The sequence below is a fragment of the Coffea arabica genome, chromosome 7e, assembly GCF_036785885.1.
Source record: "Coffea arabica cultivar ET-39 chromosome 7e, Coffea Arabica ET-39 HiFi, whole genome shotgun sequence".
Taxonomy (NCBI): domain Eukaryota; kingdom Viridiplantae; phylum Streptophyta; class Magnoliopsida; order Gentianales; family Rubiaceae; genus Coffea; species Coffea arabica.
This window is the reverse complement of record NC_092323.1, coordinates 14,285,790-14,427,563: the sequence shown is the minus strand read 5'-3', so window position 1 is coordinate 14,427,563 and position 141,774 is coordinate 14,285,790. Positions and strand designations below refer to the sequence as shown.

At 35.6% G+C, this 141,774-nt stretch overlaps 14 protein-coding genes and 2 long non-coding RNA genes across 25 annotated transcripts; 3 read left to right on the top strand and 13 right to left on the bottom strand.

Moving 5' to 3' along the window:
- Positions 1–6,048: 6,048 nt before the first annotated feature.
- LOC113701620 (cytochrome P450 81Q32-like) lies at positions 6,049–9,884 on the bottom strand. Its single transcript, XM_027222368.2, has 2 exons — positions 8,997–9,884; positions 6,049–6,773 (listed from the first exon to the last, which is right to left on the bottom strand). Exons 1-2 carry the CDS (start codon positions 9,882–9,884, stop codon positions 6,153–6,155), a joined length of 1,509 nt encoding a protein of 502 aa, XP_027078169.2. The 3' UTR covers positions 6,049–6,152.
- A 3,500-nt stretch (positions 9,885–13,384) lies between these two features.
- LOC140011107 (4-alpha-glucanotransferase, chloroplastic/amyloplastic-like) lies at positions 13,385–24,671 on the bottom strand. Its single transcript, XM_072059307.1, has 16 exons — positions 24,058–24,671; positions 23,207–23,269; positions 21,331–21,419; positions 21,185–21,245; positions 19,598–19,676; positions 18,797–18,933; positions 18,529–18,687; positions 18,351–18,427; positions 17,067–17,206; positions 16,948–16,979; positions 16,787–16,861; positions 16,207–16,279; positions 16,031–16,119; positions 15,534–15,578; positions 15,151–15,303; positions 13,385–13,956 (listed from the first exon to the last, which is right to left on the bottom strand). Exons 1-16 carry the CDS (start codon positions 24,436–24,438, stop codon positions 13,852–13,854), a joined length of 1,758 nt encoding a protein of 585 aa, XP_071915408.1. The 5' UTR covers positions 24,439–24,671; the 3' UTR covers positions 13,385–13,851.
- A 4,323-nt stretch (positions 24,672–28,994) lies between these two features.
- LOC113701370 (stress enhanced protein 2, chloroplastic) lies at positions 28,995–31,166 on the bottom strand. Its single transcript, XM_027221987.2, has 2 exons — positions 30,716–31,166; positions 28,995–29,901 (listed from the first exon to the last, which is right to left on the bottom strand). The coding sequence occupies exons 1-2, from the start codon at positions 31,070–31,072 to the stop codon at positions 29,629–29,631; spliced, it is 630 nt and encodes a 209-aa protein (XP_027077788.1). The 5' UTR covers positions 31,073–31,166; the 3' UTR covers positions 28,995–29,628.
- Positions 31,167–33,786: 2,620 nt separating this feature from the next.
- On the bottom strand, positions 33,787–34,503 carry LOC113701646 (protein MIZU-KUSSEI 1-like). The gene has a single exon (XM_027222399.1). It carries the CDS (start codon positions 34,501–34,503, stop codon positions 33,787–33,789), a length of 717 nt encoding a protein of 238 aa, XP_027078200.1.
- An 8,072-nt stretch (positions 34,504–42,575) lies between these two features.
- LOC113702237 (strigolactones hydrolase CXE15-like) lies at positions 42,576–43,973 on the bottom strand. Its single transcript, XM_027223344.2, has one exon. The coding sequence runs from the start codon at positions 43,876–43,878 to the stop codon at positions 42,853–42,855; it is 1,026 nt and encodes a 341-aa protein (XP_027079145.1). The 5' UTR covers positions 43,879–43,973; the 3' UTR covers positions 42,576–42,852.
- Positions 43,974–55,688: 11,715 nt separating this feature from the next.
- On the bottom strand, positions 55,689–56,683 carry LOC140011471 (uncharacterized). Its single transcript, XR_011818647.1, has 2 exons — positions 56,486–56,683; positions 55,689–55,945 (listed from the first exon to the last, which is right to left on the bottom strand). It is a non-coding gene; the product is annotated as an uncharacterized lncRNA (long non-coding RNA).
- Positions 56,684–62,665: 5,982 nt separating this feature from the next.
- On the bottom strand, positions 62,666–65,458 carry LOC113701070 (uncharacterized). 4 transcript variants are annotated; one of them, XM_027221549.2, is made up of 6 exons: positions 65,010–65,448; positions 64,382–64,432; positions 63,795–63,928; positions 63,611–63,702; positions 63,305–63,521; positions 62,666–63,094 (listed from the first exon to the last, which is right to left on the bottom strand). In XM_027221549.2, the coding sequence occupies exons 1-5, from the start codon at positions 65,274–65,276 to the stop codon at positions 63,343–63,345; spliced, it is 723 nt and encodes a 240-aa protein (XP_027077350.1). In that variant the 5' UTR covers positions 65,277–65,448; the 3' UTR covers positions 62,666–63,094; positions 63,305–63,342. The 4 variants fall into 4 exon arrangements, with proteins under 4 accessions (XP_027077350.1, XP_027077351.1, XP_027077349.1 ...); XM_027221550.2 differs by having other exon boundaries at positions 62,731–63,118; positions 63,305–63,510; positions 65,010–65,458; XM_027221548.2 differs by having other exon boundaries at positions 62,731–63,118; positions 65,010–65,446.
- A 1,176-nt stretch (positions 65,459–66,634) lies between these two features.
- On the bottom strand, positions 66,635–79,133 carry LOC113702046 (E3 ubiquitin-protein ligase RKP-like). 3 transcript variants are annotated; one of them, XM_027222994.2, is made up of 11 exons: positions 78,838–79,133; positions 76,893–78,525; positions 74,636–75,469; positions 73,873–74,033; positions 71,549–71,687; positions 70,242–70,325; positions 69,427–69,705; positions 69,189–69,320; positions 68,678–68,877; positions 67,633–67,834; positions 66,635–67,303 (listed from the first exon to the last, which is right to left on the bottom strand). In XM_027222994.2, the coding sequence occupies exons 2-11, from the start codon at positions 78,393–78,395 to the stop codon at positions 66,992–66,994; spliced, it is 3,846 nt and encodes a 1,281-aa protein (XP_027078795.1). In that variant the 5' UTR covers positions 78,396–78,525; positions 78,838–79,133; the 3' UTR covers positions 66,635–66,991. The 3 variants fall into 3 exon arrangements, 2 of the variants coding, with proteins under 2 accessions (XP_027078795.1, XP_071914815.1); XM_072058714.1 differs by lacking the exon at positions 78,838–79,133 and having other exon boundaries at positions 76,893–78,545; XR_011818181.1 differs by lacking the exon at positions 78,838–79,133 and having other exon boundaries at positions 66,868–67,303; positions 67,401–67,834; positions 76,893–78,736.
- Positions 79,134–84,342: 5,209 nt separating this feature from the next.
- Positions 84,343–85,324, bottom strand: LOC113700396 (nuclear transcription factor Y subunit B-3-like). The gene has a single exon (XM_027220833.2). The coding sequence runs from the start codon at positions 85,252–85,254 to the stop codon at positions 84,589–84,591; it is 666 nt and encodes a 221-aa protein (XP_027076634.1). The 5' UTR covers positions 85,255–85,324; the 3' UTR covers positions 84,343–84,588.
- Positions 85,325–91,749: 6,425 nt separating this feature from the next.
- Positions 91,750–96,625, bottom strand: LOC140011023 (uncharacterized). The gene is made up of 6 exons (XR_011818251.1): positions 96,200–96,625; positions 95,733–95,839; positions 95,087–95,150; positions 93,834–94,334; positions 92,928–93,030; positions 91,750–92,099 (listed from the first exon to the last, which is right to left on the bottom strand). It is a non-coding gene; the product is annotated as an uncharacterized lncRNA (long non-coding RNA).
- Positions 96,626–98,237: 1,612 nt separating this feature from the next.
- Positions 98,238–109,357, bottom strand: LOC113702211 (uncharacterized). Of its 4 annotated transcripts, none has more exons than XR_011818429.1 (6): positions 108,958–109,357; positions 106,679–106,713; positions 100,807–106,595; positions 100,044–100,707; positions 99,179–99,719; positions 98,238–99,107 (listed from the first exon to the last, which is right to left on the bottom strand). XR_011818429.1 is itself a non-coding variant. In XM_027223283.2 (3 exons), exons 2-3 carry the CDS (start codon positions 101,029–101,031, stop codon positions 100,048–100,050), a joined length of 885 nt encoding a protein of 294 aa, XP_027079084.2. In that variant the 5' UTR covers positions 101,032–106,595; positions 108,958–109,355; the 3' UTR covers positions 99,875–100,047. The 4 variants fall into 4 exon arrangements, 1 of the variants encoding a protein (XP_027079084.2); XR_011818430.1 differs by lacking the exon at positions 106,679–106,713 and having other exon boundaries at positions 100,807–106,268; positions 106,504–106,595; XR_011818428.1 differs by lacking the exon at positions 106,679–106,713 and having other exon boundaries at positions 99,179–99,725.
- Positions 98,454–99,065, bottom strand: LOC140011241 (uncharacterized). Its single transcript, XM_072060006.1, has one exon. The coding sequence runs from the start codon at positions 99,063–99,065 to the stop codon at positions 98,454–98,456; it is 612 nt and encodes a 203-aa protein (XP_071916107.1).
- LOC140011240 (uncharacterized) lies at positions 103,170–104,431 on the top strand. Its single transcript, XM_072060005.1, has 2 exons — positions 103,170–104,368; positions 104,413–104,431. The coding sequence occupies exons 1-2, from the start codon at positions 103,170–103,172 to the stop codon at positions 104,429–104,431; spliced, it is 1,218 nt and encodes a 405-aa protein (XP_071916106.1).
- A 5-nt stretch (positions 109,358–109,362) lies between the features above and the next one.
- On the top strand, positions 109,363–116,568 carry LOC140011162 (protein CPR-5-like). Its single transcript, XM_072059666.1, has 5 exons — positions 109,363–109,901; positions 112,800–112,856; positions 113,198–113,233; positions 113,368–114,111; positions 115,806–116,568. The coding sequence occupies exons 1-5, from the start codon at positions 109,503–109,505 to the stop codon at positions 116,325–116,327; spliced, it is 1,758 nt and encodes a 585-aa protein (XP_071915767.1). The 5' UTR covers positions 109,363–109,502; the 3' UTR covers positions 116,328–116,568.
- A 732-nt stretch (positions 116,569–117,300) lies between these two features.
- On the bottom strand, positions 117,301–124,596 carry LOC113702151 (protein HEAT INTOLERANT 4). Its single transcript, XM_027223180.2, has 14 exons — positions 124,057–124,596; positions 123,305–123,343; positions 123,148–123,201; positions 122,930–122,993; positions 122,420–122,478; positions 121,787–121,911; positions 121,628–121,687; positions 121,189–121,247; positions 119,644–119,723; positions 119,385–119,423; positions 118,732–118,794; positions 118,601–118,648; positions 118,386–118,514; positions 117,301–117,704 (listed from the first exon to the last, which is right to left on the bottom strand). Exons 1-14 carry the CDS (start codon positions 124,456–124,458, stop codon positions 117,657–117,659), a joined length of 1,269 nt encoding a protein of 422 aa, XP_027078981.1. The 5' UTR covers positions 124,459–124,596; the 3' UTR covers positions 117,301–117,656.
- A 3,675-nt stretch (positions 124,597–128,271) lies between these two features.
- Positions 128,272–140,522, top strand: LOC113700485 (protein ACTIVITY OF BC1 COMPLEX KINASE 8, chloroplastic). 2 transcript variants are annotated; one of them, XM_027220961.2, is made up of 21 exons: positions 128,272–128,910; positions 130,128–130,263; positions 130,880–131,046; positions 132,262–132,382; positions 132,518–132,618; positions 132,955–133,053; positions 134,086–134,196; positions 134,284–134,363; positions 134,463–134,532; positions 134,823–134,896; positions 135,004–135,073; positions 135,197–135,285; positions 136,025–136,149; positions 136,749–136,829; positions 136,909–136,969; positions 137,070–137,124; positions 137,208–137,306; positions 137,405–137,494; positions 138,719–138,778; positions 138,868–138,990; positions 139,899–140,522. In XM_027220961.2, exons 1-20 carry the CDS (start codon positions 128,416–128,418, stop codon positions 138,982–138,984), a joined length of 2,301 nt encoding a protein of 766 aa, XP_027076762.1. In that variant the 5' UTR covers positions 128,272–128,415; the 3' UTR covers positions 138,985–138,990; positions 139,899–140,522. The 2 variants fall into 2 exon arrangements, with proteins under 2 accessions (XP_027076762.1, XP_027076763.1); XM_027220962.2 differs by having other exon boundaries at positions 139,849–140,522.
- Positions 140,523–141,774: the final 1,252 nt, after the last annotated feature.

The following is a 141,774-nucleotide window of genomic DNA, read 5'->3' as shown; positions in this document are numbered from 1 at the left end:
TAACCGGGGGTTGGCATCAACAAATGTCGACATTCGCGTAAAAAGGTACTTGAATTAAGAGTATGCATAGCAACTTGAATAAGTGAAATGTTGAGTAACCGGAGATCTTCACCTAAAAGTGTCGATTTTCGCGTAAAAAGGCATTCTCACTATTTAAGTAAAATTTGTGTGAATAAATCCCTCTTAGTTATAGAATTTTGAGAAAAAGATGATTATAGGAGGAGGAAAGCTATAAATTGACTATGTGATTTGCTTATTTGTAAAATTAAGTTAGGGTAAAAGATTAAGTTTAACTTGTTGAATTTAGGGTATAATTATCTTTCCTTTACTTGATATTATAAGTATTTAGTGTAAATTGAATAATTGTATAATGATTATTTTCCAAGTCTTGAGGAATTAAATTGGACAAAGTGCATATATTGTTTCACCTCTTGAATCATTGCATTTGATTATGTGTGAATTGCTTGAGGACAAGCAATGATTTAAGTGTGGGGGAGTTTGATAAGTGACTAATTTACGTAATAATTGTATGACATTTTATATTATTTTTAGTCACTTTGGTTATATTATTGGAAGAATATGAATCATTTTGGCTATAATTGGTGAAAAATGCTTTTAAGTGATTAAATGAGGTTTTTATCACTTTTTACTTGGATTTTGTGTATTTTGACAGTTTTGACACATTTTCGTATTTCGGCTATAACTTGAGTTACAATGATCGGATTGGGATGATTCTTGAACCCATTTGAAGATAAGAGATAGATCTACAACTTTGGTGAAGACATCTAAATCCAGTTTGAAGGTTTTCCAGGTCAAAATGCCGAATTACAATAGCAAATTTCTACTGGTCGAAACTGGAACAGGGCAATGAGCAGGTAAGGGTATTTCAGTCATTTCTCAGCCTACACAGATCCAAATGAGGTGATTCTTGATGCATTGGAAAGCTAACTCAAAGGGCTACAAGTTTTATGTTTTGGTCAAGAGCTAAATCAGCTTTTATCATCAAGAAAAGATCGGTTGAAGTTGGGCCAAAAATAGAGCAAGTGATCCACACTCGGATCCACTATTCATCCGAACCCTCGGTTGTTTCTGGGTTAGTGGATCTGAGCTCGGATCCATACGGATCCGAGGTACTGTAGCAGCTCGGATCACTGGTCAGAAAAGGCTGCACTGTACGCGTAAAACTCAATTTCACCTCCACCAACTCACATTGGATGCTAGACATGTGAGAAACATTCCCAGCTGTAAAAGGGAGATGTAATCCTCATTTCTTGACCACCTTTCATCATTAAATAGCCAAATTCATTGCAAAAAAGGAGATGGGGAGTTCATAGCAGAAAAATATAGAGTGAGCTACGGGAGAAAGCTTGAAACTGCAGAAATGTAGCTCTTTCATCTCCCTAGTGTTAGTTTAGCTTAGTATAGAGTAGTGTAGCTTTTCCATTCTTGTTTATTATCTAGATTAGGATGAAGATGGAGGATGAAGAAGGCAAGGAAGAAAGCTCATGTGACGAGGGTTGTATTCCTTCCAAACTCTTTATCTTTGTATTTGATTCCAAGTTTAGTTAATATACAAGTTCTGGATTTTGTGTTTATTATGTGTTTCTAAAGTTTATACCTTGGGTTTGGTTGAACTTTCTATGATTGTTAGTGCTTATTATTTGGCTATTTGACTGCTATGATTTGAGCAAGTTATTTAGCATTTTAGCTCTTTAAATCATGATTAATCTGGTACCATTGATTGTGATGATCTAAGGTGTTGTTTCTGCAATGAAAATTGAGATTTAACACTAGTTCAAGAAGTGCTAAACATAGGGAGTACACTCACGAAAGTAGAGGTGCACTTATGTGGTTTTTAGTGATTCATTTCATGTAATTTCATTGAAGAAATGAACTTGTAGCTAATTTCATAACCATGAGAATAGGTATGGATTAGTTATAAGTATAATTGATTCACTACGAAAGTAGGATTCAAATGCATAAGGAAATTACACCATAACTAGCCTAGATGTAGTACTCAATGATCCAAATATAACACTTGCATGAGTAGTTAGGGATACCACAACCTAAGGAGCTTTCATTTGTTATTTTGTATAATTTCAGTAGGTTTAATTTGTTATAATTCATTGATAGTCTAAATAATAGAGAAGCTTTAGTAGTACCGGTAATTGCAATCTTCCTTGTGGGATCGACCCTTAATACCCTATACTCGCTCACGATTCGTATACTTGCGATAAATCGCGTGTGGGGTATTTAGGAGTTTATAAATGTAAAACTTGATTAGGATGAGCTTAATTGTATATGTATACTCCGCGCACGTCACAACTAACTTGTAATTTTCACTTGCAAGAGTAGTAAGGAATTCCAAAATCCTAAGAGCTTTTTAAAATCATTTTTGTTACTTTTATTTTATGTTTGGAGTGTAGATTTAATTTCTTATATTTGTGACAGTCTAAATAATAAAGAAATTTAAAAACTAACGGTAATTGACAATTTTCTCTGTGGGATCAATACCTAATATTCTTTACTCAATAAACAATCTATATATTTGTAGAAAACGGGGTATTTATATTTTATTAAAATTTGGTGCATGATAGAATATTTTCGAGAACCATAAAGCGTGGTAGTTATGGTGGTGTATTCATAGTTGAGGTATTTCCCGGCAAGGGAATGAGGCCTATTAGCAAAAATAATGTTGTTTTTCTTGAAGCATTCTTCGACAGTAGCCGATGAAGATATTACAACCACAAGTTGATTACCAAACCTTAGCGAAAATATTGGACCATATTTATCAGATAGGTGCTTCAGGGTTTTGTGCGGTGGTTGTTTTGCCAGATGAAGATGGCCTACTATTGGCAAGGAATGAGGACTTGGTGGCAGGGTTTTTCTCTGTCGTTGTTTGTGAAAAAGGAGGAGCGATAGGGTAAAGCTAAAGAGAAGAAAGAACAATAACGAAACGTTGCTGAAGAAATTTTGTTCCATGGCTCTCTTTTTCCTATAAGTGAAGTTTTGTGTGGGGACTATTTATATGCATTGTATAATGTCCATTTCCATCTTTTAGAGAGGTGCTGATAGGGATTGGTTTACTTTTTTTTGTCTTTTTCTTTTGTAAGTGAAGAATTTTAAATCTAGAATCTCCTACTTACATTTTCTTCCATTTTACCGTCCATCCAACCCTTTCTCAGGAATTGATATACTTGATGGCACCAATATACATGCAAATTTTATCTTTTACAACTGCACATTTCATTATTATTAATACAATCAAGAGTGGCAAGGTTTTGCAATGCTATTAAAATGCAAGGTAATCGTGTATGTGTATGTGTTTGCCTCTGTGTGTGTGTGTGTGTGTGTATTTGTAGTTTCCTATGGTGCAATCACTTGATGATTCGTGTGGAACAAGAAGCAGCCCGATAGATATAATATTTGTGATTCATAAATGATGTTTTGGAGATAAGGCAGCTTAGGATGATCTTGTTCTTCTAATAAATGGTTTTGACCAATGGTTTTATCTAGGTCGGCTCTAGCGCTTTTCAGGTCTTGAGGATGATTAAGCAGAACAGACATAGCCCACTCTACTGTGATGGCTAAAGTGTTTGATCCTGCAGTTAGTAGCAACTTAGCACATTATTGTGGAAACCATGTTAGACTGGAAGTTGAAGGGGTGTATGAAAATTGCAAGCTCAAACTTGCCCAAAAAAAAAATTTTCAAGCTCAAACTATCACCAATTTGTAGTTTGCATCTTAAAAACTTAATGTGCAACATACGTCTCTAATTTATTGATGACCAATAAAAATGTGGAAGCTATTTTTTGAATAACAAGATTTTAGCAGTCCTAAATGGATAACAATATTTTTTTTAAAAAGCCATAAATTAGGGATAGGAAAGTCTTTTCCTTAGAACATAAGATAGAGCAATTCATTAATTGTTAAAATTAATTGAACAATGCGCAATAAAGTGATAATATGAAATACTGAAGTTCTTAAGGTCCCGTTTGGATTGCATTTTCCGTCATTTTTCATGGAAAAATTACTGTAGCGATTTGATGTATGTGAGGAAAAAAGGTAATAGGGAAATGTGTTCACGGAAAATGACGAAATTTTTCTACGGAAAACAGCAATCCAAGCAAGGCCTAGTTCATGTACACAGTGCAAATCAACAATAGTTTAAGGGTGCATGTAGCAATTAATTCAAGTTGAAAAAGATTTAGTCTAGTGATAGTGGTGGCACAAGTTCTAAAATTGCACGTTAACCTATACATCACATTTAACCTTACAATTTCTAAAATTTCTATATATTTTTTATTTCTTTAAATTGTATAATTTAATTTTTTTTCTTAATCCTTCACATTTAAGAACATTGTTTTTGGACCTTTAGTGTATTCAACTAATCTCCTAATTTTGTAGATGTAATTGAATCTTGTGTAAGTAATAGGAGAGAATAGCATCTCATTAGCATCATGGACAACAACATGCTTTACATTTTACTTTGACTTGCTTCATAGTCTTACAAGATGGCCACCAGCTAACTTTAGCTAATTTCAAGCAAATATTAGTCTTCATATCAAAATCGAATAAGTCCATAGGTGTGTATAGTTATACATTGAGTAACTCAATGTAATATCCACTGGCATGAAAGAGTCAAAAAGTTTGTGAAAACAAGCTTCAAGTTGCTCTACCACTTGCATAGCTGAAATCAGGATCCATGAGGCAAGATCCGCGAGTTATGCCTCAGGTACCCAGGTCGCATATCCAGTTGATTGCAGGTTTTGCACTTTTTGACTAACCTTCGACTTTGCTCTATTTTTTAATCAACTTGGACTGCAATTTTCTTGATCATGGAAGCCAAACTAGCTCTTATACCAAGAATGAAAGTTGAAACCTTTGAGTTAACTTTTCAATGCATCAAGAATCAAGTTATTTGGAACTCTATAGACTTAGAAGCAACCAAAGTACCCCTAATGGTTAGAACCCTATTTCAAATTTTGCAGCAGAAATGTAATGCTATATTTCAACTTTTTGACCATGAAAACGCATGAATTGGATTTGGATATCTCACAAAAAATATAGGCCTACATCTTAGCTTTAAATAATTCAAGGATCATTTTAATCTAATACTTGTAGTTAAAGTTATAACTAAAATACTAGAAGGTGTCATAGTTATCAATTTTTTCTTCCTTGAACTTGATTGCATTTCATGAATATTATACACTTCATGTTCACTTGATATCACTTCAAAATCATCAAGGGCCATCCAAATATTTTGTCACTTCATTCTAATTGATGATTGAATAATTAAAACTTATAAAAACATGAAGTTTAAACCACTTAATTGCATAAAAATGTAACGTTTCTCACTTAAACCACAAATTTTCACTAGAAGCCTAATTATTTAGCTATTAAAATGAAGAAAACACACCAAAAACTAAATAGTAAAACATACTAAAATCATGCAACGTAAACAGTTATCCATTACTCAAGTGGCTGGCTTGCATTAACTCATCCTGATTGTGATAACCCTTGATAACCACAATGGAAATCCCGGTCGGGTCTATTATTCCTCGTGGTGGTTTGCTAAGTAGATTTATATTAATTGAATAATAAAAAGCTTTTAATTTTAGAAGTTTTTATTGGATTTATTCTTCTCACTTTTTAGTTATACATGCACTCGCAATTTCTATAGGATTAATTGCAATATGCACTCTTTAACTATATTCGAATCTCTATTTTGGTTTTTGAACTTTAATTTGGGATACTTTAGTCCCTGAAGTATACAACCCGTCTCACTTTAGTTCCTAAATTACGAAATTTGTCTTACTTTAGTTCTTAATTCCATCAACGATTTTAAATAAGTAGGACAAATTTTATATTTTAGGGACTATAGTGTCCCTTTTTAAAATTAAAGGACCAAAAGAAAAATGCAAGTATAATTGAAGAGTACAAAGTGGAACTAATCCATTTCCATATAACACAATCTTTTTATTTCTTTCATATTCTATATCGATCCATCTGCATTTTTTTTTAATTGGGACCAATCTTTATCCTTTGGTCATGCATTAACATACATATTATCTGCTACAACTAAAATAGTGTTACAAGTTAAAAAGTCAAAATAGACGTACGGCCACTTATTTCTATTTGAGCAAATGCCATCAAATCCCAGCAAGAAATTTGACCATGGATTCACGAGGCTTGCAAATTGCCTCCAACGGCGAGGCTTTAGACATTGTAATACCTGTACCTTCAGACAAGTCTACCAACTCATTGCTGATCCTCTCCCATTCAAAGCACTGAATTAATGATCCCAGAGTCAATCCCACCAGCCGATTGGCGAGGCCAGCGCCAGGACATTTCCTCCTACCAAGACCAAATGGTATGAACTTATGCTTGTATGCATCATTTTCCAAGCCTAAGAACCTTTCTGGCTTGAAACTCTCAGGGTCATCCCACAGCTGAGGATCCCTATGAATAGCCCAAGCATTTACAATCAATATAGTTGTAGAGGGTATGGTGTAGTTTCCAATGGTGCAATCACTTGATGATGCACGTGGAAGAAGAATCGGAGTGGCTGGAAGTAATCTTTGTGATTCATAGATGATGCTTTGGAGATAAGGCAGCTTAGGCAGATCTTCTTCTTCCACCAAACGATTTTGACCAATGTTTTTATCTAGCTCAGCTCTAGCCCTTTCCAGCTCTTTAGGATGGTTGAGCAGAAGAGACATAGTCCACTCTATTGTTGAAGATGAAGTCTCTGATCCAGCAGCCAGTAGAATCTTGGCACACCAGTATTAAAATCAAGTTAAGACTTTTGGAAAAGGAAAAAAAAATGCAATTTTACTTGTCAATATTTGGGGTCGAACTAAACTGATGCTCAATGTATCAGTGTTGCTTAATTGGTCAAGAGCTTGGACTGCATTAACTCATCCCAATTTTGGTAGCAATTAGTAGAAAGATTAGTGGCTAAATTCCACTTTGGAGCCTTACACTATGGATGCACTTCCACTTTTAGCCCTTAAATTTCATTTTTGGATAATTTACCCCATAAAATATGAAATTCATTCTACTTTAGTTCTTAAACTTCATATTTGGAAACCTTAAATCCATCTCACTTTACTCCTCAAACTTTGAGCATCACTTGCCTGCTATTCCATTAGTTTTGAAAATTTTGTTGGGTAGATCTTATACTCTAGGGGGCAAAGTATCTGAAAATGAAGCTAAAGGACTAAAGTGAATAAATTTCATATTTTAGGAAGTAAATTATTCAAAAAATGAAGTCTAAAGTTTAAACAGCATACGTCTATAATTTAAGAGTCTTAAGTAGAATTTAATCAAGAATAATTTGTTGAAGTATCCAGACTTGTAAGTTAGTTGGTAGTTTAGTTTTACATTGTCCTACAAGTAACAGCGAGAGTGTTTGAATAGCAATATTTTTTCTAAATATTATTTTACTTGTATCACAATTACAATTTCAATTAATTTTTTATTTTCTCAACAACCTTTTTATCTCACATACATCACATCATAAAAAGTATTATAATAATTATTCCAAGTCATATTTCATATAATCTCCTATCTAAATGAGGTAAAGATAGAAGGATTCAAGGCATGAGGTTGGTGACAAGTGAGACTACTCTAAGTATTGCCGTGATGAAGTGCACTAAGAAAATTGATAAATGGTAAATCATAACACCAGATTTTAATAATAGTAAGTATTTTCTCACCTTTTTTTTAAACATTTTTTTTAAAAATAGTGTTGTATTTTTGTAATATATCTATGTGTGTACATCAACAAGTATAAGATATTTATTACATTTCTTTTTTATGAAATATTTGAAGGAACACCAAAAATTTGGATATTCAAGAAAAGGTTTTGCCTACCTATGCACTATGCAGTTCATTTATAAGAGAAAATGATGTGCCACTTACATGCTTCTTTTTCACATTTTCATTTTGAGTTTATTCCACTATGCGCTTTTTAAAGTTTTGATCAATGATACGCTTAGTACATTCCAAATGGTTCTCAATTTGGCTAAATCGTTGCTGATACGAGCAAAAGCAGCAGAAATCCATGAAAGGAACCATCATGCTTCAGCTTGAAATGCAATTTCATCTTAAAACGCTAATTATAACTATTAAAATCTAAGAGATTATACAGATCAATACTCTTTAACATTAGGGATCAACATTATAAAGTCACATTAGGGATTATATAGATCAATATTCTTAAACATTAGGGATCAAAAATTTTCACAATCACATTTGTTTGATCCAAATAATAACCTATTTAATATATATAGGCCAAATATTGGGGATCATAAATATTCAAATCTAAGCGATTACATAGATCAATACTCTTAAGCATTAGGGATCAAAATTATAAACTCAAAATTTTTTACTAGCGCCTATTTGATTTTAACCGTTAACTATTGTAGTTTTCCACTAATTGTGCTAAATTCGAAGAAAATCAAAAATTTTGACAATCATATTTGTTTGACCTAAATAATAAGAACCTGTTTAACATATAGCCCAAACATTAGGGATCAAAATTATATTTCTCCCTTCTGTTAATTTATTTCATTTGATAAATATCACTATATTAGGGAAAGGATTGAGTTAGGTGATAAGGTAAGAGAAATTATAAGTAAGAGGTTCTGGGTTTAAAATCTCTCACTTATCAAAAAAATTAAAAAAGAAAAAAGGTACCACTATATCATCATCAGGGCGTATTCAAACACAAAAAATTTCAAGCAGCATATCATGCAAATTAAAACTTTAAAGTGAAAGGTGATATAAACATTGAAGAGTGCATGATAAATAAGGATAAAAGTAGTATATAGCTGCTCAAACTTAGGATTGTTGAGTGGTGGAAAGGACTGTGTCACAATCCTATGTAAATGTGATTTTTCATGATCATTTCCAAATTTGGGTTTGAATCTTTCTTTTTTAGAAAGTGCATGGAGTGACATTAAGCACTGATCTGTATTAAATCTACGTACCAGTACAAAACCTTTGATGATATCATCCGAAAAGAATTCAGGTTCCAATTCTTGCATGGACTGCAATACTTCCATAATCGTCCTCCTTCCATCCCCAGTTGGCGAAGTTCGCTGTTCGTCTAGCAGACGTTGCAAGAACTCATCAGATTTTTTCTGAAATGCAATCATTCTCTTCTCCAGATTCTGATAACCAAACCATCTCAGAATTGGAAAATAATCCACTGGACTCAAAATCGCCAGCTCAAACATTTCCCGAACAATGTCCCGAAATTGCAAAGCCTCCTTGTTGTCTTCCACTTCATATCCATAATACCGCTTTCCGGAAAACATTGTCATTATATTGTTAATGGTCATCTCCATCATCTGGGATCGTATCTCCACTCTTGCAAAATTCTGGGATGATTTTTTGTATAGATTTTTCACTAGTAACTTGGTTTCATCCTGTCGATTTGCCGAAAACATGTTAAGGCGAGTTCCTGAGAAGAGTTCCATAGTAGAGATCCTTCGAAGTCTTTTCCAGAGAGGACCATAGGGGGCAGTAGCTATAGTGGTACCGTCGTAGTTGAGGTACTTCGAACCAAGTCCAGAAGGCCTGTTCGCGAAAACAATGCCATTTTTGGTTAAGCATTCTTCGACAATAGCAGGTGAAGATGTTATAACCGCAAGTTGATTACCAAACCTTAGGGAAAATATTGGACCATATTTATCAGAAAGGTGCTTAAAGGTTTTGTGCAGTGGTGGTTTTAGCAAATGAAGATGGCCTAAGATTGGCAAGGAAGGAGGGCTTGGTGGCAGAGATTTTTTCTGCCTTTTTTTGTGTAAAAGGAGCAGTGGAAGAATTAAGGTTAAGAACAATAAGGAAATGTTGCTCAACAAATTTTGTTCCATGGCTCTCTTTTTCTTGTTAGAGGAGCTTTTCTTCGTGTAGCTAGGTTTATGTGCATTCTCTTTCACACTTTTCCATCTTATATAGAGTTGGAACACACAGGGATTTAATAGAGAGTTGATTTCAAATCAAGCTCATTTATGTTCAACTTGAGTCGAGCTGGTAAGTTAATTTACATGAGCCAAACTCGGAATTAAAGTCAAACTAATTTACCAAACTTGGACCATATTTTGTAAAATACACCTAACAAAGCAAAATATATGCTAGTCACTAGACGTCGTTTTTGTGTGCTATGGAATAGCAATGAATGAATTAAAAGCAAATTTGGTGGGACGAACGGACTCCACAAAGTTTCATAACAACTGGAGTTAACTTATTTCACCTCCTCCTGCACAATTTAATAACAAAATTAACTGATTTTGCCTCCTCTTTAACAATTTCATTACAAAACGCCTAAAAAACTCAAAAAAAATTTTAAAAATTAAACCATTAGATCAATTACTCATATCTAATAATATGTCTAGTAAAATATTAAAGTACATATACTAAAATAGTGTTGCAACTATACACTTGTTGTCCTTAAAAAGAGTGGAATAGAAATTGGCCCAGAAATTGAGTGGGTAGAGAATCCAAAGCCACAAATTATGATGCTCGTTGAAAACTCAATCTAGGCACCTTGTATTTTAGAAAATTTTTTTTATAGATAAGCTAAAAATTATTCCAAAGTAACAAAATGTAAGTTATAATCAGTACAATAAAGCTAATAGACGGGGTGGTATTAGTCAAATAAACAAAGAGACCTGCAGATTGTATTCTAGCAAATGCGATATCATATCCCAGCAAGAACTTTAATCATGGCTTGGCAAGGGCGCTGCAGATTGCCTCTGATGTAGGGCTGGGCAGCTCGGTCAAAAACTTGACTCGAACCTGGGTTGATCGAGTTCAAGTGACTCGATAAGTCGAGTTCGAGTATCCAAAAGCAATACTCGAAAGTTTGTCGAGCCTTATCGTTTTAAATTTTAATTCTTTAATATATTATTATTATAAAATTACCCTTATACCCAAAAGAATGGTTAAATTTACAAAATGTTTCAAGTCGTATAAAATTTTTTAAAGGGTAATAATATCTTTTCGTTCAAAAATTGTCAAGAAAATGAAATTTTCTAACTCGAACTCGATAAGGCTCTCAATGATCAAATCCATGTGAGTCGAGCTCGAGATCTGTAAGCAATGTATCGAAGTCGAACTTGATTTCCAATAATACTACTCGCTTGAGATCGAGCTCGAGTTCAAGTTCGAGCATCCTTTTTGCTTGTCAAGTCGAGCTCGAGTATGACGATACTCGAGTTCGATTCGATTTGATTACATCCCTACTCTAATGGTAAGACTTTAGGCACACTGAGACCTGTACCAACTATTGAGTCGTTCTCTCTGCCATAGTCGAGATCGATTCGATTTGATTACATCCCTGCTCTAATGGCAAGGCTTTAGGCATACTGAGCCCTCTACCAACTATTGAGTCGTTCTCTCCCAAATAGTTTTAGAGGGCATTTTGTAGTTTTCCAATGGTGCAATCACTTGATGATTCTCGTGGAAAGAGGAGTGGACCAGCTGGATATAATCTTTGCGATTCATAAATGATGCTTTGTAGGTAAGGCAGGTTCGGAAGATCTTGATCTTCTATTAAAAGGTTTTGACCAATGGTTTCATCTAGCTCAGCTCTAGCCTTTTGCAACTCTTGAGGGTGGTTAAGAAGAAGAGACATAGCCCACTCTATTGTCCGTGGCCGCAGCCAAGAAATTTTGAGCACAATGGCAATCAAGCAAGTTACTACCTCCGTTCTAATTATTTAGTCATATTTTAAAAATCCAATTTTTTAAAAATAGTGACTTGATTGTGATGTTTGTGTTTCTCTTTTCAATTTTATCCTCACAAATTCAAAATTTAAATTTGAATAATAACATGCATATGATTAGAAATAAGGGTTATATTAGAAAAAGATACTAAAAAGTGTTTTGACTTTTTTAACATAACAAATATTTTGAAACATCCTAAAATGGAAAGTATGACACTTTCAATGGGACGGGGGAGTAAATTTGATGAACTCAAATTGCATTTTGATTTTTTGATTTCCATAGATCATATTTTCAAGAATGAAGAATGTGTGTGTACATTTTGCTACCTTTGGAAGTAAAAAAAAAAATTAGTATATGACCTTTTGCTCATTTTGTAGCAAAATTTTTATTGCAGACCGGAACTAAACACTAAGTTGCATGCTATGAAAGTGAGTCCAACATGAATCCCACCAGTGAGGCCCGTCGTAATCTATATGAAATAATCTATTGGTCGACGACAGAATCTTTCTGAGAGTCTCCAACACCCAGCTCAACTGATAAGGGTCATGATTGGCAAACGAGAGTTTTTTTTTGTCAAGTTTTTCTCTTATAAGTTTAATTTTTTAACAACTTTACTACAGTAATCTTAAAATACTTTTCAAAATTTTTAAAATTCACGCCTTAAAATACTCATAAATACAAAAAAAAAAAAAACATCATTCTTTTTATTCTTCTTCTTCATCACCTATCTCAACCTACCATTGTGCCGCCAACTACCTTTTAGTTTCTCTCTTCCTCTCCTCTCTCTTCCTCTCCTCCTTCCTCCCTCCCTTCCCTCCTCCCCTCTCCTCTCACCCCCTCCCCACTCTCACCTCTCTCCCTCCCCTCACCACCCAAGGGGAGGGAAAAGGTGGAAGGTGAGAGTGAGGAGAGGAGCAGAGGAGAGGGGACGAGGAGAAAGAAGGAATGAAGAGGAGGAGGAGAGCCTCACAAGTTCAATTTGGTGCAATTTGAGGGTAAAATAATCATTTACATTATGATCCAAAATATTTGCCTATTTACAGTACTTACAAACCAACTGCAACTTATTTACATCTGACTTCAATTTGTTTATACCTGACTCCGATTTATCGACCGCCAACTTTTATTAATTTTTTTTCTTTCTAAACTAATTTACGCCGAACTTCAATTGATTTACAGTACTCGGGACAAACTTGTGCAGAACACAAATTGTGGGGCTCTGAATTCAGAAAATCAAGTGATTGTTACCCTGTCAGGCAGCCAATCAAGCATTACCACTCATCACGATTGGTGCAATTGTGATCGACTCTTATCCGTTCACTCATCAATTTATCGATTTACATCTGAAGGAGTTAAAAATCTTAGTTACTCTTAATTTCTCGACCCAATTACATCTCACTACAACCATAGTTTTAAACTTTCACTCAAGCTCGAATAAATAATTTACTTTCCCAATTCTTTGTCCTTTGCAAGGTCTCTTCTCTTGGGTGGCTCTAGGGAGGCACCTCATTCTAAGACGATGAACCGTATCCCTGAAACAGCTAAACCAAATAAAGTCCCAAAATCTACCACTTAATAGTTTGCAAGTTTTCCACGCAAAGGCATTCTATTAGGAAAATGAAAATGAAAGGCTGTAGACTCTCATGTGTATCAAACCATGGAATTTGATCTTTTATTCATATCTCAGTACGTTTATTATGCATCATACCACCGACAGAGCCAGTTTAAATTACAACTGTAGTAGCCTTTTGCTCGTGCTGTTCTGAAATCCATACGATGATTATAATACATTCTGAAATCCATGGAGCCTGATAGTTGATTGAGGATAAGCTATAACCACGTGTGTTACTGCTACACGTACCTATGATCTGTTTCTCCTGGTTTGCCTTTTCCTCCAGGCAAGCAAGGAGTGTGAAGTAGACGGTCTTGCACGGCAGCATGTTTTGGGCCAATTCCTCCTATTCCTAGCATCAAAGAAGTAGAGTCGTCTGGAAGAAATAGGGAGCTTTGAAGAGGGATGACTTCGCTGCACCAGCCAAATGCAAGATGGTTTCATAAAACAGATATGAACATTTGTAACGGAGAGTTGCATTGCAGATATGCAAACCAATCATCACAACCGCCCGTATGTTGCAATCATTCCTCTCAATCTCTCTGCCTCACCGTTCAACTCATCAAAACCCATCGAACTGGGTAACCTCCAACTCCAATTTCCAAACTGCAATAGGGGGAGGGACAAAGAACATTATTATTAACATAGGCCATCTTTCAAACTGAAATTATCTGGTCCTGATGCTCCAAAAACTCCATTATTTTGAACCATCTTCACACAATTATTCTCCAATTTAAAAGACAGGCAGTCTGAAGTAGTAAAATTAGGTTGAATCATGTCAATTTCATGTCATCCAATGCAAATGCTAATGAAAATGATCCACACTATGGGTCCGTTTGTTTCGGGTGAAAATGTTTTCCAGGAAAATATTTTCCTAATTTCCCGTGTTTGGTTGCACAAAAGTTACTGAAAACATTTTCCTATGTAAAATATTTTCACTCATCTTATGGAAAACAACTTCCCTTCCAAACTTACTGAAGTTGTTTTCCGAAATGCATGCATCCCGCCTGTAGTATGTTCCAAACTTACTGAAAACATCTTATAGTATGTTCTTTTTTTTTTTTAAGTGTAAACAGGAGGATTCGAACCCAAGACTTCTTCCTTACACTCCTTCCCCCGTACCACCCAACCCAACCCAACCCTCCCCCTAGTATATTCAAAATTAAAAAAAAAAACCTCATCCTATTCATCCTATGCTAGTAATTAATTATGTATAATAGGGACATTCTTTTCTAGAGAAACTTTCAGCAGTGAGAGTGCAAGATATATGTCACAATAAGCATTGCATGTGATTGATATTTGACACTAAATGGCCAGCAATTTGTTTATTGCTTAAGGAGATATTTTTTATTCATATATACATTTCTCCAAGATTTTTTAAAGTTAAACAATGAGATAAATTTTCTTATTTTGCATGGGAAGAAGTATGTAGTTATAATGTGTAGAAAGTAAAGATAGAGATAAAAGTGAAAATATTTCAAAAGTTAAACAAACACCAGAAAAATGAAGTAAGAAAATATTTTCAATAAGCTAACCAAACACCTGAAAATGATCAAAGGGAAATGATTTTCATGGAAAATTACTTCCACGGAAAATATTTTCCCAAGGAAAACATTTTACTTCCAACCAAACAGACCCTATATGACTCCAAAAATAAAGCTACTGCAGTGCAGCATATCCCGCCAAAAAGAAAACTTCAAATGGAAGATGCATAATGAGGATTTTCAGCATAATAGTTATTCCACAAGGATACAGAGCCAAATAATTATTCCATTCATCTATTTGCAGCTTAATCTTTACCTGAGTTGCCGGAATATTCATCCTAGCTGAACTTCCCAATCCAAGGATGTCCTGCATTGGTATTATTGCAGTCCGAGCGACCGAAGAAAGTGCAGCCCGGATCAGTGCCCAAGAAATTTCATTTTGGTCAATACTTCCAAGATACTTTATAACCTGTATCGGCAATTTTCCAAATATAATAACAGGAATTTTTCCAAATATAATAACAGGAATGCATGCTAGAAGGAATCATATTCTTTTCGGGAAAAAGTACCATATAATAGTTCACAAGCATCCTTTCCTCTCTCTTTTTTTTTTTCTGGGGATTGGGAATTGACAGGATACACATTGAAGTGTAGCTAAAATTTTTCAGAAATTAAACATTGTAGAAATTCTACACTCACATTGCCTCTCTCCCACTGCGGCAATACATCCCACCATCCTCGGATCTGAAACACATAATAAACTGTCAGGGGCTGCTTTTGGTCTGAACTGCTTAGCAATTATGAAAGGGCTGGTCTTGAAACTATAAACAAGTACTATACCATATAAATAAGAAAGGAAAGCATTTTGGCACATTTTCAAAACATTTTTCACACAAGAGTAGTAAACTGAAAGAAGTGAGAGGAATAAATCTTCTACTGACAGAAGACACACTATCTTGATTATTTTTCTGACTCGACAAAAGGTGGTCCAGCTTTGTACAACCATTGCATTTTACTGGCTATATTTTGGTGGCAAAATTGTGATTCGTTTTATTAATCCTGTAAAGGGTCTTTGCCTTCGATTTGAACAGCACGGCTCATATCCTCTCCTGATATGATCCTCATGAAGAAAAAATAAATTGATTTAATAAGAAAATCATTAGTTACAACTTCGTAGACAAAGATAGAGATATTACAGTGTCATTATCATGAGTTCCAGTGTACACAACTTGATTGTGCTCATGCTTGTGAGGCAGATGAGGGTTCTTTGCATCACTTCCAAACCCTACACAGGAACCAAGAGAAAATGTTTTTCAGAGCCATTGACGTTCACTATGAGTACAACAAGAGAAAGTGAAAATTGACTGAATACCAAACTGAAGCACAGCCATTCCTGGTGCATCTATTGATTTTCTTAGCTGAACCACATCATCAGTTATCACTCCCTGTCATTTTGCCTTTAAAGGGTTAGTTTTGGCAAGTATAAGCTTCAGGAAAATTATAAGTAGGATGAGGTTCATTTACAGGATTAAGAAGCAAAACATACAAGATGCAGAGAAATTAAAGCCATAGTCTTGAAACATAACTGAGAACACTCTTAGCCAAGAAATTATAAAGCAAATGAAGCAGTACAAACCAAGGACGATAGTTAGCTATAGTAACCCATTCATGTAGTCAAGGCAATAGGCACGAGTCATGTCAACTCAGATCTCCTTATAACGAAAGCATAAGACTTGAGCATTATATAGAAAACAAAAAGGCTAAAGATGAATGGTGTGCAGCATAAACTTCCATCCAGCTCTCAGATATAAATTCTCCTCACCAATGCGTGCTGATTGCATACAATGTCAATGACACCACAACCTTGTAAGTAATAATCAAAATTCTGACTACGGTTGCAGCTAAAATTGAAAGGGACGTGTCCGAGGAACCAATTTTTTTCCCATACATACCAAGTCTTCTGCTATGATATTGATCTTTCCAACAGCTCTGAATATGGCATCAAACAAAGGTTTTCCAGGTCCTACCTACCAGCAATTAAAAAACAATCACAGTGACTACTTTTAATAGTTCAGAAAATGTAAAACCAAAAATACTGATAAAAAGATCTGACCTTCCATCTTCCTACCATTGCAACTTTTGCTTCTGCATAAGTGGCATGACACAAAATATTGGTAGTTCAATAAGATATTCAGACAATCCAGAAATTCAGCAAACTGAAAATGGCCTCACCAGAAGGAACAGCCCAAAAGCCAGCAAATCCTCTAAAGTGATCAATCCGAAATTCATCAAACAGATTTTGAGCCCGTCTAATGCGGCGTATCCACCAAGAAAATCCATCCTTCTCCATGGCTTTCCAATCATATAGGGGGCTTTACAGACAGAGCTCATAGTTAATAATCAAGTCAAATATATGATCTACAAGACTAGAGATCATTGGTTTTCTCCAAATTCTATACATGCTCTCAAGCCATATTTGAATGAAAGCTACTGCCTAATGTTTATATTTTGTCAATTAAAGATAGTCCAAAATCAACAAAGAATGTCAAAGAGAGATTTAGAGTAGAACCACCACCAAAACCACTAAGAGAAGGGAACTACCTCTATTGCTTTATAACTTCAATAGGTGCAGATCTTATTGTTTCATAAGGCTAAATTCTAAAACAGGTAAACTAATTTCTCTCTCTTCGAGAACCTGCTAAAACACACTGGCTAAGCATATAAGCAGTAAAGCACTCTCTCGTCATACAACAAGGTCCCTCCATGGTATTTAAAATAGCAACGCATTTCAGATCCAAGAAAACTAAGGCATTCTAACATGTTTCTCACTGCAATCAGTGGATATATGTTTCCACATCTAAATCAAGTAAAAGGTGTATGGTAAGACTAAATTCCTTCAGCAAAAGTATCTAAATTTTACGTGCACTAATTGGTAAAGAACTTGTAAGGAAAGGCCACCAAAACCTTCTATAAGAATCATCCCCTACAGCACAGACTGCAAACAAACCATAGCTGGATACTATCATTTTTTTTAGCGGTGTCACCAAAATATTTTTCTTTGACACTTTTCATCATTATTACTTCCATCCATAGAAGAACAATAGATACTAAGGGCCTTTTTTAAAATTAACCTTACTATCAAACGGTGTAGAAGCTTTTACACGAGTCTGAAGCAAGAATCACAGATGCACTGCTAAATCTGCATGTGCATCTCTGACAAGCATTACATTCCCGACTAGCCAGCTGCAAATGCTAAATACTTATTTCTGATAAATACCAAACACTAAAGCACTTGAAAATGTTCGAGAATGATGATCACTTGACTAATGTAGGAGTAGAATAATTAAGCAAATAGTAAATGATCAATCTTAGATGAATTAGTTATTGAAAATTATTAGTAAGCATGGTCTTAGTGTTCAAATATAATGCATAATAACATTATACTCCCTGAAAAGCATTAATATGAAAGGCAGATATCTTTACATCCTTGCACACTAGTTATGGAATCAATAGTACCTCTCCCAAAGTTGACCGGTTTCACTAAAAGCATCAGGTGGAACACCACTTACTAGGACAGGAAAACCACTCCTATTCTGTCATAGCATGTATAGGAAGTTAGAGGAAGTTGAATAGCCTTTAGAACCTTGTCAAAATAATTTCGAAGATCAAAATATTTTATCAAATAATGACTAACCAGCAAAAACTGTTTCTTATTTGCCCAAACATCTGCACTATGATAACCAACATAAATTGGCATGTCTCCCATTATACTAATTCCTTTCTTGTGAGCATAATCATGAATTTTTTGCCACTGCCTCTGGAATAAAAACTGTTGAGCGACAAATATGTCAATCTGTGCAAGAAAGTGAATATTAATCGTCACAAGGTAGTTGAGAATCAAGTCTTGACAACTAAAAGAAGCATAAGGCAGGAAAGCACTGGAAAGTTAAGATGGACCATACAAAATCCTTCCTAGTTTGATAAATCTCTTCCAATGCTGCAAGATGGCGATTTTTCAGTGGTTCAGGCCAATCATACCAGCTAAAAGTATTTAAAGAATCATCAATAGCAGCAAAATATGCAGCATCTTCAAGCCAACCTGTTAAGTGAGGACCATAATTACCAAAAGCTTGCGAGTATTGCATAACTGTTTGTTAAGTGTACGGCTAATATTGGTATTTGCATGTCCAAATGGAATAAAAGGAGCGTCTCTCTCGTTGCAAAATTGTATCTCATGAATAGATAAAGTAAACTGAAGGAACATTCCAAAATGTCCTAAGGCAAAAGCAGCTAAGACCGAAAACTTACAGCATTGATTGGCTTAGATTATGCAGAATAGGAAACTCTCTGTGCTTAAGGTCAGGCAACATGTTAAAATTATGACACATTCAACCATTTTGTTTCAGTGTATAAAGCACTACTACAAAAATCAGTTCCACCAATCAACTAAATAAAACACTACACAACTGACCAAACCAAAACATACCTATGGGTTTGTCTTGTACGGGGACACAAGGAAAAGAAAAGTTATACCTCGAAGTACTTAAAATCAATGTCATCCTGACCAGAAGCCTGGCAGATGTACTGCATTAGGAAAAGGGGGAAATCATAATCCCCACTGTCTTCCATAACTCGTACTTGTCACTACCATTGCCAACAAAAGTCTAAACTAGAGTGCAAACTAGAGTAAGAGCATCAGAGATATCACAAAGTTGCTTCTCAGCTTGATACAAAAATGATTCACAAAGGGATATGCCACTTACTTGCAACATCTTGATCCTTCCGAAAACGCTCAAGCTGACTTTTGAGCTCACCACCACTCATAATAAGCCTCTTTGCAGCCTAAGTACATATGTGGAGAAAAGTCCCCATGTAAGTAAAATATAGTTCTGGTTTGCGGAATGTATAAATGATAAATAAATCCCACAGCGAAAATACACAGACACATAAGGAAAAAAATGAGTCAGTAGAAAAATATAGCACAAAAACATTTGTTGCACCTTAAAGTTGCCAATTGTTCCATGAGCCAAGGTTTAGCATAAAACAAATACAGAAAAAGTTTTACACTAAGAATCTGAAAGAACACAGAACCCAAAAACTGCTTAGCATGGTTTCTTGTGCGTCTCCTATCTGTATCCATTTTCTTTTGACTTCGTTTTCCCGTGCTTCATATAACTTTTAACCAAGTACAATTAGTTCAACATGCCAAAAAGTTAGAGAATAAAGTTGAAGCAGGTTAGCATGAGCTTCTTTTGACAGAGTGTTTCCATTCGTACAAATACACTTTATGCTATCCTATTCAAACTGAAAGTCCTTTAGTTACAGCTTTCTAGCCGCTTTGGGGAGAGGGGGGGGGGGTTTCCGAGCCTTAACTACTTAAGTACCAAAGGCTGCTTTCAACTGGTTTCATAAGGGGGCTTTTCACTACAAGCTATCAGCACTCAGCGCTGTCTTAGATTGAAGGTCAGCTTATCTTATTGCCATTCAATCTGTAAGGTGGGTTTCCGCTGAGAACGGAATAATGTTCGTGTCCAAAGGTGAACAAAGCCCTAGCCTCTAGAGTTTGCTGCTTTAGCCAGGCCAGAGGGGCATATACTGCTCGCCTAATCAGAAAGCAAGTAAAAAAAGGGTATATGAGAACAAAGACTCTGAAATTATCAGATTGGTTCGGAATTAGTATAGTACAAAGAAGAGTTAAATGCAAAATTGCACAGTGCTGGAACTGAACTTTACTTACTAATTCTGGGTTTCAATTGTGATCCATAAGCATAATTTGCATTACCAAATAGCGATTGGTTTTCATGGTCCATAAAACCTTGCTACTTGTGAATAAAAGTTTCTTGTCCTGAAGAACCATAAAAGGCAGAGCACCAGGGATAACGCCTAAATAATCTTTCAGTCTATACACAACTGCACACCACTATTTCTAGATTCAGCCTCATCTTCTGAAAGTTATTTGATGTTAAAATGGAATACAACTCACTTTAAGGGGGATACATACCATTTAGGTTTCCATTTTCTTAGTTATTTTGTTTCCTGAATACTTTTTCTGAATCAACTCTAGCTGCGAGATAGAGAAGACAAACCAAGCTCTGTAGTAATCGTTTGAGCAAGTACACAGCCGTCAAATGGCTTTACACCATATTTTGAGTAAGAAAAAGTTAGGCCCCATCAAAGTGCAAACCTGAGGCCTTCTTTGAAAAAGGAATATAAAGTAAGCCCAAACATTTCCTCCATTTTCAACAGTAATGTTCAATTTAGGTTTCATAAACATACCCTTAAAGTCACTCAAGAGCCAATAACTCATGCCAAACCATGGAATCTAGCAGAAAAGATGTGGGAACTTTTACCTTTTCTATCAATGGATCCTTTATCTTAGCAACAGTTGAGAAATTCACATGGTCTATATCTCTGCATGAACAAAGAAAAAGAGGGGAAATTCCAACCTTTGAGAAATAAATCAAGATGACCAGAACAATACTTTAAGAATCCTCACAGTGGTTTAGGAAGCTCATCCTTCGACAAAAGACCATCTTCCACAAGTTCATCAAGAGAGATTAAAAGGGTGTTGCCACAATTTGCATCCTAAAAATGATGATTAACAAGGTTACCGTCAGCACAACAAAAATAAACAGCAAATAATTAGCTTTTCCCCTCCATGCTTAAGAAAAAATTGCTACACAATAACTAACAGGGATTATCATTAGGGGTGCTACTCGCGAGTACGTCGGTACTCAGCTCAAAGAATACTTAACTCGATAAAAATTGAGCTCGAGCATGACCTCGAGTTCAAGTAGCTTGATTAAGAAATCAAGTCAAGCTCGAGCTACTAGCGAGCCTTATCAAGCTTCATACATATCAATTATATATATATATATATATATGTAAAATTATTTGTAAATCCTTCTTAAAGCTACCCCATGTATACCACATCCCACCCTTCTCTCTCACTTTGCTTTCGTTAATTTCCAGCCACCACCACCCCCAAATCCCCTCATCTCTCTTTCCCTCTGCTTACTAACTCTCTTGCCCCCGATCTCTGCATCTCGTGCTCTTAATTACCTCTTCTTCATCACTCCCTTGCCCTCATCTCTTGTCATCGTTGCTTTAGAGAGAACATAGGCAACAATGAACCTTCTTGTGCGTCTTTTGGGTTCCTATGAATCTGAATATGCAGTTGAATTTTTTAACGTTTTGGAATTTCTTAACTTTTTTTTGGCTGTGAAAACTTTTTTTTTAAGATTTAAGACATGAAATTCCTGGGTTTGTGACTTGCTCAACTTGAGCTTGAGCTCGAGCTTGAGTATGCCGCAAGTCAAGCTCAAGTTGCAAAATTTAAAACTTGACGAGCTCAAGCTCGATCATAGCTATTAGTGGTCGAGTTTGAGCTCGAGTATGGTAAAACTCGAGCTTGACTAGACTCAATTACACCACTAATTGTTGTAAGGGAGCTCAGAAAGAAAATGGACATGGAGTCATGATGTGTTTTATGATGTGAGTGTACATGATAAAACAGAAAAGCATATACAGGTACTATTAGATTTCTAATATCTGGGTGCCACAGGATTTACAGGTACTATTAGATTTCTATTATCTGTATTTTCATTTTTGAAAATTGTATGAGGACAAAATTTTGGTTTACAAAAGGTCTTTCACTCATTTCTGATGATCTGGACTCTTGAGAACATAGGCAACAATGAACCTTCTTGTGCGTCTTTTGGGTTCCTATGAATCTGAATATGCAGTTGAATTTTTTAAGGTTTTGGAATTTCTTGACGTTTTTTTTGGCTGTGAAAACTTTTTTTTAAGATTTAAGACATGAAATTCCTGGGTTTGTGACTTGCTCAACTTGAGCTTGAGCTCGAGCTTGAGTATGCCGCAAGTCAAGCTCAAGTTGCAAAATTTAAAACTTGATGAGCTCAAGCTCGATCATAGCTATTAGTGGTCGAGTTTGAGCTCGAGTATGGTAAAACTCGAGCTTGACTAGACTCAATTACACCACTAATTGTCGTAAGGGAGCTCAGAAAGAAAATGGACATGGTGTCAATGATGTGTTTTATGATGTGAGTGTACATGATAAAACAGAAAAGCATATACATGAATCCCTTAGTCCTGAACTCAAAGCAGATGAGAGATTAAGGGATGCATTCCAGAAAACAAAAGTTCTATCCTTCTCTGGAACGAATTAAATTTTATTTCACTTTCCCAGACAGGAAAAAGAAGAAAGACATCTAGAAAATCTGCCTTTTCACATTACAATTTAGAACTTTATGCTGATTAAATTTCCCAAATTAGATCTTCTCCTTATTTACTGCTCGTCCTAATATTTGCTTCTTCATAGAAATTGGGAAAAAAACTGAGATTACAATCACCTGGCCAGAATAGGGTGAGCCTTCTTCATTGGCTCTCCTTCCTGGTGGAACTAGAGGAAGAACCTGCAACCACACATGTAAGGTAACACCTCAAACCACTCATCAACTGAAGTCACAAAATTGAGTTGAGGAATCTAAAGTTATATACAAAAGAGTGTACTAAATCTTCTAGCAAACTGCTATGGCATACTCTTTCATATCGCTTTAGGTATTGGGACCGAAAAGGATGTGAACTAGAAGTAAAAAGCTTTCTAGACTATAAGCTACTAGAATGAAAATTACTAGAGATAGCACTCCAAAAACATTGCTTTCTCTGATATTTCTTAACAAATTTGTCACTTTCCTGAGTAATTGAATATATTAGTTCATTTCATACCTTAAAAAACTTAACAAAGTTTAGACATGGTCAACCTTACCTTGAAAATATATACTATATACACATGTATTGTAAAAGTCAAAACTTTATCAGCCTATTTTCATGATTGACTGCCTCCAGTTCCAACATATCTAAATTTCCGATGGAAATGCTCGAAAATGAGCGTCATGGTATGATCAAACGCTCAAACATATCTTGGAAAATTCCATACCTGCGTTTTACAACCACTACTTTTTCTTTTAATCCAAACACTCATATAACATTGATCTGAAAAAAGTGCTACAGTAAAAATAAAAATTTATTAAAAAAAAAACTACCCACAGAAACAGCAAAAGAAAAAAAAATACCCACAGAAACAGCAATCCAAACAGAGCCTCAACTTCTCCCAATTGACGACTCCCAGCACTGAATTTTTCTCAGGAAAAAGCTTCAATAACCAGTATGACTTAAAATGGTAAACTTGTAGAGAATATACCTGCCAAACGGAGCAGCCGGCAAGATGAAGCCAATCGAGGAAGCGAAAGGCCCGAGGACCAAGATCACCGATTCCATAAGGTCCAGGAAACGACGTCGGATGGAGGAGCACACCTGCTCTTCTACGGCTACTAGAATCAGAAGCCTCCTTCGGATGCCAGTCCGCGTAGTCAGGCGGCAAGTCCTCACCGACGACGACCGCACCGCCGCGGCCGTTCTGGAAATACACTGCAGTAAGACACTTTTTCCGGCTAGTCAAGTTCGGAGTCAATTTGGCGGTAAATGGAAATACGGCGACGGCGTTGGCGGTGGCCGGCGGTGAGAACTGAGGTGGAGGAAAAAGAGTCGGTATCTGTAAAAGAGAAGACATCTGAATTACCATTCCAACTCCGAAACTAGGAAAAAGCTTCCATAGGGATTCGATGTATTTAAACTTCTGAATCTTTATTTTATTTTATTTATTGAAATTATGTTTGTAGGATTTATAATTTTTTTTCCCTGAAAATTGCGTTTTTAAAATGGAAGCTCAGAGTAGAGTGGAGTGGAGTGGGAGGAGTGTTGGCAGGGAGCAGAGAACACGTTAATACACGTGGAAAATGGAAGAAAAGTTATTACTAAGGCGCCGTTTGAATTGAAGGAAGGGAAGGCAAAGCAAAGGAAAGGATATCAATGGAAAAAAAAAAAGGAAATGAGAGTAGAAGAAAGTGATTTCTGTCCATTTTGTTTGAATTATTAAGTATGCAAGGAAAAAAATACTGAATTTTTATTTGGATTGAAAAAGGAAAAGAAAGAAAAGGAAAATTGTGGCAGCCCCACCTTCCCCTAAGGCGAACCAGAGGGGTTAGCGGACTGCCTGCCCAACTCTCGCCAGGACTAACGGTGCAGTTTAGAGCGATCTATTGCGTTCCGGAACTTATAACGCGCGTAAACGAGTCAAAATGGCAAAATAACCCAAAATAAAAAAAAATGAAATCCGGAGTCGGTCATGAATAGTAACTGACCCGTCAGAATCCAACCAAATAGCAAGCAAACATTCACATCTTGAACTTGAACAATTACAATCCAAAGTGACATACAAAAGTTCTCAAAAGTTAATATATACACGGTTTGCCAACTTGAAAGTAAAAACGGCCCTAAAGATACATTTAGGGTTTCACTTCATATACAAAACAAAAGAAATATACATCTAGTTCATTCGACAACCATCTATCAAGATTCATTCCAAAAAGAGTCATATTCCTGTAAGGAAAACAAAAGGAACGGTGTGAGCTAATTGCCCAATGAGATACTATCACTTACGCACCCAAGTGCATATAAGCATCAAGCTTTCATTCAATATAGTAAAAATAAGCAAAGGCACACGTCAAATATGATGATAAAAGGATACGGATGACTCTCAAGAGCCCTTTCCTCGTTTGCATTTCTTGATCGGACGTCATTGACTCTCCGTCAATGTTCAAAAGTACCAACCGTAGACTCCACTTTACTTCCACTCCTTCCACCTAACATACCCCTACCGGGCCCGAAATCCAAACACGTGCACTTTGGTATTACTCGAGTAAACTTGAATCGAGAGTCTCTCATACTACAAGATTCCAAAACATTTCCCCAAGGCACATCAATTGGCACGACCAAGCCCTCGCCGGCTCGATTCAATCAACTACCAATGGGGTTGAGCTCATTGATAACAATTGTACTCGTTGGATACTTGTCCAAACGACACCAAGTCATGTATTTTCATTTCAAGTAACACTTCGTGTAACATTTCAATCACATGATAGCAAGGATATAAGGCACATAGTGAGAGTGATAAAGTACACTTTCACTTCAAGCAATTAACATTCAAAGCACCAAGTTCAAGTATCAAAGCCATATATTAACATACAAGTGAGTAGTACACTCACCAAGCTCGCAAATGTGGTTTCATGCACTTCCGTCAAAAGAACGTTGTGCACCACGATCACGCCCTAAAACATGCAAACAAATACAATGAGACTCGATAACGAGTCATAAACCAAGGCCAAACATGACCCAATAGGATTCCATAAGCATATACAAACATTAAAGGAAACCAAAAAATTCGGAAATGCAATTAGCTTTGGCCCTGAAAAAAAACAGTTTTTGTCTTCGTTTTGCGGTAATGGCACCAATTTCACTACGATTATCGTATGAAGGTGTAAGACCCACCGATTCGAAGCTAAAAGACAGGGCTACAACATCACAGAAGGTCACTTAACCCAGTTTTGAGTGCAAACAGGTCAAAAAGCAAGATACTACATCAAAACCGTAAAAACAGATTCCCAAAACGCATTCTAGCGGAAACATCATAATTCAGGCTCTACAAGTCCAAATCCAGAAATTCCAAAACCAACTGAAAGCTAAGAAATAGGGCTAAATTTCATCAGAAGGCCTTAACAACCAATTCGGAAGCAATTCCAGCCAAAACAACCAATTACAGGCGCAATTCTTACATTCAGGTAAAACCAGAACAGCAATAGTAATTTTGACTTTTCTCATTCTACACTACTCCGATTGACCTGAAATTTTGTAGACACCTCTAAAATGTCATTCCCTACAACTTTCATGTTTTAAACCAAGGCCAATTCGGCCTCTAACTAGGAGCTAAAAATTCGGGCAGAATGCTCCCACAAGAACCCTAATTTTCTGAAATTTCTTCCAAACTAGAAATTAGTTGCAATTAATCACTTTTTCCACCTCCTAGAGTCATTATATACCATTGCCAATCATCATAGATAGCCACACAATCATGCTTATATTAAAACAGAAAAATCCCCAAAAATAATAAAACTTCATCACTTCAACCAAAAATCAAGAAATAATCCATAAACTTGCATCCCATACTACCACTAAGCATGATTTAAGCATCAATTAAGGGAGGAGGGTGGTTCTTCACAACTCACCTTAAAAACAAGAGAGAGAGAGCAATTGGTCACCTTAACTTTCCAAATAACTTCACACAACAACTCACCAACACTTCCTTAAGTGGTTTTATGGAGCAAAATCAAGGTTGGATGGTTGGTTTTGATGATTTGGAGCAAGCTTGAAGAGTTTTCTTCCTTGTGCTTAGAGTAAGAGAGAGAGAAAGAGAGGGCCGGCCACCATGGAGGATTTTTTTGATGATTTTTGGTCATTTTTGGTTTATTTAAGTCAAATGGTAAGACCATGAATAGTGGTCTTAAGGTATGAAGCAATCACATGGTGACACTTGTCACCTTTTATTAAATACCTACCTAACTTGTCTCTCTCATATCAATCCAAATTGCAACCTCTACTTATCTCTTAACACCCGGTAAATTAATTCCAGTATCCAAAACTTAACCTAGTTGGCCGAATTTTTTCAACTTTTCGCACTAGTGGGTCCCACGTCCGGTATACGCTCTTAATTTCTCAAAACCTATTCAATACTAGAAAAAGCATCTAAAAATTATATCTGCTCCTTAAAATTATCTAGAAATTTTCCTAAGCACGAAAATGCAGAAAACAAGACATGAAAGATTCTAAAACCTAGGAAATGGAAAATTACGGGTTCTCACAAAAATATCAAGTGTTAATTATTGAAAGGAAAGGAAAAAGTGATCTTTTAAAAAAATTTTAAGTTATTTCAATTGATTTAGTTTCATTTCCCTTTCTACCTATTTTTGGATGGAAGTTATAACTCAATAAAATAACTCGACCCATTTCCTCCCTATTCTTTCCTTTCCTTTCTCAAAAAAAAATCCAAATAATAAAAACCAAATCCTTCCAATACCTCTACTTTCTTTTCCCTCCCATTCCATCAATGCAAACAGTGCCTAAAGACAAGTTGCTAAATTACCATCTAAACTTGGCCCTTCTTTAGATTAGAGTTTTTCGTAGAAAAATTTTTATATTTTTTATGAATACATTTTATAATTGTCATTTTTATCTCACGTTAATCAAATCACTATAGTACATTTTCTTACAAAAAAAAACTCACAAAAATAGCAATTCAAACGGGTTCTTGATTTTTACTAAATTCCATAATGGAAAAAATGCAAAATTTTGTTATTCAATTTTACTATATTAAATCCAATTCCAAATTTGTTTTCTACTTAATTTGAACAAAAAGCAAAGAAGAAAGTGAACTTGTTTTTCACTTGACTTGTTGTTGTGTAAAATTATAATGTTTTTGTTTTAATTGCGCGCGAGACAGTTATAATTTATATAGGCTCGCATTATTATCAAATCTCAAGTTTTATTATTGTCACCATAAATTTTACTACTAATATGATAGCAAAACTGCCATAAAACAAGTCAAATCAACTACCATCACAATTCACAAATTGACTGGAGAGAGATAATCTTGTCATTTTCTTACTATTGTATCGAAATATCAATCACAATTCACAAATTACCTATGAATTTTGTAAACGATTTTCTTTCCCCCTCAATGATTATATTTGACCTGATTGCTGATTGTTGCAGGGAAACGAACAAAAAAGGTGGAATTTTTCTTACTTCAATAATTAATATTACAGGCTTTTTGTTTGGCAACTTCTTTCTTACTTCCCCCCACGTTTTCATATTTTTCTTGAAAATGTTACACGTTTATAGTATAAATAAATCTTATATACACTGGCGGTGTATACACAATCACGGTTGGATAAACGATACACATGCAAAATTTGAGTTTTAAATTTAAATTTGAATTATGTGTCATACATTTAATAATGAAAGTATATATACTGTCAGTGTATAGAAGATTAATCCTTATAGTATATACTTTCCAAAGAAACTTGAGGATTTTTATCCAGCCAATGTTACATTTGTCAAAAAAGTCATGTTAAAGACATAATGATCTATTTTTAGCCGAAATTTTATCATGTTTTTTATGCTTCATAACCCTTTTCAATTCACTGATTTAGTCAATATATGTACCTGAAATTGATTGCATATCTATGGAAACAATAGATTTAGTAAGAATTTCATTCACATTCTCAGTGCAAAAACATCAAAACCATCTCTAGTGCAAATTACCAAGAAGTTGTATTTGCCAATCATGATTTGCCAATTAGTATAACCAAAGGTTCTATCAAGCATCTTGTTTTTCTGCATCACACATGGAAATTGACCAAATACTGTTGGAAATAGGAACCTTCAAGGCTTCAACTCCTTGAGCTCTTCAGCCAAATAAGAGATAATCAAGAAGCTCTTCAGACTGACTACAGACTTGTTGAATTCTTACAGCTTAACCTTATTAAAGTCCTGGATCCTATCAGTTAATCATAGATAATATGATTAATGAACCATGATCCCTCCGGACAAAGATGAGTTGATCACACACACACACATACATATATATACATATGTACATGTATAGATGCTTGCCTAATCCTTCTCTCTGTATTAACTATGCTTTACACAGCCATGATCACTAATTTACAATCTTCTTTGAGTATAACGAGTTGTCATTTAGACCATTTCTAATTTTCTGTAGACTGCAAAATGGAAGATTCAGACTGCAGAAACCAAAGTTGCTGCACATTGCTTCTGAGTGCTGATAGATGATGACTAAATCTTCCTGCTGTATTTCTCAGACGTCATCAGACCAATCGTCGAAATCATTATTATCATAAAACAAGCTATCGATGATTTGATCGATCAGTGATTCGATAAACGTGTTGCAACTGACTGTAAAGATTCGACCTACTCTATTGCGAGCACTGGAAAACCAGGCGAAAACTGCAGCACAAGTTACAGCTGCCACACAAAACCCTGCAGTTCCTGCAATGCCTTGTAAATCCATCTTTCTGAATATGGAATTGCCTGTCACTACCTCTGTGCCAACCGTGGCTGCAAACACAACCTGGAAGATAGAGAAGGGATGAAACTAATACTTCAGACTATGAGGAATGAATCAAGAAATTTTACAGATGATTTATGTGATAAATTTTGTGAGCGAGTTAAAAGTGATTTTAGGCCTGCTCATGCATATTCAAATAAATAACAAATGAAGAAATGATATTAGCCAGTCATGTTGCCAAGTGTATTTATAAACATAAACCATATTAGATTTGATGAACAAATGACAATCTACGTTTACTGGAGTCAAAATCCACCTTTTTCTGTTATCAAGTGATCACCTCAATCAGCATATAAAACTGCAACTCATCAATCATCACTGCAACCAAATTGCTTCCACTTACATGAAAAGTCCTCTGTTCTTTTTCATCTTTGAGTGCATTATTTTATCTTGTCTCCTCTTTCTATAAGGTAAGATCATGCCATAGAACAATTTTCGATCCGAGACATTAACAATTTTCGATACCAATAAATAGCACGAGAAAGTGTAGACACTAAAATAATAAATGACTAATATTCACTACTGTTAAACTATGGGATTTTCCACTTTCTTAAACTCTCTCCAATTCTCAATCCCCACAGCACAAAATTTAAACAGGAAGATGATCTCTCCTCCATGAATTTGATTCTACTATTGTGTGACAATTTATGAGAAACTCTTCCCCAGCCATACTAAGTGTTCGCTTGAGTCATATTTCCAAAACAAAAAATGAACAGTTTTGCACCATTTATCTATCTCAATAGCATAGACAATGAGAGAAAAAGAGACAAAGGCATTTATGATCTTAGTACCATGAAGCAGAAAAGTCGAATTTTACCATGGCAAGACGACCAGAGATGATCTCAAAGTCATGACTCTTCTTCGAGCTCTCAATATACTCAGACAAAGTAGCAAAAAACCGAGACATCTGATCATCTTCCCCATTCACACCCTTAGTTTTCATCACCCCAACACGATCAGACCCATAAGTCCTCAGAGTACAGAGTCTTGGCTGCAACACAATCTTAGCACTGCTACTACTAGTACTACTACCACCATTTTCTCCACTGGTTTGTGTAACCTCAGCAGGAACTCTAGCCTTCTGAACCTGCAAATTCAACCCCAGGTTACTACTCTTCTCCACAACCGGATTCTGGGACTTCAACTCACAAAAAACCGGCCTAGCCAAGGCCATTTTCTTGGAACAAGAAAATAGAATCTGGGTTGATTCAGAAGTGAATGTTCTCCCCCTTCTTTTTTTTCGGGTCTACAAGGAATCTCTAGCTATCCCAGGCTTGGTGGTCACTGTAGAGTCCACGTCGATGGAAAAGTTGGCGCATGGGAGGTGTGGATTTGTGATTGGTGGGGGGTCTTGCCTCTTGTTTGTTGTCTTTATGGGAGATACGTGGAAGAATAATTGGTCGTAGGAGTTGCTGTCGATGGAACTTTTGAGAAGATTGATGATCCATGTTAAACAAGTTAATAATAATAATGGTGGTTGAATTAAATCATCAGGAAAGTGATGTCCAGATAATCCCACTCACATTGGTGAAACTCTCACATGGGAAGAATTTTAACTTTTGATAATTGATTTTAGTTTTTTTTTTTAATTTTCCATCCATCTAATTTTTTAACTCTAATTGAATGGCTATTGGAGTTCTTTTAAAAAAAAAAAAAAAAAAATTTGTTGGTACATAAAATTGAACAGAAAAATGAAATGTGATTTATTCGACTTGACAGGAAGAGTTGATGCACCGAGAAGATAGAAATGATCATTCACATTTAGAAAAAGGGAAAGTGATATTTGCACTCTTAAATTAGACTCTCTAACGTTAATTTACTAAATAAAATGTCACTAAGGAGTGTCAAGGCTATTTTTATATATATATAATATAAAAAAATCCCATATCTACGGTACTATCCAAACACATTCAAAAATTGCATTTAAAAGCGGAAGATTGGTCGGTTAGCTGTTGGCCCATATGCAAAAGATGTTTCAAAAAGGGGTCCAGCCCACACCTACTGATCAAAAGTGTCTTCTTGATTTGAAAAAGAAGAGAGCTTCAGCCCCATTTTTGGCATTGCTGGATACGGTAAGCCTGCGATTGAAGACTGAAGAACTAGAGGACATCTGGTGTTGGGGTTTATGTGCTCGTAGATTAAGCAACAATGTACTTGAAGAACTGCCCCTGCTCAGAAGGCCCACAATGCAATATAGAACTAGCCACAGGTGTTGGTCCCAATCAATGCACTCGTCACCATTAGATAAGTTCTTACTCAAAAACTATTTTTTTTTTTTCGGACACGATAAATTCTATTTTATACGAATGAATCCAAAGGGATCAATGGAAAATCCGGAGAGGATTAAACCGTCACCGGATCACCTACTTATACTCTATACTAAGAGAAAAGGGTAGATCCAAGGAGGTTAATGGGAACTCGAGGGGGACTGAACCGCCACCAGATCAGACGGGTGTCTTTGCACTCGCTGGTAAATTTTTAGAAAATCCTGAACAAGAATGCAGGTCAAGGGAGTTTTAAAACTCTCCCTCGTGGCCAACTACTCTATGATTAGTTGACGACTCAAAATCTATTATACTTGAGAGAATTCGATCATACACGTTTTATGTTAGGTGCAATTGTGTACTAGCTAGTATTGTTGTACTTAGTTTGTGATTTGGTATTATACTTGCATTAAATAATTGTACAAGTGAAATTTGGTTTGTTTTTATTGGTGTAACCCATATGTTCTAAAAAGTACAACAGTTTATGTACGTGTAAATCAAACTTTTCTCTGGATGTCCATAGTTAATAGCTTCTTCATTTAGAACTTTTTAAAGGAAAAAAGAAGTGAATAAAGGCAGCTTGCTAGAGATGAACAGGACTGCAGCTGACAATCTCGAGAATCCATGCATGATCAAACTGATTACTATCTATTAAAGTTTTTTTTTTAACAAGAGAACTTATAGCGGCTATCCGAGAGTATACACTAGATAAATTTTATCTTGTGTAATAGTCCGCTAATCACACGAAAGAATAAGACGCACAAAGCTTGTACACTGCGTAAATCTTGTCCCATGTGGTAGCTCACTAACCACATGAAAGGGTAAAACGTATTAGGCAAGTCTTGTCCAATGGATGGATGTTCCAAAAGAGGTTCGAATTCGAGTTGACAAAAAAATATGACACCAACTCTATCATCTTGACTAGCTCAAGCGACACCATCTATTAAAGTTGACTCCAAATCAGAGCCTAATACAACTACATGTTTATGGTCCATTATGGCTTCATGAATCATCCCAACATCTGACAGTACGTGGAAGTAGAGTTTCTTTATTTTTTTTCTTATTCGCCACCATCATTGAAAATCTTCTAGAGTTCTGTAGACATTGAAGATTTAGAATCTTAGGGAAGCATCACATTGATCCATAATGTGCTATTATCGCCTCTCTACAGGTTCTTTTTCGCCTTAATCGTGGAATATTAGCCATTTCTGCATTCAGTGCACAAGTGCTGGAAGATATTAAATCTATTGTCAATTCCCAAATTGTGGAAGATACAATTTGAGCAATTTCATATTTTTAGAATCCAGATCACAAGATAAAGCCTAATGAAATATAGAAATCAAGGTAGCTAATTAACCACACCCTTCTCCCCCCTTCCCCCAATATATGAACAAAATGAAATGATTTGTCTATGGCCATGTGAAATCAGATGCAGAGTACATATATTCGAAAGAACGAACAGACAAATGAATTACTTTTACGGTCCCTCTCTTTGCACCTCGTTGATCATATATTGAATCTTTCCCCTACAAATAATTTTCTAGGCCTAATATATCTACAAAAAACTACTCACCTTATGAATTAGAGATGGAAAGAGACCATAACCAAGATGACCTAAAAATCATCATACCCTTACAAAGAAAATACTCAATTCAGGTCCATTGTTCCCTTCTGGGCTCAACATGTACAGTGTCTCCGAGTCCTTTGATCCAACCACACGTTCAAAATGTGCCCGAATATATGCTATTTCCCCATCTGCCCCCTCCACCTCTGATTTCCCAGGCAAGACGCCGGCGCCCATGGAAATGGCCTTGAGAACTTCCATGACGTACAAGTCTTCCTCTGAAGCCTCCCTTTTGACCCCATAACCAGCTTTCTTCCCATTACAATACATTGTCCACATGGGCTCCTCTAACACTTTTGTCTTGTCCTTTTCAGGCCTCTTTTCGCATTCTAATGCAATCCTAACCATCCCTATGCTCATTTCCCTTTGCAATACGGTGGTCTGCATGGCCAGCTCTACAACCAACGTGGGGAGAGTCCTAGGGTTTTCTTGTATGGAAAGGCTAACGCGGCCTTTCCGGTATCCGAACAACGTGCCCGTGATTCGCGAGCCGGCATTGTTCCTTCCATCCGGTATTTTGCCTCCCGGAAGAGTGGGGAACTTGCATGCAGGTGATATGATGGGAAATGATCGAAAAACAGATCGAAAAACGCGAAGAACTTTTGGCTTGTTTTTTTTCTTGGTTGATGGTTGAAGAAGGGACAATGGTGGCGCAGGTGGAGGAGGTTTTGATGAGGTTGATGATTGAGAGCTAGTGCTAACTCTTGGCTCCCCCATTACCGGTCCGTCACAACCAGCAATGGAGAAATTCCATGAAAGGGAAGAAAAAGAAAAAGAAATGGAGAGAGAGTCAGGAGGGACAGAAGATGGGGGAGAGAGACTAGGCTTGGTTGTCAAATCAAGTGGCTGATCTGAAGTTTGTGGCCAAGTCTTTGTAGAGCTGATTTTCAGGTGTTAGTACTTGGTGATATTTATTTGGATCTTTTGCTTGAATTAAGTTTGATGTCCATGGGTTTAGGAACCTGAAATATTGGAAACTAGATTACGTTATATTTGCATCTGTGTCAAGTGTTATTCTTATTGTCATTATATATTTAATTGAGAAAATACTGGTACAAGATTATGTGTTGATAGACTGATTCCTCAATTTCGATGGTGATTAGACCTATCTTATCCCCTTGGTTTTTTGGTATTTATACACTTAGGACTTGGATTTGAATTAAATATTCAAAGATTTCCACCGTAAATACCAACTGGATATTTCTAACAGGTGTTGGGGCACCAAAGATTCAAATTCATTGAATCGTTTTGCAGCCAAGATTTTTGAGGGCTAACATCAATTTTACCCAAACAAATAAAATAGTTAGAGAATCCAATTTGGTACATCACGAAATGTATAGGAGAATAAACCAATGAACCAAATACCTCAGTTTTGATTGCTGAAAATATTCATTCAATTTCTGGTTTTTAGCTTTCATATGCGATTTTTCCAAGTCAAACATCAAAAGTTCTACAACTATAGAAAAACTTACAGGCTAATTTGGAGTGGATACAGAATAACATCTCCAAAAGATAGGGGTGGATAGCTTTTGATTTTTTGACATTTTGCCACTGCTCTGACTGTTTAAGAAAGGTGCCAAATGAACAAACCAAACCTTTGAACTCAAATGTAGTTCAAACAAACGAAAAAGTTACCCTGGACACTGCTAGAGGTTAAGTGCACAATTTACTGGTTAAATTAAAGTTTGGATTGTCATTTTATTAGTCATCACAAAGATAAGGAACCGGATCCGGATTCTGATGACTGATATGTGAAATTAATTGTGGGATGCAACTGTGAATGGATGATAAAGTTTAGTATGTTTTTACACATTAGTATCTCTTATTCTCTATGTTTGCTTTTGGTGCCTACCACGATGATGTTTGGGAAGCAAAATGTTATTTCTTTTTACTCAAGTTCGAGCTTGAATTCGTCTCAAATAAAAACTCGATCTCAATCAATTGTCTGACTCTCAATGTTGAGTTTAATCTCACTCTCATAAGACGAGTTAATCTTGACTTTTGATTTTGATTCTCAATCGAGCTCATGCTTGACTTCGATCCAGCGAGCCTGGTTACGAGGAGTAGATAATGTCTGCTTCAAAACTTCTTACAAAGTAAATATTGCCTGCAGGTTACCTTATGTAAGTGAATTCTCACAAAGAATAAAAAGGGGAAAAAAAAAAAGAAAAAGAAAGCCACAGGGTGTTGTTTTTCAACCTTTTTTCCTCGAATGGTAAAAGCCGTATTCAGGCAGTTTTTGATTTGTACGTGCAAGTATTTCTTAGAAAACGCATTTACTGAGTACTTTTTTTTTACTGAGTTACTAATATTTATTCTAGTTGTTTACTTTGTTTTATACTTTTATTCTCATTTTTGCATTATGTGGTATGATAAATGGTATTCCTAGTTTTTCACAGTTCAATTTGGGATGCACTCAATCCAGGAAAGAAGTATTGCACCTTGGAATCGACAAGAAAATTTCCACAAGTATATATGTTTGATAGTTCTGACCTTCTTCTTTATAACCATATGTTAACCTTCCTTAATATTTACTGTCAGGAAAAAGTGGACGCTCTCTTTGTTACAGGAGCAAGGATTCCCAGGCTTATATATCTTGCACCTCATCGCCGCCATGAACATCTTGAAGTGGTGAAATTGATGGATTTTGCATGTTATAGGAAAGCAAGCAAGCAACATCAGGGGAACGTGCCGGTTCTAGGAGGATAGCAAGAGAATGTGCTGAGCGTCTTGAAGCAAACTTGCTGCTGGCTGCTGAACTGGGGATGTTTCATTGGCTTGTCATTGTTATCATTTTCAGTGGGGTTCATAAATTGAACTTTGACGTAGACATATCAATGAATCGGATTTTGCTAAATATTCAAAGCTATATTTATGTAATGGGTGTGGATTCAGATTTTTGACTTAAAGGCTGCCTAGATCCAAGCCCTGCAAAAAGTTATACGGGTTAGGTAAGGTCTTGGTAATGCACAGTCCAAGCTTATATGTAGATTGAAATTTAGATTTTATCCGGATCTAAAAAGGATTTTATCTAGATTGAAGCATATTATGTAAAAAAGGATTTTTTTTAACGAGGATCCGATGCAGATGCATTAACGCACCTAAATTATACCTAATTTATCATGTTAATATACGCGGCCAGGATGAAAACTAGCAATTACAGGGTCACTAGGGGTTCAAATCAAAACCAATGGCCTTTACCAAGTATTCAATTTCACCAAGAATCTGGATGGGCCTATCAGCACTAGATGGCTACGAGCTTCTGAGGCAGTGAATCTTGGAAAGGGCATTCTCCTCATGATCAAGGGTCATTCATGCGTTATCTTGTTGATTGTTTTGGTCTTCGTCTGCAACATGGTTTCATTTTCTATATTTCAGAATTTCCCATTTCAAATCCCTGAGTAAATTTATTGCACCTTTTGATGCAAAAATTATTGCATTGTCTAAACTCAGCTTCTTTATTTTTGCCAACATCTCAACTTACAACTCCTAGTCCTGCCGGTTAACCCTCATTTGCACTTCGAATTTAGAAGTTTTATATCTAAATGACTAGCCAAGCCATTCACCTATATTTAAGTTTGTTGAAGTTTTTCAGGTTCTCTGTGTTGGATCCTTAATCCAACATTGGACTTATATGTGAATAATTATGGGTTGCAAACTGTCAAATAAGATTAAGTCCAATTAAAGTGATCAAATATGATTTGAACTTAATGTATCTAATAGGATGTGGGCCTTTAATGTGTAGAAACTTAAGGGCTCCTATTTCTATGATGGGCTGAAATAGGGCTCAAAAAGGTAACAAGAATGTTACTTATAAATAGGGTTATGGTCCCCAGGTCACACGGATCTTTTGTCGTATTTTTCTAGTACCACAATATACAGTCCTTTCCTGATATCCCATTGTCATGAAAGATATCAGAGAGATACTAAAGGACTCTCTCAAGGATCGGTAAATACGTGTTGATCTGGAAGGCCACCCCAAAATTCTCTAGGGATTCAAGCACCAATTTGTCAACATGAATCAAGGTACGCTTCCGCTATTTTCCTGTTAATTAATTTCTTAATAATTGCCATATAGATTTTGGGTTTAATAGGTGATGATTTTCACCAAAGGCTAAATTTAGATAACCACCCTAACACTCTGGCCTATAACTTGTATTAGTTGGTGTACCAATTTTTAGGAGTTTTATTAGGAGTTGTTGTGCTGTACCCCATTGTGGTAAATTATTAACACAATTTTGAAAATAATGTGTATCTAAATAGAGATTAAGTACGTGATACGTGTACCTCAACCTATAGTTATCTTGTACCTGACGGTTAAAGATGAAAAATATGTGAAGAGGTGTGAGAGGATGAGAAAAAAAAATCTCAACCCATAATTGCTATTTAAAAAAAGGTGATACTAAATCCATCCCCTATAACCTACTTTGCTTCAATGTAGACACAAAACAAACTACAACTACCATAAATTTGTCCCATGTGAAGCTAATTAAGTAATTAGGAGTTAGGATTACACTTGCTATTACGATTATTATTGGTTGCTTGTGGGATTAGTTCTCTTACTTAAATCATCACGGGAAGCAGGAAATTAGATAATTTATTTTTTCCTTTTAACTTTGTACTGACCCAAAATGGAATTGCGATATACCAAGGGCTTTCTTTACATAAACTTTGATTGCTTTATAATGAATTAAGAACTTCAAAAGAAAACAATTGCGAGTACCCCAAAATTGAATAACTTCTCTTTTAATTGATGTATATCCTAACCATCGTTTAGCGGGCTGGACTAGTGAAAAAGAAATAATTTTAGATTTCTATTACCCCTGATTTAGGTACAAGGACTTCTTTGTTAATTACTTTGTCCATAGATTGCTAGCTTTTCCTCATTCCCTGCTTATTTATGCTTTGGCTATTAATAGGGATTAATCATATTTCTGATAGTATAATAATTTATTGGAATTTTCTAACGGGTGCCCATTGAACACTCATTAACGCACCTAAAATTCATCTAATCTGCCTTATATATACACATACTCCAATTATTACCCTCCTTAGTATTTATATATTTTTCCTATCCTTCCTTATATTTATTTACTTCCTAATTAATCATTTATTTTAAAAAATATTATACGTAAAATATATCTTAATGCGTACCCCGTTAAACAACCCATAATTTATTTACACTGGTGAGTTTAGTTACATACTACTTCTGAGGAATAAATTGAGATATTAATTAATATTTACATGGCATGCGTTCAAGTTTATTATTATAGCAAAAAAAAAAACAAAAAAATCTTTACCCCGCCAACATATGAATCATTAATCATATAAACAGTTCCTCCTTAGTAGGGACAAGAGAAGGAAACATTAGACCGCAACTCAAATCAAAAAGCTAGAAGACTATGTAGTTTGGCATATTCCATATGAAATCTAGGGCAAATTTCTATTAATTTGTTTGTCTGTTTGCCCCACTGCCTACTTGGTGACTGCGTGTTAGTTTTTTACATGAGTGAGCAACGCCACTAATTGAAAGCAAAATGGAGTGAATGATGATAAAAAAAATAAAAAAAGAGGGTAATATGGCCATTTCAATATTATCTTCCAAAATTAGTCAATTGTCACGCTTAGTACTTAATCGGGGTGCTGGCAAGCCAAACTACTTGCTAATAGTTTGCGAGTGACTTGGTTAAACACTCGGTTCAAACTCAGTTTCACCAAATTCAAATTTGAGCTCGAGTAACTCAATATAGGAATCAAGTTGAGTTTGAGCTTCTCTTTTGTGCTGCTCGAGTGCTTGTCCGGTGGGTTGATTAATTTTATTATTTATATAATATATTTATTTGATTATGAAATGACCAATAATGATTTATGTTTTAGATAATTTATGCAAAATTTTGTATTTTGGATTTTCAAGTACTCTAAACTTGATTAGACTTGAAAACAGTATTAAACCTTATCGAGTTGAATTCGAGTTTTAATTGTTCTTCCTCGAATTGAGTCGAGTTGTATAATTTCTACTCAGTCAAATCAAACTCGAACTCGAGTAGACTATTCGAACTTGAGCATAACACTACTTGAGTTCATCTAAACTCGTCATCACCCCCAGTACTCAATCAGTTTCCGCCAAAGATGACTAATGGCGATGACGACTCTTCTTTTACGCATTTTGCCTTGTTCTCGTAAAAACACAAGTAATCGTCCAACTGGAACGAAGTGCTGCAACTAGAATCTGAAGGGTAAAATTTTTAAATGAAGGAACTAAACCCGCAAGCAATTGGACGATATAATAGCAAAGGGAAACAAAAAACTAATAACTACTAATTATGGGTTTTACATTGCAACGGATCCTTCGTCTAATAACTACTAATTATGGGTTAAAATATAGGATTCAACTGAATAAAAACACAGGATATGACGGATTACGATAAGATATTTATAAAGAAAAAATTATAATATAATAAAAAATGGAATCGAAAGTGTGATAGAAAGTAGGGCAGAAGAATCACCACGTTTTTTCATCCTTTTACCGATACTTCAACAGATTGATATGTTTCTTTTTTTGTCAGCAATGTATAACCTACTCTATCCTAATGTAGGGGGGAGTTTAAGGAGGCTATGGTAGGGGGTTAGTGGGTATACAGACCCAATTAAATCAAAAAAATGTTATGACATAATCCTTAAATTTTTTTTGCTGCAGATGAGATTTGAATCCTCACCTACAATTCAACGAGGGACTTAAGCCACTCCCTGGTGGCCACTGAGCCATTGGCCTTGTGGTTCAACAGATTGATATGTTTCACATTTGCTTTTTCAAGAACTTTCATCAAACTTTTTATAACGTGTGGACATGGATGAACAAGAATTATTAATTGGTTTTTCCCATAATGCCAAAACAATGACGGGTGGATGAATGATTGCTATACCAAGCCACTTTGCCACAGTATATATATCCATATTAGGACATGCACATGGATGGTGTTGGAAGTTGGAACTTTACATGCCTCTATATAATGGAGTGATTATTACTTGCCAGCTTTATTTATGATCTTTTTTTGCTTGCCATTTCTGTGGGGTGATTTTCGAACTTAGGCGTAGGTACAGTGGCAGTCATTAAACACCTGAAATTACCTAGAAATCACTATATAGTCAATTTTGGGTAACACGATAGAGATTCAAGAAACAGCAAGATGTTGGAGATTAAAGAAATTAAGTAATAAATTGGATGTTCAAGGACAGATTTATTTAAAGCAAAACCAGGTAATGGTTGGACAGCCTGAGATAGGTGTAAAACCAAAACCAGGCAGTGGCTGGACAGCGAGAGATCGGTGTAAACTAAGGGTGAAATTTGTGATTATTCGTATAGATGAAAGCATATTTATTTTTTGAATAACTTTTTTATACGCTATCAATGCATAATTTTTTTTTTTTACACTAGCAGGTTTAGATCATGCCATCACATATCATGAATTTAAATTTGAAATTCAAATTATACATATGTAACATACATTCAAAGCTGAATGTAAAAAAATCACTATAATGTCAGTATATAAAAAAATTAAGCTTTATTTTTTCTGGCTAATTATGTACACACTAGTGCCCTTTTATTTTTGAAAAGTATCTAATTATGTACACACTAGCGCCCTTTTATTTTTATGTACACACTCGTTAATTATGTACACACTTGGTGTTTACACTTAAGTACACATGAATAGTTTAAGGTGCTCTCTAAATTATTTACAAGCGTACATTAGAAAAACAAGAAAATTGTTGTACATTTGGGTAGTGCTCTATCCAAACCAGATTAATTATCCCTATAGGATCCAATCCAACTATAGATTACAGGTCAATAGAAACCAAAAGGGACACGCTATTAAAAAATGTTTGTTGAAATACTTAACATTTTGTCAGTTTCATGTTGCTTGCTGTTACTAGGCCTGTCAACGGGTGGGGTTTAGACCCGGATCCGGACCGGATCCGTGAAATTATTGCGGGTATGGGTAGGGATTTAATTCCGTTTCCCGGATCCGGATCCGGATCCGTTTTGTCAAACAAAAAAACGGATCGGATACGGAATATAGTATTCCGACCCGTTTTAGACCCGGATCCGGATATAAATGAATTAATAATTTAAAAAATATATATTTATCAATATAATTTGATTAGGGTGATGTATTTTAATAAAGTTAATTTGATTTCTTTTCTTATTTGGTTTTTTCTTTGCATTAGTTAAAAATTAGTTTACAAATATATTTTTTTCTCATTTTTATTAGAAATTATAAATTTTGATAAATTTGTTCGAGTAGACCCGGATCCGGATCCGGAACATAGAATAAAAGACCCGTCGGGTAAATGGGTCGGATCCGGATCCGCATAGTAATTCGGGTCCGGGTCCGGAATAATGAATTCCGGCCCGTTGACAGCCCTGGCTGTTACTGCTAAGACCCTACAGTGATACTTCACGATTGCTTTTGGCACATAGAGTGATTGTGTATTGTAACTGTTGAGCTTGACCTGTAACCAGGCCTGAAGTACATTTTTAAATTCATATGAATTCAGCTATGATTCTATATATTTGAATTTGGTTCGTCAATTAATAAAATTAAAACTAAAAATATTTTTGGCTAGATCAGTATAAAAATTGTATTTTTCGTCATTTTTCATGAAAAAATTACTGTAGCGATTTGATGTATATGAGAAAAAAAGGTAATAAAAAAACATGATCACGAAAACGACGTAATTTTCTGACAGAAAATGGCAATCCAAACAGGGCCGCTCAGTTACAATAAAAATTCAGTTTAAACTCACACTCAATTAATAAACAAATTAAATGTAAACACAAGGTCAAAACCATCAAAATAAATAATCAAACTTAAACACTCCGGTGACTTGATCACACTTCCTTACACCCCCATTTAACATAATGGAGGTGCAATTTATGCCACCCCAAGAGCCATTTAACATAATGGTTTCTTGTCCTTTATTTTACGATTGGAATACTAATCCTTGAAAAAGTGGACCGAACAAACTAACAAAAACAGCAAGGACAAATCAAGACTATTACAAGATTCAATGCTTCTTGATGAATTCTACAATCCCTGTGAATAGCTTTTCAGTTTCCTTAGCAGTAGTTGGATCATTGTCAAAAGCAATCTTGTTCAGATAAAAGCTATGACCAACGCCAGAATTGAGGAGCAATTCCACATCTTTACCTGCCTTCTTCATGGCCTCATAGAACTCCATTTCAGTATCCTTGATGAGATCACAATCCGCCACGCAGAAGAGATAAGGAGGAAGATTCAGATTCTGAATCTTTGGCACAACACCATCCCTCATGGGACAAGTTATGGGATGATCTTTCGTGCTTCCAATTGGCAAAGCCAAGTTCAAGAACTTGTCCACCATATCCAAAGTCAAGAAAGGCGACTGTGGTTGCTCTTGTTCAGACTTGCTCCTTTCTTTCCTGACGAATCCCGGATGAATTGGGATCGCCCCGGCAACTTTTACAGGTTTCAAATCATCATTCCCAGATCGAGCAGCCACCTGGTGAACTATATTGCCCCCTGAGCTATCACCTATAAGAAACACACGGGAAAAATCAGCATTTTCCCCGAGCCAGGGCTCAGGCTCAACTTTACCTTGGGCTAAAGATCTTAGCCACAGGAGCGCTGCATATCCATCGTCACAGGGGGCAGGGAGGCGGTGCTCAGGCGCGCGCCGGAGGTAGACGGATACAACTATGGCTCCGGCAGAACGAGCCAGGCGAGTGTAAACTGTGTAGTACATGAACCAGTCAGCTTGGCTGATGCAAAATCCGCCTCCATGGAAATGAAGAATGATGGGAAGTTTATGATGATTGTTCAAGTTCTTGTCATCAGTGTTTTGAGGGAGATAGATTCGAACTTGAAGGCCTGATTCCGGGTCGATTATAACATCCTTGGTGGCGACTCCATCGATAAATTCTTCATGGGGAGGAGCAGATTCAGACATGAACTTTACCTCTCGAGGTCCAGTCCATGTTCTATCTACTGAACCATCGTCAAAGACTCTAAGCCATCCTGATACATCTTCAACAACCTTTTTCTCTTGGACCATGGTTTGATTTGGCAGTCAGGACTAAGCTCAAAATGAATATTTGATATTTCGGCCTCGGAGAGGACTAGAATGGTTTTTAGCTTTTGTGGGTAGCTATGGATAGTGGTTCCAACATGTTTGCTTGCCATTATATAGTGGGTGATGAGCGTCAGTGGGGTACATAGGGATGCGATATATTGCACAGAAGGTTCATTGGATGTTATATACTTTAATTTTGAAGAAATGATTAGGAAATTGTTGAATATCTCAAGTTATATATCTCTGCCGGGAAAATTTTTATTTATTTTTCAATGTTAGTATTCTAGTAGTATATTTTAAGATAAGCGTATTCATGACTTTCATTTTAAATTGAAAAAAAATTGATTTAAAAAACGTATTTGAAATATCTTTTTTTTTTTTTGACTGAAAAGGCGAATCAAACAAGTTATAGTTTGTAGGTTTTTCGAGAATTATTCGCACAAACATGGGATAGCTGAGAGGGTAATACGGGTTTCAGGCTTCAGGGTGTTGTGCAAATCAGAAGTTTGGTTGACTTAATTGATTAGAATTACCAGTTTCATAGTACTTTTTTAATGGGTAAAAAATTTAGAAATTTCCTACTAAAGTACTTGGTCCTTTACCTTTGGAATAGTGTGGAATTTAGTCAAGGTCTTCAAGATTTGTTGGGATAGAAGCTTCCACTTCATTACTCACTACGCTTGACATAATTTCCTTCTCTATTTAAAAGCAAATTATCCCGAAAGCCATTAAACTTTTCGAATAGTCGAATTTTGGTCATTCAACTATTAATAGTATGGTTTTACCTACTAAACTATTAAAAGTGTAAATTTTAGGTCATTCCGTCTGATTTTATCGTTGACTCTATCAGATCTAACTATTAATAATATGTCTCATAAATCGTGCAAAGATCTAATGCAATTAAAGGTGAAATTAGACGTAATGACCCAAAATTTATACTATTGATAATTTAATAGATAAAAACATACTACTAATAATTAAATGATCAAATCTTGATAATTAAAAAAATTTAGTGACTATTCAGATAATTTGATCTCCATTTAACTATCCCTTCTTTTAAGTCCAAAAGAGCACTACATGCATGTATTCAGACGTACCACGATTTCTCTGCCCCCTGGCTCATTGACCGTGTATGGTGGGATGACAGAAATTTCTTTTTAGAAAAGCACTAAAAATTCCTTAGATTCTGCAGCCCCTTTAGGACTAACAACAGTGCTTTGACTCTCCATTTTATACTCTTAATAATTAATCAAAGAGTAAATGTCCAGCGCTTCGCGCTGTAAGAACAAAGTAACTTCCGGCCTTTTTCTTGTTCCTACGTACTTTGAGCCATGAGAATAACGTTTTTGGCCTGAGTGGCATATTCAATTCCTTCACCAGACTTTTTTTTTTTTGTCTTTTAAACAAGAGAAGGGTATGATTTAAGGATCGAAGAAGCAAAAGGATAATTTAAATGTAGAATTTTTAAATTCTGAATTTTACGAGGAAGAATGAATTAGGTTGAGTGTTGATGGAAAATTTCGTATTCGAAATCTCCAACTTATAAAAAAGATTCTAGAGTTTCAATCTTAGTTATTAGACTAATCACGCTTACTACGCGTACCTTTGCGTTACCTAAAACCATTTGATCTTCAATTTTAATTGCTTCTCTCTTTCCCAACAACCCTCTATCTGTTTTTTTCCCCCTCTTGTTTGAACTCCTACGAATGATTACTTTAATTATTATTATTGATTAATATATATAACCGAATAGTTGGATGTTGCTTGTGCAGACGTACAAGACAACCAGATACAAACGCCAACGCCAAGCAGAAGATAACAACTACCTGATAGATGTAACAACCCCTTCCCCTCTTCTTCCCCAAAAATTAAAAAATAAAAAAGCTCGTTAGAGGGAAAAGAAAAATGCTATGGCCAGTTGTAAATACAGATTTGTAGGGGAAAAGTGTGAAAAACAATATTTATGTACCTAATTAGGATTTGTTCCAATATATAAAATTATTTTTTCGGATATAAGGCTTATTTGAAAATTCTCTACTCTAATTTTGTACGATAAAGGGAGTGACATCCTTTGATTCTCATTTGCTTATGTTTTTCCTAGTACCGTTTCTTCCTTTTAGCGTGAATTTTACTGCTCTATTTTTCTTATAGAAGAAAGTGCATTAGCAAGTTTTTTTTTTTGGATAAATGAAAGGTGTTAAACTCAAAACCTCCTATTTATAATCTTTTTTCCTTATCACCCAATTCAACCCTCCGTTCGTGCATTGGCAAGTCGATTTCTCGTCAGTTGTGATTTGTATCCTTTTTTCGTGGAAACGGACCGTGCGTATTTCTTTCTAACCAAATCATTAATCAAATTAAGGGAATGATAATCCTTTTTGTTGCAACGTATACATCTCACCTAATAGAGCCCATTTTGATTTGTGGTTACTAAGTTTATTGTATTAAATTGAAAATTTGACAAATTCAAGAATCCGATAAATCCATTTATTTTTTATTATAAGTGGGATTCAAGACCTCCCACTTACACTCTCTCTTCCTGTATCACCAATTTGTTTGGATAGTGTATTATTTGAAATACTATTTGGAATAATTACTGTAGCACTTTTTGTGATGTGATGTATGTGAGATAAAAAGGTGATTGGGAATATAAAAAGGTGGGTTGAAAAATGTGTCTATGATGCAAGCGAAATATTATTTGGGATAATTGGGGTATCCGAACAAATGTATTTTTTTGAGGGGATAATTAAAAATTAACCCCAACTCTATACCATGTCCATTTCTTCTCAACTACCAGGCTTTTCCTGCCTCTCTTCCTCCTCTCCCAAAATTGAAAATCTTGATTTGGGTTTATTACTTGTCATCCTATAATTGGTCGTCTTTACTTGCAATATATTATCAGTGCTACCGCATTATAGTAGTATATTTCCAAAGTCTTATATTGATTAGCTAATATTTTTTGCGTACAATTAAGTTGAAAAACTTGTTTTTTTTTTCCCTACTCTAGCTACCTCACTAATCCAAAATAATGGCTTCTTGAACTTGAATTCAACTCAGAAAGGGGATTCAAGGCTTTCTATTCCATGGCTTTGTATAAAGGGATTCAATTAAGATGCTTTCTTGAATGTACAATATACTAAGAGAGACAAATGAGCCTGCAGGCATAGTCTGGAACATTTGGATATTTGATTTTCAAATGTGTATGCTGTATAACAATGATTATTTACTATATGTGCAAGTTTAGCAATTAGTTTTGGCAAGTTCAATTTTTTCCCTCATGAGATCATTAAAATGACTTTATGATACAAAAATTTTCAATTGCACACATTTGGCCTCTAACATGTTTTTTTTTTTTTTAAATACTAATATGTATATCACAATAACTTAGTGTATTGCTCATTTGATAATCGAATTTCTGAACCTGATTTATTGCTTTTGGATTCATTTAAACAAATTTTATTAATCTAAAATAATTCAAAAAAAATTGTGTACTTAAAACATTAATATTTGAATATGCACAAGTGACTTGAGATGTTTTTTAGGTTTGGCACCATTTTATTAAAATTTATTCATTATTTATCAACTAATTACAGTAAAGTGTTGTCTTGCATGTGCTTTTGGCAATTTAGTTCAGGAATTGAAATGCTGATATGACACCAAAAAAAAAAAAATTTATCATCAGCCCAAAAAAAAAATGCTTCTGTCATCCGAATTTGAAAAATAGTTTTACCAGAAAAAAAATCATACAAGAAAAATGAATCTGCACTCCCATTTTATAGAGAGTTGACATGGTCCTTAATGGGCCTTTTCACCTCTCGCCTGGGCAGACTTTCCGTGTCAATATCTTTTTTGGGGCTAGAGCTTTTATATTCTCGTCCGGGCTTAGTAAAGACTTGTTTTGGGCTCAACAAAAACAAACTCATTCCTCGTGGATCCATTAAAATAAGCATGTCACGGATGGGTTTGGCAGGCAGGGTGAGGCTGGACAGATGCATCAATAATCACCCGCAGGAGGGTTGTTTGGTGATTGTTCCTTGCAATGTACAGAGTATTGCAGACATTGTACACACTAACAAACAGAGAAATACAAAACAATTCAGGTTGTAAATTTTGAGCAATATTTGGTCAGAATTGAGCACATGACTTTTTTTTTTTTTTTTTTACTGTTAACCTTCCAAAAAAATCACATTCTTTCTTAGCTTTTTTGCTCTGCTGATTTTTTTTTCCCTAACAGAAGTGGGGTGGAGTTTAAAAAGCGGAAAAATGGCAAGGAGATTTGAATCAGGACCTCAGGATTGAAAAAAAAGGAGAATCATTCCAGGTAAGAAAGGGGATTAGAACTTCTTTAATTCTAAAAGAATCATTCAAAAACTTGTCCTGCTGATTGGCTTGTTTTTTGCTGAAAAAAAAAAAGAAAAGAGAGAGGTACAACAAATGCTCTAGAAATCCTTTTTCAAGGTAAGAAAGGGGATTACAATTTCTTCAATTCTAAGAGAATCATTCAAAAACTTGTCTAACATAGGTTATATTAATGATTACTTAACATGTATGGTACGCAAGCAATCTAGGAGATGCATTTTCCTCAATGTTCATGTTACCAACTGGTAGATGTTTTCTCGAAAGAGATATATAAAGTCGTGGAAAATGGTTTTATTGGATGAGTGAATTAGTTGTAAAAGAAGTCGGATTATATCATCCAATCCTGTAATATGAGTTGTTGTAACGATCATTCTTGTTTGCTCCATGTAACTCGTAACTCAAAGAAATTAAATGATTTTTATGTGTGCCAAAAAATTTGTCCCTACAAGCTAAAAATATCAAATTACTGCAATAGGTGCACTAAACGATATTTCCAAAGCCAAAGAGAGAGAGCTGCTAATTTGAAATACGTTTTGGGTAATGGGTGCCTATTTAAGAGGAGTTTCAGGTGTTAAGTTTTTTTTTAAAAAAAAATACATTAATTTATAGAAGTATCTAAATACAACAGAGTGTAACGATTGTAATCGTGTGTAAGTGAGAAGCCTTGAATCAGGACCTCTCACTTACAATTCGTCTCCCCCTCCCCGTTAAATATAATTTAAATGTGCTAATGAGTGTCCTATTAGATTAATCATTTGAAATATGCGAAACGTACTTTTTTATATATACATTTTTTATAGTAAGTATCTTGAATCCAACATCTTCTACTTACGATCCTTCCTATCTTATTACCTAACCTAACCCCTCTCTCGTGCTTAAGTTACTTTCATGCTCTAATACAATATCCATCCTAACTGCAATTTACAAAAACAATAAGTAGCTATACTACTCCAACATTACAAGAACCCAAAAAAAAACAAAAAAAGAAAAACCCCATTACAACCCTGTAAACTAGAACAAAAAATATTCTTTGGTTATCCCTAGCCTACCAAAAAAAAAAAGAAAAAAGGTTACGTGCATGAGACCTAGTCTTGTGGTCATGGACCACGCCACAGTCCTGAATCCACCGTCCTTGGCACAAAGCCAAGAAAGGCCATCCAAATGAAGTCAAAACTATATGTTGGCTTGGTATTGCTGTTTATGCAATTTTTATATCTTGTGGATCAGTTCGTTTAGATTGATGATGGTATAAGATCCTCCGGATGATGAAAATGAATGCTCTTTTCTGGAGCCTAGTTAATAATAATAATATTGGACTAAATTACAAAAACAACCGCATATTGCCGGTTCCCTTGCTTAGCTGGCGGCTGCTCGGCCACGGGGCATCTACCAAACACGGCCCTCTTTTGTCCCGTCGCCCCATTAGTCAGCATCATCAATTCAAGGCCGCTCTTTACTAGTGGCATATAATGGTTTAGTTACATTTTATCCCCTACATTGTTCACTATTATCCATTTATCATCGATGAACTTTCAATTTTAGCATTGTACTACCTTAAACTTCTGATCTCTTGCAAGGTAATGCAACGAGAAAGTTGGTATTGGAATTTGGATTGCCTTCATGATTCCAATTTGTGTAAGCACTGTTGCTCTGGTGAAGTTCCTAAACTGTCATTCTTACCATGGTTGTCTACCGACCAAAAACTTGAGTAGATTCAATTTTTAAAAATTCAACGATTCAGATTGTGTTATACCATTTGATAATGGTATGGCACAATTTGGATCATTTGATCTTTAAAGATCAGATTTATTCAACTGTGAGCCGTTGCCTAATTACTTATTTTCTCTTGTGCATATAAATAGTGCTGCCTACGTTTAAAGAAATGTCAAATTTGAGAAATTAAGGTTTTTTTTAATAAATAGCAAATCTATTTTAAAAATTATAGCATACTTTTCTTTCCCTTTTTTTTTATCAGACGGCAACAGCTAGTCTAGTTTAGATCTACTCTTACTCTAGTCTACACTAAGGAGGGAGAGAGGTCTAACGAGGTCTAGAGAAATCAATGGAGACGGAACTATCATCGGATCAAATGGGTGCACTACGCACTCGTATGGATTTCGAAGAAGCCATATATAGTGATATATTAATGGGAGACAAGATTTGAACGTTTGACCTTTCACCTCACAAAGAATTCAAGTTTTGGTGGTGGCCAACAGTCCAAAGTACTGTTGGTTTATAGCATACATTTCTAGTTTATCCATGTTAGGTTGTTGCTAGAATTAAAACACTTGAGAATCATGGGTTCATGATGATTCATATTAATTAAAAGTGGTTATAACCAATGGTACATGCAACCAAGCCTTGAGGAGCTTTAGTGCAGGTGAGTGTCATTTGCCTCAAAAACTGGTTAATTTAATTTTACTTTCTAGTAATTAATAAGCATAAAAAGTACATATATTTTTTCTTCACGAGTGACTGCAAAATTCATTTGGAAATTACACAACTATTTCTTTGCCATTTCTTAAACTCATGAATGGTAAACCAAACTGAATACTTCGTTATAGTATTGCAGTTACACTACTTTGCTAAAAATTTGAGGTACTTAAATACTACAACTGACACCTTACAAACTAAAATACCAGTTTTAAAGAGTTAAGGGGAGCAAAATGCAATTAGTCCAAATAAGGCAGCATACTTCTGAACTTGTAATAATTCCAACTCCAATTCCAAGTCCACTTCCCTCGAAGAAAACCGCCGGGAGAATTACAGCACACCTTTCCAACTTCCATGTTTTAAATCTTTCTTTGTCCATCGAAGAAGTTGCTTTCACTCATCTTTTCATACTTTTTCCTCCTTAATATTGAAAACCCATCAATATTCTTTCGTCATTTTTTATGCTTGGAATTAGTAATATTTCAGCTATTTATCATCATATAGACATATATGTTCGATTTTGGTGATGAATTTGTGATTGAGAGCCAGAGTGTTCCATGGCTTATATGGGCTCAGTTACTTGTCACGATTCTTCTTGTTGTTATACTTTTTTTTGGATTCAGCATCTTTGCTTTGGATCGATTCAGCAATCCCTCCTGCAGCTCAGCATCTTCTTCCTCTCAATCCCATGGCAAAGACGCTTTGCTCAATAAATCCAGCTCTTCACATGGCTCTAAGGTTTGTTCAACTTAATCTCTTTTCTTGTCTTTACATTTCTGATGCCAAATCTATTCTTTTCAGTATTTCCTCCTCATTGAATATCCTTTTTTTTTTTATTTCTGTTTGTTTTCTTCCATTACTACTTTTGGTGTAGTTGCCAGGAGGGAATTGAGATTGAAAGATTGCTGAGTAGCAAAGTTAGGACATTTCTTGATTTAATTTGCCCCGTAGTTTTTTTTTGCAGCTAAATTTTTTTTTCGTAAAGCAACATGACATTGGAATAAATTTAGGTACTATATTTGGTTGGCGAAAGTGGTCAATTATTGTTGCTGCTTTTTTCCGTGGGCTGTGAGTAGGGATTTTGGGAAGCTTTTAGATTTTTTTTTCGAGGTGGTGGTGGTGGTTGTGTGGGGTTGGGAGTTTTAATTATTCAAAAGAAAAAGTGGTAAACGTGTTGAAGGATGGCATATGTAGTAAACATGGTGGTTTGACCAAAATTTTGTACATTATAACCTGGAATTTAATGAGGTAGCCTGGGAAGTAGAAGTTTCACAGAAGGAGCTTATGGAGTCAAGACTGAGATAATGGATTTTCAGGGGGTCAATAGTTAGAAAATTCTATCTTCAGAAAATTGCCGGTGGCTGTGTAGTTCTTATTAAAAAGTATGAGCCTTTTTGTTGGGTATCTGCAATACAAATCAAACTGCATTTAATAATTGCTAAATGAGATTTTTAGAGGTAATTTCCATTGGCAAAAGTCATAATTAGGACAAAGAAAAGGATATCTTGTCTTAGTGGAATGGAACATACTTTGAGTGTTTTTATTTGCTGGAATATGTTGAAAATAGTGATCTGCTTTCCTATGTGGTACAAGCTTGTCTATGAATCTAGCTGATCACTACTGATAAGGTATTAAACTTTTCAAGAAGTTGAAATAGCTTTTACTGTTCTGTTTGAAGTACTTCAAGATATTGCTTTATCTGATGTCTTTCCGATTTTGCCTCTGTTTTTTGTGAATTCCGAATAGAATATTTCCACTGTTTTTTGAAGTTTTGAATATTTGTGGCTAATCACGAATGGCTTAAGCAGTCCGATTCCAACTGGACAACTCTATATCGTAATAATTTCTTACTTTACAATGCCTTTAATGAAATCTACCTTTTTTTAAAAAAATAATAATTTCAAGTGTTAGTTGAACAACCGACGGTAAAGGAAAACTCAGAATTATATATAAGTTCCTTTTGTGCATGGTGTTACTAAAATGAAAACGTGTTCTAACTTTAGACATGCGGCTTCCAAAAAATTGGGAATTTTTAGGACTAACATAATGTACAACTCTAAAAGTGTAACCAGTTACAGAAAACGGCTAACATATATACAGGTTATAGAAAAGTAATCAATTTAACTTGAGCCAAAATTGGAAAAATATATTTTTATAAAAGGTGACAAAAAAAATTTTTTGGTTGTTATTGTGGTGAAATCAGGCCAATAGAAGCTGTTCTATTTGCATTCTGAGCTATTTTCTAGAAGAGAAGTTTATAGATCCTAAGCCATGTTAGATTGTAGCTTGTTTTATTCCTGTAATGTTTTCTTGAGAGGTACTAGTTGATCACTGACCCATGGTACTGTTGCCTGCTGTGGAAACCATCTTTTTAGTTGGGAGGTATTGAAGCAGAAAACTTCTTCTCAGAACATTATTGAAGAAAAGCTGAAATTGGGTTAAAAATAGTAGAAGAAACAAGCTGTAGTTTAAAATTTTCTGTCTAGTCTTGACAATCACTGATTCTACAGGTCACCTACCTTTTTTTTTCTTTGATGAAAATTGTAGTTTTCATTTTGACGGTCATTAAAGTGTACTTATTTTATATTGATTGTGATTTAATTTTCTTTTTTTTTTTCCAACAATTGGAGATGTGTGCCTGTTTTTTTCTTGAATCCCTTGTCCCAAATAGCCGAGAACTGAACAGGCATGCTTGACCTTTTAAAAAAAAAAGAAAAGAAAATCTTTCTCCTACAAGAAACAAGAAGAATAACTGCTATAGAAATTAAAATTTTTGCTACGACATGAAAAGTGCTTGAAGTTGTTGAACTAATAAGTTGACCAACTGCTGTAGTTACATGCTTGTTTCTGTTTAAATGCTTAAGAATGAAAATAGTGGATTACAGATAAAATAAAGGTGGCAGCATCTATTCTCTTTTTAATTTTCAAATTGGACAAGTAAAGAATTGTGAACATGACTTCTTACTGAGAATGTGAAATGAATAGAACCTCACAACCAAATAACCTACTAAACCAAGACATTTGTGAGTTTAATTTCTCTCATGATCTAGGACATTCCAGAACTTGTTTCATAAAATATCTCTCATATATAAACACCATCAAACACAACTCCTCATATGTTGAATGCTCAAGTATATAGGGACTTTGCAACTTAAACCAAATGCTGAAACTAAGCATAACTGAGCATCCTGAGTATTGTCATGTAGCAATTAAATCGTTTCCTATAACATATAGCACTACTATTGTTGTCATATAAGGAATTACTTGCTTAAGGCAAGGAAAGTTGATATTGCAGTCAGTGAGCAGATGCATGATTAAAATGGTTGTCTTTGATAAGAAGAGTTGTTAGCTATAATCAGCTATTTGCACTATTTCGTTCCGGACATCCTTCATGCTATTTGTATGACTAAACCTGAAGTTCCAGCTCATAATGCATGTCTATGTAGTTTTGATCCAAAGAAAGGCTTATGAACTTAGTGTTTCCTGCAGGTTGAAGAAAGTCAAAGCATTCAAAGGGAGACGGAGGCAAGTGCATATAAAGCTACCATAGGAGAAGAAATTGAAGAAAGAGATGAAGCGTCAGTAAAGGATATAGCCCTTCTGAGGCTTTTGGGACAGGGAAACCACCCCTGCCATTATATGAATCTTGCTAAACAGGCTATTCTCAAGTGTTTTGGCTTAGGTTATACCTCTGAGAGATCTCACAGTTGTAAACATCGAAAGGAAGACTAAGGTGTGCCGTGTGCGCTCTCTCTCTCTCTCATGCACGGCTCATCCACATTAATGAACCAATGGTGCTTTCCATCTACCTAATTGTCTATATCACACGGATATTCTTATGCTGGAAAAATGCACATCACCTATTGGTTTGCTTGTTCCTTGGTCCAAATGAAATTTAAGATTGAGCATTGATGTTTGGACATTTCATTCTGGACCAGGTCAATATGTCACAAAATAAGAAAAATGTCGAAGTATAAATTTAAAAATAAGATGTAGTATTTTTGAAACTTTTGAAAATTTCAACACGGGCATAAAGGTCAGCGCTGTATGCACTCTGCTTGAAGCTTTTAGCTACGAGTAGGATGGAGTTCTAGGAAAAAATGGTTAAGACTGCAGACAGCATGAGCCACTGAACACTTGGTTGAAAGAATGTTGTTCCCTATTAGTTGGTCAGATTTTATCTTGATTTAATAGATAGAAGTTCCATAGAAAGTAAAGGGATATAATGCAGAGGGGACTAGTAGAGAAGTTTACTAGAAGTAGAGACAAAGATGACTGGACATTTCCTATGCTTATGTTGAAGCAAGGAATTGAGCTTCTCTTTTCTTAGCTAGACTTGGTTCTTTTGCAGGAAAAGATTGCAGTCAGTCTTGGGCGGTGGATGGATTAATCCAAGTAGAATTAGCTGTTGTCAATTGTACGAATTTGTAATCCATATTCACATCTCACTGTAATTTGGCTCCAGAAACTAGCTAACTCTAGTACGTTTATTGAGAACTCAGCAATCTAATTAATCTATGGCTGCTGTCTATTCAGGAAGGACAATTTGTCATTTGTTAATTTGTTGGGAAAGAGTGCATAATTGCAGCCCTTCTGCTTCTGCTGTTTTAACCAATTTCTCTTTTGATCTTTATGCCTGGTGAAGAACAGCAAATGGAGAGTTTCTGTTTGGATTTTTATTTTTAATTTTATTTATTAAGCCTTTTTGTTTACGCATCCCATCTCTCTCTCTCTTGTAGTATGATTGAAGAATATATATATATATATATATATATATATATATATATATATATATTCAAAATCAGAAAGCAAAAATTGAAGTACTTGAGGCTAACTAAGGAAATGCTGACTCATCAATTTAAAATTCAATTTTTTTTGGACACTCGATAACACATCTAAATTTTGCCTGTATATATAGCGTTAACAATTATTATCCTCTCGTGCATTTATACACTTTTTCTAAATTAATCTTACATTTTCAATAATTTAACACTCATCAATAATTTTCATTATCAGTACTATCATTATTGAGGGAAAAAACTGTACATGACATGATCTTTATTGTTCAGTTATTTTACAATACAGTAACAAGGGGCATGGAAATAAGGCTGGTCTTGTAGAAATGTAGAGGAAGTATCATAACAGGAACAAGAGGTATAAGGGCTGAGACGATTCGATGGAGATTTTTCTACTAATGACTCTGGCCAGGCTTCGTCTTTATTGGAGGTCTTGAAGGCGCAGCTCGCAGAGTAGTCTCCTGTTGAAACAAGATTCAGATTCAAAGTGACCAACCTAGAATATGAACTATTCTTAGCATTATAATCATCTCATTACAAGAAAATAGACTAGACTATTTAGGGTTGTGAAAAAGCGCCATAGATAATTTATAGTGGTGGTATTCCGACACTAGAACGAAGCGCCATTGTAAGTCGTATAGAAAAAAATCACGACACTGTCAAAAGTATCATAAAAATTTTGATAGCACTTAATCGTGAAATACTTATTTGTTCCACAACTAAATTTTAAAAATTGTGATGCTAAATATGTTAAGAGTTTCGAAGACTTCACTTTTTTGTAAGTAAATTACTCACCAAAAAAAGAGAGAGAGAGAGAGAGAACCTAGCCCACAATTTATTTATAAGTAATTCCAGTTTGCTACAAGGTGCTTCAAATCCCTAATGGCTACCCAGGGCATCATTAGCTGTGACTGCTAAAACTATTGGTTCACCCAAATAAAAAAAAAAAAAAAAAAGTCATTATGAAAAATAAAACAAGTAAAATAGGTGGATGTTCGTACTGCTGCAGTGGGTTCAATGGCAGAAGGGTTTTCCTCTGACCCGGGAATCTTCTTCTGGAGACCCAAGCATTGAAGCAGTTTTTGGAAGTCAAATGGAAAGCATCGAGAAGATGAATCATCATTTGCCATCTTTATGAATTTCCTCAGATTACCTTTCCTCTCTGTAATGCGACTGTGTTGTATTATTCTTGAACTATGGTCTATATATTGCTGTGGGATTTGTTCTTCTAAGCAAGAAAATCGCCATAATGTGATGTGCAATAAATGTTAAACATATGAAGTTGATTTCGTGTAAAATTGAGAATTAACATGATGCACGTTTTTACTTGCTTTCTCTATAATATATGTTGCTTGAATTTTGCAGTCATGTGATTATGTCGACCTAAGTTCATTTTTTTTTTGACAACATTAATTACAAGGAGGTTGTCCTTGTAGATCTAATGCAATTAAAAAATCTAATCAAAAAATGATAAGAATTACAATTCAATAACGATACAAATGAACCCGTAAATAGTAAAAAAAAGAAAAATTTCACGCGTAATGAAATTTGAACTCAGAATTTCTAACTCGTGAAATCTCAACTTTAGTTCAAACATCGTTACTAAGGAGGTGGAATAAAATCAATTCTCATTACAATATATTCGAAGTCATAATCCTAAGATTCATTAGATCTTCGTACCTTCATATTCTTTTATGTGCAGTCGAACAAGAAAGTTGACGATCATAGACTGAGTCTCTGAAAATGCCATTTGCTGACACAGTTAGTACCCCACTGCCACTGGCTTATATACACTGCCAAAGTTGTGGGAAATTATTCTTTTTTTTTTTTCCTAATTACTTCCCTGAAAATTTTAAAGCAAATTTTTAGTGAATTTGGTATGTGTAAGTTTCTTAAGCTGGAAGTTATAATAACTCGATATAGTTATTACGTCTCCACTTCAATTGTCCAATGGATATATACAATAAATATGGTACAATAAAAACATAGGACAAGTGTCAGTTTATAATATTGTGTAGTATCAAGAAGTGTAAAAGAAGATAGAATATCCTTACCAATCCAAGTCATGGATATTTGAATAATATTTTAGGGTTAGTACAATTATTGCTGGTAATTCTTGATTTCTTAGTGCTCAAAAGATTCCTTGCAACTAATCAAGAAGTTTGATCAGTGACACAATAGAGACTCAATGCAAGAGTTTTCCAACATTTTTGAGAACAATGCATGGGAAAAACAGGTGATTTTCTTAATTCTTCCCCTTCTCTATTAATTCTCTAGATTATTATTTTGCCCTCCAACAACCAAGATGTGATACCATTGTAAATCTCACCACTTGGGGTTGGTTTGCTATCGTGACACTGTAGCTGGAGAAGGCAATCATGCATGCAGGAATGTTCAGCTCATGTTTATTTGATTAGAAAAAGGCCAAAACAATTTACAAGTTAATACCAAAATTTCTGTCATATATATATACATTGGTCTCATGTAAATATGATAAGAGCTTGGGGTTCACTGTCAATGATAGTATTGGTATTAACTTGTGAATTGTTTCTCCGATAGAAAAAAATTTGATCTCTGATAGTATCGCTAATTTTTGAAAAGAAAAAACATTGGTACACACAATTATTTCCGGGACTATTTTAATTGCCTACATAATTAAGAGTACAAAAATTAAGAGTACCTCCCAAAAGTCATCGAGAACCAAACAATCAGTATCTGTAAAAGGTTGGAACAACTCCACCATTTCTGATTCTTTTAGGCGCCACTTTTTCTTGTTTATTTCATGAATTATAAACTATAGCATAATTAATAATGCAAGTTGTATATTGTAACCAACATTTTTGTGATTAAACAGTAACAACATGTAATGGATTTGTCGTTTTAATATTTTTAAAGCACCTAACTAAATTGGATGTCCTGGTGAGGCCAAAGACTAACGTAGTATAAATGCAGACTTAGATATTTGGGACAGGAAAACGGCACAAATTTCCACAAAAGAGACACAAAATGGCTCCTTCTGCATACTCCAGTTCTTGCTCTTGCCTTCCACTTGGCATCAAGAATCTGCTTCAGTGCTTGGGTTTTGATTCTTTTGAGACAAATAGGCCCAGCCATGAACATGTAAGGTTTAATTTTTTTCTGGGTGATCAATGTATATGTGTGTGTATATGTTTGTATGTATTCAATTTTGATCGCTAATGGTGTCAATAATTGCATATTTAGCAGGAAGATGACACTAACAAAAGACACCCTAGGCCTTGTAAGAGAAGGAATCCTGAGAGACCAGCTCCTGCAGTAGGGGGACCTGGCCAGACTAACAAGGGGGAGGGAAAGTTCTGAGAGATGCTCTACAGAATTTGTTCACGTACAATTGCTTTTTTGCATTTATATTGTGTAGATGTGAAGAAAATTTAGCAAAGGCTAGATGCTTTGCATTAAAATGTACTTTTCAATTCAATAAACACTTGGCTATATGTTACATTGTACCATGTAATCTCCAATTTGTTCTTCGTGCTTTTTGTATTTGAAAAGTTTTACATTTTTGGTGTTACCCCAATTAATATTTGTGTTCAATTTTTGGTACAAGGAAGAATTTCTTAATTGTCAAATCGCATAATGATAAAGTATTTGAACATGGTTGTCAAAGAATCAATGAGGCTTCATCCTGTGCCAGGCACCACTACTGCTCCCCCATAAGAATCAATGCAGGATTGCACAGTCGATGAATTCAATATTCAGAAAAAAGTGCAGATCATCATCCACACACACAAAAGATTTCCAACTTTTACCATGCGGCTGAGGCAGAAGAAGTTGCCCAGGTTTGCAACTGGGGCTCACTGTTGTTGGTTTTTTGCTAGCACAATTGGTGCATTGCTTCAATTGGGAGTTTGCTGATAACATTCAGCCAACAGATTTGGATATGTTTGAGGTTTTTGGTATCGTAACATCAAGAGCCAAGCATTCGAAGATCATTCCAGCTTATCGATCGCGCACAAGTAATCAGAGTGCTTCGGAGCTAGCCCAAGTTTCAATTCTGATATTACAACCTTATCGACATGCATTAATCTATAGATAATCATTGGATATTCCTTTGCAGTCTAGTTACTAGTGGATCTTTACGTAGCAGTATTGCCTGCAGTATTACATCATCGTTTATCTATATCTTGTGGGCATTTTGCCATGTAATTTTGAGCATCTATTGTATCATATAATATATGTACTAACACAATGATGTAGACGCTATAACGATAAATGTGAATGCTAAGGATGAGAAAAATCATCAAAAATTTTACCACCACTCACTAAAGATCATTAACCACAACTCAAATCAGCTTCATCTGTGCCATCCAATTGTTTTTTTACAATTAGTCAGCCAATTACAAAGAATTCCAACCCAATAAGATCATGTTTGTTCCTGTGTTGAAGGTATTATCCCTATCTCGAATTGAATCCTTAGATGAATGGCTCATATAATGTGCGCAATTAGTTTCCAACGTGTGTTATGAGGGATTCTAAAAGTAATGCCATAAGATTTTGAATTATATGCTACTAACAACTTGGCTAAAGGCATTTTTTGCTATTTCTATTAGCAGCAGAAGATGCCATAAAAGTTTTGAGACTGAAAATTTTTCCCTAAGATACATTGTTCAATTCGGTGGTTAACAATTGAATTCACTCCCCATTTTATTGCAGAACAACTTCATTCCTAGTATGCTTTCAATTTTGGTTGGTGTGAAATTCCCCTAAACGTGTATGTGGTCCTCAGTTAGTGTTTCCTGAAATAAATTTTCTGCATGCGCCTGGAAAGCAAAATAATAATTACAGCAGGTAATAGATAATGATGACGATCGACAATTTCAACATAAATTGAGGGGAAAGAGATGTGTTTTGTGTGGGTGATTGTATATTTTTCTTAGTTTGTTTCGCTGTACCCTTTGAAAAGAAGTTGAAGAAAAAAGTATTGGAAGTGAATCAGAAAAAATATAGTAATGGCTGATTTTGCAGGAATCCTTTGCATTCGTTGGGTTCAAATTACGAGTAGATTTTTTCTCAAATGCTTTGGCTGGCATGATTATACCTTCAACAGTACATATCCACCAAGAGATGAAGATCAATAACCTTTCTTGGACTACTAAAGAGGTATATCTCCAAATATATAGCTGAAATCTTGTAGTAACATATGCATTATGTTCATTAGCATTAACCAATTTTGTAGGATATCATTAACGGGCATTTGATAATATTAAATAGGAAGAAGGTCTTCCAAGTGAAACAATTAGTTCAAGAACTCTTGCTGCATCACCTCCTAGGCCACCAATAGAAAGAGGGAATGGAGGTCAAACCAACTGATATTTTATCCTCCATATAAGTCTGAGATTAAATGAGGATGATTATCTACTAGTTCTTCTCTTTGGATGTTTCTTATATTGTGTGCTTTTAAGGGGTGAATATTATGAAATATGATGTGGGACAAGATCAGTGTGAAGCTGCATATTTTGATGACCATCTGCTATTCATATTGAAGGTTCAAGAATTGCTGTGGAGTTCGTCTCTGTGGTTTTTTGTCTAGTCTAGCCAAAAACAAGTTCAGTTTGCACTGAAAATTACTGTTATTTTTGTCATCATCAAGATGGTAGATCATTTTATGTATTTTGTTGTTGAAAATTTCCTGCAGTAGTTTGTATGTTGTTTGACAGTTATTCCAATAATCTTCAAGTGTGCTAAGTCTAAAATTGTCATTAATTGTCGCTATTTTTATTTTTCGAGTAATACTGGTTGGACCGATATTACTGCTATAGAAAAAAAAATAATTTAGAAAAATTTGTTAAAATAACACCATAACACTTTGCCTTATATAATGTTTGTAAACTAAAGTCAAGTCATTTGTTGTCAAACTTGAATCAAAGTCACCTTTTACTCGGAGAGGAGGACTGGATTGGATGATAAAGTGAAAGAAATTGTAAATTAGAGATTTTGGATCCAAACGATAACGTACGTCTGCAGAGTTTTGACAATTGAAGTTTATATTGATGGATATTCTTGGGTTATACTGCACCACCATTGATGGAGAGAAAGAAATAAGCGTGTACAAGGAGTTGAGAACAGGTGTACGAAGCAAGCATAAGAAATTCCTAACTCCATATATAACAGGTCTCAGTTCACCTTAGTACAGCTTATGTTCTGATTCTCAGAATCACTCTTAACTAGAGTCTCTTCATACTACTGAATACAAAAACTTCTTCTAGATATGGTACGAAATTCTGCTGTTTAACAACAATGAGGACGAAGGCTAAGAAAATACTAGTTGGGTATTGAATTATCTATATGCATTCGAAATTCTATATAGTGAAATACTGCAGTTAACAAAGATCAGATTGCTGTCATGCAAAATTTTAAGCCAATTGTATTACTCCTTTGCCTCGAGATTACCGTAAATAAACAAATTTAAGTACAGGACTTTTTTAACGGGTATTCAATGGACATTCATTAACACACAGAAATTATACACACACATGACTTATCATGAACATATCCACACTAACAATTATTACCCTCTATTGTATTTATACACTTTTTTAAAATTAATTTTATTTTTAAAAATTTAACACATAAAATACATCTTAAAAAGTATCTATTAGACACTTGTTAGACAACTTGAATGTAAATGCCAAGATGTTGACAGATTTGTAGGCATTGATTAATTACCATAATCGCATGTGGATTATATTCTTTGATGGGATAACTTCAGGACCCATCCGAATATCATCGTTTCAATGATGGACAGAGGATGCTTCAGCTGTTAAAACTTCCCCTTAATTTTGGCATCAAGAAAGAATGCCAAAAGCAACTTAACCAAAAAAAGTGGGCAATTAAACAAAATATTACTGAAACTTGTTATTGAGGCCTGTAGTTTCGCAAGAAACCTGTAACAAGGTATCCCTAATTTTTTCATGCTATACTTTTTTCCCGGAATCGATAACAATTATATAACTTATTCTATTCTAAACTACAGTAGAGAAGGAGTCTAAAGAGACGTGTGTTAGGGACTAACAGGTATACAGACCTTACTAGATCAAAGGGATGCTTTGGCACCACCCTTGGATTTTTTTCGCTGCAGGTGAGAGTTGAATCCCCACCTATAGCCCAAGGAGGAACTTTAAGACCCTTTTCATGCTATACAATGGAGGAGAAAATTTCCCAACATATATATCATTCCGGCATTCCCCAACAACCACACACACAAAAAAAAAACAACCAAAATCAGTACATCTAGGATCAGAATTAAGCAAATCCCCTTTCTCTCTCCTTTTTTTTTTTTTTTGTTTGGTGGGTACGAGAGAAACATAATGCAGCAAATCCCCTTACATGAAGCTCAAGAGTCAATACAATCTCCAACAGTTCATTCTCATCCAGATGGACACGAGGTCCATTACCAGATATGCCTGAGAAAACCATGTACATATGTTAACCATACCCGCCTGAAACACTATAGAACCAGGTAGAGTTAATCCCATCAAGATTATCAATAGAAAAGCCCAACTTATGTTCCTTCACTGCACTACTTTTATATCTGGTATATTCCGTCATAAGATCTGAAATTTTCTTTGTCCCTGAAGCAAACATCATCGAAGTTCCTATCAACATTTTAAGTATGAAAAACGTCTCCATTAGTTGAGCAAATTGTAGAAGAAACGCACAAGGTTCCAAATATTCATATTGATTCTACTCCAAAAAATAATATCAACAATCCATAAAATCAGCCTAACTGAATAGCAATTTAGCAACCACACATTACTACAAAAAGATATATACAGAACTACCTGATTCTCCAAGTAACATGTGACTTCAAGATCTCAATTCATGCCTTAGCTCGAGCTTTGAAGAAGTTCAAGACAATCCTATAAAAATGAGTGAGGGTGAAAATCATTTGAAAAAATCCACGACCCTTTACAATCCCAATCCTTATGCCTCTGGCTGTTCTAGCTAGAACTGGTACTTTATCCTTCGCCTCCATCGGAGCTACCACCTGCACAGGCACTAAACAAGTAAAGATGATGTGAAATTCATCTCCCCAAATTACTATAAAAGACAACCGGTAAGACACTGCCAATTCTCAAATTAATAACCTGATGGAGACAGATTAGTCAACTGCCTCAATCTTTCCCCTGCCACCCGAACAGCTCGAGTAGAACTTTTGACACCTTGTGTAATTTCTTGACTGCAAAATCATCGAGACAAGTCAAATATAAAATCTGAAAATAATGATACAACTTATCAAGCAAAATTCAAGCTTCACCATATTATCCTCACCCAATGTCACTAAGCTCCATGGTTAGGTCACTTATCTCCATCCCAGATAATCGAACTGCAGCCATTGTATCAGGAAGCTCCTCTCTTGTGACGTCCATTAACTTCTCCAAAGACTCAGCTGCTCTCTTAAAAGCCTTCAAGAATATCACATTAGTCAATTATCATTTTCCTCACAGAAGCTAGTCCTATTTGCCAGTACGAACTCTAAAAAGCTAAAATTCAAACACATTTTACATCATAATTGCATTGATTTTATTTGGAAAAACGAAATTGCTTAACATGACAATGGGCCTTGGGATTCAATGACTTGTCACGTTGAATCCAGTTTGTCAATTCTTTGGTGGTACAAGACTCTAGCAATGATGCAAATCTAACAAATCACAGTTCTCTGATCCAAGATTATCAATCAATTACACCTAAACCATGATTAATATATTAAAATTCAATCTCCAATTTGCTTAAAGAAATTTGAGGGCCATCAAACTTAAATTCCCTTTTATAGTTAATGCATGAATTTCAACCAAAATGTTGACAAAACACCCAATGAACAGAACATGTTTGCAACTAAAAAAAATCCCATTGCTAACCAGCATTGTTGGAATCGCCCAGCAGAAAAGCCAGGTTGCTGATATTGCTACCTGCAAAAAAATCGATGAATCCCATATTAAGCAAACCTGAAAATTTGTAAATCTTTCCCACTCTTTCCTCATTTTACTCATTAGCTTTATTACATAACTCCAACTTTGCGCAGAATTTTGGGAAGTTATTATGCGCCAGAAATGGGCTTTTCTTTTTCTGTGCTTCATTTCAATCAAAATGTAGAGGGAACACTCGCACACACTACACACACACACACACAAAAACTGTAAATTTATTAGGTAAATCACTTCAATTAAAAACGTCAAACCTCATTCAGATGAACGTCCTTTTCATTTTACTCTTAATTTTTTTTTGGGAGCCGGGGGAAGGAAGAAGGAGGGGGGGGGGGGGATTCAGTTCAATCAAATTAAGAAAATATAAATTTTCAATCTACATTAACACAATCATCTAAAACACTTAAACCCAATTCAGTCTAGATAACTCCCACAAAATCATGGAATTTAATCAATTGATTTCATTAATTCCCTTAAAAAAAAAAACCAAAACGAAAGCGGTAAAGATCAAAATATGAAGAATTGAAATAAAAACATTAAATTAGAGAGAGTGATACCGTACCGCGCAAGCCGTGTAACTGAGAATGCTAAGGTGGCGACTGGACAGGGTCCATTGAACGGGAGATAAAGAAGATGATGATCCGACGGTGGAGGTCAGATGAGAGGATGAATCCGACGGCTCAGCTTGCTCCAAAGACACAGACACAAACCGCCGGTTTCTATTCAACGGTAAATTAAAACGGCGATGGTTACTGAATCCTCCGGCATTACACCTGGGATAAACTCGAGGCGGCGTCGTTTTTGGCTGAATTTTCAGTGTACTCAACATTTTCCTTCCACCCCTCTCTCCCTCTCTCACACTCTCACACAGTCACACGGTAGCTATACAGTAACAAACAATAATTAATAAGCGTGTAGTACTGCCAACTGTGTGTTGTGTGCGAGAGAAAAAGCGCTTCACTTCTTCTCTGAAGGAATTGCTCCCTCTCTTCGACATCTTCGAAGTGGCACACTGGCACTGATGAGTTTTTTTGAAGGATTTTGCAAGCCAGCTGTAACCGTAAGAATCAAGGATGAGGGTAATTTTGTCATTTAAGTTGGCTTGCCCGCACGTGAACTCGAGAAGCGATATCGTTATTAGCTTTTGCAGACCAAGATTTGTTTGGGTACTAAAGCAACAGTTGAAATGTCTATTTTGTCCCCTGTTTAAAATAATATGAAATATAAATTCATATTTCTTAAACTCAATTAGGCTTAATTAAGCTCGAATTGAGCTCAAATTGGGTTCAATTTGCACGATGTCGAGTTTGAATAAGACAAAACAAAATTGAACTCGATTTTTGAGAGTTAAACAAACTTGAATTTGAGCGAGTCCAAATTTTTTAATTCAAATCAAGTTCTATTAACATCACGTAACTTTTGCTAGGATGATTTTGTAATTTAAGTTGATACGTGCTTTTGACAATTTTTTTTTTTTTTTTTCATCACAGTGGGTATCTGGGGCCGATGACTGGTTACCGTACGCCCCAACTAATCCCACTGCGTGACCGCGAGAGGCTGCCCGACATCATCGGTCAATGGGGCCGAGGACTGGTTACCGTACGCCCCAACTAATCCCACTGCGTGACCGCGAGAGGCTGCCCGACATCATCGGTCAATGATAACGACTGGGATTCGATCCTTGGTTGGTGGCTCTCACCCAACTGGGCTACAACCACCGGACCGAACCCAGACTGGGCGATACGTACTTTTGACAATTGAGTGCTAGGTTTTAACATATTACTGTTTCAAAAATTGTCTTTAACAAATTACATACAAATTGTTGAAAGAGTTGTACACAGTTTCTCAAAATTGAATGCAGAGCCAACTGTAACTTACTTCAAACTTGGATTCAATTAAATACAACTGTGAGTCCTCAATGCAACTTTTAGACCTCTATTGAAGGCGAAAATTTTCAGACCAAATCTTGGGTTCTTAAGAAGCACCTCTATTGCCATCGAACCGTTGTCAGCCCTACTATTTAGAATGATTTACAATATAGGCAATGAATTCTATCTTAACAAATTGTAAATGAACACACACACAAAAAAAATATATTAAAACTTCTCTATTTCAGGAAATAAATGGTAAAAACACACGCAAACTTGTGTTCTTGAACAGGAACAGAGGAGAGCAGGCAAACACAGAGGCTGGAAAGATTTCATTTCGATTGAAACTCGTGTATTTACAAAGTAATGCCCTCAAATTCTGCTAACAAAACTTCAGCCCTACCCCAATTTTTCCATCCCCTGTGATTTTTTTTTTTTTTTTTTTTTTTTATCACCTTCCAAGCCTATCTATCTATCTATATACACTGATAAAATTCTGCCTTGCAATGATGAAGCTAAAAATGTAGCATGTTCGACCTATAAGGTACACCATTTTCCTCTTTAGATATAGTCAGAAGCTTCACGGAAGAGCCCCAATCCGAAACCAAAGAAAAGAAACAAGAAGAAACTACCACTAATGAGAAAAAACAAATAAGAGAGTGTTGAGAGGAAGACCTCATGCCGTATTTGCTGCTTCTGCTTCAGTTCTCACAACTTCTGTGACAGTTGCATTACAGAAGAAGCATCTCTGGCAGTTAAGGAGGTGCCTCGTTATGCATCCAAAGCAAGAAGAATGAGAACAAGGTACGAACTGAGCATTTGCTTCACATGCATAACAGATGCAGCATATGTTTTCATCAGAATTACTTTCTCCGGCACAAACCATCCGCTCAAATTCTTGTGACTCCTTCTGGCATATCAGCAGGCTTGATAAGGTCTCTAGCTGCTTGAGCTTTGAGATATCATCAACACCCTTAACCAAACCAGCCTACAAGTTCATGAACAAGATTTAGCAAAAAGATAAAATGGAAAGAATGGATATACAATCTTCCGAAAACCACAAGTTGAACATTGAATTATTATACCACCAAGAAAAGAGTTGCTATCGCCCTAAACAAACCATACGTATAATCTGGGCCACCAAGAACTCCATTGCCCCTGAATTTTTTTTTTTTTTAAAACCATATATGCCCATGGGCATAATTCTACCAACTTGAAAAGCAAAATAAATTGAAAAAAAAAAAAAAAAGACAAGCTATTAATGTATTATGTAATACTCCAAACGCATCTAAGGAGAGAACAGAATCAATTACTAACCCAATTGTATTCTAAGAGGTAGAATCCACGAAGGACAGTCTCAGCACAGTCCATGCTAGCAAATATATTGACAATGTCATTATGATCTCCATAGTCTGCCTCTTGTCTAGCATCCAACAAATTCAAAATGATGCCAGCCAGCGGTCCTAAGATCATGCCAACATTAACCTTCTCTGGAGACTGACCAGGACGCCTAATGGACCTGCAAGAATAGCATAAAGAAATCTGAAGAATAAGTTCTGAAATATCTTATTCCCATAAGTTCCAATCTTGCAACCAACTTATTCTCCTCCTAGAAGTTCACAACAAACTTGTTTTGTGAAAAACCAACATTGAGATACATACAAGGGCAAATCTTGCAATACCACTAAATTCAGTCATCTGAACTTAAAACTTTTACAACTGCATCAAACTTGGAGGGATAAACCAAACTCCTGTAGTTCATTAATTTTTTTTTTTTTAAAGCATAGTCCACTTTCATATGCAAGAAGGATAAAATGAACTGATCAATATGATTAAGCAGTATTTCACGTGGACGAATTATATACAACACTGCATGCACATCAATTGAAATTTGTCGATAACCAACTTCTGTGGTTTATACTTATAAGCATTCTCCTAGATATAAAGTCAACAGGGAAACCAAAATTTCAGGGAAACATCAACTAAACTTCTGGATTTTTCCCTATCCTTAGTTAGCCTTATGAGCATATACAATCTAAATAAATTCTTGCTCTTCCATTGTTTGCTTTGCAGGTACTAAGGCTTTAGATTGAGATGAATTACTAAATTTCTAGACCACAAGAAATTACAAAGCCTCGTTCCTAAACCTAACAAAACCAAAATGCAGTACACAAAAAATTTAGGAAACTATAACAGCACTTCTACCACCACAAATATGTTAACTAATGTTATCATCCATCTATCCAAGAAAACAGTACATGAATGAAGAGCAGCAAGAAAGATTAGGATAGCACACCACAGAAGTCGAGATTCGTCATAAGTGACAACATGTTAAATGTAACAAGAACATCCACAAACTTACAGGTCTAGAAATTCTGGATCAACTGACGAAGTCAATTGGTTAAGTATAAACACGATTAATTCAGTCAGCCTTCTCAAATTTGTATCTGCCCCCGAAAGAAATGCTTGGGGTATCTCACGAGTACAGAACTCTAACACCCTTGCAAGGTTACAAGAGAGATCAAATATAACACTACATTTCCTCTGCTGAAACTCCACCACCTAAAAAGGATGCCACAAGAATGTCAAGGAAACAGATGGAGGAAAAAATAGACAATAACTTGATCCAAATATTCAGTTCTTTCCCTAAAAACTTCACTGCCAGTGGATATGGCCTGACCTATCGAAGAATGTATTTACCTCTATCTCGCATCCAACTCACATGCAGTCTATGCATAAATGAAGTCAATAACAGGAGATAATTTCATTATCCATTAAAATCAATTAGAAAAAACTACTGACATCGAAGAACATGAAAATCAACCACAGTAGGGGTGATAAAATGAATAGGTACAGCCTCACAAGCCAACTACCTGATAGTTCTCCTGCATTTCTCGAATTGAAACAGAGAATTCAGTCATTGACCAGCTCAGGGTGTTAAACAGACGATTGAGAAAAGCTGAAAAAAGTTCTTCATCCTGAACACAAGCATCTCGCAGCAATTTCTGTAAAAAGTAAAAGAACACTTCAACTATATTTGTTAATGGATGTACAATAAAAGAGTTAATGATCAAAATATTATCAAAAGAACGAAAGCATGACGGGTCTTACCTGGAAAACAACTGATGATGATGACTCACCACGCTTGGAAGAACCAAAACCGGATCCTTTGCAAAGCCGCACAAGAATATTTGTTACAGGGACCCAGGACCTATTATCAAAAGCTGATAATAGTGCTTTGGGCATTCTCTGTATTGCTGCTTCATTATGCTCAAAAACTGCTAAAAATTCTTTGTACTGTATCAAGACGGATATAGACTGCAGAAGAAGATCTTTCAGCTCGGCACTCGATATCCTTGGATCATTAAAGTGGGTGACAGCAAAAGTAACCTGAACCCAAAATGCCCAAAGCAACTAAATAATAGACCTAGATATATATGCAATTGATCCTAAAAAGCAAGGCAAAATATGCAACACCAACCAATGAAGCAAGGAAACTACAAAGTTAATCCAATATATAATTTTCTTGACAAAATGCTTAAGTTTTTCTACGGTAAAACTCAATGATCATAATGAGAAGCCAATCATTTTGGAAGGTTACACATATTGAGACAATCCTCTCCGAGCAGGACATCAGAGAAGGGCATGTGGGTATGGATGGCAAGGGGCACCAGGGTAATGTTTTCACTTGATACTAGCTAGAAATACCACATTCAAACAGATCTTGGATTAATACTATCTAGACATGCTTAAAGAGACATAAATCTTCAACAAACTATATCTGCCAGAAAAAATAGTGATACATCAGATCACAGTCAACTTTTGAAAGTTTGAAGGGAATAAAAACAAGGCACATATGCATGGTATAATATATATTAATTAGATAGAAAAGGTGTAGGGGGAGGGGGGAGAGGCTTCAGACGTACAAAAGAAGCGAGTCCTTGCTTCATGAATATTGCAGGAGGGACAAAAGGAGGATCACTCTTACGCAGCACATGGAAAGAGTCAACCTGCCATGTGCATAAGTATAACATATAAGAAGACGCAGAAAATACCAATAAAAACAATTTAATGTCAGTTCTACACCTAAACAGCAAAAGAAAGACAAACAAATGAACTAAGATCCATGTAAAACTAGCATTGATATACAGCATATTCACAGCCATAGGGCCCAAGCCTACAGAGTAGACACAAATGGTTTTATTTTCATCATATGATTAAAAGCTACTCAAACCAACCTGAGGTTCAATTTCCATTTTCAACCACACCACCACCTAAGTTTGATCCCCGTTGTTCATTGGTTATAGCTCACCTAAAAGGGCAACTTACAACCAAAAGAAAAGAATCCAATGGTTTTAGGTACAGGACAATAAAAACTCTACCCACTCTACCATTCTAAAAAGATTGTGCCATTTATCTAAAGCCAATTTTTGAGAATCCCATGGATATTTGAAAAGAAATATAGGAAGAATTACCAGAAGATTTTCCTTTTTCTCTTTGCCATATTAAATTTTATCTATCCATTTATTGATTTGCCATGTCAGTTATAGACATCAAATCCTTATACTCCTCTTCTTGTTTCTTTATGTTTGAGATATATATATATATATGTAGAGAGAGAGAGAGAGAGAGAGAGAGAGAGAGAGTCATAAACTGCCAAACATAAGGGAAAAAGTAATTCAAGGAGCGAAATTCAGATGGAATTGTAACACAATGGGACAGAAGTACAATTACAGAGCAATTCAAAAGGCTAAAGAAGTAAAATGCAGGACATCTTATAATAACAACGTAAACATTCTTTGCTGCCAGGCAAATCAAGAATAGCAGAAAGTTACTATCTTATAAGAGGCAAGTGAAAGAAGCTCAAAAATGACCCAGTACATTTGAGCAGTTCCCATGAATGTACAGCAACAGTCAGGTTCTCTTTGCCACTTGTTTTAAACTTTTCATAACCTAAACGTAGAGAGCCATGCATGAGGAGCATCGGCCCCATTTTGTCAAACTATTTATAGAACTTCACGTCAAAAACAAAAAAGCTGAAAAAGCAATATCTTTAGGAGTAAATTACATCTATACTCAAAACAACCACTGTCACACAATATTAGCGTTGAACTGGGTTTTTTTTCGTGTGTTGGGGGGTGTTGCACAAGAAAATTACACAATTACTTTGGAGCTATAAAACAAGTAAAGTCAGATTGCCATTAGGCAGGGAGGAGAAGAAGAGATTAAATACCAGAGTTTCCAAATAATATTCAGGAACATAAATAAAAATAGAGTCCCATTTGCTAAGAATAAGCAGCAATTGAACGATCCACATGCATGCCGCATACATTCCCCTTTGCTTCCATCGAGAAAAAAGAGATATGCGGTACCTATAAAACAAAGTTCAGCAAAAAACTGTGAGAAGAATTATTCTCATTACAAACAAATACACACACACAGACACGCATTCATACATGAAATTTAGTCCTACACAACTATACTGCTTCTCTCTTGGAAGCAAAAGTAATAAATGCATGTAAAAATTAAGAATTGTGAAACCTCAGCACAATGAACACTTGAAAATCACCAATCATGATGTATGGAAAAACCCAACATAATTTATTTTTTTTAATCCAACCAAACATAAAGTGGAAGTTTTCATGCCTAAGAAATTTGGAATAAAACCATTTACAGTTTACCTGTCCCACATTTGGAAACAAATAATCATTACATATCATTGATATTAATCAGGATTTAATAAAAAGATGATAGGTCTTATCAGATGTTTTGCCAGACAGCTCAGATTATTGAGGGGTTTTAAAGTAAGTATTGAGATCTGTTTGGAACTCTTAGCCTTGCAGTTAATATGTTTCCTATTGCCAAAGAAATCTGAATTTAGAAGTAAATTTTACAACAGTCAGTAAATCTCAGTTTGTCATAATGTAAAAGTGTTATATTAAACCATTATTCATTTTATTGCCCCGCTGTGCCAAAAATTCTCTGGTAGAGCCATCCTGGCATACTAAAATTAGACCCACTTTAACATCAGCAAAAAGTTACTTCAAGGCAGACATTAACAATAATCCAAAAATGAAACGATTCATGCTGACAAGAAATAATACCAGTAAACACAGTGACATCTAAACCTTCCCCATGAAAACTACTTAAAATGAAGGCAAACAAAAGTACTAACATCATTTTAGTGAACTCGTGTTCTTGCTTTTAATGCAAGAGGAAAAAGTTTTCCTGTTTAACTGGAGGAGGACCAAAGTTGTAAAAGCATTATTATTAGCAAAATGCTCACCATGATAACTCTTTTATCTTGGAGTTGGCTACAAATTCTTCTAGTAACCCCACACACAACACCCCCCCCCCCCCCAAAAAAAAAAAGAAAACCTGCTATTTGTTCTTATTGACCTATTATTTTGAACGGGATAACCTTCTTGCAAAACCTGAAGGAATTTACTGAATTATGACTGTACTAGTGAAGGGACAATTTTAAAAAGAACTTGACCAATGCTGGCAAGCTACAAGCAAACCCAATGAAAAAAATATCATTTTCAAAATCAAAAGCTTCAAAGCCTGCTATCGATTTTCAAAGATATGCTCATTTGAGCTATTGTTAAACTAAAAGCTCTTATGATGTTCTCATTTGTCCTTGACTTTTGTTTTTAACTTATTTTTCATAAAGCAACAAAAGAATCAAAGACAAATGATGTATATGACACGTTCCCATAATCAGTGCAGAGGACATACGAAGAAGAGAAAGGAGCGACATGATAATCCAACACAAGAAACCTAATTGCAGCATGTTATTTTAATGAAACCAGCCATTCAAATGCTTTTACCTTGCTGTAGCGTTCAACCACTCCAATCACCCAATATGTTTTACATGGACAGAGACACTCTATTATCATGAAACAACAAAAATCTTAAACATGCATAGGCATAACTCATAAGTTCTAACCATCGCATTATGCATATCACCTCAGTTTATATAGAGAAGTGATTGATATGAAAATGTGAGAACCACTAAAACATCCTAATCACACCATCAAAATTACAGAAGAGTAGCCATGACAATGCAGAATGCAATACCTTCTCTTTGTAAAGCTTAATGTCAGTCTCAGAATCTATAATGTTAACTCCCAGACTGTGAATAGCAAGGTAAGGTCCTAAGATCATCAAACACTAATCTTAAGTGAGTAGATGTTTCTACTGCTCAGAATGGCTTCTTTTGTTGATCAAAGTGCACTCTGCACTACGACTTGAAAGAAACCAGGAGATCATAGATCTTGATGAAGAAAGGACGGCACAATCAACAACCAAATAAAATTAACCACTTCAAGCAAGGAACCTTCCTATCATAACTAAATCAACATAATTATAAATGATATTACATGTTTGTAAACCAACGCATACTTTTTAAAGCACAAAAAATGATCCATGGATTTTCAGCAAATATTGATGGGGGATGAAAATAAAATGAGTTTATAAGCTGATGTTTGCAGGCAGTCAACAACGAATACACATCCAATTTCACAAATCACCACATTCTAGAAGAGACCATTATACCAGGCACAATGTCTGACACAATCCATAACTTCTTCTCTATATACACTTTGAGCTTCCTTTAAACGCTTTGCTTGTTCTCCATTAGTTTTTTCTCTAATTTGTTTATCGGTCTCTTCAAGGAGAGCTATCGATTGTGACTGTCGAGCAATGTAAGAAGACGCCTACAGCAAGAATAATCAGTTTAGATATTTACATCAAAAGTTCCTAAATCATTATGGCGTAAAAGTATAAATCCAAAAGATCTAGTGACCAACCGTAATTCCCAGCACGGGCATTCATGTTTCACAAACAAAAACCAGCAAAGGAAGGGGAAAACCACCAGAAAATGAAGGTAACTAAAGAAAGAATACCAAGTTAAGGAGGCCATTTACTGCAAAAACCAGACCCTATCATTAATTTGCTCATTACATTGGAAAAAGTATCATACCATTAAAAAACATATGTTACAACTGTTTACAAAAATTTCGACCTCATCTGCATCAATTCCACTTTAATTGTACACATTCTTATTTTGTCAACAACCAAATCTAAAACATCATTGCATTCCTTATTTATATGTCAATAAGATGGGGCTACAAAAACACCACTTCCAATCATGCATACATAGGAGCTCTGTTCTGTTACATAGTGGCAGATGAAGTTTGCTTTGTACATCTATTTTCTATTTTCCATTTACTCTACTTTAGTTTATTTTCTTGCCTGAAGAAGCATAATTCAATTCTTATTGCGGTATTATGACCTTATTAAAAGAATCCTCAGTCACCTGCTTAAAATTCGGTGCCACTCCCAAATGATATAGCAACAGCATAGCATCCAAGAGCTCTTCTTCTTTCAATGTAGCTGGAGACAAATTGATATCCCTAGGGGGTATAATCCTCATCTGCTGCATAGGCCGAAAATCAAACTGAGATTCAGATTGGTCACTTGTACCAGGTTTATCTTCTATCTCATCATTCAAATTCTCAGCACTGCATTCTGCAGCAACATGAGCAGATCTTTCTTGAATAGAACTGCAGTGACCGCGAGCACTTTTGGCCATATACCTAATAGGATGCTTTGAGATCTTTGCGAAGTCACTGTCATAACTCGAACAGCAGCACGGCTGCAGCTTACCAAAATGTGTTACTCTAGAGTCTTCATCATCCATACAACCTTCTTCCCACCTGATAACTTCTTCTTCTTGCTCATCATTTGTAGGATGAGATTTAGCCAAATGGCCATATGATCCTCCAAGTCTAGAAAAGTCAACTCGATGAGGATCATTCTTCAAAAGTAAGCCAACAGAAAAACTTTGTTGGCCACCCCTGTGAAGAAAACCCACATCAAGTTCAGAATTAGCTCCACAGCTCTTCATCCAACCGCAAATGCCCCTCAATGTGGATGCTTCTGATAAAAGATGAAGTATGACTGTATACAATGAAACAAGGACACAGTTGCTTGAAACCCCAGGAGGTGGTAAGTTACGGTCTGCACCCCTGTTTTTGAGCAAAAGGTTTTGCAAAAATGTCTTAAACACTGAGCCTGGAAGCTGTGGCGGATCTCCAGGTGGTATAAATTGCATTACCAAGCAACACAGGTCCCTATGTTTCTCTTCAACCTGTAAAAACACATTATTTAATCTTCTAATGGCTTAACTATAATGCAAAATTTTGCTTCACCCAAATCAAACCCAATTTATTTTGGGATGTGGAAATCTAGATAAGCCATACTTTGTAAAATAAAAAAGTGCAAAAGCAAAAGAGAAATGAACAATTGCATTGTATAAGGTACTTTAAAAAAGCAACAGTTGCTTGTTATGATAAGCAATATTTCTCCCAAATACTTGGCAGCTACCCAGATTTACAGAATAATAGTGGACAGGGAATATCGAGAGAGAGAGAGAGAGAGAGAGGGCGAGAGAGTCCATGCACTAAAGAGTTCAATCATAATCAGGTATTCCAGGCCATTCGATTAAGTCTCAAAGAAATGTAAGTTACAAGGACAAACACAGGAGAATCAAAGCTGAAGGATAAATGCATTCCAGCTATGCAGTTTAAAAATTAAGATTCCTAATTTCCCCAGTATTTTTTTCCCCTTCTTTTTAGTTGCAGGTCCTCCAAAAAATAAAGTCCCTTGATCATGAGGTATTTTTTTACAGAATTGGAAGAATTCCATTGATCTTTTGAACATTAGTTGCAAAAGATGCAACTTAAACGCGACAAACATCAATCCAGGAATCTCAGCTTCAGCCACATTTCCACTATAAATGCCCGCTCTATTCTCAATATTAGTCCCCCCTTTAAAAACTAGATTTCAGGTGATCGTTTAAGAAAAATGCAATGCCTAATTTTTAACTGGCACTACAACAAATACTAAGAAACTAAGGACAATATTGTATTTGTACATTTGGAAAAAATAGGAAGAATGAAAGGGCACGGACAATATAGAGAACAGATCACTGACTGCTCCTTTAGTGTCTCCACAAAAATCCATTTCACAAACTCATCCATACTCAAATATCGCAACTACAAAAGGTCAAGTAGTTAAAAACCTGTAGGCAATATAGCAAAAAATTAATGAGCTATATTATAGTTTTATTAATGATTTAAGGTACCATTATGCAATCAACCTATGTCTCGCCTTTTATATAATACTGAACCCAAATACTATCAACATATGAAGCAATCCTGTCAGAAACTGAAAACTTCAAGAAAAACATCGAAGAGTGTGCATTTTCTGTCTAATCAACCGTTTTACCTTTTCAAAGCAACTTACCAATACACTTAAGTTCTTCATTTTCAAGAAATGACCCATGAGTAGTTTTTACATGTGTAATCACTCTTCTAAAGAGTTTTTTACTTCTCTAAATTAATCAGTGGAGAAAACTCTGTTCATTCTAAAGTCTCAACTTCCCAAAAAATCAGTAATTGATTTTCTAAATTTCAGTGAGAATAGAGGAGCATGTGCAGAACGAGGTGATTATTTCTCCAAAAGCAAGAGGATGAAAAAAAGTAATCAGAAGCAATCACTCAAAGGCATACCATATTGATGGCTTCGGATAAAGCTGTAGTCGTCAGAACCATGCTACTCTCGCTGGACAGGTCTTCACATGAACCTGGCCACCAGACAGAAGGCATCAAAGATTGAAGATCCTGCTTGTTAGGACTCTTTCGTGATAGGAATCCTTCAAAAACATATTCAAAATCTGCAGACTTCCACCAGAGAATCATCAGTTCCTCTTTCCTTAATAAATGACATGCCAAAGCAAGATAGATATATGATCCTGAATAGGGAAAGTCAGAAAGGACCCACACTGCAGTTTTGCATGCAGATGAAAGGGCTAATATAAGATGCTCAAAAAGTTTTCGTGAGTCCTGAATCTCTAGGAAGCAATCAATTATTCTGTCCAAATTTGTATAGTCATGCGGTGGATGCACTTTAAAGGCTTCCAAAAAGAACGACAAAAGTGGACCCCTTGCAATGTATGCTGCACTTCCAGTTTCAATACCAAGAGAAGAAAATAATTCCTCAGATATTCCTTGAGAGACAGGGTGATAAAGTTCCTTGAATGACGCAAATCTTTTCAATCTTCTAAATTTCTCGACTGACCCAAATCCCACCCTCGCTTCATGCTGCAACTCTAACAGCCTGGAGAAGCAACAAAGCAAATGAACAGCAAAGGAGTTGACTTTGGGGGGAGACTGAATAGGAAGAAAACCGTCAACAGGATATTTAAAAGGGTATGCCCCAAAGTTCAACTCGCAACATTCGCCTTGAGACAATGAAACTGCAGGATGATATCCCAATCCAGGAACCATCTTACGAATCCCTCTGAATGCAACCCCAAGTGAGACACCATTTCTGTAAAAAGATATCTCGTCATGATCCAAATCTATGCAACACCCAATTACATCACCAACAACCCAAGACTGGCCATAAGCCTCAGCTCCCTTGTTCCATTTACAGACCCTTTTCCCATCATATGCATAGGAATCATCAGCATCCCCTACACCTTTATGATCAGTAAAAGGACAGGAAAGAGTAGCCCAACCAAGCTGCTGTACACCAGAAGATTCAAGTGTTACTTCATACATCCATCTCCCCTTCCACACACAGGCATTTGCCCTCACGCTGCTGAACAAGGCATGACTCTCCAAAAGCAAAGATGGCTTAGTAATTCGAATATCGCCACAAATGCTCGACTCTTCAATCCCAACAACTTGTGAACCACAACCATCAGCAGTGGTACACACCCCATCCCTATTTACATCACGACCACTCCCCAAATCTACATGGTACTTCCTGAAGTGATTCTTTATAATAGAACGAACTACTCCAGTATTTACAGGACAAGTCAGCTGATTAATGGTCTTATAAGGAAGATCAAATATGTGTTCAAGAGTCCTTTCCACAGACTGATCACCAAAATCATCACAGTACGAAACAAGACGACTTCTTTGAGAGCCCTCTCTCCTATCTTCACCGTTTAACACTACAGCCAACCCAGGAGATAGCCCACCTATTCGTAGGCCGTCCTCAGCCATTCCCGCCAAAACAAAACACCACCACAACAGAATTCCAAAAGCAACCTATCCTACCTTACCTTAAATTCACCAAAACATCTATACAATCCAACACGTTCCACAACCATAGGAACAACTTACCCACCTACACCTGAAAAAAGAAATCCAAAACATACAACAAATATCTCACTATCTTCCACTTAAAACAAGCATATTCGAATGCCTAATCAACTCAATCGAAAAATCAACCATAATCCAATCATTAACTCATCAAAATTCCTAAACCCCCCAGTTCACCTGATCAATTAAGCAAATACTAACTCCACCACGCCTATAAATCAAGAAACATCAAACTTTCTATCCTAAACAATACAAGTCATTAGCAAAGGCAAAAGAAACACCTAAATATGCGTAAAAAACCACAATAATCCTCATGGATAAAACGCAATTTTGAATTACTTACAGCAGAAGTAGACACAAATAAATAAGCTCCAAAGCCTCTTACGGTCAAATTCCTCCAAATAGTAGAGGCGGCGGAAGAAGAAGAAGAATAGTAAATGAAATTACTAGGGTTTTTACGAAGACTCCATTGATGCAGTGGAAGAGAAAGAGAGAAAAAAGTGGGAAACAAAACGACTTTTCCACATTTGATTTTTTGGTTTAATTATTTGTAATTATTTGTGTTTGAGGTTTTTTTTGCTTTTTCCCCCTTCTTCTTTTGGTAGTAGACTATTACTAGAACGAATTACAAGAAGTCTGGAGAGTCAAAATGATGTTGGGTCGGGGACTAAAAGAAGAAACCCTAACTGGCACGTGTCGGTTAAATGCTTGATGGATGACGTGGCGGATTTTTTTTTTTTTTTTTTTGGGTTCTGGATGACGGCGAATGGAACGGAGAACAGTGTTTCAACAGATTTGGGGGAATTGGACACCGGTAACTTGGTCAACGGGTTGCTGATTTTCCACCTTTTTTTTCGGGGACATAATAATGGTTTTGGATATGCTTATGAATATGTTGTGTTGTGTTGGTGGGGTCATTTTTAATTTTGACTCTTGGAAATTCCCTCTTTGTGATGCCATATTGGATGGACTTGTATTTTTTTGGTTTTTGTTTCTTTTCCTTTCTTCGTTTTTTTTGATCACTTATTTCATTTATAATGGAAGGAGGTAATATAAAATTGATCTACACAAATTACTCACAAGACTTCACGTCCTAGTTTTATCTTGGAGGGAGATGCTAGCCTAGTTGTTACACTTGATTAATAGCTCTCAGGAAATTTTCTCAGGGTTTGTAATTGAGATGGATGTAAGTTAGACACTCTGAGAAAAATCAATTTAATTACGCACGCTTTAATACAACATTTTAGATCCGCTGATCAAGTTGAGCTTCTTTGAAATTCTTTTTTGGATTTTGTTAAGCAAATAGTGCTGGACGATTTTCAACAATTGCATTGATAAAATTGTTTTTTTAAAAAAATATATTATATATTCAATGAATTGTGTACAAATCTTATCATATAACTACACTTGTGTTTTACATGTTAGGGAAAATCGCCAATTTAGTCCCTAAACTTTTTTTTTCCGTCAATTTAGTCCCTATATATTATTTCTAGCCAATTGGATCCCTAAACCTATATATCGGTTCCAATCAAGGATCTTTGCAGCGGCGCCACCGTATAATTTCCATTAGGTTCATAATCGTGCAATACAAAAGGGGCATTTTAGGGAATTCCATTCTGGCGCCTTTTCCAATTAAAAAGTAAACGAAACAAGTCTGCGATAAATACACACCCAAAAATCCAAAATGAAAACAAAAAATGTCTTGGACAAAATCCAGGGCTTGAGTCGATGATCTGCTAAATAAAATCAAAGCAAATCGTGTTAAATAAGGAATCGGAGAGCATAAGAAAGCAAATGATGGAGGCAGTGGGGGACAATATGCAGGAAAGGAGCAATGTTGAGGAGAGGAAGTCAAGAAAAGCAAGTAAGTTTAAATAGCCTGCCTGCCTGAAACCCGCTTGCGGGTTTCCCCCTTATGTAAAATGACTAAAAGCTGCGTTTCTGTTCTATTTATATCAAACACATACTCTCAAACCCTCACCTGAAGGGTGAGGATGAGAGGGGAGGTTTGCTGGGCATCCTAGGGCCCTCCGATGGGCATGTGCAACTCAACGCAGCTTGCATGTAAAAAAAATTTTTTTTTTTTAAGTAATTTGTTAAATAGCCTGAAACCCGCTTGCGGGTTTCCCTCTTTTTTTTTTTTAAAAAAAAATAAATTCTATGCTAAAATGACTTAGAACAAAAATAAAAGACTAAAAGTAAATAAAAACTAGCATGAAAAATAAAAATAACAGTAAATAAAAATACACTAAAAATTTGGTGTCTACAGTAGTTAATGAATAATCTGGAAACAGATTGAATGAAGACTCAGAAGAAACGGAAGCTGGTCTCTTATTATTAAAGAGTGAAGGCTAAAATAGGCATATCAGGTGAAAGTTTGTGGTGGAAATCTGTTTTTCGCATATGCACGCGCCTTTGCAGTTCGTTTAAGACACACGCCGAATATTTGACGATTTCCGTCCACTTTTCCGTACATAAAGTGTGTCTTAAACGAACTGCAAAGGCGCGTGCATATGCGAAAAACAGATTTCCACCACAAACTTTCACCTGATATGCCTATTTTAGCCTTCACTCTTTAATAATAAGAGACCAGCTTCCGTTTCTTCTGAGTCTTCATTCAATCTGTTTCCAGATTATTCATTAACTACTGTAGACACCAAATTTTTAGTGTATTTTTATTTACTGTTATTTTTATTTTTCATGCTAGTTTTTATTTACTTTTAGTCTTTTATTTTTGTTTTAAGTCATTTTAGCATAGAATTTATTTTTTTAAAAAAAAAAAAAAAGAGGGAAACCCGCAAGCGGGTTTCAGGCTATTTAACAAATTACTTAAAAAAAAAAAAATTTTTTTACATGCAAGCTGCGTTGAGTTGCACATGCCCATCGGAGGGCCCTAGGATGCCCAGCAAACCTCCCCTCTCATCCTCACCCTTCAGGTGAGGGTTTGAGAGTATGTGTTTGATATAAATAGAACAGAAACGCAGCTTTTAGTCATTTTACATAAGGGGGAAACCCGCAAGCGGGTTTCAGGCAGGCAGGCTATTTAAACTTACTTGCTTTTCTTGACTTCCTCTCCTCAACATTGCTCCTTTCCTGCATATTGTCCCCCACTGCCTCCATCATTTGCTTTCTTATGCCCTCCGATTCCTTATTTAACACGATTTGCTTTGATTTTATTTAGCAGATCATCGACTCAAGCCCTGGATTTTGTCCAAGACATTTTTTGTTTTCATTTTGGATTTTTGGGTGTGTATTTATCGCAGACTTGTTTCGTTTACTTTTTAATTGGAAAAGGCGCCAGAATGGAATTCCCTAAAATGCCCCTTTTGTATTGCACGATTATGAACCTAATGGAAATTATACGGTGGCGCCGCTGCAAAGATCCTTGATTGGAACCGATATATAGGTTTAGGGATCCAATTGGCTAGAAATAATATATAGGGACTAAATTGACGGAAAAAAAAAGTTTAGGGACTAAATTGGCGATTTTCCCTACATGTTATTCCTCATTAAATAAATGTACCTTGTCAATATGGCAACAAGAGTGCATCTTGTCCTATTGAAATTAGTTGTAATGACTTTTCAAGGACCACAAGTTTTTCGTGATGGAAGATGCATCCTGAGTATGATTAAACTTCTCTTTTAGTCTAAATCACTGGGCATCACCAAAAGCTGGCTCATGGGAGACATGGGTGATATATAACATAGCTTTCTCCACTTTTTCCACTGCTAAATTATGGAGGTTTCTAGCCTCTGGCTTCCGTGATTTCGAGTGGCAAAGAAATGTAATACAGGCGATTATCTCAAATGTGTGATACTTAGACTAAAGAAAGCATGCATTAGATTTTTTTTTTTGGGAAACAAGGTTGCATAATTAATTTAGTAACTTTGAATTTGGAGCTCATTTTTACTATGTCCTCTATAATTAGAAATGACAATAAGTATAAGCATCGATAATCATAGTACATGTTATATAGGTAACGAACGAAACAGGTGGGCCATCTCTCTCCCCTACCCTAAATGGGGTGGGCAACTGTGTTTTTAAATTCGAAATGGATTGGTCAGTTTAATCAATTTAATTGAGAATCGGCTAGTTTTCTTTTTCAAATTAGTATTAAAAATCAGATGCAAGAAACTCGATCAGAACCCGATTTGACCGTGAACCAATAAATTCAAAAAAATCTGGTTTTTTGCTATTTTCTGTTTTTGCTGAATTTCCATTGCAACTCTAAAAGCTCGAGATTTGGTCAAATGTTTAATAGATTTGAAATCAAGAGAAAAATAAAAGAAAAATGTATGAAAGGAAAAGAAGAAGAGATGAAGAAGTCTCCCATGAGAAAGAGTGAAAAGATCTAAAATCAAAAGAAAAGAAAAAGAAATCAAGAATGGTAAAAGAAAGATTAAAAAAAGAGAGAGAGAAGAAGAAGAGAGTGTAAAAAAAATGAAAAGAAACCATTAGAAGAAAAAAAAAACACCAAGCACGTGAACTGGAAACTTTGTGATGCGCGACATAAAGATCTGGAATGTGGACGGCTCTTAACGGCGGACGGGCGGAGAAGAAGAAACAAGAAGGAAAACTTTTCTCATATTATGTACTTTGACCCCTTAATATGTTGAACAATTATAATTACACATATGGAATTCTTTTATTACTCATTTGCAAATTGCAACCTTAGTTTTTTCATTTTTACAATGATTCATATTTTCATTATAAATTTCTCATCTTATAGAATTAGAGACTTATTAATATTATTATATCTTACTCAAAAATGTTTTTGTCAGAGTGCTTTGTATACTTTACCATCAATTGTGTTTGATTTGGTTGTCATTAATTTGACCCCTCAATATATACGACATCTAGCTAGAGAAAGGTTGAAATCACTATGAGTATATATTTATTCTATATTTTTATTTTATATATAATTAAAAATATATTTATGACATCATTATAATGTTATTCAGTTCGACCTTGAGTCTAACCAATTGAATCCATTAACCTCTGAGTTCTATTGAGTCATTACTTGGTCCGAGTTTCAAAACATAGGGGGGTAAGGGACCGGAGAGCAATCCGGCTGCTTTCCTTGTCTATTAGTCCCACCTCAATATAAACACACATAATATGTAGTGCTACAAAAAAATGTATTATAATATATAAATTAATTTAAGTGTTCCTTAATTAAATTCATGAAAAACTTTGAATTAATTTGTATGAAAATCTTGACTTTTACATGCTTAAGCTCATTTGTAAAAATTTCCCAAAGAAACACAATAGGACAAAAAAAAGGGTGAGCAGGATTGGGAAGGGAAGCAAGCACCGGGGTAGCGGCAGCGCAATAGGAATGCGGGAATGGATGCCTGTCTTATCATTGGCGAAACTAGAGATTAAGGTTTGAGGGAACAAAATTAGTAAAACTGTACATTTAAGAAGGTCTCCTTATGTATTTTAAAACTTTTGAGGAGTAAAGACTAATATTTACATGGAAAATGTTAGCTTTTAAGGGGGTGTTGAAGGATGTACAAAATTTTAGAGGGACAAAATCTTATTTCTATTAGGATATAAGTGAAAATTTAATTAGTTTCAAAGACTATGAAAGAATTTTTCAAATCTTGGTGCGGCGGCGGCGGCGGCGGCCCCTCCCTACCCCTCAATTAGATCTACGATGCACCCCACTGTCACTCCTAATGCATATAATATATATATATATATATATATTTAATGTGTAAAGTGCCTATTGTATACATTAAGTGAGGCAAAGTGCAAATAACCCCACATTCAAGGGGCTAATTGTAAATAATCCCTCAAGGAATTATCCCTTTTGTAGCTGCCAAAGTAGTTACTCCATAACCGTGAAATGAAAATCCCATTACTAGTAATATGATATAGTCACCAAGACAGTCGTCTTGAAGCAAGAAACACAGGTATTTTAGCCTAATATACATGGAAAACATGATAGTCCTCCAAATTGCATTCTAGTCAAAATGCTTCATTATAGTCATGTTAACAAAAAGCTAAGAAAATTGAAGTCCATACAAAAAAGTTACAAATTATTAATACTATATATATATGTGGTATCTTATATATATATTCCCAAGTCTACCACTCAATCCCATGATGAAGATTAGTGGTGATGACCCTATTACCACTTCCCTCAATTTCATGGATTTTGCCAATATTGTAGGCACCGGCCATCAAATTCTCACCATAGCCAATCATCCTTCCTGGATCTCCATGGCCTTTTGAGGCCACCTTTGAATCAAGTGAATAATAAGCATTGGAAAGAGTCTGAAAATTAGGCCTTGCTGATATGGGATCATTACCTCTAGACACTTCACCATGGCCACTACTGGTTTTATTAGGACTAATAGGTGGAAGCTGATCCTCTTCTCTGACCATGGAACTTTTGTCACCTTCATTTTCCCTATATTTGTTGAGATAAACCTTCAATGGACTGACATAATTCTCAAACCCTAATGTCGTCATAGCCCACAAAAGATCATCACCATTGATGGTCTTCCTCTTTTCCCTTTGACATTTATCCGACGCTTCGCCCGTGATGAAGCTAATGAACTCAGATACACATTCTTGGACGGTTTCCTTGGCTTCTTTTGATATTTTTGCGTTTGCAGGGAGTGATTTCTTCATGATCCGGCTAACATTTGCTATCGGAAGAAAGCGGTCTTGCTCCTTAGATGAGAAATCGGAGACATTACCCGATAATGGACTTCCCACTGGGCTGTTTTGGCTCTTTTTCCCGGTCATGATTGAGTATAGGCAATGCAGAGAAGTTGTGGAAGAAAGGTTTAAACTTTTGGAAGAGTTTTTTGGGCTTGCGGAATGTTATGAAACGAGGGATGGGGTGAGGGGGGGTTTTAAGCTAACCAAAGAAGGCATAAGGGAACAATAGAAAGTAGTGGAAAGGCGGTCTGATGTTGACAGAGAAAACAAATGAAAATATCACCTGATAATTAAAGAAATCATGCAAAGGAAGAAGGGAAGTCTAGAATCTTGTAGCAGAAGAAATTCCTATTCAAATTTTAGCTGATGTCTCCAATTGAATATCGGCAGCAAATAGCTGGTTCTGAGAAATTATTCAACATCTTCCTGAGGTCAAACGGCCACATTAATTAATAACTACATACATGATGGTTTTATAACATTTGAAGAGATTTATTTGGTTTAAATTATGTAGTATTAGTTTGTTTTGCTTTTGCAGGCTCCCTCAATATTTTCCACTTGTTAAACAAGTGAATCCATCAGATACTCCACAAGCTAAAGGCTGATATCAGATTGGCATTGTACTAGAGTCCTGTACAACCACCTTTTTGGTCAATTGAAGGATAAAATGTTCACCAACTGACAAGCTAACTAGCCTGATCTGTCCTGGCCTTTGTTTACAGCAAATATCGTTAAATTGATAAGGATTTGATGTACACTTATGTTTACAAGGTGTACATTTATAAGCAATTGTTATCTGAGATATAAAGCATCAAGCCATGAACATGTGGTTGCATAGCAATTTCAACCACCAAATCCTACACAGCCCCAAAACTCCTATTTTATTTTCATTTTCTTTTCAGAATTCCATGCCCCATCCTTTCTCGAGAGGATTTATTCCTCAGCTAAAACCAGAAAGGAAAAAGAAAAGAAAAGGAAAATATTCATCTGGAATTCTTTAATTAATGTCAGTACGTGGTAGATTGTTACACGCAGTAGTCATTGAATTATATATAGCTTGTCTTTTCAGTCAGTTGTAAGGCCTTCCAATCACTAGCTAAAGCTTATCTGGCTAGATACATGAGCTCGAAGACTTACAAATCATAGGAGTTATTAGGACAATGAAACTAGATACATGGTCCTAACTCCTATATATGTGTAGATCATGTCTCGTTGCAATAATTTCTCAATCAATTAAAGAGACAATAATCGACTATTAATAGCTTCATTCATGTCTCATTACACCTGAGTTTCTCTATCAATTTACTCTTTAACTAGTCTCCAACTTGGGTTTTTTTTAGCAGGCTTGATGCTTCTTTGGCATGATATCTAGAGTACAAGATGCAGATTTCGAAGTGCTGGTGCCGTACACTTTCTTTGCTGCAGAACATGAATCTTTTTCTTCCTAGAGCAGTAGAGTAGTGGTCCAAAAAGTTCTTCCAACTTCAGAATTTTCAACAGAATATAGTCTCCCACATTGTTCATTGCTATCCGATGCTGCAGCTTATGGTATATTTTGACTGTCCAGTAATATTTCTTGGCGTAGATCGCATTAGATGCAGTCCACACATTCAAAGCAGATGACCAAAAGTTCGATGAAGAAAGTTAAAGCAAGTGCATGTGCATGCATGAACACAATATAACTGAGTTTAGAATTAATGGTAGAGATTTTCCCATGCATGGGAAATTGCCTTACCCTAGATGGGAAATGATGTTTGGAAAGGACATGGATGGTTCCCCTATAAGATGTGTCAAGAATTTGTTTGATCTTCTTGTCTCCAATTACAATTGATCTTTCAAGTTTCAACAATATTTAACGGTGCAAAGCAAAAACATGGAAGTTTTTCAATTTTCATTTCAAGATTCACTACATTCAATTATTCTTTTTTCTTTCCCAAAAATGAAAATGGTGGTTGCCTTTTACGTGTTTGGATCAATTCCCTTAGTTAAAATAGCTAGGCACATACATATATATATATATATATATATATATCTTGGTGCACAAAGCATTGTAGGTTTTGCTTTCAGTTTCATGCCAATAACAAGAGGTATCTACTACGGCTGAAAAAAGCAACAACAAATGGAGTGGGACAACTGGACAAGCATATATGCTTCATTTCTTCTTTAATTGTTATTTGTTGTGTCTCTTTAGATTCTACATGTCTCATCCGACTTCAAAAAGAATGATAAGGAAACTATTACTTTTGCTGGCTACATATTAAATTTTAAAGAAATTAATAAATCCCAACTATACTTCTTTAATGAACAAATCATCCTCCTTTAGATTGTTAGACATAATTTTAATAGATAGGAGTCTTGTAAATTTTAGTGGTGTTAACTATTAAGATGAAGCAAAACCCTATTTTTGTGTACATATGCTAATCATTACCATCCATTGCCAAACTTGCAATGTGAATTTTAATTTATCTCAAGGCTAAATTGAATGTTCGAATACATCATATCATTATCACAAAAAGGAAATCCACTGGTTCAGACCCATGAAGATATATGTCTTCCCAGCTCCCACTCTTCTTTTAGCTTGTTTTTATACTATCTGTTAATGTGCTATCTCAGCAAAATTGCCGTCCCATGCATGGCACTTGTTTGGATTGAAATGCTTGTAATTAGCTCGATATTAATTAGATCTAGATTTGGAAGTAAAAGGTGTTATTTTTCAACTTCAATAGTTTTCCAATTATTTTGAATTTGGATGCTTTTCTCACAATGATCAAAAGAAACTAACATACATTTTCTCCACCTAGAGTGAAGAATCAGCTACCAAGAATTCCATTTTTTTCCCTCTTTTAATGGAGAACAACATCAATCTACCAGCTATCTTTGCACAGACGGATAATTCAACGAGACTTTTAATTAGAATTTAAGACCTTTAATTTCTAAACCCTCAATTTTAACTGTTAAATCAAGATCTTCTCGACAATCTAACGAGACATGTTGCCTAACTAGTACAATTTAATTCTGATGTAGGCTCCAAATAGTCATTCTTACGAAGAATCAAAACTCAGTCACAGTACCATTATTCCACCTACCCTTTTTTCTAAGCTATCCCTTAATTAGTTTATGCAAAACTGAGTAGAAAAATAGAAAAGAAAAGGGGAAAAAAAAAAGAATCGGCCTTAAATCATCAACCATGCGTAATTAGGCGCATGCATCCATCAACTTCCACATTTAAATGATTGAATTTGTAAACTCTTGTAATAAATTTCGAACCCTATTGTACTTATTTTAATCTAAGATTTATACGCTGAGCTCACTCCAAAAATTCAACTAGCAGATAGGTCATCCCTCAAGCTAGGCTTGCACAGTTAAAATGTGCCAAATGGCTGATTTTCACTCTATATATATAAAGAAGATGTCACTCAGCTTGCTGACAAAATGTTTAGACCTTGATATTTATGAAACCTTTTGGTCAAAACTATAGTTAGGTAATTAGTTTAATTGTTCACATGCTGATTCTAATTTTGATCACCTTCTAGGAGACATGATCATAATCTTACAATTTTTAGACTCATTTATTGTAATATTGGTGAAGGATGGGAAACCACCTACAAGATTGGTGACCTAAGTTGAATTGAAAACAAGAATTTAATATTTTTATGACCTGAAAAGAAAAAAGGAATAAAGACATGGAGATAAACTATATGTAACTTCCAAATGTCTATGAAGTGGTTAAAACAAAGTCTGCATGACATATATACTACGAAATCATGTCAGACTCTTCATCTTTAATCATATAATACTTCGTATTATTGGAAGTATCAAGACAGATTTTTCTGTACGTAATGACTAAACAATGACTATAAAACATAATCTACAAAGTCTTAAAAAAAAGTTAAAAGCTCCCCATGTCATACATTTGTCTTCTCATGATTAGTTTTCTTGTCTGGCTGCTTCCTAGTTCCCAGACCATTATGGCATGGCAGCAGATTGTTACCAAGAAGCTAACTAGTAAACACATCCAAATATACCTTTTTTTTCTTAATAAAATGCCTACAGTATTGGGAAGCATTATTTATAATACATTTATGTGAATATGTGATACATATGGGTAGTTTATATATTTATATTTTGTGTAACTAAAGCATTAGATTTAGTCCATATTATGTGTATCATCACTTTTAAGGTAGATATATGTGAAAAAGGGGAAAAAAAAAAGAGCTAGTTTTCTCATCTTGATCAACCAAAATTATTATGTCCATATTACACCTCGCCCGTATATTTTTTATTTTATGTATGTATTTATTTATTTTGGTATAAAAAGAAAATTTTCATGGAAGTGATCTAATATTCTTTCCTTGAACCTATTTATTATTGATGTTTATGTTTTATTCCATACCAGTTCTTGCTGTAGATGTACAGAATGATCTCATACCAATGTCCAGCTTTACTACACTTAAATTTAGGACACAATTCTATTATAGTGTTGAGAGGCATCAAAATTTAAGCACTTGTTGGCCTGTCTTCTAGAATAAATTAGGGACACTTGTTAATTGTAACTAGTTATATAGCTTTTAAAACTTTCTATTCAAGGCTCTAGATGTCTGGCTCTATAGCAGAGGGGACAATAGTCAATGGTTTGTAGTGTCTCTTTTTTTGAAAAAACAAATTCTTTGAAAATTTTGAAAACTCTAAATCCTATCCCTTGCTATCCATGAATATTGGCTACTACGGAAATAGCTACAATCTATATTTGCTCTTTATCTATTTTTTAAAATCATCTACTCATTATCCTAATCTCTGAGAATCTAAAATTAAAAGAGTAAATCTTATATACACTGACAATAAATATACTATCACCATTAGATTCATGACATATGTGCAAAAATTGAATTCAAATTTAAATTTTGCATAATTGTCATTCATCTAACGCTGATAGTGTATACATTGTCAGTGTAAGAAAGATTGATCCAAATTAAAAACAATAAAATTAGTATAGAAAAAGTTTTAACTTTCTTTTTTTGTCGCAATTACAAAAGTGTGCGTCAATCATTAGTTACAGTGTAGTTGTGCAACATTGAAAACTTATAGTGTGCGTCAATCTTTTTTTTTTTTTTTTTGTCGCAAATCATGCATTGAAAACTTATAGTTGTGCAACATTTCAAAGTAAGAAGAATTTACCCTAGCTATTCCCATAATCCACATACAATGTATAACTAAGAAAAAAGTAATTTGTGCTAGAGAAATTTAGATTGCATCTAAAACATTTAATTTGATCAACAATTATATGCCATGCATGTAAAAGTACCTTGGGAGGCAAAATATGCTTATGCTCGCACTCTTTCCCCCTTGGACAAACATATATGAATGTGTTGGATGTTTGTTTTTACTTGTTTAACTGCATGCGACTTTTCCTGTGTGCCTTTCAATTTTAGCCTAAATCCAAAGTTTGCCTTTTTGAGGTTTCTTGACTACTGTCATATTTTATGCATAATAACATCAAACTTATTATATTACCATAATGTTGAAGTAGTTTCAAATTTTCTTTGTTGCTGCTAGGTAACCTAACCTTTGTGTTGTCATCAAATTTGTGATTGTATTATTTGGTTGCCGTTCATTTGGAGTCAAACATAGATCTTTATTATCTGTGTCATGAATTTGGCAAAAATTATGTCGACTGTTTTATCATGTTTTTTCTATGCAAACAATACACAAAAAAATGGGTAAAGTAGGGTTTTCTTTGTTTCGATGATTTGAAATGTACGACGTACTCATGTTGACTCTGCGTGTGTGTCTGTGTGTTTTTTTTTAAATGGAAAGTTTTGAATTCGAATTTTTTCACTTATAATTCCTAAAAAAAATAAATTAAATTATAACGATTAAATAAATATCTTTATAAGTTGATTTTTCCCTGATCACATGCATGCATGTGTAAGGTGTATAACTATGTCTACATAATCAAATTATATAAAATAGATATCTCATTTTCAAGCAAAAACAAAAGAAAAGTAATGAAAAAAGTTCTCACACAAATGAGAGTTAATTACATCACATCACCTAAAACTTTCACCCATTGTAAACGAGTATTCCTTGTACCATTAATTCATTAAACCTTCTTTCACAGAAGGCCAACAGGATCACAGTATTCATGGAACGATCTAGGAGTAAACACCTTTTAATTAACAAGAATATTGCCCCTTTTAGTATTTGTTCTCTCCTTTTTAAGAAATATTGCTTAACTAGAGACTTGGGTTTTCAATTCTTCATTAAAGCAAAGGATTCTTTGCCCAAAATTAGGACCAAATGCAGTTAATGGTGACCTTTTGAATAAGTTTTAGTAACATTGATTTGATCTTGAGCACGTACGGCCGACGAATTGAAGATTTTTGTTATATGTTAGATAACAACTAGGAGGTGATCACCGTGCAAATGCACGGTGTTGATGCCCAATATTGCGCTGTGCCCAGGATTATTTAGCAGCAATGTAAATTGTGCTTGAAATAAATTATACAATACTAAGTAAACTATGATTGCAAATCATCTATGTCAAGAACTTGGTTTTAGGTCGAAATAATAATTAATACAGGAGTTAAAATGGTCTTCCCAAATGTTTATTAAATACCATGACTTAGGAAACACATTATAGAATATAAATTACATTCAAAGTACATAATCCAATTTGCTAAAAATATAAAAAGGACGAAAGAACTTAGTGTCAAGATTGGAACAAAATCAGCCTTCAAGGCTCCAATAACTACTCAAAGAGGAATAGGCTAAGCTGTATCGATATCTACCAATCTTATTTGCAGTATTCTCTCGATCATTCTTGCGGCTGCTGCCATTTATTTGTTTGTTAAACGGTGGGAGAGGATTAACAAGGAATGATTTCAAGTGTCTGTAAAGCTCCTTGGACGTCTCTATATTGATTGCATACCCTGCATTCTTTATTATTATCAGTTCTGAATATTAAGGCTATTGAAGTTCGCATTGTCAATGCCGAAAATTTCAACCAAATGTGAGAATTCATTATAGAGAAGGCAAATTCTATAAGTGCCCTAAACTTGGGACAGAAAGGTTTGATGTAGCACATGAGCATTCTTCCATGCAAGTTAGACGCAACAAAGCTGGTCAAACTAAGTTTCTAGCAATAATTAAGATAAAGAACCATGATTTAAATTTTATACAATAATTAGAAAAAGGGTAAGAAAAGGTCTGCGAAAATAGATGAGATGTCTTTTCTAAATGCGAATCATTTTTAAAAAAAAAAAGCTTTTCTAAAAATGTGACAAAAACACCAAGATAACATGAAGCCACCAATCCTTGTCTTTCTGAAGGATTGACTTACATCTGATAATATACCGGAAGGTGCAAAATAATCAATTTTAAAACATGTGAGCTAAACCAAAACAAAATAAAAATACTGAGAAAAGAGCCTAATTTCATTCTTTCCATTTGTCAAACTATCACAGTTCGCTTTCGCTGCATAAAAAGAGCATTATTTCTATAATTCTAAATGCTTTATTTCTATCACAGTTCACCACATATTCACCAAAAAAAATTGCAGCAGAAGATAAAACAGAGAAAAGCAAAAAAAAACACTTTTGAGACCTAAGAAACAGAGATTGTACAAACAAAGATGAAAAGTGCTTTATTTCTATAATTCCAAAAAACTCAGAGAACCCAAAACAATGCCATTCATGAGCCACGACAGCAACAAACATCTATGCAAGAAAAAATAGGAAATAGTTTAAAAAAAAACCTACCATCAGTTGCTGTTCATTCTTCTTCTTTCGCATAGCTGCTTTTCTTGCCAATGTCAGCCCAAGGAAAAATCACCAAAAAATACCAGAAAAAATGAAGACATACCTGAAGCCAATAGTGTCAATCAATGTGGTCAATCAAAGTGAAAGACAATAAAAAATACTTGTCTTAAAAATTGGTCTTAAATTTTGTTTCAGGGCTGCTCCTATTTAATATTCACAAAAATTACATGAATTACTGAGTTTTTTGCTACTACTTGTTTAATCAAACTTTTGATATCTATTCTATTTACATTAAAAATATATTGATCCAAATCCAAGAAAGAAGGCCCCAAATGGAATTTCACCCACATGGCCATAAAATGTTGTCCAAAACAGTATAAAATAGCTGGCTGCAAAAAGACAAAAAAATGACAAAATCATTACCAGGTAACTAAAATAATTTAAGAGAAACAATCAATCCACGCCCTTTTACTTTGAATTTCTGAACTGTAAAGAGTTGCTGGCAATATCAAAAGGAACACGAAACTTTCTAAGAATATGGAAAAAAAAGTGTTAAACCATTTCACCTGAGGAAATAACCACAAGTTCCAATGCAAGGGTAAAGCATGGAAAAAAAACAGAAGAAACTTTTGAGAGCTTAAAAAAAGAGATTATCTGATGGACAATCGCTCATCTGAATGTGGAACCTGTGGTGACTTTTCCATGTTCCTCATGACCTATTCAGAAAAACTAAAATACGTATCCAATATTAGATGGACATCTGGAGTTTTTGGGTTTTCATAAAAGGACAAAGCTCTATGCACTAACAACTGCAATGCAGAAAGCATTATTCAGGCAGAAAACAAGAAAGAGCAAATGAAATGTTTCAAAGCATGGAGCAGAAACTGAATAACAAATGCCAATTACCAGCTATTTAAGTCTCCTTTCGTACACAAGTAGCATGTGATGCTATATCAAGGCCACCATTATAGCAACTTTTTACCGCATCAGCATCTTTGAGTAACCTATTTAACCTTCTTTTTGAGTAGGAATCCGGAGTTTCCCTAGAGCCTGCTTGAGCATCTCCCATGAAGTCCACACCAGGAACACTCCCTATTTGATGCTTCTCTATTGGACTCTCCAGTTTTGATGATTCAGAATTTACATATTTGTTCGGCATATAATTAAGTGACTGGTATTGGTTTGAAAAAGAAATCTTTCAACTGAAATTTTGTGCTTCACTTTTCCTCCAGAACTTAGGACTCAAGAATTCTGCACCAGGCAGCATGTATTTCCTGTAGCATCAGTGTCTGCAATCTTTCCTGTTGATATTGCCAGAGCATTGCATATCATATCAAGAGCTTTCTCTAGACCATCGACACGTCTCTCCAGAGAATTCGTCCCATTTTGTGAATGGCCAATAAAACTCTGAAATCCACAACAGCATAAAACTAATTTCAACTAATGTTTCAATTATGTGTTGAGGATTCACAGCTACATATGCTAGAAGCAGAAAGACGCAATCCTATTTCACAACAGTGAGACAGTGCATAAAACTGGTTTCAACACTTATTTTTCAGTTTCATATTGAGGAATCATTGCTACATATGCTAGAAGCAGAAAGATACAATCCTATTTCATCGTTGTGAGACAATGCCTAAGCATCTTCCAGATGCACCGAAGAAAATCATAACAATCTTTCAATCTTTATCAGCATAAAGCATGACAAACCTCTAAAACCAACAAATGAAAGAGCAATTCGGTTTAAACTTACTTTTTCTTGGCAGAAATGCATCAAGAAGTTGAAAAATATATAAATGTAGCAAACAGTTGGTCCAGGGACAACATATCAAGAAATAAGTAAATGTAGCAAACAGTTGGGCTATCATTGTATTATTACAGGGATTTAGAATCAGAAAAGGGAAGAAAAGAAGCAATCTTGTATATGAAAGACACAAAAAGCTAGACATCCATAAATGTTCAAATGACCGCAAATTCTAGTAACGTTATATCAACTTTCATGTTTCAAAGGTTTAAGGAAACATGCCACAACCTAATATTTTGAAGGTCAACTAATCCATGATAACCACTATTGAACCTTACACCTAATAGGTTATAATCATAAATAAATCAACAATTCAAGGGAAAAAAAGTTATTACAAAAAAAGAGAGCAAAATACCTGTAATGTAACAAAATCGAGGATAACCTCTTCTGCAAGGGAAAAATGCAAGATGATGTTTAGACTACAAATGGCAATGAAATAGATATTAGTAGAAGGAGACGGTCAAATATTCACTTACTATTACATACAAAAGGCTGGAACATAATGCCTCACAAAAATTAAATCCCGAAGAATATAACCTAAAACCTCACCATAGAACCCCTAAAATTAGCACAAATTTTTTGCTTCAGATAAAAAAAAAAAAAAAAAAAAAGAGCACCAAAATTTAAGATTTAAAAATCGAACCACAAAAAAAATTAAAATATAACTAATAAAAAATTAAAGAAATATCAACAAAAGGAAAAATTATCAAAACAAATAAAAATAAAAAAAGAACCTTCAGAGAAGATCTCATCACCAGGTCCAGAAGGCAGCGATGGAAAAACTGATTACCAACAGAGACCCATACATACAGAGAGAGAGAGAGAGAGAGAGAAGAATCTGGGCGAGCACAAAAAATTGATAGATTCAGATTGAAAACTCTGTATTTTTAGAGCCATCATAGTATAAAATTTTCCCGAATTGTGGGGAAAAAATTATCAGGTGCTTTAGGAATCCACATGCCTATCAAGTTTTGGCCGCTACAAGCCCTAGAATTTCAGACCTTCTTCAATCTCTCTTTTTCATCATCTTCTTCGTCAACCATATCCCTGAGCCTAGCATTTTTCGAGAAATCGCTGCAGAACTCTCCCATTCTCAAGCTGTTGGGGTCTGAAATCACCAGCAAACACAGCAAGCAAGTATGAGCAAAAAGAAACCAGCATAGGATGAAATGATGAGAAACAAACCAAATGGAACCCAAAAGAAAAACTTCAACACAAAACCCTTATATTTCCTCTTCTTAGAGGCTGTTGAAGATTTTTTGAGTTACCCCAAAAAAAATTACAGGAAAGTCACGGCAACAAAAAGGGAAGAAACCATGCATTAAAAAAAGGGAAAATGAAGGGGAGAAAATAAAACTTGTGAGTAGCCAAACAAAAAAAGAGACCCATAAAGAGACTCGAGGGAGGGAGGAAGATGAAGAAGAACAAGAGAGAGAACCGGGAGTGGAAGGCGAAGAAGATTACCAACCATTTTCTATCTCGAGCCCATCGCCTATCAAATTCTAAGCACCCACTCCTCAGAAGAAGAAAAAAATCTGGACCCTCCAATCGAGATTACAATCTCTCCCAAGTACAATCAAATGCCGGAAATTGAGGGGAGACTTCTGGGTCTCATGGAAAAAATAGAGTTTTGCCTAGAGGATAAAATGGAGTTTTGTATAGGAACCAGTCTTCAAGAGCTTTTGACATTGATTGATGCTGCTACGTTTGAAAGACAGAGGAAAAAAGAAGGAACAGACGACGTCGTTTGGTTTATCGGGGGAAAGCCCTCAAACAAATACAAGAGGAAGGACAACCAAGTGCCATATCACCTCCAGCCAATCTCCAATTGCCACATGGGCGGACGACCATCCTAGGTGGCAGGGGCCTTTCCTTCTTTATCTATATGGTTAAAGACAGCGTAAACGTAACTTCATTAAAGCATCTTGTACAACTTTACATATATAAGATTCTAACCTCTTAAACGCAACATCATTAAAGCATCTTGTGCAACTTTACACTTACAAGATTCTAACCTCTTGAAATTAATGTACACAACAAAAAAATGAATGAAGGGGCACCTTAACGAAATCCCAAGAATACCATTCATGAATGATAGCGATTCGCTTGCCTTTATTTGAATCGAGGAATTTGACGAAAGATTTGAAATTTATTTAAATCGCTTCAATTGTTTGGATCGCTTAATTGACATTTGGACTTGTAATATGCCAACTATTAAAATATATTTTAAATAATAAAATAATTGATAATTTACAAATCTAAATATCTTCTAAATAATGTAAATGATTAGAGGCATTTGAAATGATTTCAAATCTTTAGTCCAGTCTCTCTATTCAAACTCAACCATATTCAAAAAAAGAAAGAACATTTATGAAGTTTATCTTATCATGGACCACCCAAACACAATTCTTCTTTTTTCCTAGTAATAAAGCTGGCTTAAGCCAACATGCTTACAAAATGCACCCTCAAATTCACTTTTATTTCATCATCTTACATACACTAGTTATGTAAAGATGAAAATTGAGAGCATATGTGATACCACATGCATAAAATTAATAAGAATTGGAAAGACAAATACCTCGTTCACCAGAATAAGGAAAAACTGCAATTTGCAAATGAAGTGAAAAGTCTGTTTAAGCTTGTTTCGATTGCTAAATTATTATAATAATATGATTATGTGAAATAAAAGAGCATTTGAGAAATGTTTCAAGAGAGTATATTACAATAAAAAAGTATTTTAAAAATATTTTTTATGAAAACATACAATCCAAATAAAATATTTTACTTTTCTTTTGCCACATCAAGAAATGATTAATTGAAAGCATAATAGTAACTTTTTTTTTTCAACTGGGAGGTATCCTGATTTGGACAGAATTACCTGAGCAAGGCAGACTACTTTCAAGCTGTGAAAGCCCGCTCCAAGGATCACAGCACGGTAGCTCCCGAGAGACGAACCTGAGACCTGCTCCTAAAGAGTAGACTACGGAAACCGTTTGAGCTCCGCGCAGGGGGGACATAATAGTAACTTGTTGCTTTGAATTATGTGTACCTTGGCATGAAAAAATGTGATTGGAAAAGGTGGGATACATGTGTATTTTGAGGGATTATAATGTAATTAAACCTAAACCAAAAGACAGATTAAGAAAACGGATCCCGATTTAGAAAATGGGGGGCAAAACAAAGGCTCGTTTGGAACCTAAGTTTTTTGGAAGTTTGTTTAAAACTTTACTATAGATCACTGTAGAAGTTGTAGAAAAACTTACTGTATAAGTTTTTTAAAAACTTTACTGTAGCAATTTTTTAAACTAAAAATTTTTTTTTTCTTTAACTTAAAAAAAAAAATTCTCACTAGCCATTTTTTTATTCCTGTAGCCAAAAATTGTCCTCCATGCTACTGTAGCAAAATTATTATGACTTTTTCAACTACCTTGTGTCTAAATAGGTAAACATGGAGATTTTCGTATATTTCATAGTAATATGGAATCTCAAAACCTGTATGCAAATAATTGGAGAAGTTGTGAAAATATTACATTCATACAAGTGGAAAGGAATCCGGTAAACAAGTACATGACTAGAAGGCTTCAATTGCTACATGACCAAATATTCATCTCAAATATTAAAAAAAAATATCATATTATACAACTGAAACTAGTACGGGCTACGTGGGAATCAAGTAGACAGCATGAAAAAACTAGGACCTGGAGGACTATATACTACTCATTTCAGTGAAGGTACATGTGATCAGCCGTTGCATTTTGTAATTCCTTCCAATCATGGAGTGCTTCTGGAGTGACGTGGAATTGTGGCATTTGAACTCCCTCGGTACCTCTGCCATCCATATTAACTTCATCTGGTAAGTAGACGTCGTATGGCTGCATCTCCCTTATAAAATTGTGCAGTACACTGCACGCCACTACAATGTTCCTCTGTGCCTCAATAGGATAGTTTTTCATAGGATCATCCAAAATTTTGAACCTCATTTTCCATACCCCAAACGTCCTCTCTATTATATTCCGAACCAAAGAATGGCGGCGATTAAAGAATCCTTTCTGTGTAGTCTGTGATCTTCCTCCTGGACCACTCTTGAAAGGGGCCATGAATCCTGGCATGTGCCTGTACGCTGCATCAACTGCATAATATTTTCCAACCGGTGGTACTGAAAATACTGCATCCGGATTGGAAATAGCATCCAATAAGACACGACTATCATGGACACTACCTTCCCAACCAGCTCTGACATAAACGAACCTCATATCGTGGTCACATGCGGCTAAAACATTTTGTGAAAGCATGCCCTTTCTGTTACGACAGGCATTCTGTTCCTCTCTTGGCATACTTGCCGAGACATGTGTTCCATCAATAACCCCAATGCAATCCTACATATTGAATCTATGGTAAATTAAATTTGCATTTCGAAACTTATTAGTTTTAAGATGCAGGCGCGTACCTTAAACTAGGGATAAAATCGTCTATTATTCCGAATCCGAGGATGAGTAGTATCGGTGTTCCTATGTCGGAGTGCAATAGGTGCTAATCGGAATAAGGACTGGCACAGGCGGCGCACGTGTCGATGAATGGTCTCAATGGAATGCTGAAATCGCTCACCTAGCACTTTTTGTGTCAAATCATGGCTCACGCCATATAGAGCAATTGGTACTCCTTCCTCTAAAGTCACTATCACAGGGGCCCTCAGTAATGTATCTTCCTTCACGTAATATCCGGCATAGTTGAATAAATGTGGGCACATTCATGCGCATGTTGTTAAGCATCCTAATGCACTTTCCCCCCAATAGATCGTCAACCCAACACCGACCTGTGAAAGGGCATGTATGGACTAACTGCCTTGTCCTTGAAACCTGATGTGTTTGAAAGTGCCACGATAGTATTAACACAGCAGTTGCGGCTTGTCTTGCATCATCTGGGTCATCTAAATTCACTCCAAAATTTGGCGGAGCCCTAGCCATTTATGCTCTGTTTGGGCAAAACACCTGCACCTTGAAAAAAAGTGATACATAAGCACAAATAAGTCAGAAATGGCTAGGAATATGTGAATTAGTGAAACAACTCTTATATTAAAGTAGAACTCCTATTTATTATTCGCCAACTCGAAAAGTCAAATACTTGAAATGGAGAAACATTATGGTAAGTCTTAAAATGATCCAAACTACATAATGAAACAACCAAAGTGCAAATTCGTTTCCCAACAAGGAAAACCAGCATCCATCAATCACAAACACAAATCAAATGTCATTTAAACATGCAAACAAAGCCTTCCAACTGGTGCTTAACCCCTAGGCACATGCAGGTCTTACTCATCTATTTCGCTCCCCCAATCGTCAGTGCATATAACCGCTTCCAAGCCTCACTCTTTTGACTCAAAAACATCCTCCGATGGTCAGCGGAATCAGCCAACTTAACAGCTGCTTTGACAGTTACCCGATCTGGCAAGCCTTCTATTGTGTTTAAGGCTGCATCTGCCTTTGCCACAGAGTACAGGTCATCATCCACGTAAATCGTAGGAGGAGGAGCTGGAGTAGCAGCAGGTGGGGGAGATGGGGCATCTACGCTCTGGGACATGGTCCGATCGGCAGCAAAGGTCACATCCATCCAAGATAGTGCATTATTGTACGAGGTGCGACTTAGACCGGGCGGGAGGTCGCTGTCTTTGGCGGATGAAGATTCTGGAGTCTTCCTTTTCCCTTTGCCTTTGCCTTTCGAATGTTTGGCATCCGATTTCCCAATTGACTGCATAGGAGGCGTCATATCATTAGTCAGGTCCACGTGCTCCGTACCCTGGCCACCCATATTGTCATATGCTTGACTTTGCCTCGCTCTTATCTCGTCATTGATGTCAACTGATGGTTGGTTTGAGTCCCTAGCATATTGGCCTTGGGCATCCATTTTGTCAAACACCTCCGACAATATGTAGAAGACATGGCAATCTTTGTTGTGGTAAGTCTCAAAAGATGGATTCTCCTACACATTTAATACCAAAATTAACATAAAGGACGGTAAAAAATAGTTTTTACACTGTATAAGCTTATGTAATGCAAAAGAAAAAATTAATTGGAGTACCTTAATCACAGCTTGCCATTTGCTTTCGTCCATGGTTACAGTCTGAAGGAGGGAATCCCATCCGGCCCCAGTCACCCTCAATCGCATGCGATTGTATTCTTGAGTCAAATGGCGTAATGCATAATACTTCGCCTTGATTTGAACTGGATCAAAGTGGCATCCTTTTTTGGCAAATTTATCAACAATTGCCGGGAACACCTCACTCTTTAAATTACCCTTATTCATTCTATTAGCCCGTTTAAATTCAACCAGTTGGTAGGAATTAGCTGTAATTAGTCTAAGAATACAACTATGTAATTAGTCTAAGATAGCTGCTGAAATTAGTCTAAGAATACAGCTATGTAATTAGTCTAAGATAGCTGCTGTAATTAGTCTAAGAATACAGCTGTATATAGTCTGTAATTACAGACTATATACAGCTGTACATGGCTGACCATTTAACCTAGTTACTTGTATAAATAGATCAATGAAATATATGAAAAATAGACTTTTTAGCATAATTAATAACTTGGTATCAGAGCATTGGGGTTTTTTCCTTGCTCTCCTCTTCTCTGAAGATTCCAGCCATTCTTTCAATAGCCCACACTACTGAAATTTCTTCTCTAAAACACTAATCACATCACAATATGTCAACCAAACCTGATGTTGAATCTCCTAACAGCAAGAATCTCTCCACTCTAACCATACAAGATGCTTCTTCTTCCATCTACATTAAATTGGATGGCACTAATTATCGAGTTTGGTCCAAGATTTTGGAGATGCATATTGCTGGAAGGAAAAAAATGGGCTATATTAATGGAAAAAAAGCTGCACCAGCAGTAGATGATTCAAGTTATGATGAATGGGAAGCTGAAGATTCTCTTGTCAAATCTTGGCTCATTAATTCAATGAGTGATAATCTGATATCTCACTTTGTACAATGCGGCACATCAAAGGAAGTTTGGGATGCTGTAAAAAGAAGTTACCTTGATGTATCAGATTCCTCTGAAGTTTATGAGCTAATGAAGAAGACTTTTCATTTACAACAAGATGGTCGGCCTCTAGCAGAATATTACAACGAATTAAACTCAACCTTTATGGAGCTCGATTATCGACGGCCCAATGACATGACATGTGCTGCTGATATGGAAAAATATAGAAATCGTATTGCCGAAGATCGAGTTTATATTTTTCTTGCTGGGCTTGATAATAAGTTAGATCAAGTTCGCAGCCGTGTTCTAAGTACTTCTCCTTTACCAAGATTAGAAGAAGTCTACTCCATGGTTCGTCGAGAACTACAAAGACAAGTTGCCATGGGAGCAGAATCACACTTTGAGGCTTCAGCTCTAACTATTCAAAAGAGCACTCCTATTACCATTAATGGAAATTCTATAGCTTCTCAGTCTCGATTTTGCACCTACTGCAATAAGAATACACATACAATTGATGTTTGTTGGAAGAAGCATGGCTATCCAGAATGGTATAAACTTAAGCAAGCTGAGAGGAAAAATAAAAAATTTGCTCATAATACTGTTGCTCAAAACGTTGCTGCCATAGACACTACTCCATCTTCTGCTTCCCATGTGTCTCGGGCATCTTCTCAAGAAGGTATTTTTGGTTTGTCCGTTATTTCTGCTCATCCTAGCACTTGGATTATTGATTCAGGGGCTACTGATCATATGACTAGTAACTCTTCTATCATTGACTCTCTTACATCTCCACCTGTGAAGTCTGTACAGGTTGCTAATGGAAATTTTACACCAATCATAGCCGCTGGAAATGTGTCTCTTTCACCAAAGTTTTCTATGTCCTCTGTTTTACTTGCACCTAAACTCTCAAATAATCTCCTCTCCATTAGTAAAATAACAAAGCATCTTAACTGTTCTGTCATTTTTCACTCTACTCATTGTGTTTTTCAGGACAATCTTACGAAGATGACGATTGGCATTGGTAAGGAGAGGGATGGTTTATATTACTAGGAAGACAATCAAGGCATAACAATATCTGCTCGAGGTCTTCAAACAAAAAGTGGGACATTAGAAATAGAAAGAATAATCCTGTGGCATCGTCGACTAGGACATCCATCTTTTTCTTATTTAGAGCATATGTTTCCTAAGTTATTTTCCAATATTTCAACTTCTAGCTTAAGATGTGAACAATGTGTTTATGCAAAAAACCATCGTGTTCCTTTCAAAGTTAGTTTTAATAAAAGTGTCACTCCTTTTTCATGTGTTTATACTGATGTGTGGGGTCCTTTCTCAACTACTTCTACTTCAGGACATAAATATTTTGTATCTTTTATTGATGACTGTACTAGAGTCAGTTGGGTATATTTGATGAAATCTAAGAGTGATGTTTGTCATATTATTCCTCAGTTTTATAACATGATTCTTACTCAATTCAACACTAAAATTAAGGTTTTTCATTCTGATAATGGTCGTGAATTTGTGAATCGATCTCTTGCTGATTTTATGATACAACATGGCATTCTTCATCAAACCACTTGTGTTTACACACCCCAGCAGAATGGCACAGCAGAACGGAAAAATCGTCACTTTCTTGAAGTAGCACGAGCCTTATGTTTTACTATGCATGTTCCAAAACATTTTTGGGCTGAAGCTATTATGGCTGCTGTTTTCCTCATTAATCGAATGCCTGCTAAGGTTATTGATTTCCAAACCCCTTTGAGAATGTTATCTAAATTTCATTCTATTCCTTCTGCTCTTAATATTTGTCCAAAGGTTTTTGGTTGTGTATGCTATGTTCATGTTCATTCTCATCATAGAGATAAACTTGATCCTCGTGCTATCAAATGTGTTTTCCTTGGCTATTCTAATTCACAAAAGAGATATAAATGTTTTCATCCTCCTACAAGAACCTACTATGTGTCTATGGATGTTCAATTTTGTGAAAATGAGTCTTATTTTTCTGGACATATGTCTACGGTTCCTCTTCAGGGGGAGATTAAAAGTAGAGAAGAGGAAGAACAATGGCTAGGAGAAAAAAGGATTTGGATCTCAGGTATAGAGAATGCAAAGGAAAACGGGGAATCCTTAGTTTTAGATGATGGTCAGGAAAATAAAATTGAAACTAATAGTGAGAGACCCGCTCATCTCTTTGGGAAAGGATATTCTAGGAGAACAAAAGATACCACTGTTATGCCTCCTGATTCTTGTACCTCCCTTAATGATAGTACCTCCCTTGTTGATACTACCATGCTATCGAATGAATCTTCCAAGATTGACACTAAGGTATGTACTTCTTCTGAAAGTCTCGACTCATATCCTAATATTGATCAGAATAGAAGATATCCTCTTCGTGAACGAAAAGAACCTGATAGACTTGGTTTTTCAAAAGCTTCCAATGTTTCTTATCCAATTTCTGATTTTATATCCTATCACCGTTTGTCTAAGGCTAACTTGACATTTGCTCTTCAGTTGTCTTCTGTATATGTTCCTAGTCATTTTCAGGAAGCCCTTGATGATCCTAAGTGGAAAAATGCAATGGTAGAAGAAATGATGGCTCTCCAAAAGAATTCTACTTGGGAAATGGTTGAGTTACCAATGGGAAAGAAGACCGTAGGGTGCAAATGTCTCTTGATAGTCAATACCATAGGTTTGAGTGTAGCCTTTTGCAACCAGTCTAGCTTTGTGATGGCTCTCCAAAAGAATTCTACTTGGGAAATGGTTGAGTTACCAATGGGAAAGAAGACCGTAGGGTGTAAATGGGTATTCAATGTCAAACACAAGTCTGATGGGGCAGTTGAAAGATACAAAGCTAGACTGGTTGCAAAAGGCTACACTCAAACCTATGGTATTGACTATCAAGAGACATTTGCACCGGTTGCCAAGATGAACACTGTTCGAGCCATATTGTCACTTGCAGTTAATTTAGACTGGCCTCTACGACAATTTGATGTGAAGAATGCCTTTCTTCATGGTGAGTTGACTGAGGAAGTTTTCATGGATCCTCCTCAAGGGTTTACACTAGAAGAAGGAAAGGTATGCAGACTGAAAAAGGCATTGTATGGATTAAAACAATCACCAAGGGCATGGTTTGGAAGATTGAGTCATGCCATGGAGGAGTATGGATTCAAGCAAGCTTCAGCAGATCACACGCTGTTCTATAAACGTAACTACAATGATATTACCATACTTCTTGTCTATGTTGATGATATGATTGTAACAGGTAATAACAAAGAAGAAATAGAGAACCTTCGAAGCTACTTGGCCAAAGAATTTGAGATTAAAGATTTGGGGACTCTTAAATATTTTCTTGGCATTGAAGTATCACGGTCTAAGCAAGGACTCTTCCTTTCCCAAAGGAAGTATACATTGGAACTCCTAGCTGAAACTGGTATGTCTGCGTGTGAGCCGATAGATACTCCGATTGAAGTGAATCATGGCCTAGCCTTCTTTTCTGATCAGATTCCAACAAACAAGGAAAGATATCAAAGGATCGTGGGTAGACTAATCTATTTAACTCATACCAGGCCAGATTTAGCATATGCAGTCAGTGTTATTAGCCAGTTTATGCACAATCCAAGTGATCAACACATGAATGCTGTTAATCGAATCTTGGCTTACTTGAAATCAGCTCCAGGAAAAGGTGTCTTATTCTCCAAACACGAACATTTTGATGTTGTTGGATATACAGACTCTGATTTTGCTGGTAGCAAGTTAGATAGAAAATCAACTTCTGGATATTTGGCTTTTGTTGGAGGCAACTTGGTGTCTTGGAAAAGTAAAAAACAGAACGTGGTTTCATTATCTAGTGCAGAGGCTGAATATCGAGCTATGCATCATGCTATCACAGAACTCTCTTGGCTGAAAATTCTCTTAAAGGAGATTGGGTTTGGTCCAAAAGGTCCTATGGTATTATTTTGTGATAATATGGCAGCCATTAAGATTGCAAATAATCCTGTTCAACATGATCGGACAAAGCATGTTGAAATTGATAGGAGCTACATCAAAGATAATCTTGATTCAGGGACAATTGAAATTCCCTATACTAGAAGTTCAGATCAGTTGGCTGATATTATGACTCATGCTGTTACTAGTAACTTATTCAATGCATCTCTATCCAAGTTGGGCATTTGTGATATCTATGCCCCAACTTGAGGGGGAGAGTTGGTAGGAATTAGCTGTAATTAGTCTAAGAATACAACTATGTAATTAGTCTAAGATAGCTGCTGAAATTAGTCTAAGAATACAGCTATGTAATTAGTCTAAGATAGCTGCTGTAATTAGTCTAAGAATACAGCTGTATATAGTCTGTAATTACAGACTATATACAGCTGTACATGGCTGACCATTTAACCTAGTTACTTGTATAAATAGATCAATGAAATATATGAAAAATAGACTTTTTAGCATAATTAATAACTCAACCAAGTACTCCACAAATTCAAGCTCTCGCTCCATTGGAAATTGGGCTCGACCTTACCTTGATGAACCAACCTTACCAGCCATTGGTTTTTTACGCTTTATATAGGACAAATAAGATTAGCGAAAATTGACTATTAAAGATGCTAAACAGAAATTGAATGGCATCTATAGCCCCACTTCCAATATAGAGCAATATTGAAGTAATACAGATGAATCACGTGCAAATAATACCAATGAACAACCAGGGCAGCCATGAAAATCAAGGGCATACAAAATAGTTAATTCAATATATTAGTGACGGGGTTGGAAAAAGAGACGAATTCAATAATACCTTGAAGTAATTGGTGATGCAAAGCTGTAAGTCGTTCTCTCCATACTCAGACCAAGCAGTGCTAACAGAACCAGCAAGTATGAGTTTTCCGACTGTGAGCAAAAGTGAATATTAGCCCTTACAATTCTTAACAGTCCAACATGCAAAGAAAAAAAATTCTACCCCCAAAACAAACCTCTAGAAATAGATCTAGTGCGTGGCGGCATAAACCTGTTAACAAAAGAATGTATACCTATATCTCAAATTTTGGAATTCAGCAAAATTATCTACCTCTATAATAGAACAGAAAAATACGTGCAAGAAAGAAATGAAATTCGACATTCAAAATATTAAAAAGCAAACAATAGAATTTGCACTAATTCCGCTAACCCCCTATTTCACCTAAATCAAATGAAGGCATGAAAAATATTACTACTACTCATGGATTAATTAAACCAAAGCCTCAATAAGTACACAATTTAGGTGAAAAATTTTTTGTGTGCTCCTTCGAATGACTGGTTCATAACCAGATAGCTATTTGCAGTCAAAAGAATACATGAATTCAGAGTTTTAACACCTTCTTAAACAACTCCGACAAGTTACATTGCCCTTGTAACAACTCTAGCCCTATTTCACCTATTTCACCTCCGACAAGTTACACTGCCCTTGTAACAACTCTGTATTTTTCCCAGCTTATACTTTGGCATTAAAATCAATAGCTACGATCCACATAAGCAGTTTTTCGATCAGGAAGGGCAATGTTCAAATTCGAACTTAAAATCCAAAAGTTTTTTTTTTATGTGAATTTGAATGCCAATCATCACCACGTTAAGGGAGGAGAAAATCAAATTTTTCCAGAACTTAAACATAAAAATAAGAGGAATATGATTTCAAATTCAACCAACTTGCTCTAGAAATCAGTTTCTTTTAATTAAATGCAGCATCATATGACTCGTTCCCAAAGCTAGAAATGGATGGCAGCTATAGAAAATGCTCTTACAGTAAAAAAATGGCCATTGAACCACTTCAAACCAACAGATATTCTTAATTAAAATACCAGATTTCCTTTTTCCTTTTTTGCGTTACATATTCCTCAAAAATGGTCCATCCAATGACCAGAAAAAACTCTTATAATCAACACAGAGCAATGTGCTAAAAAGAATTAATTCAAAAAAGATTGCATTAAAGATTTAAATATATTGTTGTAAAAAGAATTAATCAACACAGAGCAATGTCTTACAATGATTGCTCTGTAATTAATTATTTAATCAATGTGGTAAAAAGCACATTGCCTAGAATTCTACAAACAACAAAGAATCAGATTGAAAGAACTCAAATGTCAAATATGACCGAGAGCTGCCAGTTTTCTTTGTGACAATCGGCCTAGAGATTCAGAACAGTTTGAATAAAGAAAGATTGCCGAGCCTGGAAAAGTTGAGTATGCACATCTGAATTCATCAATACTTAACGAAAATGACATACAGAGGTAATTATGCTTCCCTACTACATCGTTCAGTTTTTAATTTACACCTTCAGTATGAATTTTAACGGTCAATGCACCCAAAATACATTTGAACTTACTCAAAAAACAGAACTTGAAGAAGCAAGCTCTTTGGTGGAACAAATTCGTTGCAATCAGTCAGTCATACCAAGCAGGGAAAGGCATTCGTGTAATTAGTGGTCAATTGATGGAAATTGGATTTGACATTTACACTCTACTCTGTCAGAATGGCTATATTATCAGTACTTGTACAGCAAAATTAGGCATATTTCAAAGTAACAACCTTAGCGGCAAACAAGAAAGGAAAAGGGAGACAATAAGGAACTACGAAAAGTATTGGAGATTGTCTTACAATTTTCTGATTCCTCGAATCATTTGTTGCACTACATAGAACTGCATAAGCTAGCATCAAAATTATTCAACAGATTCCTGACTTACTTAAGAAATTGCTCTGAATTTTCTCATTAATCTCTTACCTACAGTGGCATTCATGTAATGACATCTATTACACAAGATAACAAACAACACCTATTCAATTGGTTTCATCTTCCTACCAAGAACAGGATCTTTTTGCAACATTGGCCCAGAGCAACACAGCGCATTACAGAGCAACACAGAGCAATCTTTTTGTGAAAAACCTTTAATCAACTCAGCACCCAAATTAATTCTAACAGACCAATCTTAAAGAATTAATTAACACATTACCCAAATTAATCAACACAGAGCTTTCAACTTTGTCCGAAATTGACACCAAGTATAATAAATCAACAGAGGGCAATTAACTCAACAGCCTTTCTCAAAATGGCTGCTTATTTAATACCAAAATCATAAAGAATCCAAGAGATCAGTACGCCATATACAGGGAGTAATCAACAAAAGCATCCAAAAAATATTGACTAGAATGCTGCGATTTCAGTAAAAAAAATGGAAGCGTGGGTACCTCAATTCAAAGCTATTGGCTGAAGGGAACTTACCTAAATGGAAGCACAGCAGTCTTCCCTAAACGGACTGGCACAGCTGTTTGTCGGAGGAGGAGGAGCGTGGGGGAGGGGATGAATTAGCTTCGCCGAACCTTCGTCCAGCACCAATCAAGCGCGTCTACTGTGCAACACAGAGCTGCAGTTGTTTGCCGCCGCTTCTCTTTGCTCCGATCACCTCCACACTTGGCCGAATTGCTCAGGTGAGCCGGGTAAATTACTGTATAGGGCACCGCTTCTGTGAGTGGAACAAACGACGAACAGTCGAAGTATCGTGTAAGAAAAAATTGGATTTTGGGGTTTCAAAAGAAAAGAGGCAAAACGACGTCGTTTTGCTAAAAGTTTAACAAGGGAACCCGTGAGTTTTTGTGAGTTTTTTGGGTTCCTATCGCAAAAGTTGTATAAAAACTAGTAGCAAATTGCTCAAAAACTTGGGTTTCGAACACCCCTGAAAGGAATCCGAATTTGAAAACAATTCAACTTAAAAATGATATAGAGAGATTTCAAATTATTCCCCCCCCCCCAACCTCTTTAAATTTACCATGGACGCCCCTCCTTCTCCTCCTTTGCAAGTTCCCCCTATCTCCCACAACGACGCCGTTGATTCATCCAATCCAATGGCTCAAATTCCCACTGCATCATCAATGTCCGAAGCCATCAACGGCTCAGAACCCACCAATCGAAACACAGAAGGGAAAAAGAAGAAAATGCAGAACCACCATTCAGAGGCCTCTTCAGAATCGCCGTCTTCGGGGGCTTCCTCCAGTGGGTTCCGGTCCACGGCGTCCTTGTCACACTCTTCAGCACAAAAAAGAGGGATTAGGCTCTTTGGTCGGCGCCCAAACCCTAAAATATTTTCCGGGCCGGGCCGGGCCAAGCCGGGGGATGACGGTGCGCTCGCTCTTCCTCTTGGCATGTCCATTGCAGCTATTGTTGCTCAGGTATATTTGTATATGGTTTTCAATTCGTCCGCATTTTGTATTTCTGATTGATTTTTTTTTTTTTTCTAAAAAAGATAGAAGGGAAAAAAATGTTGATGAATTTTACTCCATTGGTTGCTTTTAGTGTAAAGTTTTGATTTTTACTGGGAAAGTTGGAATTTTTGTTGGATAAGATAATCATGATCTTTGGTGTAAGCTGGACTTGCCCGGTGCTCTTATTGCAGGGTGGTATAGGTTTTTTGCCCCAGTGTCGCTGGCGATATTGTGGTGTTGCCACTACAATACCAAAATAAGTACATTAATAAAGAACAAAAAAGATATAACCTGGGCTGTTTGAGTATGCAAGAGTATGTTTTGCTGAGCTGGGAAGTTAAGATTTGGAGCGGAAGAGTGAATTTTGGGTAGGGGTTGTGGAAAATTTAGGTAGATTTTTTCTCTAGATTGATAGTGGTATTGGGATTATGTAGATTGTTTGTCCTTTTAGAAAAAGGTTGAAATTTTCTTTGGGAGGATGAGATTTCAGTTCCAAATATATGAACGATAAAGATACAAGTGGTATTATTGCCGTTTAATGGAATTTGTAAATTTTTTAGGCTTGTGCTGTTTATGATGGCTGGTGGAATATAAGGCTTACGGATTTATGACTTTCACAGTTTTCCCACTTCCGTTTTGTTTTTCTAGGTTGCTGATTTAAATCCTTCAAGAGCTTGGCCAGGTTGTATATGGGAATATACAAAATTGTAGCAAAGTTATGTGTATTAGTAGCTTTAGGGTTCACAGAAGTGACTTGTAGGTTTACTTAAAGTGGATGCCTCTTGACTTACCAGATTTAAACATGTATCTCTGTTGTATATAGACAACATTGTTAGTTTCATAAAACTAGCTGGTGCATCTACTAGACTATTCCAGAATTAGCTTGTGGTAAATTAAATATATGACAGTGGAAGGGTCTCCTTTTATATCATTTTAACTAAATAACTGATCAGAAGTCTGATCAATCATCAGGCTTTTATTCTAAGTATGCACTTACTAGTTTATCCACCAAAAGTAGGAGGCATTAGGCTTGACAAAATCCCAAATAGGAAAGTGGTTTAGTTGATGATTGTAATCTACATATCGTTTCCCTTTCCTTAATATTTGGAGGGTATGATTGTTCACTGTTTTCCAGTAGTGGCATTTGCAAATCTTTTATTTTTGCTTATCCAGATAGACCATTTCTAACTGAAGTTTTGAAAATGTTTCATTCTCAAATTGTTTCTTCTTTTGTCAGTGTTTTTTGTTTTTTTAATTTTAGCAGTACAAACTTTCAGTATTTGGATAGTCCCTGAATGTGATATAATAGTTACTGAAGAATGCATACACTTTCATGATGTGTAAAGGCTTCATTTTGCATACATTGATATATGTGGGAATTACCTTTTGCACGTGGTTGTAGAAATACACTTAATAACCAGTACTTTGGATAGAGAACCACCCTTCATTTTCTAATTTCCTCTGGCTTATGAGTTGAATGAATAATTGATGGTACGCAAATAAATTGTTGATGATAGTGTATCTAATGAACATTTTCACTGCCCTGAATGAAGCTTACAGTCTTTGCAGTTGATATATGCTTGTATTGATAGATTCAAGTTGCTTCATGCAAAGAATGATATAGATGACAATTGATTGCGTGCTTAAATCGTTTCTACTCCATTAAGATTATAAATGCTCAGATTTATGTACTCAAGGAGTCCCTCTATATAGTATAAACTACTAATTGAGCCATTACTTAATGAATTGGGAACTAAGTGAAACAAGATTGATCAAGTTGCCCTGCAAAAAGAGTTGAACCTGTCTCTGATATAAAATATACAAATCTATAATCTAATCTAGTCCCTGAGAACTTTTTTGCAATTGTAGCAATTGATATATGCATACTTGAACATATCCAGTTTGTTTTTCATTATGAGTAATAATTTCAGTTGCATGCAGGCTGCTTTTTAAAAAAATCATGTTGAGTGCTGCTAAATCCACCTTGAATTTGATGGATTTGGCTCAGGTGCTCAATTCAAGCCACTTCATTACCCTTTTTTTTGGACTTGGGTCAAAATCTAAATTCAATATGCTTTTCCAAAAAAATGTTGAAATTCTCTTATGAATTTCAATATGCTTTTCTTATGAAATTCTCTTCACCCTTTAAATGAATATCCGGTGTTTGCTTGTACGTCATTTTACATGTATGCTTCTGATAACATAAATAAACCTAAAAGATCACCTGTATGAAATGGAATTATTTGAAGTATTGTATGAGCCTGATGTTTAAGATTTTGAGCTGAATGTTGTTTGACTTCAAGCTAAAAACTAACAAATTTAAAGTTATTTTAAATTAATGCTCGAGCTTAATTCAGGAGTTGGTTGAATTTGTAACAACACTTAATTGAGCATTTGTTCAAGGCAACCCTATTTGCTTGTGGGACTACTCTGTTCCTTGAACTTGCTGTAAAATTGTTCATTTAAGAACTGAGATTGTGTGTTCAGTGGCAGCTTTGTAACCAGTCCTTACTTGAGCCCAAAAAATATGTTATTTACCTTTTGGTTTATATGGAGTATTACTTGTGGATTCAAGTACAAGAAATCCAATACTACATCACATCAAGAGAAAGAAAGTGAAGTGTATGCTCACATATTAGTAACCCAAAATTTTGTCCAATAATTTCTCATTGTAAAGGAATATGCATTACTAAAGCATACAGCTTTCTGGTATAGTAGCTTGGCTATTCCCCATTTTCCCACCTTTTCTAGTGAACACTATGTAGAAAATGTTCTCCAATGACATCCTCTTTAAAATGATGCACTTGCTTGTGTTTCTTTTTTGTCATTGCACAAAGATTGATAAATTTTCAGTTGTTAATGTAGGTTTTGAAAAGAAAAGATACAACAGATGAACATAAATTTGTGGATCATCTATCTCAGGTAACTTTTCTCAAAGAATAGAATTGCCAAGTATTCTTCCTAATCAAGAGGAAAGCTAATATGTTGTTATTGACAGGGGAATCCTCATTGTTTGTAGTCTCTCTTATATTTTTGGTGTCTCATTTGGTAAAGTTATCGTAATAGAACTTCTAGTGGCCAACTGTCTAGACCCAGTCTAGGATCCTAATGCTTCAGTTCATCAAGTGGACTCATTTGAATGGATCAATCAGTTATACCTATCACCAGTAGATGGCCTGGTATTATGCATTTTTATTAGATTCTTTCTTATTGGTCATCGAAAGTTGGATCTAATGATTCTGGATGGATCTCATTGCTTGTAGATATGCGCTGCAGCAGTCAGAGAATCTTTAGTTAATGTAAGTTGTATTCCACATCTTCTGCTGATTCTGCAGTGAACTTGCATTCCTTCTTGTAGTTCATCAGCTTGAGCAAGTAAAGTAGTTGATCCACTTGCTAATGTGTTTCTGCCCTCTTACTCACATGGAAGCAGGTTTATGGAGATAATTTTGATTGTTTTGTGGAGAATTTTGAGAAATCATTCAGGAGCACCTTGATGACTTTGCATGTAATCAATAAATCTACTAAAGCTAAAGGAACAGATAAGGGAAAAGCTGAGATATGCTCCTCAGAAGTCATGACAGTCTCTTCTGCCAACAGAGCTGGCAATTGTGGATGTGATTTGGGAGTCAAAGAATGCCTTTCAGATCCACTTCTTGCTGCCTGCAGTCATGAACAACCAAACATTCATGAAGAGATAGCAGAAAATACAACGATTGATCCAAGGAATAACAGTCTTACTGTGCATGATCAACAAATAACGCGGAATATGGCCTTCATCACTCCAAGCAGAAGCTCAAGTGGTTATAATAGCCAATCAGTTCTTAGCACCTTCGAGAAATCCATTATTGAGCAAGTTCGATCTAATGATCTCAAGGAATTTGAGATGGGACTTACTGTGAAAAAATTGCAACTTAAGGAAAGACAACTAGCTCTCAGTTCTCATGCAAACTTTTTAGAAAGGTCTAAATTGGCATTTGGCTTTTCTAAGGCTTCCTTCAAGGTTGAAAAGTTCAAAACTCAGTTAGGAGATGTAAGACATGCTGAGCTGCTTAGAAAGTGCATAGACTGTCTTGTTGTTGGTCTCTTTGTCATGTTAGGCTGTGCAGGATATGGAGTTTTTGTTTATTCCCACAAAAGAATTTCTGAGGCTACAGCATCTTGCTCACGTCTGGAGGTATGGAATGTTTTCATTGATTCTTTGATTCAACCAGTAATTGTTGATTAATCTCTCTATACTTTTCACTGTTTCTCTTTGCCATATTTGGGAATATGTCTGTTTAATAATGCAATACAGAATTGTTTTTTGCCAAATATAAAAACTTAATCTGAAGATGGAAGATCTTGTAATGGCACTGTAATTTACTGATAACCCCTCGCCTCCACACAGACACCCACCCCCAACCAAAAGCCAAAAATGCTGCCTAAAATTGGACTAGGTATATCTATCTCTTGCCATCTTCATGTTGTGCATATATCACGGTAATGATGCTATAAGTTGTTATATTGATGTTTTACAACTGACGTTTCAAACTTTATGAGCGCCATTATTGAATTTTAGAGTACCTTAGTATATGCAGTACAAGCATATCTAAGTGTTTCACTACATATGCTTATGTTTAGTCATGTCCCCACTTTCCTTTGGATTTTGTCCATGCTAATTTCCTTTTAGGTCTGGTGAAAATACTGTGGGAATGCCTTCATGAGAATGCACACTCTAGGACTTGCTTTGCCTATTTCTGCAAATGATTTAATTAGCTAGGACCAGAAAAATAATTGGAGTATCTCATGCCAAATTTAAGACGATAAGCTACAAGAAGCGAAGGAGGAAAAGAAAGAGAACAATGGGGTAGAATGATTTGGTGGAAAACGTAGTTTTATGAACATCATTGTGGTACAATGTAGTGATCTTCCTCTAGTATATACCCAGAGAAAGCTATATGATGGCAACATGCAATGCAATCCCATACTACCGGACCTTTTAAGTTTGGTTGCTAAATCTCAAAGTATTCACTAAGTTGATCCCTCTTACATTGTGGAATGTGTCTTACAAAGACGCTGTCAAGAGAACAGCTATGGTGGACAGGAGCATAAAACCTTTTATGAGTGTATAAGCCTTCCAAACATGAGTCAAGTCTTTGTTGCCTGGTCTTTCATTGGTTCATTTGTGCAACAGTTACATTTTCATTTTGTCGATTGCATGGTACTTAGGGTTTCATTTGGACCCCATTCTTAAGAACTCTGGACTTTGTCCCAATGTATCTCGCAAGCTCATATAAATAGGCAAATTAACAGCATAAACCCGTTAATTATCCAATGAAAGAGCAAACAATCTTAAACGAGTATAGAGCTGAAGTTATTCATTGAAATATAGAGTTTGTAAACTACATTTGACAATATTTTCTTTTGTCTAAAAGAAGTTTCATCGATTGGACATTCTCCATTACCACAGTTTTCCTTTTTATGAACTGGGGAGTTCATGAAGATCACTGATCTGTGCATGCAATGGCTCCATAAATCATGATCTACAAAAATTATGCCTAAATTGGAAAGAGAGTAGCCCAAGGGAAGAAAGACTTTCTTTACTATCTTGTTATATTGTCCATTGGAATTGCACAGAGCTCCCACCAGCATACCTTAAGAGAATTATTTATTGCAGAATCTGGAGAAGGTATTATTGGACCAGATATGAAGTCATTGTTTATGCCTTATAGATGCTTCAATAGTTGCCATCATGCATGAACCTATTTACTAAAATTGATGCTCCCGATCATTCAGGCTAGCTGTTTATGCATCTATGAGCCTCCATTCTGCATTCTGTGCGCTGCATAAAGATTTTCTGTTTGAACCTCTATACTCTTTTTGCTCCAGGAATCCAAGTCTTGGTGGATGCCAAAGTCAATGGCATCTTTTAACTCAGGAATGCAGATTCTAAAGTGTCAGTTTCAAGTCGTAACCCGAATGTTGGCTGGTGGTTTCATGGTCCTTGCAATTGCCTATTTGCTTCTTCAGAGATCCGCAACATCAAATCAAGCAATGCCAGTCACTTTCATCGTTTTGTTATTAGCAGTTGCCTGCGGTTTTGCGGGAAAGCTATGCATCGACACATTAGGGGGCAGTGGAAACCATTGGCTAGTTTACTGGGAGGTTCTGTGCTCATTGCACTTTCTTTCAAACCTTTGGACCTCAATGTTGTTCGCTATTCTTCACGGGCCGATTAATGTGTCAGAGGGAACCAAGAACAATCCGCGTTTTCCATATTGGTTGAGAAGATGTCTATTCTATAGTACTGTTTCTCTGTTTCTCCCATTGTTATGTGGATTTTTACCTTTTGCAAGCCTTGATGAATGGAAAGACCACTTCTCTTCACTACTGATGGATAGTGAGGATTGATTTTGGACTGATGACTTCTATATGCAGACTAGCTGCACAGTGTAGTAATGCTTGTTGTATGTATTTATGTACTATAGTCTACATTACCAGGGTTCCATTTTTCTGTGAATCATAGCCTTTTCTACAATGATGTTCAAGCAATAGTTGGCTTGCAGATGTCTGATAAATGGGCCCTAATGTAAACTTAGTTCCTCATTTGTAGCGTTAAATTGCATCAATTTTCAGCCTTTTGTTTGCAACACTAGTATTGTACTGCTTCGGTGGAGTTGAATATAGAAGAATATGATATATATATATATATATATATGCCCTATCAATTGCACGTAAATAGTAATAATGTTACCTTACATGTAAAATTTGAAATTTAAATTCAAATTGAGATGATTAACTTGTGTATACTTTGTTAATGTGAGAAAGATTTATTATTATTTTCTTTATTAAGGGAATTTTTGAATTCCTTTTTGGAACAACACATAATCCTTTTGGTGATAATGAAATTCAAAGCAAATCCCAGCCTTCCCAACTAAGAAACAGTTTCTGCAGATTCTCAATGATGACTGTTGGCCGACAAGCCAGCATCTCTAAAGCTAAAGCTCGGCAGATACTTGTTTGGACAGCAATTTTCAAAAGAAAAATTACTACGTTTTACATGAATACGTTTCTCAATTATCTTTTTACTTCACATATATCAAATCGTTACAATAATTTTTTACAAAAAATCTAACAAAATGCAATCCAAACATGAAAAAGTACCAAATGTGCTATTTAGGCTTCTCCCGCCGATTAAATGTCACCACCTCACAATAATTTCCCTACCCATACCCGCAATAATTTCACGGATCCGGGCCAGGTCCGGATCTAGACCCGGACTGTTGACAGGCCTAATTGCTTGCCACTTGACTTGGAAAGACATAGTACCAAATTTGCTATTTCAAACCAGTAAAAAAAGAAAAAAAAAAAGTATGACCAGAAATTACGGCAGAAACCAGCAATGGATAATCGAAAGAGTAAACCGCAAAGCAACAAGCAATTGCAGCATGTAAAATTGTAACAGATTCAAAATTGAGAGGCTTTAATAATATCCCGTATGATACAAATCAAGGTTGGACCCTTCTCTTCTTCTATACTTCTCTCTATTTCCCAATATGGTCAAAACTCCAGGCTTACATTTCTGAGGGCAACGAGATTTTGAGTCCCTCCATATTACGAGCAACGTATTGTTTATAGCAACTAGACTTCTCTGGCAATTCTCGAGTAATAGCCGACATGCTCAAGCATAGTTGTCTGCCATCTCTTCACACCTACTGGTCCTTCATCCTTGGCAATTCATCATAACACTTTATGAGCCTTCCCGTAGTACCTGTTTATGAATGGAGCCTGTACCAAAGAAAGGATGTTAGATTCTCTCCTCATGATGCCACTGCACAACACAACGTTCAAGACATCTACTTATATGTTAATTTGTATATAATACCAAATACTGTATTTAAAAAAACCAAAACAAAACAAAACAAAACAAAGATTCCATAAAACAGTGTCTCAATCTGTTGAATTATAGCCTGTCCCAAAAAAGAGAAGCACAAAAGGTTCTCCAAATAATCAAATGATGAGGTGCACAAACATGCAGGAAAAGTGTCGGCATGTTCTTGGGAGTGGCTTACACTATGCGGGTGGAAAAGTGTCGGCATGTTCTTGGAAGTGGCTTACACTATGCGGGCGGTTATTATATAAAGTTTTATCATGTGATATTTGAAATTAACTCTATCAGGCAGGAGACAAATGTAAGATAACACTAATGATTAAATAACCCTGAACAGCAACCTGTCTGGGCAGCCAAACTGACTCCAGTTCTGGAGGATAAAGTTTAGCTCATATGGCACGAGCAAATGGCCTCCACTGGCATCTAACAGAACACTATTCCTTTAATCATGCTAGCATTTCCAACATATCAATGCCAGGGCTTCAGTTTAAGCTATGTTTAACCAACAATCAGTAATGCATTAGAGAACATACTACATAAACTGAGCGAGAAAAGTCGCCGCTTTTTCACATATTTACCTTGACACTTGATACATCAGGTGAATCAGGAGTAGTGACTGGATAGAATTTGTAGAATTTCATACTCTCAAGTGCAGCCTTTGTTTCATCACTCATTTCTTCAATTGCTTTTCTCCTGGCTTCCCTTGCCTACAAGAAATTATGCAACACCATTACTCATAGTGTATGAATCTAGATATTCATGAAATAATATGATCAGAAGCATCATAGGGTACCTCACGATTGGCCTTCTTGGCTTCTCGTACTTTCTCCTTCACAAATTCCTAACAAAGAGAGACTACATATTTTTACTACAATGATATGTACAAAAATTACAAATTAATTGCACGTCACCAGAAAAAGTCACCTTGAAGGCATCCTTTTTGTCAGCAGGCAATTGATCTTCCTCAATAAATTTGTCCGTGAACTCCTACACGTATTCAATTTAAACTAGTCAAAGGTAGGATACTTTCCTGCAAGTTGTTGGTTGGTATATGCTTTTGAACAAAATTACTAACACTGAATCTACTAAATCTACTACGTTTTACAGCACAGAGAGAGAGAGAGAGAGGTAGACAGTTAAGCACACACAGAGACATTACAGACATGCAAGAGGGAAGACGATATCCTGACGCACCGCAAGTGCAGCTTACTGAAATGGGGTGAAGGATGGAGAGTGTGGAAGGAGCGATGGCTCAGAAAGGTGGATAGGGTGAAAGGCTGAAAGTAGAGTAGAGCAGAGAGACTGAAGGAGAGAAGACAGTGGTGGATGGAACTCTACTTTTATTTCTATTCCCAATTTTTTTGGCCTTCCTGTCTTAGTCTTATGTAGAATAACATATCCATTCAATGAAACAGCCTCTAAAAGATGCTCAAGTGTATTCACATAGTACAATCAAACACATACGAATCTAATCTCCCCAACACCCCCAACATAATTCACTCAAAACAAATATGCTGATCCTGATCATACTACAATACACTACTGAAAGCAAGCAGAGAGACAGTGTCAAGGCATACCTCAAGTTCATCAAGCTCCCAATCAAACTCGCAGACTATCTGTACAGAGAAAGGATTAGAACTTAAAGTCAGACTAGGCATAGCTTCAACAATGTTCTAACGGTCTACATCTAGCAAGTTCGTATCTCATAACACCAATGTAGTGTGTATATAAACCACCTGCCATCAAATTTGATGATCATCTACACAGAGTCAACTCAGAACTTAATGTTATGAAATCTCAAAACCATTAATTAATTACATGAAAGGAAAATCATACCGGTGGTTCTGTATCAGGAAATAAAATGTCCACATCTGTTTTGTTCTCAAATTCGTCTTCCCTCAGCGGCTGATAGAAGTCTGCAATGAACTAGAATGTCAAATATATGCTGAAAATAGAGGACAATGATTATAAAATTTTAATCATATCATCTATTCTGACTCATTCATGCAATTGTTCAGAGAGATGCATGTGTGCAATTCAAATTCCCTTACAATGCTTCCCTGCAAAAGACAATGATCAAACTTTGAAACAAGAGAATTAAGCTCCATCGTTACAGTGTGTTGGAAAATTATAAATTCACAAAATGAGATTTTGCTAACGTAATTCTCTTATGTACTTATCGCATGATTTCAAACCTATAGTACTCAAAATCATCCCATGGTACTTCCGGAATACATCCTATGAACTTGTATCCTGAGCCAATGTCAATCACAGTGCTTGTAACACTTCACTCCAATGCATTTCAAGGTATTGATTTATTTTTTCCAATTCCCAAGAAGTTCTATTAATGAGGCAATTATGTGAAATGCAATAAGATAATCCCATCAGGAAGGCAGGATTAATCCAGGAATAGAAACAAAACGAAAAGGATTATAGGATAATTAATTTGACCCCAGAATTCTTACACCTCCAATAACAATTGTTTTAAGGAAATTGAAGTTTTATGCCTACCACCATTCTTACAGAATCCTTCCGATTATCCTGTACAACAAAACACAGGATAACTGTTTTAAAAAGGATTAGGAATTCTCTAAATACTAATCAAATCATAGAAGAGCTAACATTCATTGGTCACATTTTTGTTAATGGGACTAAGTCCTTATATTGAATATAATGAAGAAAAGTGTGCCCAAAACACACTGAGAATGCGGTTTAAGCCTCTAATAGAATTATACCCCATGCAGAGAACCATTTATTAGATAAACCATGCAGAAGTATTTACCAACAATCTACAGTGGTATTTTTTGCTCATAGACCAAAGTCCTTATACTGAATACAACGAAGAAAAGTGCACCCAAAACACACAGAATACATTAGAGGCCTCTAATGCAATATTTCCTATGCAGACAACCGTTTATTAGATAATCCTTGGAGGAACATTCACATTATACCCCATATTTCTGATCACTCTTGATGCTGCTAACTAAGAAACAGTTTTGTACAGAGACTTGACAAAAAGGTTATTCTTGGTCGTAAGACACTTGTTTGAAAGCACATTGACCACTGAGATACCAGTTTATCATGTACTTCCTCAAAGAACAAGGTATCTCTGAAGAAAAGGAGCAACACTAGCTGACTGAGAGGCTTCATCAACGATGATATCCTATTGATGAACAACATACATTTTCAGCGATGATAATAAATAAATGAAGTTCATATAACTATATGCTTATACTATATCATTCTGCAAGCACCAAAAGGAAGAGTAAATACTGATGAAAGGTTAAAAAGCACAAAATCCAAACAAAAGGCACCATATAAAACTTCTCTTTACACAATAAACAAGATCTAATGCAGCATTGAAGGTTTAGATACACTCACAAGGAAGGCAATATTCAAATTTCTTTACACGATCAATCTTCAAATGTTTCAAACCAGCCCTGTGAAAAACAATACCAAAGAGAATTAACCATAACAAGAGCTGGGCCAAGGAAGACAAGAAAAGCAGAGCGAGAGAGAGAGAGAAGAGAACAAAGAGGGGGAAAATCAGCAGATGTTACTAGACCAAAGAGCTAGGACATATCATCCCAAAACATCACTATTGAAATCCATGTACCGCAGATTACAGATATCCTAATATGTAAAGCATATGTTATCCACATTCCCTTAATTCTCAGGCCTCCAGAGGGAACTCAGGATTAACATGAATCCTACCAATCTAAATGGAAAAAGGAAAAACAGAGGGAGGGCAACTGAGAAAGAGATCAAGACTGTTTAAGACATGAAAAGGAACCAAGGAGCAAAAAACAAAAAAATCTACCTTCTCTGTGTACAAGCTAAAATGAATATTTGGGATTTAAGTCTTTCAACTTGAGAGTCCCTACAAAATAATATAAGAGCAGAACCATAAACATATAAGCATCCAGTAAGAAATCTTGTGCAGAAAATAATATAACGAATAACAGGAGATGGTAACTACCTATTTGCAAAAGGAATATAAGGTACCCAATCCATTTTCATCTGCTTCATAGGTAAAATTTCTTCAGACTCCCTCTGTACTGAGGTAATTCCAATTTTGTCAGAGGGTGGAAAAGGAGATACCACCTGTTTGAAGAAATAAGAATAAGACTTAGGAACTCTAGAAAAAGAAATAACTTCTTTCTGCTCTCCAATTTGTCATAATTTAAACAGAACAAAACCTAAATTCACAAAATGAACATGCTTCTGTCTTAAGCACATAAGTGCAATAAATTCACCAGCTAAAGTTTTCTTCTTCTGTTTGACAGCTAAATAAATGTTCTTGTTATATTAAAACACAAAAAGTCCTTAAAGCATAACCACTAAAGCTAGAAGTACCAGTAGTAGACACCTATAAGAATGCCCAAGGAACAAAGCATTCCATTTGATGGAACTGGCAAAATTAAAGCAACATTGTATCCAAGCCTAAGATTGCATTGCTAAAGGAATAACACCTTCAGCTTGATTAAGTGCAAATTTGGTAGTTCGGTGATTACTAGATCAAAAAGTTACATAGTCAACTATTAAAGAAATATTTAAAAAGTCAGTACCCTTGATAAAGAGCAGTTCACATAACAGAATTATATGGACTTACAGCAACCACGACAGGGATCACGACCAGTTTTTGTTGCCCCTGGAAAGATACAAATTGTGCTGCAAGAATAGACAAAGTAGTCAAAGAAGAAGCCCAGAATCAGATGGAGCATTACCTGTAAGCAGTAAAAAGATGATCTGGCAGCTAACTAAGATTGGAATCAAATTTTGCTTCTGTTACATTTTATTCTTGTTTTGCTTTGTCCAGAGGAGTGAGTGGGGACATAATAAGAAGTTCATTATCGAGCATAGTGGGAATCCATATAATGTTATTAGCCTCAACAGTAACATCTGCAGTATATAAATGACGAAACACCTTTGGTTGTTTTCAAGACATAAATGAAAAAGTTAAAAGTACATGAAAAGAGCTCAAGTCTAATTTTCCCTGCCAGCATTGTTTTCTTTTAAGCTGATCAAAGCATAAACTCAGAAAGGCATTCTAAGAAAATACTGGCATTGCATTTAGAGAAAATCAAAGGGGCAAGGGAAATAAGTCCCAGATAGCACTTACGTTCTGTACATCCAAAAAGATATACTTTCTTCCCATGTAACTCCCCACCTTCTTCAAATGCATCCTGTAAAGCATTCCATGAGTACTTTTAGCTAACTTCTAAGCTCTTTTGCACTTTAGCTGATAGTTTTGTTGCAATTAGCAAAGAATGCTAAAGAAAAAAAAAAGGACATACAAATAGTTAATCCAAATAATCAATGTTAGAAAAAGTAGCTCACTTCCAAATTTTGGAAACTCCATTTATACTGGTAAACCAAGTCAAGCTGTTCCCACTGCAATCCATAAGAAAAGCAAAAAATAATAGCACTAATTCGTTAGATATCTTGTTTGGGACCTCTGGAGGCAAAAAAACACAATAAGAAATAGATTCCTTACCTCTGTGCCAACAGGAAACACCTGTTTCCATAGATCTTCCTGCAAAAAATAAAAAAATAAAAAATAAAAAAAACAGTGATGAGGCATTCTTCAAGATGATCTCAACATTTCTCGTAAGCAAAAGTAATTATTTGATGATCATCAGTTCACGTCAAGCAAAGCAACAGCCATATTCATGTCACATTTAGCAAACATCCTCAAATATAGCATAATGGAATAGGAAGCAAATGAAAGAACCAAAAACAGCCAAAGAAAAGGGCTTTGAAGCAACACCATCATATCTGTTAAGCTACAAAGTATGTCCTGTGCTTCCTTTATATATGTCTGTGTAAATACATGCAATTATCATTTTGCCAAGAAAGATATCCAAACATATGCTATCTGTAATGCCGAGATTACCTTTTTTTTTAATTCTCAGGTAAAAATATCATACAAAGTCGAAGTCCATATCATCAAAAAAATACAAATGTGAACGTGCACCTAAGCACAATGAAGAAAAATTAAAAATACTGGAGGGAGTTGAGCTTATTTCCCTACGCTCACATACTTTAAACGAATAAAATCACGAATATCAAAGGAGAACTTCACCTGAAACGCCAGTTACTAAGATCTCGAGAATCAAAATGCAAAAAGAGAAGTTAAAAATCAAGTTGTAAGCAAAAATTCAATCAAAATGCAATACTTATCAAGAATCACAGCACATTATCAAAACAGAAACAGTAAATAATTTCTCATAAGGAATAAGAATTTACCAGATTACGCTTCTCCTCGAAGTACTCAGGCTCATCCTCCTGCTTCGTTATTCTAGCTCGCTTACCTCGTCGCTTCACAGCTTTACTCGGCTCCACCTTCTCCTTTCCCTTCTTCTTCTCTTCAACCGGCTTGGTACTCTGCTCATCCTTCTCCTTTTCCTCGTTCTCCTCCTCAGCCAGCTTGGTACTCGGCTCAGACTTGTTGTTCTCCTCAGTCTGCTCAACTTTACTACTCTCTTCCTCTTCAGCAGCAGCAGCCGCGGATTGGCTCTTCTCAACCACCTCCTCCTTGTTGTTCTCTTCTACGGTGGCTTTACTCGCCTCATTCTCGGCCTCCTCCGGCTTGGATTTAGCGGCTCCGTCTTTGCGGCTCGGCGCCTTTCTCTTAGTGCCCTTCCTCATTTTCCCGTGCGATTGTACCTTTCTTCTATATATCTATGTATATACAATTCTAGAGAGAGAGAGAGAGAGAGCTAGGGTTGGATGGAGCTCTCAAAATTTTGAATTGGAGAGAGGAAAGATGTGATGGCGGAGTGTGGAGGGAGAAAGAAAAAAATTGACCGTACCACTGATTGCTCTGTCATATATAGGTGCGTGAGGTCAACGCGTTGATACGACGCTAAGACGGAGAAGTGATGGTAAAAGATAGTTCCTATAGAACTTTTTGGATATGAGTTTATTTGGATGATTTATTTGAGATAATTTCTATAGTATTTTTTGTGATGCGATATATGTGAAATAAAAAAGTCATTGAAAATATAAAAAAATGATTGGAATTTGTGAAGTAAATTATTTTATTTCAAAACTATGCAGTCCAAACCATAGTTATTAAACTCGGCCCGGAAAGGAGACCGGCGAAGGAGGTGGGTCAACGGGTCACTGGTTCAACCGATGGGTGAGTTGTTGAACCAGTGGGTCACTAAATATATTTAAATATTATATCTTATAAATTTTGATATAGGATATATGATATAAATTGTAATAAATAATGTTATAACAAATATTCATTTAATTTAATTTGCTATAGAATATTTAATTCATATAAGAATCAACAAAACATAAATTTAATTAGTAATCCATCAAACTTCAAGTGTAAAATTTTATATGTTTACTGTAATTATCTAGGTTATTTAATAATTTTAAATGCAAAAAATAATTAAAAACAATATTTGTCTTTAAAATAAATTATGTAATATGTTATTTTTGAAATCTATTTTATAATTTATAGAATATAGGGGTCATAAGTTTTATTAAAATATTCTAAATAAATTTGTTTTGGAGAATTAAAAAAAATAAAGATAAATTAACAAAACGTTCATATAGCATAAGAATGGCTATTAATGAACAAGTGACAAAGTTTGGTGGTGAGCGTTTCGTAAACAATACCAAAGGTCCTGGATTCGACTCCAAGCAAAGGCTTGGAAATACCATTTTTCCTCAAAACCGGTTGCCCCACAAAACCGACCGGGTTTTCGATTTAATCCGGTTGAACCGTCGAGCCGTTGAAAAGTCAATGGTTCATCTGCATAAATGATCTAATTAGAGAACTGGCCCGGTTTAATGTCGGTTCATCGGGTTGATCGGTCAAACCGGCGGACCAGACCGGATTTAATAACTATGATCCAAACACATTCAGTAGGTTTTTCCAAATAATATTTCGCTTGGATAGCAAGTTTTCCAAATAATATTTCGCTTACATCATAAACACATTTTCCAATCCACCTTTTTATATTCCTAACTACCTTTTTATCGTACATACATCACATCATAAAAAAGTATTACAGTAATTATTCCAAATAATATTTCAAATAATACTCTATCCAAACAAACCCAATGTCTCGGTATCAGGTCGGGTTTTGAACCAAATTAATGGAATAAATCAGTTGAATTGTACATTTGCTCTTGAATTAGAGTGCAAATGAGTTGAGTTTGAATAGTTCGCTAGGTTATTTGACCAAACTCGTGCTTGAATTTGGTGACTGAATTTGAACTTGAGTTCGAATTATTTGACAAGCTTGACCTTGTGCTTAGGATGTAAAGTTTGAAATCTTGTCAAGTTTTAATTCAACTTTACATATATACATATATGTATATTTTTTTTAATCTTTTTATTTGTTAGTATGAAATGTTTATATCGTCCCTTGTTTAAAATTATATAAAATGTAAATTTATATTTCTTAAACTAGATTAATCTCATATTAAGTTCGATTGAGTTCGATTTTGCACAAGTTTGAGTAAGACAAAAGAAAAACGAGCTCAACTTTCAAAAACTCGACGAACTTGAATCCGAACTTTTTAACTTAAATCGAGTTTGAGAACCGATTGCATCCCTATTCGGGAGTGATACAATGGAGTGAGAAAAATACTTGTTAAAAAGGACTCATGATTAGAATAGTATAGACTATAAACGCTGTCGATTGTTTTAAAAAATTATAAGTATCTGAAAAGATATTTCTTGTTATTGATAATAGTATTTTATCATATCTATCATATGATTTATGTTATGTAGATAGCTAATTATTCAAAAGAATTTAGCTTGTGACCATTTTTGGATTCAAGTTTGTCTGGATAATCTGTAATTTGAACAACATTATTTGTTTGTATCATAAATATATTTTTTAATTATCTTTGAATAATTTTTTATCTTATATATATTATATCAAAAAAATTCTTACAGTAGTGTTTTTCTAAAAAAAAAAATTTCAAATAAACCACTAGACGGTTTTCACGTTTTTGTAAAGTGGAGTTCCAAATTGCAAACAGTTTGTGACCTGGGCATCACGATCTGGACTTTGTTAAACTTATTAGAATCCGCCCAATAATAGCACATTTCGGAGGCCAGCCAAGTTTCAACAAGAATTAACTAAATTCAGGCTGGCCCAGATTCAAAATGACATTGGCGATTATATATTAATACAACACATGAGCAGTCCATCCTAGCTATAGCAGCCCGGCCCCAATTGGTGCAACTAATCCAATCGATGTGTGTGTTTGTAGTCTTGAATTAATAATGCATTTTGTAGCTTTTTTTTTTTTAAAAAAAACTCTAGATTTTATATAATTAAAAGTAATTTGCCAAGGTAGAATGAATACATCCTATATACGTATTATGATTCAATATCAATGCAGATGACTGATAAATGGTGAGATAAAAACCAACATTGAATTAAAATATAATCACATTTGATGAAACTTATTTGAAGAACTCTGATATTGAGGCATTAATCTTGGTTGTTCCATTGGCATGCATTTTTACAACTAAGTGGAGCTGAAGCTGAAAGTCAAATTCAAACTAAATACTTGGAAGGCATTCAGCATGAATAAAGAAAATTGAAGTCAAAATAGTTTATGGATTATTTTATTATGCAGTGCACGAGATAAAGAGGTGGATACAATCTTTAGTTTTTTTTTTCCAAAATTTTATATTTTTATAGGCAAAAGTTTACATAATTGGAGGTGAATGATAATATCTGAATTTTACGGCTGATAACCTAGCCCTTTTATTTTATATATTTTTGTTTAATTCAGAGCATAAAATAGAAAAATCTATCGCCCATTTAATTATGTTTCAGTTTAAAGTGAGTTAAAAACTAAATGCGTTTAGTTAATTTTTAATTCAGCATTGTCTTTCTTAGAATTATGTTTCGAGTTCAACATCTTACAGATTAGTTAAATTTGAGGTTCAATTTTAACTTTTATCAGCCAATTAACCTTAATTGATAAATGGGATCCTATCAAAGTTTTGAATTGTTTGTGTGTAATTTGATTGGTACTTGGAACAAATTTTGAAACCGAGTGGAGTAGTATATTTTTCATATTTTTAGATGCTAAACTAAAGCAATAACGTGCTAGGGTCGGGTTGGGGCGCCGGGCCTGAGTCGCAGGGAATTAGTCGGCCCCGTAAGGAGTGATCCAGACACCCTTGTGTCGAAAAAAAATAAAATAAAAAAAAATGCTAAACTAAAGCAATACAAAAACGAAGAAAACGTGAGAGGGAAATGACAAACACTAGTACTCTTTTTTGAGGTTAGTGGTCTAACTTGGCTCAGACAATCCGAAGGAACTTTTCTCAACCAATCAAAACATCTCAAAATCAACTCCCACTCCCATCTTCTTACCACGTGTCACTCTACAAACCACACCTCAGTTTCCTCTTCTCCAGCTAAACTCAATTAAAAAAATAAAATAAATAGAAAATATAAATAGTAAGAAAAGGAAAAAAACTCCAGCCACCATTTTCCTCCGCTTCTACTCCACCAAGCCAAAAACAAAACGGTGAGCTCCGCACTTTTCACACACTCACACACTTGCTCCTTTGGATGAAGAGAGTAGGGTTTTAGGAGTAATTTATATCCTCTAATGACGACGATTTCGGCTGCTTTATCTGCTTCGAGATTACCGGAGATTAAATTCTTGTCGCCGGATGCTTCTAGCCAGCGGCGGCGGCGGCTGCTGCGCTTCGCGGTTTATAGAAGGCTGAATTTTGAGTTGGAACGGAGTTTAGGTCGCCGGAGTTGGAGGATTTTAGCGGCGAAGAGGGAAGAAGGAACGGCTGTGGTGGAGGAGAAAGAGAGTGAAATTTTAACTCAGTTGAATGGGAGTTTGAATGGCAACTCCAGTGGAAGTTGTGGTGGGATTAGTGGCTTGGAAGTGGAGGAGTATACGAATGGAAGTGTGAATGGGAGTTTAGTTAAGTATGTGGACGGGAATGGGAATGGAGGAGTGGGGCTGAGGAGTAAAGAGGAGCTGGTGGCAGTGATGGTGGAGGATGAGGAAGAGAAGAGGAAGAGGAATATAGAGGAAATTGGGCGAGAAGAGGCGTGGTTTAAGCAAAGCGAAGACCAGCAAGTTGAGGTATATATGAGTGTTTATACATTCTTCTTTGATTGCTTAGGTAAAAGCTTACTAGGTTCATTTATTGTTTATTGGCGTTCTTGGTTTCTAATGAACAACAGCATTTGAATTCTGTGCTAATTTCTGATCATACTGGAGATATCGAGTAATATTAGCTTATATAAAGTAGGTAAGACTGATGATTCGTAATGGTAGGTTATGTAGGCTGGTCATTTCACATTGAGCATGAAGTATCTTAGGCTGCATGAAAACGTAGGAGATTCATGCGAAAATGAGAAAGCAAAAAAATCTTGCCTCTGTTTCATTTGAAGTAGGCATTGAGGTTGGTTTGATTATTATATCCTGTGGAAAAGATATGGTTAAAGGTGATACTGATAAATAAGAAAATGGTTGGGATCTTAGATACATGAAGAGTAAGATCCTCTAATGGGCTGGTAGTTTGGGTTTTGCAGAGCAAAATAAGTAGGGGAGACTGGAGGTTCTTAAATGTTTCTTGCTGGAAAGAAGAAAAGTGGGTCTTTTTTATGTCATACAGTTACCGTCAAAAATCTTTACAAGTTTATAATGTAATTATAAGTAGTAATTACGTTAAGGAATAAAATGTGCTGATACAGAAAATTTGTTTGCCTCAGAATTGAAAGTTTTTGAACTAGAGAACTTTGAGAAGGGATTTTTGTGGCAAAGTCTTTGGGATCCATTTTTGTTGCAATCTTTTGTAGTTTTATTCATGTATAAATATGACTATAACTTGTTTTGTTTCTATAGTTATTTATAACTATAGTTTATGTGGTATTAAAAGTTTAGACTTATTGTTACCAATGCATCTGAAGATGATACAGGCACTTTTAGTAGCCTTAATGTTGTATGTACACAAAATTCAAAAAAGGGTTTTCCATATTGTTCTTAAAAGTAACTTTCATACTTTGTTGCGTTAATTGATGATGGAACGTAAATATTGGGTCCATCTGCTTTGTATTTGAAATGAAATGTTCAATAACATTGGTTGTCCATGGAAAAGGGGTAGCTAAATGAGATGCATGGAAAGGATGGCATTTCTTTCTTTATTTCTTTTTTTTTTCCCTGTTAAGCTTGACTTCCTATATGATAGGTTAGTTATTATACCGAAGCTTTTTATGTGAATTTTTACATGTATTATTTGTCCTCCTTTATCTTTTGTTAGGCCATGAAGTTTGAAGCTTTTTTTCCCCCTTCTGCAGGTATCTGTTGCTCCTGGGGGTCGATGGAGCAGATTTAAGACATATTCAACGATTCAAAGGACCTTGGAAATATGGGGATTTGTTCTAACTTTTGTATTCAGGGTTTGGTTGAACAACCAAAAATTCTCCTACCGAGGTCAGTTAATGTCTAAAGTGTATGACTGTTTAGCACATAACTAGAAGGCTGATGCATGAGTAGTTTTCTGATTGAACTGAGAATGCCAAAGAAAGGATGAGGGAGAGCCTGACTTGAAATATTCAAGAGCATGGTACCCATTTACAGTAAATAGTAAACTGATAGCTAAGTATGACTCCACTGATTCTGGTTGACCGTTTGGCCTTCAACTTTTTCTCTGTTATTCTTGATCTGCTATAGTTTGTTTCCTTCGAGGATTCTCTGCTATTGTATAAACATCTTTGTTTTGAGTTCATGGAGTAGCCAAGCTTTTGGCTTCTAATTGTATTTATATACTTGAACAATTTACACTTGGATCAGTATTAATGTCAATCAGGAAGACTGTGAGAATGATAGTTTGCTAGCTATTTTGCTGAAATTGACAATTGTGCTCCCATGCTGCCGTAAAATTTACTAACAGATCCCTTTCTGCAATACATTTGTTATCTTTCCTGTCATAATTCTGACAATTTCAAATCAGCATGCAAAGATAAGCCCTAAATTCTGATTTTGATTTCTGTACTTTAGTTTGTATGACTTTAAATACGTTATTCACTTGACAGATATGTGCATGCAGGTGGGATGACAGAGGAAAAGAAAGTTCAGAGGCGAAAGGTCCTTGCTAAGTGGCTGAAGGAAAATATCTTGAGATTAGGACCTACATTTATCAAAGTTGGCCAGCAGTTCTCGACAAGGGTAGACATTCTTGCTCAAGAATATGTTGACCAATTGTCAGAACTTCAGGTCTAATTCTTCCTTTCAATAGCATTCAATTTTCTTCGCATCATTGTATGCTATCGTTTCCTATTATGGAGCACAAAACTTTCTTTTTGGTAAAAAAAAAAATGGTGAAGAATATCCTTTTCTAATTTCCTTGTGTCATTTACAAGCTTCATGAGAATACAATTATTCAATTTGACAATAAATCCAACAGACCAAAACATGCTATGGTTCCAAAATCAAGTTTATTTTCTTGCAATCTGCTTTTTGAAGTTCTTCATCACATGGCTGAGGAAGCCTTGGTCTAGTGGCTGAGGTTGAGGCCCCAAGAATTAGAGGTCATGGGTTCAAATCTTCCCTGTCCCCTCCCTGCTTCTTAAGTCCCACCCTTCCCCTGCTCGAAAATTTTTTTTTTTAAAAAATCTTCATCACATAGGCACCCAGTATGCTCTCTTTTCTACTGCACTCTCTCTCTCTTGTGTTACGAATGAATACCTGCTTTGGAGTTGGTGATTTATTTCTTTTGTGACAAAGGTATCATACCTCTTTAGGCATTTTAAATTAGTTACTATGCTTCTCAATTGCATTATGGTTCAATTACTCTATTCCTTGCGATCACCTGCTTTTGCACCATCTTACTGATTAACAAATTTTAGAAACAAAAAGCACATGTACTTTGTATAATCATATTTACTAAATAATGTTAAATATAAAAAATAATATAAAAGGTTTCTGATATTATGGCAGAATTCTTCCTGGTTTAACAGACAATATTTAATAACTGAATGTCAGTTTAAATTTTCATAGTGCATTTAGATCTTAAATCTACTAGTATTTATGGGTGGAGGAAAATATTACTAGAAGGCAGAATTAAGTATGGATTTGTCATGACTGATGTATTGTCTGCAGAAACTAGCTTGTGACCGATGAATTTTCTTTAATTGATCACTGGTTCCATACGGTTAAGATTATTATCTAAGTAAATGAATTATCAGGGAATAGAAAGTTAGGAAATAAATCAATCACTTATTTTGAGAAGAAGAATAAGGTTTTGTTAGCTTATTTTGGCGTCCTATGCTTAGTCTCTCTTTGTTTTCTGTTTTACCTTTAGAAACTAAAAGCCAACAATTTTCACTCATTTGAAGCAGCATTTTTAAACTAACCAGAGCATGCAACTTCCAAAGTAAGTACTAATTAGCCCATGCCATTTCTAAAGCAACTTGCTGGTTTTCTGTGCAGGATCAAGTTCCTCCTTTTCCATCAGAAACTGCTGTATCTATTGTTGAGGAAGAACTTGGAGCTCCAGTGGATGATATGTTCGACCGATTTGATCGTGAGCCAATTGCTGCTGCTAGTCTTGGTAACATTATCTTCATTAGACAAAGCGGAGTCCAAATATAAGACTTCAGCAACATGTGCTTGTTGTAATCATTGGCTTATCCTTTTTGTATCTCTGCAAAGAGAAGTTATGTACAAAGTAAATTTCTTTTTTCAGGTCAAGTCCATCGTGCAAAAGTGAATGGACAAGAAGTTGTTGTTAAAGTACAAAGGCCTGGACTGAAGGATCTTTTCGATATCGATCTTAAAAATCTGAGGGTTAGTGTAAAAGTCAAAAATTTCATGCATTCAGCTCCTGCAATCATATTTTGTTATGAAGTGCTTTATGTCCCAGCAAAGTGGGAAAGTAATGCACTTGGATCTTTTTGGTCTGACTTTAATTTATATTGGCTTCAACATTCACTTTTCTGCAAGTTTGGAGCTTTAGCATGATTTGGTACAACTATTAACATGTCAAGTATGGAGTCATTGGACAAGTGTTTAGTCATGCTTTTAGGATCGAGTCACAGTAATTGCTTGAAGGGCACAAACTAGAATAGTTAAATAGGCAAATTTACTTGTTAAATTTCTACTCTCATCACTTGATTTCTACAGGTAATTGCAGAATACCTTCAAAAGATTGATCCAAAGTCAGATGGTGCAAAAAGGGACTGGGTTGCCATCTATGATGAGTGTGCAAATGTTTTGTATCAGGTAATAATGTGCTATGGTTGCTACACTTTGTGCATTTGCTGGCATGAATGTAAGTCTAGTAAGTGGTCAAAGACTGCCGGGGGAAGTTTTGGAAAGGGAATATTGGATAAAGTTGTTATTTTATAATAAGACATCGAGGCCACTAGCAGATGTATAAAGGTGTTACAATACTGAACAAGAAAGATAAAACCTTTGCAAAAGTATCTAAAGATGAAAAGAGGGTTTATGCAGGAAACGAAAACCCACCAATATTGCTCTTACAATGGCTGCAGTGACTGGTTATATGAGCCAAATCGAAAAGATCTCTTCTAGGGTACCGTGATTAAGTGTTCTTAAGTTTAAATTATGTGAGTTCTTTTTTCCTGAAATGATCCTACAAATATGTTTGACAGATCCAGAATGGTCCTGAGAGGATATGATTGCTGGTATCCTAATACATGCTGCCTATGCTGGTGTATATTAGATGACATCGGAAACTCTGGTTGTGTTGTGACTTGAGCTAAAGGCAATTCAAAGACAATAAGTTGATTAAACTTATAATTTTCCACTGAATGTGCAGTCAATTAAAACTATTTTAATTTGCTGGATTTTACACCTTGCTGGTTAGCGAGAACTTAAACCTCTCCAAATTTAATGTGGTTACTCCTCTATGTTTGCCTCAAAAAAGTGAGGAAATTTACTTGAGTTTAGGATTTTAGTCTTCCATGTCAGTAATGAGTTCTGCAACTGAGTACATGGAACTAAAAGCGGTCTTGTCCCTTTTGCGGCATTGAACACTGTATACATTTATAACAATGATATATGTTTGTGCTGTATAATAATGGCTGCTTCAACCAGTTCAGTGGTGATGGTGGCTTTGCCTGATTGCAGTGAACTGTTCTATTATAGCCAAGAGTTTTCAATGTTCAAATTTGTAACATCTGGAAAGATCTAAATTTTTTAAGCTTCTGTTTGTACTTCTAATCATCTTTTCCCTTAAATTATTTGGGTTTTGGATTAAGAAATAATTCTCAGTCAAACTTCTACTTTCAGGAAATTGACTATACAAAGGAAGCTGCTAATGCTGAGTTGTTTGCAGCTAACTTTAAGGACATGGATTATGTTAAAGTTCCCAAGATATGTTGGGAGTACACCACTCCACAGGTTTAAACTTTCAGGAATAGTCGAAGTCAGTACATGATTTTCTGTTAAAAGATCACCTTGTTTAGCAGGCCATCTCTTTATTTGCAGGTTCTGACGATGGAATATGTCCCAGGGATAAAAATAAACAGGATACAAGCTTTGGACCAGTTGGGTGTTGATCGCAAAAGGTATGCAATATGGAGTGAAAATCATAGGACCTTTAACTTGAAACATGGCAAGCAGATTTTGACTCCATATGTAATGGATGCTGATCCTCTGTGCATCAGGTTGGGTAGATATGCCGTCGAATCTTACCTTGAACAGATTTTATCTCATGGCTTCTTTCACGCCGACCCTGTAACTTCCTATACACTTCTACTTTTAGCATCATCTATATTTGGTGAAGAATGATTAAGTTATCAATTTCAAATGAAAGAGATATATTGGTTGGAGTGTGCATTTATTAGCCTGAAGCAATAATTGATTATCGTTTATTTATAACTACAGTGAAAATTTGAACTGCTGAAATCTGACACTAGGCTCCAATTCTAGAGTTGGTTTGAAGTAATTTGAATCTTGATCAGAACACTAAATATGATACTTTTGAATTTCTTTTTACTTCTTGATGATATTGCTAAGTTTTGCAGCATCCTGGCAATATTGCTGTAGATGATGTTAATGGTGGAAGGTTGATTTTCTATGACTTTGGAATGATGGGAAGGTATGCTTGTTGTTTTTCACTTCTTAGTTCCTGTCAACTGATGTTTTGTTGTTTGTGGAAGGATGTGCTTTCCTTTCCATCTATATACTTATGTTGGCCTTTTGCAGTATAAGCCCAAATATCAGAGAAGGCTTGTTGGATGTATTTTATGGAGTTTATGAGAAGGATGCGGACAAGGTAAATATTTCTTAATTTTCTGTAATGCTTTCATTTTCTACTTATTGCACTTTGAACCTGGAATTCATGGCTGAGTACGGTTACAAAGTACCATATTAATAACTGAAGATTTGTGTTATGCAGGTCCTTCAAGCAATGATTCAGATGGGTGTTCTTGTGCCTACTGGAGACGTGACTGCTGTTAGACGAACTGCACAGTTCTTCCTTAACAGGTACTTCCTGGTTAAAAAAATTCTTGAAGCTCACTTTCAAATTTTGGGTCATCCACTTTAAAACTCCTTTAGGGTGCTCAATTGTAGAATAGTAAGCTATTTAGGGAAATAAATTGTGATGCATTGGTTCACAAAAGTTTTTAAGAAACGTTGTCAGTTTTAAAGAGGAAGCAGTGCAATATAGAAATGGATTCATTTTTAATGATGTTAGTAAATATTTAGGCACACTAAGGATTCCACTCACTTGTTTGATTCCCTAGGTTGCTGCTAGGCATTGCTAGCAAAAACTAGCAGGCACAAGTGAACTAGATGCCTGTTGAAAATTAGCATGTATGCTCTTGTTTCGGGGCTGTATTTACCTCATATGATGGATGTATTTGAATCATAGAGTGGCCTTCAGTGGCCAGACTTCAAAATTCTGCTAACAGAAGTTGTGCATGATAAATGGTTGAGGTCTTTGTTCAACTTCTCCCTGTGGGCTAATAAATGGTTTTGTTTGAAATCTGTAGTGTGTGAGAGACTTCACCACACTTTGGAGAGCTCGGTTTTTGCCTCTTTTCCACCTTAGACAGGAATTAGAATGGAAAGGCTTGAATTAGAAAATTCTGGTTCCAGTTTTACATTTGAAGTACTCATAATAACTAAAGATGAAATGCAAATTTTGTAGCTTTGAAGAACGCCTTGCAGTTTTACATTTGAAGTAATCATAATAACTAAGGATGAAATGTAAATTTTGTAGCTTTGAAGAACGCCTTGCTGCACAGAGAAGAGAACGGGAAATGGCTGCAACAGAACTTGGATTTAAAAAGCCATTGAGCAAGGAGGAGAAAATAGAGAAGAAGAAGCAACGTTTAGCTGCAATAGGTATTTTACTTAGATCATTTTGAAATACTCAAGCTGTTGAATTTTGGACTACTATGGCAGTTTGGCAAGTTGCATTTACAAAGGTGGCTTACAACAAACAGAAAAGGAGGGAAATGGTGTCTGGAAGCTAATTTTATATTTGCTATAGCTTTCAAGATATTATAGAAAGAAATGAAAAATTCATTCTGAAAACCCCTAAGAAAATTTGAGAACGAAAACAAAGAGAGGCAGATAGGGTCTGTCACTCATAGTAACTAGCTTTAAATACTAATTAATGTAAATTTTAAGAATGAAGCTACATTTTAAAGTTTGGGGATTTTGGGAGGTAATCGACTTTTATCTTCTGGTCCTATCAGAATATCTGTTATATATATCAACTGCAGTTAAAAACTTGTCCTTTTCTCTGATTTCGTGGCTGAGAAGTTATTTAAACAGAGATTTTCTTACTCTCACTGTTTAATCATGGGAATGCTTATCCATTACATCTACAGTATACTGATTTTGTATCAATCTATCTTTAAACTTCTGCCAGTTTGCTGTCATTTAATCCTCATGACAGCCAGTTGGCAATTACTAATAACTGTTTTGTTCCTGAACAGGGGAAGATTTATTAGCCATTGCAGCTGATCAACCCTTTAGATTTCCTGCCACATTCACTTTTGTTGTCAGAGCATTTTCAGGTATTGTTTCATTCTTCATTTGTTTGGTTTTCTGATATTTGTAACTATTTCTGGCATTTACCTCAAAGCTCTTTCACAGTGTTGGATGGAATAGGGAAAGGCCTTGATCCTCGATTTGATATCACTGAGATAGCCAAACCGTGAGTTCATGCATGGATGTTCTCCTTGATGTATTAATGACCTATAATAATCATTTGCTTTTGTTTTATCTGAACTTGAATTTCATGACAATCCGTGCAGCTATGCTCTGGAGTTGCTGAGGTTTCGTGAAGCTGGTGTTGAAGTTATCTTGAAGGTGGGTTCCTGCTGACTGTCTTTGTATTTGCTTGACTTTAAGCATCTAACAAGGTCTTGAGACTTAAATGTGGCTATTTTCAGGACTTCAGAAAGAGGTGGGATAGACAATCCCGTGCATTCTACAACTTATTTAGGCAGGCTGATAGAGTTGAAAAGCTGGCTGAAATCATTCAGCGACTGGTAGAGATTACATATTTTCTTGATTTTCCACTTAATTCTGGATGGGTTTAATCTGTCACAAGTGTGAAATTGACATATCATTTAAACATTGGTTGTAGGAGCAAGGAGATTTGAAGCTTCGTGTCAGGGCTTTGGAATCTGAGAGAGCTTTCCAAAGAATTGCTGCTGTCCAGAAGACAATAGGAAGTGTGAGTGTTCTGGTTTACTCTAGTCACTCTTCCAGATTATGTTTAAATCCCTTGCTAAAATTAAGTCTAGTTTACTGGTGGTACTCGGAAAAATATGCATTTTCTTATTGCTATAATTGAAGATTTTCTTTGTTATATTGTGCTACTGTATCTCATGATGTGCTGCAATGTTTATTTTAAATGGTCAAATACATGATATTATGCTAATTTTCTTTCTCATCCTAGCTGGCATGAAATTGCTCCACATCCTAGGAAGAATTCTATGTATAGAAGCAAAACATATTGTCTAGTACTGTACAAATGTGTGTTTTGAAGCTTGTAATTTTGACAAACTATAAGAAAGCGATTGTTGTAACCATTCTGTAGAAAGAAAATTACGTGAATAGAGAATTTTCATTTTTACCCTATAAGTTTGCAATCTCAGAATGTAAACACATTATGGCTGCTGAAACAGAAATTCCCAGAAAAGTAATTCCTGTCATCTTTGGCACTTTTTTACCTCTGTACCTGACTGGAAATTGGACTAAATTCTCTTCAAAATGATCGTAGAGGATCCATCTTTTTTTCCAGTACCCTTGCCAATGTCCTGTCCCTTGTTCTCAAAGGAAAGCCTTATTTTGTAGCCTCCCGCTACAACCAACGGAAAATTCAATAATACACTGAAGCTGGGATAAAGTATTTGGGCCAGGTTGTGAGCTACATAGGCCGAACTTGTATGGCTCAGTGCAGTGTGATATTTTCCTAGCCTGGGTATTAGTCTGGCCTGTCATTGATCTTTTTTTTTTTTTTTAATATGACCTTGTTCTCCTGTCTTATAGCTTATCCGAACTTTTATGGTATATTGATATTACATGACCTGGTAACAGGACATTTTACTATTGTCATAGACCATTTACTTATTGTCAAGACCTTTCTGTTACGCCTTTAAATGTTATGCGCATGGAATCTTAATTTGATATCATTGGTTGATTGTCATTAGATGAACCTGAGAAAATGTTGGCCTCAGACTGGTCATCATAAAGTTAGACTTGGAACTTGGAATTAAGTTGGCTATTAATAGTGAATTTGTTTCTACTAGCTTACAAGTTCTTGGAGTTTCAAATATCTTTCAAACATGTTTGACTGAAATTTTTGGATTTTAGTCATGTTATGCTGAACCCTTCCTGACAAATTGCCTTTCTCGTAAGTGACTTTGTTCCTGTTTTGTGCGATAATCTACTACAGGCAGTTGCTGCTGGAAGCTTAATCAACCTTGCAACAATTCTGTATATCAATTCTATCACTGTAAGTGGTGCATCATTTTGTAGAGAAAATAATATACATTTGGAGTCCGTTTTTGTATAAGCTTCATGTGAATGCATTTTGTTTTTCAGATGCCCGCATCCATAGCATATGCCATCTGTGCATTTTTTGGCTTGCAAGTTCTTATTGGGGTTGTGAAAGTGAAGAAATTAGATCAGCGAGAGAGGTTGATAACTGGAACTGCCTAGACCTTGGTGAGTGGTGTTTTATTTTGTATTCACTCTTCACCTATAGAAAAATAATAAAAGAATATTCACATCATTACTGACAAAAATGCGTTTAAGAAGAGTTATTTGTAAGACTTAATATTAAAAGGATGCAGAATAGCTTTTTATTTGAAGTGATGGACCATGTAAAGAAGGACAAATGAAAGATCCCTCTGGCCCTGGCCCGGCCCTGGAGTGGTTCATTGCGCTATGACTTATGTCCTCAAAGTGATTGAATATCGACAGCCCAAAACATTTGAAAACCATTTTTTAGGATTATTTTCTTTGTGGGTCCAACCCAACGGTCGAGAAGTTTTAGTACTCTTGTCGGAAGTCTTGAACAGAAATAATTGAGAAAAAAAAAACCCAGCTGATTTGACCTTCTGTTTTTTTCTTTTTTGATTCAGCAAGACTAGATTTCTGATGAATACTTAGTTCATTTGAAAACCTAGCAGACAAGCATAAACTCTTTCGACTTCAATAACTAGTGAAGAAAGTTTCAACTATTGGGCCGCTAGAATTGGTCTTTTATTGTATCAAACGTAAAATATATTTCCTGATTTACATCAAGGCTGTGGTTAGAGGTCAGGATATTTTGATTTCTCAGAAACGATGAAGGAAGACTTACAGCTGCCTTTTCTTTTCAGCTTTTTATCTGAAATTACAAACAATTAACTTTTTACATAATGACTGTTCATTTTCATTTTCCAAATCTTGTTCCCACTAGTTCATTCTTAAGACAAGTACTTCTAAATAAGAATGAAGGTAGAGAAGGCATTTCTTTTCTCGAGTTTGTCCTGAAATGATGAGCTATTAGGTTGTATAAGCTTTTCTGGTTTGTATTAGGTATTAGACCTGCTGCTGAGAATCACTTCTGTGGTGATTATATATTATAGATTCAAAGTGAGTTCATCAATAGGGAGACGTCATTTCTGATGAAAGCAACTTCCTCCCATCCTGCAAAACCTGAAGAAGTGCAGAACTGGTAAAATCTATTAAGAATTACCATCACGATATTACGGAAGGAGCTGCTTGGTCGTCCTGGTGGTTGAGGTCCAGGGGCATCCTGCTGGTAAAGGCTTGAGGTCCAGGGTCATCCTACTAACAAGGATCGAGGTCCAGGCAAGTTAACGTGAAGACAATGAGCTTTACACATTTAGTCAAAGTTGTTTTTTATGATAGCTGAAGGCACTTGGCTGAGTTTTCAAACTTCTCAACAAGAATGTCTCCTTAAGCTCGTTTGTGGCAGGCTATAATAACTCTGCTGTCTGACTTCTTGGAGCCCTTGTGTATAGATGTATGTAACTTTGTAGATTTTTTACATCAAAATTGTTAGACCATTGTATAGCATGTGTAATGCATATAGCAATTCTTGTAACTACAACCTCCTCTTAGGAAGTTTTGATCCAATTGTACCCTGTAATGCCATAGACTAAAAAATGTCATTCTTTAGATGACAGAGATTTTTAAGAACTTCAGTTTATGCCATTCAAGTCAGATATATAATGCTTGTGTTTCTATGCTTGGGATTTGTAGAGTTACTATTGACCAGAGTACCAGATTAAGTCTGGTTTTGTAAGAGACAAAGGAAGTATCTATCTTTCGTGTCCCTCTCTCTATCTCCATCTCCTATTCTATTTGGCTTCTTGGATAACACACGTTCGTCCAAGTCATTGAGCTGTACCTGTCCGTAGGTTGGATGTCCATGTGCAGAAGCCAATACTTAATCTGATTTCCGTGTGAAAGTTTGACATCTTCAACCATGATAGCTCATGCTGTCTTGAAGTATGTTTTGTCGTTTCTTCAGCAGTAGCTAATCACATGAAATGAATCTGGCGAAACCAATGGAAGTTGAACACTTGAACTACAAACTAAAAGTTCAAGAAAAAAAAAATCAACGAGGAAAAGACTTGCAGATCTAGCCTGATTAACTATGGTGGGAGCCAGGTTCTAACAGGGAGTGGTGTTTCGAGTCCATTCAATGTACTATAGCAGACATTCTAGTTAGGGGCAATCAATATAATAATCACCTTCACAACATTCAAGAAGTATGTCATAAGAGTAGCAAGATGGACCCATAGAGTTTCCTTGTATTGCTTGTTGAATGAAAAGTTTCCTATATATATATATATAAAGGAGTTATAGTTTGTCTGTTGGGTGATTTTTATCTGATATTTTAAGGGGCAATTTAGAGATTGTATAAGCATCATACAAGTAATCCACCTTACAGTACAAGCGGGCCATGCTCATTGGGATATGAGTTTACTAAAGTGCCCTTTGTGAGATGATGATTACATTCATAAATGGTAGTTATGTGTTGTTAATTAATGATAAAACACAAAGGAAGTGAGGTGAATTGGGGGCAAAGCCATCCTATTGAATTAAATGTGTTTAAGACAATATTAATTGGCCAAAGTAGAAGAACCATTTGAAAACTCTTTGTGAATTGTAACCGTCGGAAATTTTGTGCTCTTCATCGTTAAAGTTTAAGAAACATTAATTGCGTTCTTCCAACAAAACACACTCATTTGAACCGGTAATTGCAGCATGTTGAAGAGCTCATTAAAGTGTGAGAGATTACGAATCATTTAGATAAACATGGTATGACATTTTTGGCTACCATTAATAGTATGCCTTGCCTAAGATAAAAACAAATTATCCAACGTTACCAAATTATTTAACAAAGCCATAGGTATAAACTCCCATGCTTTGCAAGGGCCTTCTCCCTAGTCTTTATTAGTTCAATTACATCATGTGCCAAACCAATTACTG

Coding starts and splice junctions, on each gene's coding strand:
- LOC113701620 (XM_027222368.2), bottom strand. CDS start 9,884: ATGGAACAAAATTTGTTGAGCAACATTTCCTTATTGTTCTTAACCTTA. Junction 6,774..8,996: donor TCATCAAAGGTTTTGTACTG/GTACGTAGATTT, acceptor TGGTGTGCCAAG/ATTCTACTGGCTGCTGGATC.
- LOC140011107 (XM_072059307.1), bottom strand. CDS start 24,438: ATGGTAATTCAGATGTCTTCTCTTTTACAGATACCGACTCTTTTTCCT. Junction 19,677..21,184: donor AGGATCCATTGATAGAAAAG/GTAAAAGTTCCC, acceptor ATATGTACTTAG/GCTGCAAAGAGGCTTATTAT. Junction 13,957..15,150: donor TGAATATTCCGGCAACTCAG/GTAAAGATTAAG, acceptor CCCCTATTGCAG/TTTGGAAATTGGAGTTGGAG.
- LOC113701370 (XM_027221987.2), bottom strand. CDS start 31,072: ATGGCCTTGGCTAGGCCGGTTTTTTGTGAGTTGAAGTCCCAGAATCCG. Junction 29,902..30,715: donor TCTCTGGTCGTCTTGCCATG/GTAAAATTCGAC, acceptor TCTATCTTCCAG/GTTGTGTTTGCAGCCACGGT.
- LOC113701646 (XM_027222399.1), bottom strand. CDS start 34,503: ATGGGGGAGCCAAGAGTTAGCACTAGCTCTCAATCATCAACCTCATCA.
- LOC113702237 (XM_027223344.2), bottom strand. CDS start 43,878: ATGGTCCAAGAGAAAAAGGTTGTTGAAGATGTATCAGGATGGCTTAGA.
- LOC113701070 (XM_027221549.2), bottom strand. CDS start 65,276: ATGTTGAGTACACTGAAAATTCAGCCAAAAACGACGCCGCCTCGAGTT. Junction 64,433..65,009: donor TCAGTTACACGGCTTGCGCG/GTACGGTATCAC, acceptor ATTTTTTTGCAG/GTAGCAATATCAGCAACCTG. Junction 63,929..64,381: donor GGGCGATTCCAACAATGCTG/GTTAGCAATGGG, acceptor ATATTCTTGAAG/GCTTTTAAGAGAGCAGCTGA.
- LOC113702046 (XM_027222994.2), bottom strand. CDS start 78,395: ATGGCTGAGGACGGCCTACGAATAGGTGGGCTATCTCCTGGGTTGGCT. Junction 69,706..70,241: donor AGCAAGGACTCGCTTCTTTT/GTACGTCTGAAG, acceptor TTTTGGGTTCAG/GTTACTTTTGCTGTCACCCA. Junction 67,304..67,632: donor ACCTCTTAGAATACAATTGG/GTTAGTAATTGA, acceptor ATGAACTTGTAG/GCTGGTTTGGTTAAGGGTGT.
- LOC113700396 (XM_027220833.2), bottom strand. CDS start 85,254: ATGACCGGGAAAAAGAGCCAAAACAGCCCAGTGGGAAGTCCATTATCG.
- LOC140011241 (XM_072060006.1), bottom strand. CDS start 99,065: ATGCCAAGAGAGGAACAGAATGCCTGTCGTAACAGAAAGGGCATGCTT.
- LOC113702211 (XM_027223283.2), bottom strand. CDS start 101,031: ATGAATAAGGGTAATTTAAAGAGTGAGGTGTTCCCGGCAATTGTTGAT. Junction 100,708..100,806: donor AATGGCAAGCTGTGATTAAG/GTACTCCAATTA, acceptor TTAAATGTGTAG/GAGAATCCATCTTTTGAGAC.
- LOC140011240 (XM_072060005.1), top strand. CDS start 103,170: ATGATTCTTACTCAATTCAACACTAAAATTAAGGTTTTTCATTCTGAT.
- LOC140011162 (XM_072059666.1), top strand. CDS start 109,503: ATGGACGCCCCTCCTTCTCCTCCTTTGCAAGTTCCCCCTATCTCCCAC. Junction 112,857..113,197: donor TTGTGGATCATCTATCTCAG/GTAACTTTTCTC, acceptor CATTGCTTGTAG/ATATGCGCTGCAGCAGTCAG. Junction 114,112..115,805: donor CATCTTGCTCACGTCTGGAG/GTATGGAATGTT, acceptor TTTTTGCTCCAG/GAATCCAAGTCTTGGTGGAT.
- LOC113702151 (XM_027223180.2), bottom strand. CDS start 124,458: ATGAGGAAGGGCACTAAGAGAAAGGCGCCGAGCCGCAAAGACGGAGCC. Junction 122,994..123,147: donor GGAGTTTCCAAAATTTGGAA/GTGAGCTACTTT, acceptor AATGCTTTACAG/GATGCATTTGAAGAAGGTGG. Junction 119,724..121,188: donor ATTTGAATATTGCCTTCCTT/GTGAGTGTATCT, acceptor AGTTCATTGCAG/ACTTCTATCAGCCGCTGAGG.
- LOC113700485 (XM_027220961.2), top strand. CDS start 128,416: ATGACGACGATTTCGGCTGCTTTATCTGCTTCGAGATTACCGGAGATT. Junction 131,047..132,261: donor ACCAATTGTCAGAACTTCAG/GTCTAATTCTTC, acceptor TTTTCTGTGCAG/GATCAAGTTCCTCCTTTTCC. Junction 133,054..134,085: donor GTGCAAATGTTTTGTATCAG/GTAATAATGTGC, acceptor TTCTACTTTCAG/GAAATTGACTATACAAAGGA.